Source organism: Stenella coeruleoalba (genome assembly GCF_951394435.1).
Source record: "Stenella coeruleoalba genome assembly, chromosome: 9".
In the NCBI taxonomy this organism is placed as follows: Eukaryota; Metazoa; Chordata; class Mammalia; order Artiodactyla; family Delphinidae; genus Stenella; species Stenella coeruleoalba.
In genome coordinates this window covers 8,861,377-9,001,031 of record NC_137155.1, presented here as the reverse complement: position 1 = coordinate 9,001,031, position 139,655 = coordinate 8,861,377, and the positions used below count along the sequence as shown (strand labels likewise).

General features: G+C 51.8%; 4 protein-coding genes and 1 long non-coding RNA gene across 15 annotated transcripts; 1 reads left to right on the top strand and 4 right to left on the bottom strand.

The window, feature by feature from the left end:
- Positions 1-9,397: 9,397 nt before the first annotated feature.
- On the bottom strand, positions 9,398-18,529 carry PURB (purine rich element binding protein B). The gene has a single exon (XM_079931502.1). The coding sequence runs from the start codon at positions 18,422-18,424 to the stop codon at positions 17,507-17,509; it is 918 nt and encodes a 305-aa protein (XP_079787628.1). The 5' UTR covers positions 18,425-18,529; the 3' UTR covers positions 9,398-17,506.
- A 20,693-nt stretch (positions 18,530-39,222) lies between these two features.
- MYO1G (myosin IG) lies at positions 39,223-54,563 on the bottom strand. The gene is made up of 22 exons (XM_079931509.1): positions 54,394-54,563; positions 52,722-52,930; positions 52,455-52,548; positions 51,524-51,689; positions 51,195-51,248; positions 50,375-50,470; positions 50,000-50,119; positions 49,154-49,378; positions 48,915-49,060; positions 48,345-48,459; positions 47,998-48,168; positions 47,718-47,788; positions 46,591-46,665; positions 46,258-46,390; positions 45,382-45,548; positions 44,957-45,164; positions 42,738-42,961; positions 42,021-42,165; positions 41,212-41,316; positions 40,891-41,004; positions 39,778-39,932; positions 39,223-39,702 (listed from the first exon to the last, which is right to left on the bottom strand). Exons 1-22 carry the CDS (start codon positions 54,483-54,485, stop codon positions 39,546-39,548), a joined length of 3,042 nt encoding a protein of 1,013 aa, XP_079787635.1. The 5' UTR covers positions 54,486-54,563; the 3' UTR covers positions 39,223-39,545.
- A 3,084-nt stretch (positions 54,564-57,647) lies between these two features.
- On the bottom strand, positions 57,648-61,549 carry LOC307191424. 3 transcript variants are annotated; one of them, XR_013829756.1, is made up of 6 exons: positions 61,270-61,549; positions 60,887-60,935; positions 59,548-59,641; positions 59,000-59,220; positions 58,312-58,446; positions 57,648-58,061 (listed from the first exon to the last, which is right to left on the bottom strand). It is a non-coding gene; the product is annotated as an uncharacterized lncRNA (long non-coding RNA). The 3 variants fall into 3 exon arrangements; XR_013829757.1 differs by lacking the exon at positions 58,312-58,446 and adding an exon at positions 58,180-58,283; XR_013829758.1 differs by lacking the exon at positions 58,312-58,446 and having other exon boundaries at positions 57,649-58,061.
- A 5,883-nt stretch (positions 61,550-67,432) lies between these two features.
- CCM2 (CCM2 scaffold protein) lies at positions 67,433-126,409 on the top strand. Of its 9 annotated transcripts, XM_079931494.1 has the most exons (13): positions 67,721-67,998; positions 70,477-70,540; positions 71,827-71,895; positions 85,705-85,860; positions 91,991-92,164; positions 115,499-115,582; positions 116,247-116,430; positions 119,848-119,984; positions 120,886-121,021; positions 123,662-123,719; positions 124,066-124,204; positions 124,903-125,041; positions 125,992-126,409. In XM_079931494.1, the coding sequence occupies exons 4-13, from the start codon at positions 85,762-85,764 to the stop codon at positions 126,270-126,272; spliced, it is 1,431 nt and encodes a 476-aa protein (XP_079787620.1). In that variant the 5' UTR covers positions 67,721-67,998; positions 70,477-70,540; positions 71,827-71,895; positions 85,705-85,761; the 3' UTR covers positions 126,273-126,409. The 9 variants fall into 9 exon arrangements, with proteins under 9 accessions (XP_079787627.1, XP_079787623.1, XP_079787620.1 ...); XM_079931501.1 differs by lacking the exon at positions 71,827-71,895 and having other exon boundaries at positions 67,433-67,998; positions 70,482-70,540; positions 85,746-85,860; XM_079931497.1 differs by lacking the exon at positions 71,827-71,895 and having other exon boundaries at positions 67,720-67,998; positions 85,741-85,860.
- A 1,662-nt stretch (positions 126,410-128,071) lies between these two features.
- On the bottom strand, positions 128,072-138,113 carry NACAD (NAC alpha domain containing). The gene is made up of 8 exons (XM_079931631.1): positions 137,961-138,113; positions 129,646-135,819; positions 129,388-129,500; positions 129,232-129,306; positions 128,701-128,847; positions 128,477-128,623; positions 128,246-128,368; positions 128,072-128,156 (listed from the first exon to the last, which is right to left on the bottom strand). The coding sequence occupies exons 1-8, from the start codon at positions 138,025-138,027 to the stop codon at positions 128,142-128,144; spliced, it is 6,861 nt and encodes a 2,286-aa protein (XP_079787757.1). The 5' UTR covers positions 138,028-138,113; the 3' UTR covers positions 128,072-128,141.
- Positions 138,114-139,655: the final 1,542 nt, after the last annotated feature.

Genomic DNA, 139,655 nt, shown 5'->3' with positions numbered 1-139,655 from the left:
TGTCTACTGTTGCCACTTTTATTTAACATTGTACTGGAGCTTCTAGTAAGGGCAATTAGGCAAGAAAAAGAAATAAAAGTCATCCAGATTGGAAAGGAAAAAGTTATCTCTTCACAGATGATATGATCTTGTATATATGGAAAATCTTAAGGAATCCACGAAAAAAGCTATTGAGGGACTTCCCTGGTGGTCCAGTGGTTAAGACGTCGCCTTCCAATGCAGAGGGTGTGGGTTCGATCCCTGGTTGGGGAGCTAGGGTCCCACATGCCTTGCGGCCAAAAGACCAAAACATAAAACAGAAGCAATATTGTAACAAATTCAATAAGACTTTAAAAATGGTCCACATCAAAATAAAAAACTTGGGGGCTTCCCTGGTGGCGCAGTGGTTGAGAGTCTGCCTGCCGATGCAGGGGACACGGGTTCGTGCCCCGGTCCCGGAAGATCCCACATGCCTCAGAGCAACTAAGCCTGTGCTCCACAACTACTGAGCCTGTGCTCTAGAGCCCATGAGCCACAACAACTGAGCCTGTGTGCCACAACTACTGAAGCCCATGCACCTAGAGCCTGTGCTCCACAACAAGAGAAGCCACCGCAATGAGAAGCCCGCACACCGCAACGAAGAGTAGCCCCCACTTGACACAACTGGAGGAAAGCCCACGTGCAGCAAGGAAGACCCACGTGCAGCAAGGAAGACCCAAAAGAGCCAAAAGTGAATAAAAATTAAAAAGAAAAAGAAACTTAAAAAAAAAAAAAGTCAATTGTGGGACTTCCCTGGTGGTTCAGTGGTGAAGAATCCACCTTACAATGCAAGGGATGCAGATTCGATCCCTGGTCAGGGAACTAAGATCCCACATGCCATGGAGCAACTAAGACCGCGCGCCACAACTACTGAGCTCTCACGCCTCAACTAGAGAGCCTGTGTGCCACAGACTACAGAGCCCACGTGCCCTGAAGCCTGCACACCACAACTAGAGAGAAACCCACACACCACAATGAAAGATCCCGCATTCCTCAACGAAGATCCCGCGTGCCACAACTAAGACCCAACGTGCCAAAATAAGTAAAATAAAAAAATAAATCTTTTAAAAAGTCAATTGTATTCCATATATTAGCAATGAATAAACTGAAAAGCACTTCCATTTATGATAGTATCTAAAAGAATAAAGTACTTGGGAGTAAATTTCACAAAAGAAGCACAAGACATACTTTGAAAACTACAAAACATTGGTGAAAAAAATTAAAGATCTAACCAGAATCTCAGCTTGCTTCTTTGTACTCATTGACAAAACCATCCTAAAATTCATATGGGAGTATAAGAGAGCAAGAATAGGTAAAATAATCTTGAAAAAGAATGAAGTTGGAGGACTCACATCTCTCGATTTTAAAACTCATCTCTGCTTGTTTTCATAAAAGTAGAAATATTACCTTTTAATAAATCAAAGTCTTGGGCAAATGCTAAATCTTGGACAAATGGGACACGGAGACAACAGACAAAAATGGGACTGTCTAGAACAAACACTACCTGTGGGAAGGTTGGGGATGGATGGAGACAGTTAAGAACAAGATTTCTCAATTTCCTTTTCATTTTCTTTTGATTTTGAAATATGTAAACATCTATTTTAAAAGTTAAAGAGAGGGCTTCCCTGGTGGCACAGTGGTTAAGAATCCGCCTGCCAATGCAGGGGACGTAGGTTCGATCCCTGGCCCAGGAAGATCCCACATGCCGCAGAGCAACGAAGCCCGTGCGCCACAACTACTGAGCCTGAGCTCTAGAGCCTGCAAGCCACAACTACTGAGCCCACATGCCACAACCACCAAAGCCTGTGTGCCTAGAGCCCATGCTCCGCAACAAGAGAAGCCACCGCAATGAGAAGCCCATGCACCACAACGAAGAGTAGCCCCCACTCGCTGCAACTAGAGAAAGGCTGCGCGCAGCAACGAAGACCCAACACAGCCAAAAATAAATTTAAAAAAAAAGTTAAAGAGAAAAGCAAGAGATAAAATAGTGTATAGAATGCCATCTGGGGCTTCCCTGGTGGCACAGTGGTTGAGAGTCCACCTGCCGATGCAGGGGACACGGGTTCGTGCCCTGGTCCGGGAGTATCCCATATGCCGAGGATCCCACATGCCGTGGAGCGGCTGGGCCTGTGAGCCATGGCCACTGAGCCTGTGCGTCCGGAGCCTGTGCTGCGTGATGGGAGAGGTCACAACAGTGAGAGGCCTGCGTACCGCAAAAAAAAAAAAAAAAAAAAGAATGCCATCTGTTTATTAAAAAAAAAAACCCACCTGTCTATAGTTTCTTCTTATTTTAAAAAATGTTTATTTATTTATTTGGTTGCATCAGGTCTTAGTTGCGGCACACAGGATCTTTGGTGCGGCATGTGGGCTCAGTAGTTGCGGTGCTCTCGGGTTTAGTTGCCCCCCAGCATGTGGGATCTTAGTTCCCCAACCAGGGATGGAACCTGTTTTCCCTGCATTGGAAAGTGGATTCTTAACCATTGGACCACCAGGGAAGTCCCTATAGTTTCTTTTTTTTTTTTAAACATCTTTATTGGAGTATAATTGCTTTACATTGTTGTATTAGTTGCTGCTGTATAACAAAGTGAATCAGCTATACATATACATATATCCCCATATCTCCTCCCTCTTGCGTCTCCCACCCTCCCTATCCCAGCCCGCTAGGTGGACACAAAGCACTGAGCTGATCTCCCTGTGCTATGTATGCAGCTGCTTCCCACTAGCTATCTATTTTACATTTGGTAGTATATATAAGTCTATGCCACTCTCTCACTTCGTCCCAGTTTACCCTTCCCCCCCCATGTCCTCAAGTTCATTCTCTACATCTGCGTCTTTATTCCTGTCCTACCCCCAGGTTCTTCAGAACCTTTTTTTTTTTTTTTTTTAGATACCATATATATGTGTTAGCATACGGTATTTATTTTTCTCTTTCTGACTTACTTCACTCTGTATGAAAGTCTCTAGGTCCATGCACCTCACTACAAATAACTCAATTTCGTTTCTTTTTATGGATGAGTAATATTCCATTGTATATATGTGCCACATCTTCTTTACCCATTCAAATAATATGGAACGCTTCACAAATTTGCATATCATCCTTGCGCAGGGACCATGCTAATCTTCTCTGTGTTGTTCCAATTTTAATATATGTGCTGCCTAAGTGAGCATCCTATAGTTTCGTTTTAAACAATATTCTGAGGCTCCTCAAATTTGACTTGTAGTCAGTGAAAAGACAAAAGTATAAGAAATTCTCTTTTTATTCCAAGTAAAAAGTTTCTCAGCTTGCTGTAAAAGAAAAGGTTAGGATTATAGTATGTAATAGTTTAACACAGACATTTGGTCAAAAATGAGTAAGAAATAAAAATTCTATTTTTTATTTATTTCTATAAAACCTATAGCTATCTTTTGGGTAGGTTCCTAGAAATGGAATTGCTGGATCAAAGGGTAACTTCTTAGGTAATTTGCTAGGTATTGCCAAATGTTTTCACAGGGGATTTTGTGGTCCCACAGCAATATATGAATGTGCCTGTTTACCCACAGAACTGCCAATGGCTGCCAATGGAGTTTGTTGTCAGACGGTTGGGTTGGTTTTTTTTCCTCAGCTGGTAGGTGGGAAATGGTATCTCAGTATAGCTGCTTAAATTTTCATTTCTCTTATGAATAAGATTGAACATATAACTATGGACCATTTGTATAGCTTTTTTTTCTGTGGATTGTCTGTATCTAGTTCTTATACACACGTGATTTGCTTTTTACCTTGATGTATTCAGAATCCCCAGGACCCAAATAAAGGATCCAGAAACTGCCATGGCAGAATAGTCATATTTTCTTAACTGTTGCCACTCTTTGCCTGTAAGTAAGGCTATAATGCCACAAAATAAATAGTTCTAGCACAGGGAACTGAAAAACTGCCAGTTATGGAGAGTTTAGCTCTTCTTCTGGGAACCTGGATCAGTCTGGAGCGTTGTAACTGGAACATTACGTGTGTCAGTCATCTCTTAGTATTTATTGAATTTTAACAACGGTAGAGTACCTTCTCCTGAGCATAGTAACCTGTGTGCTCCTTGTTTCAAAGTTAGTACAGTGAAAACATCACAATGCCCGGTCACTGAATCCTGGGAAGACCAAGTTTGTGGGCTTGATGGGCACGTGGAAAGGCCCTCTGTTGGGCCTAAAGAATCAAAGAATGACCACTGCCTCCTGCTCTACTCTGGAACACACCCTAGCAATATCAGGCCTGGTCCTTAGAGGGCAAATGAAAGCAGCTTTTAGGGAAAATAGAAGAGCTAGCCCCATCAAAGTGTGACCTTTGAAGGCTAAATGGTAGGTGCAGTGTAGAAACTCCAAAACAAAAGCCCCCAAAATTCCCCATAAACTTGTTTCTTGTCCACAAAAGAGAAAACCTTGAGCTGACGAAAGCTGGGGAGAGTTGAGCAGTTGTATCCGAAAGAGAACTTGCAGTCCCCACCAGAAAAGGTATGGTGTGGAATGAGGAGTAGACAAATGAAATCCCACTGCTCTGATGAGTCACTTTCCTGAGTGATGTCACCAGCTGGGTTTTCACTGCTGGAAAGTCAGCAGCTGCTGGACTAGAACATTCCACATTGCTGACAACAGATCTCCTTCCGTCAGAAGACTGTTTTCTTTTATTCTTCCTCAGAACCTAACATGCTTTCTCTTTTTACATTATTTATACTAGGGTGGGGAATCTGCCTTTCTGTCCTGAACTATGCATTATAGAGGACACTATATATTCATAGGGTGGTTTCTGAATTCTGAGCAAAATCTTCAAGATCAGAAGGAGCTAGATGTAGGTATAATTTTTTTTAATGTACAGACAAAAATACCTCACTGTAGGTCTTATAACAAATTATTCATTAACAATAATTTCTTAACACAAAAGCTAAGGGTAACTGGGTCCCTGTACCCAGCTGAAAGAATTCTCAGCAATCACTTCATTTATTGATTTATTAATTTTATATGCAAGTTGTTTACCTGAAAGACAAATACACACAAAGTAGAACAGATCTATGAAATGCAACCAGCAAATGCTCCATTTATCAGAACTCACGGAATACAGACATTTTCTCTAAATCTGGAGGCTGGAGAGTTCTTTGTTTTACCACCAGAGAAGGTATATTTGCCTGTGCCAGATTGAATGGAACCTAAAATAATGAAAATTAAATTACTTTTCAATTTAATTTCTGCATAAGAGTTGTTGGCTTTGTGGCACAGCTTAAAAATATGTACGTTAGAAAATACCACAGGAAACAGCCATCAATGTACCTAACATGAACTCCTTATTAAACCTATTTAGTTAATACATTTTTTTCAATATATATCAATACATACATAAATGTGATTCGCCATTTAATACTGTTGAGATTTTTTTAAACTATCAAAAAATTTCAAAAGGATGTACGCTAAATTATTTAACAGTAGTTACCTTTAAGAAGTGGGTTTGGAGAAAGAGAGCACATTCATTTTTATTTCTTTACAGTGATTCTCTTCTGTTCACATTTGTTAAAATAAGTATGCATTAATTTTTAAAAAAATATTTATTTATTTGACTGCGCTGGGTCGTAGTTGTGGCATGTGGGATCTTTTTTTAGTTCCAGCATGTGGGATCTAGTTCCCTGACCAGGGACTGAACCCAGGCCCCCTGCATTGGGAGCACAGAGTCTTAACCACTGGACCACGAGGGAAGTCCCTGCATTAATTTTTATAATGAAGGAAATTTTGGAGATTATAACTGCCAAAAACAATGCCCATCAATTATGAGGGGTAGTGAATAAATGAGGCCAAGGACAGGGCAGTTTTGAGGGTGGGATATCTAGGGAGAGCTTCCTGGAAGAGTCTCGAAGTTGAGAAGATGGGGAAGCCTGTGTGATGGTTGTGTGTTGGCCAGTCCTGTACCGATGGGCTCGAGAGCTTTAGTCCATCCTCCCCAACCTCTGTTCTATAAACTACCCATGGGAATCCTGATCTATAGTTGAATAAATGGACCACTGCTCATTCTTACTGACTTGGCTATTTCTTGGTTTGACATCTAGGATAGGAAAAATACAAAATGACATAAAAGGAGCTATTTTCAGGTCCACATTGCTTTATGTCACTGATTTCGTATTGAGTACCTATCTGGTTCCAGTCCACTCCGGCAATGTGACTTGTGTAACCATTTGTGTTCTGGCGAGGACATGATTTTAACAAATAGAGGGTGTGCTGTTGGTACTTATGATTGAATTGGGGATCCTAAGCTGTTTGCCCTGATAGAAGACTAGCATTTTATTTTTTAGTCGTTGATACAAATGAATCAAATTGGCATGTTTTTCTTTTATCTTTTTTAACTTGGGGAACTATTTTAAATTTTGTTCTCAGATACGTATCCTGAAAACGATGAGTGTGACCCACAGTTTCTACATCTGACTGCCTTCGGGCAGAAATCACATGAGGTTCTGCAGAGCTTTGTGGAATACCTGTGGATTCATCATGTGTCATCGTAGGCTCCTAGCATAGGAGTGTTCTCCTTTCTGTGGCAGTGTGGTATAGCAGATGAGAGAACCAATTTAGATGTGTGTTCACTCTTGCCACTGACTAGTTTGGAGCCCTTTATTGGGCCCACTGAGAGGTCTACCAGAGTACTACAGAAGAGAAGTTACCTCTTGAGTGGGGAATATCTTCTTTTATGGTTTCACTGCTGCTGTCTCTTAATTTAAGGAGTAAAGCCTGGGCCAGGAATGATGTTGCAAATCTAATTCTTTATTTCTCGACTGCCTGGATTGAGGCTTGGTTACTAGTGAGAGAGACTGGTTTACTCCGATCTCATTAGGAACCTCTCACTTAAAAAAAAAAAAAAAAAATTATTTATTTATTTATTTTGGTTGTGCCGGGTCTTAGTTGTGGCACGCGGGCTCTTCGTTGTGCCATGTGGACTCCTTAGTTGCGGCATGCGGGAATCTAGCTCGCCGACCAGGGATCGAACCCGGCCGCCCTGCGTTGGGAGTGTGGAGTCTTACCCTCTTGACCACCAGGGAAGTCCCTCTTCATCTTTTTTTTTTTAGACAATTTTTAAAATATTTTATTTATTTATTTTTGCGTTGGGTCTTTGCTGCTGCGCGTGAGCTTTCTCGAGTTGAGGCGAGTGGGGGCTACTCTTCATTGCAGTGTGCGGGCTTCTCATTGCCGTGGCTTCTCGTCGTGGAGCACGGGCTCTAGGTGTACAGGCTCAGTAGTTGTGGTGCGTGGGCTTAGTTGCTCCACGGCATGTGGGATCTTCCCGGACCAGGGCTCGAACCCGTGTCCCCTGCATTGGCAGGTGGATTCTTAACCACTGCGCCAGCAGGGAAGCCCCTCTTCATCTCTTCTTGATGGAAGCACGAGCAAGGAGGAGCACCTACTGGACCCGGTCAAAGCCCAGTGCTAGTGCTCACTACCCGTGAGCCTGGAGCCCGTGCCCCGGCGACGGGACCTCGCCCCTCCCAGGTCCTGACTGTATGATGAGAACACGGACCAGGGCTCTGAGCTGATTCTCCTACTCCTTCCTTCCTCTGTCCACCTACGCTGGGCCCACTTCCTCCCTGGGGTCTGGGGAAGCGACTTCTCAGGATTTGAGATGCACAGAGGTGTTTTACTGAGGAGGGAGATATGTCTAGTAAGTTTGAGCTGCAACCCATCCTAGCCTCCTGGAGACCCAGGGTCACGTAAACCAGGACTTTTGAACCCTAAATATACCTCAGCCCAATGTGACTTAGTTCCTTCTAGTTCTTCCTAAAAGCTTTCTATTCTTTCTCCGGACTAAACTGTAAGTTCCACTCGGACCGTGGACCATATTTTCTACACCTAGTATATAATACATGGCATATAGTAGCTACCTAATAATGAACTGAATGAATGAATTTACAAATAGTATGACCTCACAAAGGTTATTTAAAAAGGTTTCATCACTGACCACCAGGTGGCTCTCATTTTCTTGAGAACCAAAGGCTTGGCTTCTCTGGGGAAACTAGACACTGTTGTAGGACCTTAGGATTTTTAAGTGTTAAAGATACTAGCTCAGTCACGCTATTAGTTTATGACAGATTCGGGGATAGTACCTAGCTTACAACATCCACAATACCGAGACTATGAAGTAAAACCCCTATTCCTTGAGGCGCTGGCTCCAATAGAACTCCTCAGGTTATAGCCTGGCTACATCTAGTCCTTAAATTTGTTAGGTGACAACTTCATACCAAGCTAAAAAATTCAGCGGGGCTATGGCAGAACTAATGCGTCAGGGTAAAGGCTTCCTGACCTCTGTCAGTTGGTGGCAAGTGAGGTAATTTTTACCAGAACTTTTGTGATTTCTGCAGCGAGTCTCAAAGAGTGATCCTCAGCTAGCAGCATCAGCATCACCTGGGAACTTGTTAGAAATGTAGCTTCTCAGGTTCCACCCAGACCTGCGCACTCAGAAACTGGGCAGGGTGGGTGGGTGGCTCAGTAATCAGCTCTCCAGGTGACTCCAGTGCACACTCAAGGGTCCTCTGTGCCGGTAAAAGCCCCAGGTTTCCCCAGTGAGGGGGCTACCAAGACAATGCGCCATGATTCCATTTGCAAGCTTTTCCCATGATTAGTTATTTGGGGGTTTAAGTGGTAGTGCGGGTAACGTGGGCAACAGGAGTCACAAGGTGAAAGCCGTATGTTCAGGGAATGCTCTGCCATCCTGAGTTTCTTTTATTCCCTCTAGCAGAGATTCCCAGCCTTTCATCCCTTTCTCTTCGTACCGCAGGCCACTGGTTCTCATCCCTGACTGACTAGACTCCCTTGGAGTCTCAGGAATTAAGAGGTAGAACAGAACGCACAAAACACTGGGTTTATGTCCCCCAAATTCTGATCCAGTTGGTCTGGATGGTGCCTGGGCATGAGTATTCAAGGCTCTCCAAGTGGTTCTGCAGTCAGCATTGAGCACTGCCAGGTCAAAGAAGTGGACAGTCACAGGAAAATTACATACGTGTGTGGGCTGGGGTGGTGATAGGAGTAATTTATAGTAAGAGCCTCTAATACAGAGATCGATCATAGGGAGAACTAAAGGATTAAGCTATCTTAGGTCTTTTCCAACCCCACCCCTTATCTTCAGAAAAGCATGATTTACATACCAGTCTAGTTCAGTGGTTCTCAAAGGGTGATCCAGAAACCTCCAGAGGCCCAAGACTTTTAGGGAGTCCAGAAGTCTAATCTACTTTCCTAACAACATTGTTAGCTGCCTTGTTCACTTTCATTCTCTCACAAGTTTTTAAGTTTTCCAGAGGCTAAATGATGCGAGGTCACTGCTCTATAGCAGATGGAACACATACTTATGTTGTTTTTGTCTCGAAAACAATTCAGTTTCTAATAGATAGGTATCAATTGATAAAGCCCTGAAAGATAAAAGCTCCTTGAAGGTCTTCAGTAAATTTTAAGGACGTAAAGGGGTTCGTGAAACCAAAAAATTTGGAACTACAGCCAGGATGCATGGACATAAAATTTTTATTTTTCCTTGAGCTTGGGGTATAGGAGACTGGCCTAATCTACTCTCTAAGCAGTCAGTTATGATAAATGAGTGAACACATGGGGTAGCAGTTTCTTTACAGCCTTTGGAAATGATAGGGCCTAAAAGCAGGTAGAATAGAAAGAAATTAGGGGAAGCAACAAGTGGCCCGTCTGGAATATGAACCAAAGTATGAAACTATGTGCAACTTTGATTTACTCCACAGATTGCTTACTAACTAGAAAAGGGTTTTGGGAACCCAGAGGGTCTAGAACTGGCTGTATTTCAGATGAAATGTGCAACAGCTTTTAAGTCATTTCAAGTGGGAACTCACCCAATTCCAGACCCATTTACGAACCCCAGCAGATGGTGTGTGGTATTTCCCTCCTGGTCACCACGTAATCCCTTAAATTAGAGACACCAGCACAAGATTATCATTCACTTTTTCGCATACTTTATTTGTTACAAACATACAATTTTTTAAATATAGACTGTAAAACTCCATCTGCAAAAGTCTGCTATTGTAAGGAGTGCACACCAGCAGTAAGGATTTTTTCTCTATGAGTTTTTCTGTCAGTTTTGCTAGTTAGTGGTAAATACGGGACCCGCCATTTTACAGACCTGACTGAAGCTTCTGGTTGTATTCACATTGCTCTATTGAAGCAGCCCTGCTCATCTCTAAATTGACCGGAATCTGAGCTTCAACCTCCAGGCAGTGAGATCAACAGCCCATCTACACTCTTTGAACGGTTTCCAGGAAGTATGATTACTGAATGGGTACTGCATTTCACGGATTTGTTTGAATTGCCCATGCAGCTCTGTGTTTGTTAAAGTGCATTCTTCTTTTAAAAAATAAGAGGAATAATCTTTACTCTTTAACCAAGGTACTTAAAAAAATGAACTTTTTGGTCTCTCAGCAGATATTCCCAAATTGATCCTATCACTACAAATTTTAGTGTTCTATTTACAAATATTTATAGGGTAACAGGCGTAGGGGACCTTATAAAATTAAAGGTGCATTTTCTCTTGAAGCAGAAATCAGTTCTACAAATTCATACATAGGAGTACACACTTGGTTTACAATGCACAAGCATATGGATATTTACAGAGACTGAAGACATCCTCCAAAACCCCCTTTAAAAGTAACTTCTAAACTCTACTTGTAAATCTAGATCAGGAAGCTCTGTCTCCTGCTATCAGGATTTGGTTTTAATTCATTCAAATTACTTCTATAGATTCTCTACTGGCAGGACATCAGTCCCAACTTTGGAGTGAAGAAAAATCTAGTTTAAGGAAGCCCCTGGTAGATATGACTGGCAGTGAAGGTTACTATAGAAAGTGTGTCATCTGGAAATATATATCAAGATGGATAGACTTCTAGAAATGGTCTTGGAAAAACGTCTGCATGAAGGTGCAAAAGGAAGAATAAATTCCTACTAATCATTCTAGAACTTTAGAAAAAAGAAGTCCAAATACACTGATAACTTCAGTTATTATTCAAATATTGATAATCATTGGAAAAATACTCAAATTTACTTGCCTGCTACCATAACATGCAAAACTCTTTTTAAGTGTGCCCTGTACTGATTTAATATCAGCTTCTGGACTTTTCCCAATCTATTAGCTTCTAGGAATCCAGAGAGCTTCTGACACAGAGGTGACATGTGGGCTGGGAGAAAAGGGTTTAACGCCTCATATCTGAACAGTTTAAAATGAAATTCTCAAATTCCTACGATACAAACGTACCTGTTTTTCAAGTTTCTTGGGACTCTCCCTGCAGTTATATGTCCCTGAAAAAGGAATTTAAAAAGGGAAGAAATCTACTACTTGCCACTCTATTTCCAAACATGTGTAAAGATTTTTCGAGCCAGCCTGATCTTGAAACATAGGGCAAGACTGGGGATAAGAGTTTGCCTTTAAGAAATAAGAGATGATCTAAATCAATTTTCTTGAAAGGTTTACCCATTGATGTCTTCGAAATAGGGAAGAGAAAAAAAGACAAACTCCTTCTTTTGCAATATGCTAGTGGACAATGAACTTGAATAGGTCTATTGCTTTCTCTTCAATACTCTGGGCCCACATTTCATCATACTAAAGGTATGATCAGCCCTCTCTTATCCATGTCAATGGATATTTTCCATATAACATAGGGAAAATGAAATATGTTCCTAGATGCAAAATCCCACGTTAATCAAAAGTAGTCATACTCTTTCATCAAATCATTTGTTAGAATCACCTATGGAAAAAAATAACATTTTTGCATCAAATAAAGCTCTGCCCTCTTGTTATTAGAAGTCCTATTGAGCAGTGACACTACCAATTTGGCATTTGCTATTGTTTTAACATGGCTTTACCTATCCCCACTGGAATGTCTAATCTGAGAGGCGTGAGTTAGACTTTCAAATGAAAAGTAAAAGATTGCAAATAAAGGTGATTACATTGATGGCATATTCTCTATTTCATTAGGAAATATAAAATACATTCATAAAGGTCTTACTTAGATCAGGGGTACAGATATCAATTGGAAATTACTAGAGTAATAAGTCTTCATGATGCAGCAGTATTTTCCAAATTTAATTTTCATACTGACAATTGGACCACATTTACTGAAATAAGAGTCTGTTAAATTCATCAGTAATGAAACTAAGTTTTAAGACTGAGGGCTGGGAACAGCAACTTTAACTAAATAGCAGACAGATACTGATATATCAAGAGAAGTCATCGTTCAGTCTATCTCTTGAAACTTCTGGGGGCTAACACTTGAAAATTAATGACTTTGCTTTTCTAGATTAAAAACAGGGAAATGAGGTTATAATTTGCCATTTCCACCTTATGTCTGGAATTTCAAATGAGGCATTGTCATGTACTTCTTTCTTCTGTGTCTATATTTTTCTTTAGGTAAATGTGGTTTTTTTTTTTTCTTTTCTTCTTTTCTACAAACAATCCCCCCCGCCCCCCGCCCTGTCCCACCCACACACCCATTATCCAGTTTATTCAATGGGAATAGTAACTGTTTAGGAAGACAGCTAATTGATTTACAGTACTCTAAAACCAACCCTGAAAACTGGTAATCTCATTCATTTACTATAACTTCAGTGCTGTTATTGACAGAAAAAAAAGTTACCTTAAGGCTCAAGGGAAAGTAACTTATTATATTGTGAATGCAGCATTATTTACTCTCCCATCCATTGGAAGCTAGCAAAATGCATTCTAGATCAATAATACAAACTTTCTAACATTAGCAAAGATTTCCACTCTTCTTACACAGTTAGAATGATATTCATAAGCAAATTACCTAGGGGAGCCTGAGAAACCATGATCCATATCACACAAAGATTCCATGTATTTCATGATCAAAAAGTGCTTTATCTTTGAGAAATATGTCAGGGTTAAAGTGGAAATATACAATGTAAAATCACGAGACACTTTCTCAAGTGAAGTACAAAGTGGAAAAGGAGCAAAAAGATGGGAGGCTCTGCTCTCTGAACAGGCCTTATGCAGGTGACGTTTAGGGTGTACTAAATTAAAATTGTTTTAAGAGTTAACAGTGGAATTTTACACCACTATATATATTCTAAAACCTGAGATTGGACATCAAAGCAGTCAACTTTTTTATCACAGCAATTCTGATACTTCCTAAAAACAGAAGACAACTCAATTGAATTAATAACTCCAGGGTCAAAAACATTAACTTTCCCCAATCAACAAGGAGACTGATCACAAACGCATTAGACACTAAGAGTGCTGCAGAATGACTCTCGGCAAACGAGTCATTTTACATAAGCAAAAAGTCACTTGTTTCCTTCCCCTTCTCACCGATCAAGGCCACACTATTTTCAAATGAATATCTACTGAGAGATCAGTTGTGCATTGGACAAAGTACCATAATTGGGTTAAAAATGAAAACAAAATTTACAGTGAAGAATACCTATGTGCATGGCTTACACACTCAAGCTTCTTAATTTCATCCACCTCAAGAGCAAGGTAGACACAAATGAACAGTTACCTTTTAATACCTTGTGTAGAGCACATTCTACCCCCTGTAAAGCCAGTCAAGGTCATATTTAACAAAGCATCCTCAGCAACTATAGTGCCTGAAGTGTGCAGCCATTTACAGACCACTCAATATGAGGGCATTATTATAACCAGCCTCTTTTGCCCACAACCCTGCATTTTCAGATAAGCCAGGAAAATTGTTTTGTTTTTTGAGAAAACTGAAGCTTGAATCTCTTAAAAGACCTGCAATTTATTGCAAAGTGATTGAGAGGTAACAAAGGAAGTAGTAGGTTAATAGGCTGCCTGCACCAAAGCCTCTCAATCATTTTGCAGTAAATAATTATGGAAAGTGACTTGACAAGTAGCCATGTGTGCATCACAGCTACAGTCATTTACACCACCTACATGCCTCCCATAGTAACATAGGGTGTCTGGGTTTTTGGTTTGGTTTTCACTTTGATTTTTTGGTGCCATACAGATTTACATTTTGTACTGTGCAGCATATGCACTGAAAATGTTCTTTGCTGGCTAGAACTGCCATTCTACTTGAATGATAGGTAGGGACAATAGAAACCAGAAGGGAAGAGGAGTATCTTGACACAGATTTTTGCTCTTTTGATTCTGTTCCTGAAGTTTGATTTCTCATGTCTGTAACTGCAGTACTTTGAGAAACAAACATTCTACCAATTATCTGAAGAGGAATTTTAGTTCCCTACTTCTCAAGAATATGACTGTTTTGAACATGTGATTAGCTGGGATGTTTGCCAAAGCTGAAAAACAGCCCTAAATCACTGTTCATAATAGTGGTTGAAAGACAAAACAAAAAAATTGGTTTCCCATAGTCTGTACAATGCCATTTTCTGACTGGAATTAACAAAGATCATTTCCTTTAATAAGCAATACTTTGAATGAGTTCTAAAAGCTAGCCTGTTACTATCACCTTGTTTAACAAACCACACACCAAGTGTAGTCTCTATGCTTTGTAGATTTCTATTGTCCCTAGTACTGGAATGAGGATCAGTGAATGCTACAATTAATCCACATCCTCCTGTAATCTTCCTGCAGTGAGAAGAGGCTGTGAACCACCCCCTGCAGGAGAAACAAACCTTTGAGATTGGTTAAGACTTAAAAACCCACCACTATGACGTTTACCACTTAATCTTACATAGGCAGGTCAAAATTTTAATATAAATTACTTTTTCCAACACATAGCTTATGCATTCTTTGCTCCTTTTTTTGGAGGATTCTCAAATTGATATCTAAAGATTTACATATGATATACTACTGTTATATGGTCTAATGACTAAGAAAATTTCTCTGGTAACCAAAGCTGATGCCATATATGGTAGTGTTCTTGGCATATACTCTATATGCCTCAGACCACTTCCACATTCTTTCTGTTCAGCTAATTATAGCTTAGTAGCCACTGGTGAAGGATTGTGAAGACCCTGTCATTTCTACAGAGTAGAAAGGGCAAGGCTAGTTACTGCAATTCAGCCAAACAAAAAGAAAAGAAAAAAGAATAAACCAACCCCTTAGAAAGGAGAGGTACTGCACCTTTGCAAAACTGAACTGGCTCACAGCAGCTGAGCAACAGAACCACCACTGAAGCAGGAAAACAAGTTGGTCTCTACAGGAATTATACATGTTTTGAAAATGAAAAAGTTACAGCTATCAACTAAGAGCTGCAACCTTAATTTTCATTGCTGCCTCAGAGTTTGAAACTTAAACAGTTTCTGCAAACCTAATAATGCTTAGTTTCTCAGCTCCTTTACTAAAACTATTTAGGGATTTGTTCTCCGCAGCAAAGAAATAAACACTCAAAACACATAGGTAAATACAGCAGGACATTATTGAAAACAGCTGCCTTGTAGTACAAAATACAGTACAAGTATACAGATGTCATTAAAACATCAAAAATACTATTGCTCCCATACAATTTAGGAAACATTCTTTGCAACGGAGAAACATTTTTTAAAAAAAGAAATGCTTTAAAAAAAATCTGTTTAAAAAGTCTACTGTGGATGATGAGAGTAGAGAAATAGTCTGAAAAGGGCACCAATGTTTGTGGCTCTTCCACTATTTTTTAAAAATCTAAGATGAGATATTCTGAATCAAATCTAATTTTTAAAAAAGCCTAATTTTATATACACAATTATTCCCTCCCTCTCAGCCACTAATTCATGAAAACGACCTTTTTGTATATTACTCATTTCCCAATAAATACAAAAAGATTGTATAGATTGAATACCAAAATAAGATAATAAAAAGGGTATGCAATAAATTAAAAGGCAGCTCAAATAAAGGGCAGGCATGCAGTTAAAAAAAAAATACTAAGATTGTGGAAGTGGGGTTACTTGCCTCCTGGTTGAGAAGGTGTTGCACAAAGTATACCTGAAAACTTTGGAAAGAACATTAGCTCCCATTCAATTCAGTTACCTAGGTTCTGACACTTCTAGGAATACCTTTTGATGGGGTGGGATTAACTTGATTAGTAAAGATCATACTGAAAATCCATTTAAAATATAGAAGAGGCGATCCTTGAAAACCCCAACTTTTATTCTTGAAAGACAGCTGGATAAACTGGCAAAAGGCAGTTTTGTTGAAATTTCAAGATGGTATAAAAATGCTTCCAGGATATAGTCAGCATATTCACGTTCACTTCAGCTCCATTCAGATGGATTTCAGCTTCCAAAGGGCACGCTACTTGAATCACTCATCCATCGTTTGCCAACTTGATTGTGAGGTACTGATACAATGGATCAAGTTCTTAAAAATTTATTTTAAAAGAATAAATGTTGCTGGAATTCTGGACCTGAGGATCTTTAGTGTTTAAACAAATCCACAGATTAAACTGAAGGTAGATGAAGACTTCAGTTTTGGTTATTTCGAACTTTTCTGTGAGGACTTATATTCCATTAAAGCTCAGGCTTGTAGCCACTGTTCCTTTTGTAGATATCTTCAAGTTTTACGGTTTAAAATCCAGCCAACCAGTGGCTGAAACTGCCGAATTAGCCATAATTCACTGGCTCACACGGTGGAGCCACGGGGATCTGGCTCTCATTCATATCTAAGACATGACCTCCATATTTGGAGATCGGGGAAGAACTTTAGTGAGCAGCAACCAATCCACTCAAACAGTTTTCCTTGTGCTTTATGCCTGATTTCTGCTTGTGCCTACCTCAGCAACCCCCAATGTAAAACTGCTTTTATCTTTGAAAAAATTTTGCCAACTTCCAAAATATTATAATAACGGATTCTAGTTCAAGGACTGACACCTGAATCCATCTGCATCCCGGAAAATAATTCTGCAAAGACAAGACATGGACCTTGTTCCAGGTTCCATGCAAAACCATTAAAAAAAAAAATGGATCCGACTTGTTTCTGTATTCCCTGGTGGCTTCTTGAATTCTTATTTTGCCCTGTCTATGATTACTTAAAGTTGCATTCCTTTTCATAAAACTTGTACCCTCAGAACTGGGTAACTGCAAATGCCTCTCTCTTCACAAGAATTCCATGAAGATCTAGATCCAAAACGCTGATTTCAATGGAGGTGAAGGGATAAGACACTATCTTAAGACCAGGTTACCCCAGGTATAATACAAATTCAGCTGTCATCAGTGGGTCTGGGTAACTCAAGAGGTGTTCCTTGGCCAATGTGCAAGGATCTACCCCACCCAGGATTATCCTGATGGATTTAGGAACCTCAGCTGGGAAGCAACAGAAGTTGAGACTTTTGCTCAGGTGAGGAGGCGCTGTCGTCCTCTCTTTGTAGGTTGCTGTCAATTCCTTGGAACTTTACTGCTTTTCTCTAATTGTCCGTGACTGTTCTCTCTTATGGTTATTTCTCTTAATTAACTATATTATTTTAAATTTTGTCTTCTCCTTCTGGGGCCTCCCTTCCTCCCCCTCCACTAGCTCACTGGGATGAACAGGAAGGGGGGCTCTCTAGTGGTGGGGTGGGGAGGCCCGTAGGGGAAGCTAGGCGTTTCAATCCTCATCCACCTCCTCTCCCTCTGACTCGTCTCCGCCGCGTCGCTCATAAAGCTTATCCCTCTGCCGCTCCTGGATCTCTTTCATCTCATCCGCATACCGGCAAAAGGCGCCCCCGAACTTGCCCCAGGCCTTGAAAGGGACGGTAATGGCGTTGCGGTAGGACGGCTTCACCTCGCTCACGCGCAGGAACACTCCGTACTTGTTGCAGCCCACGTCGAAGAAGAAACGCTTAGAGTCCACCGTGATGGAGGTGCCTTCCGGGAGCTCCCCGTACAGGCCGCCCCCGGGGCCCCCGGCACCGCCGCCCGGGCCCCCAGCCAACTCGTCGTCCTCGCCGCCGTAGTCGTCGATGAGCTTGGCCAGCGCGTCGCGGAACTCGATGAGGCCCTGCGCGGGCAACGCGATGGTCTGGCCGCTCTGCAGGCCGCCGGGCCCCGGGCCACCGCCGCCGCGGTTGACCGTCTGGCGGATGCGCAAGAAGCGGCCGCGCTGGTTCTCCTTGAGGTCCAGGTAGTACTTGCGGTTCTCGCGCACCAGAAACTCGCTCTTGAGCGCGCGCCGCGGCCCACCGCCCTCCTCGGCGCCCGCTGCCGCTGCCACCTGCTCGGGGCTGCTGGGGCCCAGCTGCGCGTAGTGTTCGATGAAGTCGCCCAGGTAGTCGCGGAACTCGGCGGCCACCGCCATGGACAGCGTGAGGCGGCTCTTGGAGCCGCCCGCGCCCACCTCGGCGATCTTGAGGAAGCGGCCCTTGGCGTTCTGCTTCACGTCCAGGTAGAAGCGTTTGTTCTGGATGTCCAGCCGCTTCGAGGCCAGCTCCTGCGTCTCCTGCTCGCCGCCGCCGCGAGACGCGGGCTGGAAGCCGCCGGGCCCGCCACCGCCGCCGCGCTCGCTGCCGCTGTCGCCGTCCGCCATCTTCTCGGCCGCCGCCGCGCCCAGGCCGCCGCCCGCCGCCCGCCGCGCTCGCGCCCCCGCCCTCCGCCCTGAGGCTCGTTCTCCGGGGCCCCCCAGCCTCGCCCGCCGGCCCGCTCACGCACTCCCGCTGCTCATCGCCGGCCGCCGCCGCCACCCCCCATCGCCCCCGCGCCCCGCCCCGCCACTTCCGCCGGGCCCGCTTCCGGCGCACGCCTCCGTGACGCCCCCCCAGCCCCGCCCCCCACGTCCTCGCTGCCGGAAGCGCCGCGCACAGCGGCGGCGGGGCGCAGGGCAGTGACGTCACGCCCCGCGGGGGCCCGGGGTCAGGGCGGGCTAAGCTGGGAAGGAGCTCGGGAAGTTTATGAGGGTAGGAGAAGTCTGCGTCCTGTTTGTGGTGGTGGTTTCACAAGTATGTCAAAACTCACTGAAATGTACGCTTTAAATAAGTGCGGTTTATTCTAGGGAAATGGTACAGTTATTATTTTTATAAGCAGGGAGGAATTAAAGGAGGGAGGATATGGGGTCATCTGTACTCAAAACAAAACTAACCTTATAGGATTGCTGGATGATAAGCCGTGAGTGATATTTAGCGTAATACCTGAGTTATAGTGAGTGCTCAATAAATGTGCACTCTTATTTTTAGTTCGTGAAATACCGTACTTAGTGCCTGGAACATGCATGATAACATCGTCACCGTCACAGCAGCATAAGAAAAAATGATGGCCTGAACTAAGCAGTGGTAGTGGGGATGGAGCGCTTAGGAAAGGAGTTAACATTTAGCAAACACCTATGTAGAGGGACTGACAGCCATTTTACAGGAAGAATACGTGTTTCATGTGTTACGTTGAAGAAACAGGAATGGATTTTATTTTATTTTTTTTTCAGGAATGGATTTTAAAAGTAAGAAAGTATGTCTTTCGGTGGGAGGAGGTGTGTGCTGAGAGTCACTCTGCCTGGATCTGAATCCCATACTAGCTGTGAAGTCTTGAGCACTTCGGTTAATCTCTTAGTTGCCTCATTTTTAAAATGGGAATAATAGTACCTATTTTGTAGGGCTGCTGTAAGAATTAAATGAGATAATGCACATAAACTGGCACAGAAGAAGCATGCACCGAGGTTTTTTTGGAGGGGCGGCGGTTTTTTTGGCCATGGTTCGGCCACGGTGCAGGGATCGATCCCGGGCCCACTGAAGTGGAAGCCCAGAGTCCTAACCACTGGACCGCCAGTGAAGTCCCTCCCCAAGTATTTAATCACCCTTTCTCCTGTTTCATAAAAAAGACCCAATCAAACAAAATTATGTAATAGCTATCAACCAAACACAGGAGAGTCCAGGGGAAAACATCAAATCTGGGCCTTGACCATTTCAATCCTGGAGAGGATTTGGACATTTCAAATCCCTAGGGAAGGAATGTGATGTCAGGCATCACTTGGCCTTCATAAAAGGTGTCCATGAAGCTCCTTCTCTAATTTCTTGCTAACCAGACCACTTCCCTGCATAGGGGACGCCAACAGTCAGTTCATGGGAAGGACTCTCTACCCTTCTGTTCATTTCTTTTTTTTTTGAATGAGCCTGCCCATCCATTCCTTTGTGAGCCTTTTTTTTTTAATTTATGTACTTTATTTATTTACTTTTGGCTGTGTTGGGTCTTCGTTGCTGCACATAGGCTTTCTCTAGTTGCAGCGAGCAGGGGCTACTCTTCGTTGTGGTGCTCAGGCTTCTCATTGCAGTGGCTTCTCTTGTTGCAGAGCAGGGCTCTAGGCGCGTGGGCTTCAGTAGTTGTGGCAGGTGGGCTCATTAGTTGTGGCTCGCGGGCTCTAGAGCTCAGGTTCAGTAGTCGTGGCGCATGGGCTTAGTTGCTCCTTGGCATGTGGGATCTTCCTGGACCAGGGCTCGAACCCGTGTCCCCTGCTTGGCAGGTGGATTCTTAACCATCTCGCCACCAGGGAAGTCCCCCCCTCTGTTCATTTCTTATCAGTTTGGTTTTAATGAGTCCGGTTCTATTTAATGAGTTAAATCTATTGCTTTGTTTCCTTTGAAATTTCATTCTTGGCTTTTAAGCTGAGCATCTTCTCCCTTTTAATCTATTCGACAACCATACTTTTTCAAACTTTTTACAGTTCAATTTTTTTAATACATGTGATTATATCATATATTTCTATTGAATATATGATACTCGATATTTTATGTTTAAGTCTAGTTTATCTAGAATACATTTTGGTGCATAGTATGAGGTAAGGAATCTAAAAAATTTCCTCCCAGTGACCAATTGTCCCAGTACTATTTATTGAATAACCCTTCAAGGACAGATCTCGACAGGTGGAGATGAATGTAGGTTATTTTGGGCAGAGGGAACATGTGTTCCCAGATGGCGAGAAGTCTAGTTTGGCTGGAGCCCGGGGTGTGTGAGGAGGGGGTGGTGAACAAAAGAGTGGGAAGCAGCTAAACCTGGGCCCGGCGGGGAGACCTTCATTTGGGGGCAGGGGACTGGGCTGGAGTCGAGGGCGAGCCCCTGGAGCCGTGTGAACAGGAGCGTGATGCCTCCCCTCTGTGCTTGGATGAGGTGACCACGGCAGAGGACAGCATGGGTGGGCTTGGTCAGGAGGCAAAAACCACATTGCCCACCCAAGCCAGAGGGGACTGGACGCAGCTGGTGGAGCGGCAAGGAGCCAGTGGGGCTTTTTGGGGCACGAGAAGGGTCCAGATTTAAAAACCGAACGTGGGGGGACTTCCCTGGTGGTCCAGTGGTTAAGACTCCATGCTCCCCATGCAGGGGCCCAGGTTCGATCCCTGGTCAGGGAGCTAGATCCTGCTTGCCACAGCTAAGAGCCCGTGCAGCCAAATAAATAAATATTTAAAAAAATAAAACATTAAAAACCGGACGTGGGGATGTGAGAGAGGAGTGAAGAGTGGTTTCAGAGTGTGTGCTCTGAGTGACTAGAGCCGAGGCCGTTGTTGGAGATGACAGGGGCACTGATGTGAGACTTCAGAGATCCAGATGCTGCAAACCTTAGGTGCTCTTCCCCTCCGTAATTCACAGTAAACAGTACCCAACAGGAAGAGCTGCTCTGATGCATTTTGGGAATATCAGGTTCTTCCCCCGGAAATTTATTACTTCTTGGTGGCCTTAAGCACTTGCTGTGACTGCCTTTTGGCAAATCCAGCACGAGTGAGTGTGAATCTTAAGTACTGGCATCTTAAGTTTGAGGAGCCAGCTGGGTGCCGGAGGAGGGGTGTCTAAGCAGCTGTGGGACCCAGAGAAGTGGAGTCGAGAAGAGGGGCCTCAGCGGAGATGCAGGTTTGGGAGCCGCCAGCAGACAGCGTGGACTTGACAGCAGCTCCCAGGAGGCTGCATAGAGAAAACAGGGACAGGTGAACAAGTGGGGAGGGAATGAGGCCAGGGGTCCGGTGTCACAGTTCATAGGGAACCTACACAAACACTTCCCACCGTCCTGGAAACGTGCCTAGAATCGCACAGCTCTTAAGGGATGGAGCAGAGGCTGCAGCTCACATCTCCAATTCTGAATTCTGTCTTTGACGCTGCCACCTTGGGGGGAGCATGGAAGCCGTTTGTCACAGTTTGAATGAGGGCAGGAGTATGGGTTGAGGGGCTGCCCCGGTGACAGAGGGGCTGGTAACTGGCAAAGAGAAGCACGAAGCTGCCTTGTTCAGAGATACCTGAGCCAGCTCCGAGGCTGGGGGAGCTTTGAGGGGGACTGGTTGTTGAGTGAGGTCCTGGAGATGGGTACGGGGTGGGAGGGAGTTGGGGGCTGGCGCTGGGAGGCGAGAAGGCATCCTTTGGCTTGTGATACCAGGGAGAGTGGAGGAGGGGCACAGGAGGTTCTGGTGGAGAGGAGAGCCGTTGGAGCCATTCCTGCGTCTGCTCCAGGGCCCAAGAGTGAGGCCACGTGCTGAGAGGGAGGCCGTGAAGACTTGGGAAGCTTGCACGGGACGAGAGTCCCTGAATAACCCGGGATCCCGCTAAGGCCGGGAAGAAGCACACTTTCTCGAGTCACTTAGAACAGCTTGGAGGCTGGGCAGGAGGCAGCAGATGGGAGCAGGCCTTGCCAGGGCTGGGGAGACCCCTGAGGCAGTGGGGGACAGGGGCCAGTGTCCTCAGATGGCCAGAGCCTTCTGGTTTCAGGCCAGGAGAAGGAGGAAGCGGTCAGACATTGTAGGGCACACGTTTGTTTTCCTGTTATTTTTCCTATTAAGCTTAAAATTGAAACTCAGAACAATTGAAGAATAATCCTGCTCACGCAGATCTCCCAAATGTTAATATCTTACCACATTGGCTTCCTCATCTCTCTGTGTAGTTCTTCTTCCTCCTGAATCATTTGAGAATAAGTCGCAGACATGATGTACCCTTCAGCATCTTTTTCCCAAAACAAGGGCATTCTCTTGCCTAACCAGAGCACAGTGATCAAAATCAAGCAATTAACAGAGATCTGATACTCTTCTCTAATCGACAGACTTGAGTTAGATTTTGCCAAATGTCCCAATTATGTCCTTTGTAGCAACAGAAGTTCCCGTTGCATCCAGTGGGCCCTCATCCTTCTTTGCTTTACTCTGGAGCCGCTTCTCCCTCAACCTGTCTGTGTCTTTCCCAGAGTTGACGTACCCGAGGGGGAAAGGGGCATTATTTTGTAGACTGTCTCTCACTTTGGATCCGGAGAAACTTCTTGACTTCAGTCTGAAAACCCGCCCCGCCCTGGCTAGCTCAACTCCCCACGGAAAGCGAAATGCTGCCCGCCACCCAGATGAGCCTTGGTGCCAGAGCAGGGGGGAAGACGAGGTGGTGGAAGGTTCCAGAGTCAGCAAGGAAGGCAGGAGTGGCAGGCGAGACTCGGTGGGGGGTGGGGAGTCAAAGTGTGTTCGTGACCAAACCTGCAGTGGAAACTGCCCGCAAGCCTTCCTGCCGCGCGCTGCTCGGAAGCTGCATGACCCCCTCGCCTGCTCCGTCCTTTCCCATCCAGAAGGAAACTGGACTTAAGAGAGGAAGGCGGTCTGGTGGCTTAGGAGAAACTGGTATCGAGGGGTGCCATCCCCGAGGGCACTGGCACTGGGATTCCCGGGCCGGGAACCCAGCCCTGCAGATGCATCTCAGCTTGACGCGCCGGGGGCCGGTATCCAGCTGGCGTGCGTTGAAGCCTCCAGTGACATTTTCTTGGGTTTGCTGGAAGCAAGTGTGTTCTTCTTGCACAATCTAAAGAGATTGCCTCATCTGGCCTGGGCAGAAGGCCTGCACCTGCTGTTTATTCTAGGGATTTTTGTCTTCCAAGAGGTAGAAAATCAATTCCTTGCATTGGTGTTGGGGTCCAGGGGGCACAGTTTCTCAGCCTTGGGACTTAACTCAGTAGCCCCACCTCCCTGCCCCCTGCCATAATTCATAGCTCCTCTTGGCCTTAAAAAATAAAATGCTTGGGACACTCGCAGAGGCTGGAGGTGGCGTTAAGCACACCCATCAAGCCCTCTGTACCCCACATTCGCCACCTCCCAGTGACCCCCAATTCCCTGGAAGGGGTACGTGTTCCTTGGAACGTTCCAGGCCTCCACTGCTTCAGTCCCGTTTCCCAGCTGTGAAATGTGTGCAGACCCCTCGGTGGGTGCAGGTGGCACACGAGAGCCCCAGACAGCATTGCCCCGTAGGTGTGATTCATGGGTGTGGCTGAGCTTCCTGTGGGCGTTTCCCTCAGGCTCCGTGTTCTGCAGAGACCCAGTGTTGAGTAGAGAGAACATGAACACAAAACCCAGGAGGACTTCTGTCTTTCTTTGGGAGGCACATTTGTTGGACAAGAGAGTTGAAGCCCCAACACAACCATCTTAAAAGGAACGGGATCCCTAGAAATAGGACAGTCGGAAAATGTATCAGCTGATAATGGATAAGCAGGCCTGAGGAGGCTGTAACTCAGGTCACTAGTGTTTGAACCCACTCACGTCTTAAACAGCAGGGGGCCGGCCTCCATCCCCATGGTCTCTCCTCAGTGACAGGGGGGTGTGAGGGGCCTCCTCCCAGCTGCCCCGGCGGCTCAGTCAGAGCCAGCTGTGCCCACAAAGCCTCTAGTCAGGCCTCTCCTCCCAGCTGCCGTGGTGAACAGGTTTGCCCTTTCCAAGCGCCTTTAGGTCACTTGTGGTCTTTCCATGGAGCTGGACAACAGCCATCTGTTCTGTTTCTTATTTCGTCCAGAAAATCCCAGTGTTCTGTCCCCCGCCTCCTCCTAGGGGTTCTGTTTCAGCTCCCCTGTCCAGCCTTCCAGAAGGCTGTCTGGCTCTGAACCGGGCCCTGCTGGGTTCCTCCGTCTGCCCTTTGTCCAATTAGACAAAGACTGGTGATGCCCAAGTCCATGCTGAGCACAAGCAAGGCCATATGGTCAGGAGATGAAGGTTTCTGAGGCCAGTGGTAATGATGATGACCTGAACTGAATCTGCAGCTTTTAAAGAACCTTTACCTGGTAGAAGTTAGGAACATGGTCTGGGAAAGATGAGAACAAGCCCTATGGGACTGGATTAGAATTGGAGGTATCAACATGAGCTGGTGGTTTCATTACACAGACTTGTGTGTGTGTCCATGCACACACACACAGGCAAATAAACACAGAAACACACAGATACACACACATGTAGATGCAGAAATATATACACACACTCAGACATATAGGTATGGGTGTATGTATTTATACACATACAGTTCCTAGAAGCAATGACACCCCAGTAGCAATGAGCACACCTAGCACCCAGACCTTGGTTTCTTAATACCATTCACTACTAAAAGGAACCAGAGCTCCTTGGAGAAATGGCTGGTTTCAGGGCTGGAGGACAGAAAGCACAAGCTGAGCCTGGAATATCTTGTGTCAGAAAGTAAGTAAATGCTCAAAAAATAAGGGGAAAAAAAAATAAGGGGAACATGTCAAAAGGACGCCCCTGTTGGCCAAATCTGAGACAATTTAAGCATCAAATATAGAATGATAGTAACAGACTATAAGCCACTGAATAAAATAAGGTTCCATGTATACATGCTGATATAAATGAGTAATTGAGGGAAAGGAAAGCTCTTCTTTTTCTTTAATATTTATCTTTTTTTATGTCATTGCGCTGGGTCTTCGTTGCGGCTGGTGGGCTCCTTAGTTGTGGCATGCAAACTCCTAGTTGCAGCATGCATGTGGGATCTAGTTCCCTGACCAGGGATCAAACCCGGGCCCCCTGCATTGGAAGCGTGCAGTCTTAACCGTGGCGCCACCAGGGAATTCCCAAGAAAAGCTCTTCTTTTCAGTAGAAAGCAAAGTGACAAGTATAGAAGAAATGGTGGAATCTGACAAGCATCAATAGCAATTATCACAGTAATAATTGATTCCGGCAAGAATCATCAATGGATATTAAAAACAGTGGGTGAAAATTTGCTGGGTAAACTGAATATTGACCTAGTCTCAAAGAATCTCACTGTAAGTACGTGTTAATTACAAAAAGAAAAACAGTGACTCTGCAGTGGAGAAACCTGGCAGCCACCACCCTAAGCCGAGTGATCGCGGGTAACATCACCAGGAATGGGACAAATCGACCTCAGGTGTCGTATGATCACAGAGAGGGACACAGGTCACCTCTGTAGTATTCCTACCAAAAATGCAGAACCTGCATCTAGTGTTGAGAAAACAGCCGACAAACCTACACTGAAGGAACATCCACAGAATCACAGACAACTAACTTCAAGAATGCCAATGCCATGAAAGACGACGACTGCAGAACCGCTTCAGATTAAGGGAGAAGGAAGAGATGTGACGGCCACGTGATTTCTTCGCCATAAAGAACATTATTGGTGAGATCTGAATAAGGTCTGTAGGTCAGAAAATAATGTGGTGTTAATTTCCTGATTTTGACAATTGTACTTGTGGTTGTGTAAGAGGTTATCCTTGTTTTTAGGAAATACACCCTGAAATATTTAGAATTAAAACAGACATCATGGCTGCAATTTACACTCAAAGGATTCCGAAAAAGACGCACCTGTACAGAGAGCAACAAAGCAGATGTGGGAAAACTTTAGCAGTTGGAGGATGGGTGAAGGGTATACAGGAGTTCTTTGTGCTAGCCTTGCAGCTTTTCTATAAGTCTGAAATTATGTCCCCCAAAGTTAAAAATACATCTTCAAGTTGTCAAAATGTTTTAAAAATCATCCAAAGTAAATTGTGTTGGCCCTCCTTGTCCCATTGTACCCTTTTCATATTCACTGCCTACTTCAGCATGCAGTCCTCTGGGACTGGTCACTTGCCCATTTAGAATCTACGTGAAGGTTTTCGAAGCCTTTCTGGGCAGCAGGGAGTCCTCGCTAGGCTGAAACACACAGCTCGCGGGGTATTCTCACAGCTCCTACATGCTCTGCCCTGTGGTCAGTTATTTCCCAAGTCTTATTTTACTGCTGGTCTGCAAACTCCTCAAGGGCAGGGACTGTGTCTTATCTTTGCGTCTCCTTTACAGTGAATACTCAGTAAATATCTAATGGAATTAAGTTGAAAGGAAGTATGCATCTTTGACTCTCCGTGTCTTTGACCACTTGGTAAATCATGAAAATAGCACACAGTGAGCAATTACAATTGAGTTACAACTGGGCATCCTGGTGATGTTACTGTGTTTTCCCTCCTATTAGAAACTGTGTTCTTTTTTTTTTTTTTTTTGCAGTACGCGGGCCTCTCACTGTTGGGGCCTCTCCCGTTGTGGAGCACAGGCTCCAGATGCGCAGGCCCAGCGGCCATGGCTCACGGGCCCAGCCGCTCTGCGGCATGTGGGATCCTCCCGGACCGGGGCACGAACCCGCGTCCCCTGCATCGGCAGGCGGACTCTCAACCACTGCGCCACCAGGGAAGCCCTAGAAAATGTGTTCTTTTAAAAAATGTCTTTATTGTAGAAAATTTGGAAAATACAGAAAAGCAAAAGTAGGAATGTAAATGATTCAGAGATGGCAGCATCAGCTCTTCCCTGATGAAGAGCCACCCACTACCCGAAGATACCAGTGTCTGTCCTTTCGAGCGTTTCCTATGCAAAATTTTAAATGCGAACTTACACATAGGTGTGTGTATATACATATATTCATATTATGCATACTGATGTCTGACAATAAGTTTTGGTTTTTGTTTTTATTGGCCATACCACACGGCATGTGGGAATCTAGTTCCCTGACCAGGGATTGAACCTGCGCCCCCTGCATTCGAAGTGTGGAGTCTTAACCACTGGACCGCCAGGGAAGTCCTGACATTAAGTTTTTATTTTATGCACAGAATTAGATTGATCAAAATCTTTGGTTACCATGTATTTTTATTATTAGTCCATGCATCACAGCTCTCTTTTATCATTCATTCATCGATTCATTCAATAATAATATTGTAATAAAACTCAAGAATTAGAACACTGACAATAATTGAAATCTACCCTATGTATTCCTCCCAGGGTTTATCCCCCCACCTCTCAGAGGTGACTGAAATCCTAAAGTATAAAAAATACATTGTTTATTTTTATTTTTTTAACTTTATAAAAAGGGAATTATACTGTAAGTTGTATAAGTCAGGGTTCTCAAGATAAACAGAACCAAAAGGATATATATATATATATATCCCTAAAAACAAGGGGGGTAGGGGTGCCAAGCCTCCCATAGTTGAAAATCCAAGTATAATTTAGTCTGCCCTCTGTATCCGCGCGTTCAACAAATCACAGACAGTGTAGTACTGTAGTATTTACTATTGACAAAAATCTGTGTATAAGTGGACCCATGTTGTTCAAGAGCCAGTTATATATATACATGGAGAGAGAGAGAGAGATTTTAAGGAATTGGCTCACGCTACTGTGAGGCCAGCAAGTCTGAAATCTGTAGGGCAGGCAGCGGGCTGGAGAGCCAGGGAAGAGCTTGAGTCCAGAGGTCATCTGGAGGCAGAATTCCCCCTTCCTCAAGGGAATCCAGTCTTTTTTCTTAAGGCCTTCAACTGATTGGATGAGGCCCACCCACATTATGGATGGTAATCTGCATTATTCAAAGTTGACTGATCTAAACGTTAATCTCACCTAAATAATACCATCACAGCATTTAGACCGGTATTTGAGCAAATATTGGGTACTGTGCCCTGGCCAAGTTGGCACATAAATTAGCCATCACATAAATAGCCTCCTGGACTTGATCTTTTTCACTCCACATTATGTTATGAAGATTCCCACACTTTTTTGGGTTTGCTTGTTTAGCTGGAGTTGATTCACGTTCACTGCTGTATAATATTACATTGCGGGGAAATGCCCTCACCCTGTTCCATCTTCTGCTGGTGGGCATCAGGGTCATGGCTGCTGTCACAAACAGCCTAGGGGACCCTCTGGCACTTGTTTTCTGGGGTAGAGGTGCAGGGCTTTGTCTTGGGTATATACCCAGGTGCGATTTCCTGAGCTGTGAGGCACGTGAATGTCCAAGTTCATAAGGAAAAGCCAGATGGTTTTCCCGAGTTGTTACACTGGTTTCACTCTCCTCGGCCGTGTTTAAGAGGCCTCTGATTCACAGCCTCTCCAGACCTTGGCATTGTGAGATTCTTCATTTTTGTCATGAAATGGATGAAAAACTCTTCTTTTTTGCCGCCTTGGTTTATGTTTCCCTGATTAACAAGGCCGGGCATCTCTGTGTGTGCTTCTTGGCTGTAGGCGTTTCCTCATTGGTGAAATGCCTATTCGTGGCTTTTGTCCATGCTTCTATTGGGCTAGTAGTTCTGTATATGTTTTTAACACAATTATTTGTGCTCCTGCCCTGCTTACCTCCCACTGCCACCCCTTTGGGGTCCCAGTGGTCCCTCACGCCTTGCCCTTGAGTGTTGAGGGACTCTGAGCCCTCACTGCTTTCCAACAGGTCATGTCCTCACCACAGCCCTCGACCTTCTGTCTCCTTTGGGTTCTCTCACTCGCTCTCCATACGGGCAGCTCTAGCTGGCCATCTTGCCTGCATCCTGGACTCCATGTGGCTGAGACCAGCCCCGGCCCCGGCTGTCCCCACTGTTGGAGTCTCAGCCACACCATCTGCCTCCAAGTCACCGGCTCTAGCTGAAATTACCCTGCAACGGAACCCGACACTGAGAGTCAGAGCCATGGGTCAGCGTCTTGACTATGCTTCTGTTTCCAAAGTCTGGATCCTCCTGTTTTCAGAGTACAAAAGGGTAAACTTCAGGTCCAGGGAGGGGGTTATAACTCTCTCTCTCTTTCCAAACAATTCGTGTTTTCCTGCCTGCCTAGTGGGTTAAGCAATGAGACATCCCCTTTCTCGTCCTCGGATTGAGTTGCTTCTTTGTTTAACACAAACTTTAGTTCAGGAGATAGAAATACTTATAAAATATCATTTAGTAAAACTTTCCTGAAATATTAAAGGAAGTTTAAAACGAAAAAAATGTCCTACATAATCCTACCAATTCCCTCCGTTTTCATTCTTCTGGTTCCCTTCTAGTTTCTATCCACATGCGTATCTATTTTTATGTTGTAATTACTGTGTGTAGTTATATATAGTATATTGAAATAGTTTCTCCTCCCCCCCCCGCACTCTACATTACTTTTACATGGCTTGAACATGTCTCCATATTTTTATTGTTATCTTAGTGATCACCAATTTAGATGAACCGGTAGAATTAAGTGTCCTGTGACGGGGGCTCTAGGTTGTTTCCAGTTTCGTGTTTGTTATAAGCAATGCTCCTATGAATAGTTATTTTTACTTGGGAAATCTGCAGGGCTGGCCCACTGGGTCAGAGGTGACGCTCGGACGTCTGCGTTTCCAAATCGGTTTCCTCCACCTAGGTGGCTCACAGTGTAGATTTCCGAAGCTGCTTCCCCACAATTTGTTTTATCGTTTTCCTCTAAATATGGATTTTAAGAGACTGGAAAGTGGGGGAACTAAGATCCCGCAAGCTGCACAGTGCGGCCAAAAATAATAAATAATAAAAATGCTCAAAGGACTTGAAGAATAGATGTTTCTCCAAAGAAAAAATATATATAAATGGCCAATAAGCACATGAAAAGATGCTCAAAATGACTACTCATTAGGGAAATGCAAAACAAAGCCACAAAGAGATACCACTTCACACTCATTAGGATGGTTATTACAAAAAAAAAGGAAGGAAAATAAGTGTTGGCAGAAGTGGAGAAATTGGAACCCTGTTCTTTGATGGTGGGAATGTAAAATGATGCAGCCCTTGTGGAAAACAATCTGGTAGTTCCTCAAAAAACTAAACCATAGGGCTTCCCTGGTGGCACAGTGGTTGAGAGTCAGCCTGCTGATGCAGGGGACACAGGTTCATGCCCCGGTCCGGGAAGATCCCACATGCCGCGGAGCGGCTGGGCCTGTGAGCCATGGCCGCTGAGCCTGCGCGTGCGGAGCCTGTGCTCCGCAACGGGAGAGGCCACAACAGTGAGAGACCCGCGTACCGCAAAAAACAAAAACAAAAACTAAACCATAGAGTTACCATATGACCCAACAATTCCACTCCTAGGTATATCCCCAAAAGAATTGAACACAAGGTCATGCAGAGATATTTGCACACCTATGTTCATAGCATCATTATTCACAATAGCCAAGAGGTAGAACCAACCCAAGTGTCCATCGACAGATGAATGGATAAACAAAATGTGGTATATACACACAATGGGATATTATTCAGCCTTAAAAAAGAAAGGAAATTTTGCTATATTCTACAACGTGGATGAAATGTGAAGATATTATACTGAGTGAAATAAGCCAGTTACGAGTATAAGTAAGGACAAATACTGAGTGTTTCCACTTACATGGGGTCCCTAGAGAAGTCAAACTCATAGAGATGAAAAGTAGTATGGTGGGTGCCAAGGACTGGGGGAGGAAGGATGGGGAATTAGTGTTTAATGGGTAGAGTTTCAGTTTGGTAAGATGAAAAGGTTCTAGAGATGAATGGTGGTGATGGCCGCACAACAACGTGAGTGTATTTAACGCCACTGAACTGTGTACTTAAAAATGATCGAAATGGTAAATTTTATGTTATTTGTATTTTACCATAGTTAAAAAATATTTTATAAAAAGAGGAAAAAGAAAGAGAGAGAAGAGCCCATGAGCTGTGCTGGTGAGACCACGTGTATGTGTTGGTTGGACAGAGCCCCGAGGCCACATTTTCAATGGTTTAGTGACAGGTAAACCCTTGAAGAAGCTTGATGAGGCTGGAGAAGGGCCTAGAACTTTGGAGGAGCTAGGTTACGAGTTTTGGCCCAAATTTGGAGCTGGGTAGGGGTGGGAGGGTGGAGAGGATGACCGGCCAAGGTAGTCCCAGACATGGAAGGACAAACAGAAAGGGGCTTCTGTGTTGGGTGAGGTGTGCATTAGCCCAAGAAAGGCTGATTTCAGCTTAGTAGGAAGGAAGACTTCTCACAGTCTTGAGCTCTGAGTCATGAGAGAGTTGCTTTGTGGCACAATGACCCGCCTGATGTGGTCTAAATAGGACCCGGTGACCAGCTGAAAGTCCCACCCCACCAGAGAGTAACCCCCTGCCAACCACGAATACCTCTGCGGGGCCTGCCAGACGAGACGCACCTCCAGTCCCTGCAGGGCTCTTGTTCAGCAGTGCTAGGATTCCTTTAGTGATCCCAGGGCCTCGGCACCTCTCAGAGGCTGAACTACAGCCAAGCAGCTGTTTTCACCAGGCCCTGTGTTTGTTTTTTTCTGACATCAACCAATTCTCCGACACCAGGTGCGTGTCAAAGGATTCAATTCATTTCTCACATTCACCTCCCGAGTGAGCACAGACCCCACAGGGGGAGGGCCCAGTCCCACAAGGATACCCATACCCTGAAAGCAGTTGGTACAGGCTGCCCACACTTCTGCCCAGCTGACTACAAATTCAGGGGCTCCTACGACCCTTTCTTTCATGTTCCACACATGGCTAGAATGACTCACAGAACTAGGAAAGCACTATACTTGCAGTTGTAAAGGAAATAAATGAACAGTCGTATGAAGAAGAACAAAGGCAGGTTTGGTTACTCTGGGTGGGGCGGCAGAGTGCACCACCCTCCCAGCACGTGGGAGCGTTCACCCACCCGGAAGCCGGCCCCTCACTGTCCAAGAGCGCTATGGACATTTCATTACGTGGGCCTCAGTGATGAAGCCACTGCCACAGACGGAACTCCAGCTCCAGCCCCCGTGCCCCCGGGTGGGAGCTGATGGTTCCGGGTCTTTCTGGTGACCAGCCCCCCATCCTGAGGCGAAGTGAATAACAAGAGACACTCCCACCACTCAGGCAATTCCAAGGGTCTTAGGAGCTCCAGGCTGGGACAGAAAGTATACACCAAGTACATATTTCTATGTTACACCATGGGTTCAGATCCACTGAGAGCACCTGGTGGAAAGTGCATTGAGGCAGGCCGGTGGTCTCAGAGGGGTGGCTCATCTCCCTTCCTGTCTCCCCAGGGTCCGCAGGCAGACAGATCCCCATTTCCCTCAGTTGAGAAATGAGGGCATTCACTTTAAGGTTAGTTGTGAAGATCAAATGAGGTGTGTGTCAGAGTGCTTTAGAAATGTCAGAACTAGTGTCTGAGTCTGCCTTTGGGCCATTTCTGCACTTGTGCTCAAATACTGAGATTGGGCTTAATGGCAGATGTGGAAATCATTCATTCATCCCACCAGAGCCTTTGGTGAGAATCATTCATTCATCCCACCAGAGCCTTTGGTGAGAATCATTCTTTCATCCCATGTGGTCTCCCACTGAGCCTGGCCTTCTGTTAGGTTATGAATACACGCCCACCACCTGCTGAGTGTGGCCTTCTGGAAGGGTCCTCAACTTTAAGAAGGGGAGTTCAGAGGGGGCAGACCACCTCCAGATGTCTGGGAGTTTTTCTTCGGGTGGAGATGCCACCAGGGTATTTGCATAAGAGCTCCCCAGCCCGGGCCAGAGCTGCACTGTAGAATCCAGTGAGGGTTGAGCAGAAAGGCGAGAAACCGGGCAGTCGGCAGAGCGCCCGCGCCTCCTGGTGGCCGCCGGCTGCACCTCGCTCCTTCCCGGACAGGATCTGCGGCCCGGCAGCCTGGCTCTGGGTTCCCTGGTCCATTCACTGGTTGCTCTTGAATGGCTTGCGAGTGCCTGCGGGCCTCCAGAACTCTCGGGCTGTGCTGTGCGCCACCAGCCACAGGGCTCTGAGCACTTGCAGCGGGGCGAGTCCAAAGTGAGGTGTGCAGCCAGTGGCAAACACACCCTGGGTGTCAAAGACAGCACCCCCAGAAGTAAAATGTGATGTTGATAATTTTATATTGGATGCCTGTTGCAATAATAATATTTTCAATAAGTTATGTTAAATAAAATATGATTTAAATGTATTGTGGCTGTTAGAAAGCTTAAAATTCCATATGTGGGGTGAATCCCATTTCTTTAGGTTGGATAGTGCCGTTCTAGACCCTTGGTTCCCAGGCTTTGGGATTTCACGGGTGAGCAAAAGCCCGCCCCCACCGCCCCGCCCCAGGTCTGACTACCGGTTTGATACTTTGCTAAGTGACGGTGTTTTAAAAAGTATTACCACCGCCATTCCCGTGAGGATGGGCGTTCTGTTATCAGAGATGCAGGATGCCACGGTCAGAGTAGAGAGCCCGCTGAACTGCCCACTCATGGCCCATTGATTCGTTTTCTCATTGAGTGGGGAGAGCTCTGTCAGGCCCAGAGTGCAGGGCGGCTCTCCGAGGGGCCTCTCTTGTGAATGTGCACACGGTCTTGCCCTCTCCCTTCTCGGCGTCCACGCCTTCTGCAACCCGATACTTGCAGGAGCCCTGCGAGGCGCGGGGACCGGGAAAGGTGAGGAGGCAGAGGACTGCCCAGCCTTGGTCTGTGGGTGTCACCTGGTCCTTAGAGCCACGACCACTGTGCGAAGCTGAGCGAGACCCGGGCAGCTGCAATCAGTCCTGAGAAGAAAGGGCAGGCTCAGTCCCTAGACCTGGCCCTTGGAATCCCATCACTGTCCCCTGATCCCTGCTGCCCACCCTGCTCTGCTCAGGGACGGAGAGAAATATACTAGGGAAGGCCACATTCCAGGCCCACATCCATAGGCTCATTGGCGTAGTTCCTTGTCAAGGGTGTGATTTGGGCTCAAAATATTTTTTTTCTTACTGCAACATAAAATACGTTCAGAGCATAAACTTCAGAAGATAGAGTTGACTAAAAGGAGATAGACACACAATGACATCATACAAAAGATAGCACCGTTAGCAGTAAGATCTCTCCTGTCCTGCCCCCTCTAATACACACCCATATATTTTTCAAAACTGTAATTAGGGACTTCCCTGGTGTCACAGTGGTTAAGAATCCGCCTGCCAGTGCAGGGGACACGGGTTCGAGCCCTGGTCTGAGAAGATCCCACATTCCACGCAGCAACTAAGCCCGTGCGTCACAACTACTGAGCCCATGTGCCACAACTACTGAAGCCTGCATGTCTAGAGCCTGTGCTCCACAACAAGAGAAGCCACTGCAATGAGAAGCCTGCGCACAAAAACGAAGAGTAGCCCCTGGCTGCAACTAGAGAAAGCCCGCACGCAACAACGAAGACCCAACGCAGCCAAAAATAAATAAAATTTTAAGATAAAACAAAAATAAAAATAAAAAAATTAATCAGCAATCATATTAGGTACAATTGTATTTTTTTAAAAAAAGGGGAAAAAGGGACTTTCCTGGCAGTTCACTGGTTAAGACTTCATGCTTCCATTGCAGGTGGTGCGGGTTCAATCCCCGGTTGGGGAACTAAGATCCCACATGCCTCACGGTACGTCCAAAAAAAAAAAAGGGCAAAATACTTGAATAAACATTTCTCCAATGAGCACATGAAAAGTTGCCCAATGTCATCAGTCATCAGGGAAATGCAAATCAAAACCTCAATGAGATACCACTTCACACTCTTTATGACGGTTATTTTAAAAAAAAGAAATAGGGCTTCCCTGGCGGCGCAGTGGTTGAGAGTCCGCCTGCCGGTGCAGGGGACGCGGGTTCGTGCCCCGGTCCGGGAAGATCCCACATGCCGCGGAGCGGCTGGGCCCGTGAGCCATGGCCGCTGAGCCTGCGCGTCCGGAGCCTGTGCTCCGCAACGGGAGAGGCCACAACAGTGAGAGGCCCGCGTACCGCAAAAAAAAAAAAAAAAAAAACACACCAAAAAACAGAAAATAACAGAAGGTTGGCAAGGATGAGGAGAAACTGGAACCCTTATACACTGGTGGTGGGAATGTAAACTGGTGCAGCCACTTTGGAACCATCTGGTTGTTCCTCCAGAAAGTTAAACTTAGAGTTACCATTTGACCCAGCAATTCCACTCCTAGGTATATATGAAGAGAATCGAAAACTTACATCCACGCAAAAACTTGTGCACAAACGTTCACAGCACCATTATTCATAATAGTCCACCAAATGTCCATCAACTGATTAATGGATAAACAAAATGTGGTATATACAAACAATAGAATATTATTTGTCCATAAAAGAATGAAGTACTGACATGTGCTACCATATGGTTGAACTCTGAAGACATTATGCTAAGTGAAAGAAGCCAGACGAATGAGATCACACATTGTATGATTCCATTTATGCCAGGGGTCCCCAGGCTGCGGACTGCTGGTGGTCCGCGGCCTGTTAGGAACCGGGCTGCACAGCAGGAGGTGAGCCACGGGCTAGCGAGTGAAGCTTCATCCGATGCTCCTGATCGCTCCCCATCACTCCCCACCGCTCCCCACCGCTCCCCATCACTCCCCATCGTTTGCATTATCACCTGAACCATTCCCCCCACCCCTGTGCATGGAAAAATTGTCTTCCATGAAACTGGTCCCTGGTGCCAGAAAGGTTGGGGACCGCCGCTTTATGTGAACTGTCGGAATACGCAAATCCGTAGACACAGAAAGTAGGTTCGTGGCTGCCAGAGGCTGGGGAGAGGGGAATGGGCGTGACTGCTAGTGGGTGCCAGCTTCTCTCTGGGGCGATGAAAAGTTCTAATATTAGATAATGGTGCTGGCTGGTTGCACAGCCTTGTTAATATACTAAAAACTACCAAATTGCTCATGTTAAAACGGTGAATTTTGGGGACTTCCCTGGTGGCGCGGTGGTTAAGACTCTGCGCTCCCAATGCAGGAGGCCTGGGTTCGATCCTTGCTCGGAGAACTAGATCTCATATGCCACAACTAAGGAGCCCACCTGCCACAACTAAGACACAGTGCTACCAACTAAATAGTGTTTTAAAAAAATGTTACTTTCTTCTTTAAAAAAAGTGGTGAACCTTGTGTTGTGTGAATTATACCTCAATAAAAAGTGGCAGGAGTGTGCGCAAGGGTAATTGAAAGAATGAAGCCTACACATTTTTTGAGGGGAGACCAGTATAACTTTACATTTTAAAAAAAAGGCCACCTTTAGGGTTGTCTCCTCATCTGCTAAATGGAGACGGCCTTTCCTGCTCCTGTGGTTCTGGAGGGACCAGACACGCTGAGGGAGCCACCGACTGAGCCACACATGGACTTTTCACGTCCCTGCATCTGGACAAGGCTCACCCCGGCATGCTAGACATCTTCCCTAGGGCCTCATGTAGTCCTCGAAACAACTTTAGGAGAATGTTCTAGCAGACTTGTTCTGTTGATAGGAAGCTGAGAGGAGGGCCCATGTCTGGGTTACCCGATTCTAACAGGAAGAGCTGGAATTTTTGTTTTTGTTTTTTAGAAATAGACCCCACATATACAGTCAATTGATTTTTAATAATTAATTAATTAGTTTTTGGCTGTGTTGGGTCTTCGTTGCTGCGCGCAGGCTTTTCTCTGGTTGCGGCAAGCGGGGGCTACTCTTCGTTGCGGTGCGCGGGCTACTCATTGTGGTGGCTTCTCTTGTTGCGGAGCACGGGCTCTAGGTGGTGGGCTTCAGTAGTTGTGGCACACGGGATCAGTAGTTGCGACCTGCGGGCTCTAGAGCGCAGGCTCAGTAGTTGTGGTGCGCAGGCTCAGTTGCTCTGCGGCACGTGGGATCTTCCCGGGCCAGGGCTGGAACCCGTGTCCCCTGCATCGGCAGGCGGATGCTTAACCACTGCGCCACCAGGGAAGTCCAGAAGAGCTGGACTTGAACCCAGTCTGTGGAGCTTCGGGGTGGGTGCCCAAACCCTCAGCTCAGCTTCATTGTCGGGAACGGCCACAGTCTGACATGCCCAGAGCTGGCAGGTTTGTTTTGTGGGTACATGGCCCTTCTGGGGGGAGTGTGTACTTTTGGCATGGAAACTCTATGTGAACAGTTCCCATCCTCAGTGGGAAACCTCAGCAGGTCAAGACACAAGACTGCAAAAGCGGCCCCTTCTGTGGAAGGCGGCCCTCCTGAGAGACAAACCCTTGACAAACCCTCTCTAGACCCAAGCCTGTTTGCTTTCGTTTTCTCACTGATGGGAGCCTTCTCTGCCAAGCTGCCACTCAGCAACACCTCCTGTCGTTGGTCAGTGAGTGGTCTGTGTGTGTCCACCAGGGCCGGCCCCGCACTGGAGCCAGCAGCTGTGGCGCTGAGCAGCGCAGCACCCATCAGGGCCACCGTGACTGGCGGTGAGGACTGACACAAACAAACGATGACAGAAAGCAATGAAATGTCTGCAGGTGACCTGCGTGCTTCCAGAGGGAAGTACTGTGTGTCTCACTAGCTCAGGACAAGGTGCTCCGCAGAAGGGGGCCGTGAGGGTGGGGTGGGAGGGGAATTCAAGGAATAAAGAGCATGTAGGAGAGGACCCGAGGAAGGAGGCTCAAGCAGGTGAAGAGGGGCAACAGGGACACTCCTCCCAGAGGTAGAAGCATGTGCAAGGGTCCTGAGGATGGAAGGGGCTGGGGTCCTGTCACCTGAAAGCGCTCTGCGCTTGTGTGTGGGGATGATTCTGGAAGGCCAGCAGGCCCATCTGATTAGGATGCTGCCGTCTTCCTAAGTGCAGTGAGAAGGGGGTGTTAAGCCGGGTGGCATTCTCCACGGACAACTGGTAGCCACGGGGAATTAGACCGCAGCAGGTTAGGATTTGAGAGAAGGCGCAAGTCCAGGGTGAGAAGTGTGCTGATCCCACAGTTACTCAGGGGTGGAGCCAGCTTGCCTCGGCAGGGGCCCCACATAACGGATAGAGGTGAAGGGAGGCAGCAGGGTTACTGGTGTGAGCAGCAGGGACAGGAACACCGGGAGGAAGGGCTTGTCCCAAAGCCACCAGAGTCACCAGAGCTGGGGAGAAATGCCGGAGTAGGCCATCTGGGGGCTTTGGGGCCTCAAGGCCTCTTCCAGGGCAGGAGCAGCCAGACACAGACCTGCATGGCGGGAGGTGACCCCCCCCCTGCCCCCCAGGAGAGGAGAGGTGACAGTGACAAGGGGAAGCCTCAGTAAGTTCTCAGCCCTTCCATGACACACCCAAAGGTCACGGCAAACAGCGACCTCTCTCCACACCAACAGGGCACAATCAAACAAGGACGCCCCCAAATTTAGGGTGCCCCAGGAAGAGGAAGAGCTTAGCGTTGGGGCCAGAGAAGCCACCTACTGAGAGAGGAGAGGAGAGGGCCTGGGGCTGGAGGGGGCCGGGGCCGGGGCAGGGGCTAGGGAGAGGCTCTGCTAGCCTGAGCGGGGGCGGGTGTGCTCAATCTGGCCTTCCTTGGGTTGGCTTCCTGGAGATACCCCAGGCATGGGGACGGGCTCCCAGAGTCTGGGGGGTCCTGGCTACCGGTGTCCCAGAGGTAGGGTTCTCAGGCCGTGGGATGCCCATACCCAGCACCGACACAGACAGCAGCTGGGACAGTGTGTGCCCCCAGTGTGTGCTCTGCCCAAGCCCCGTCCCAAGACGGCCCTGGGACCCCCAAGCTTCCCCAATGGCCCAATAGGAACAATGGAGTCCTACAGGAGGGGAGGAGAGAGAAAGAGACCAAGGCGCTGGGGACATTCGGAAACCCAAGAGGGGCAGCCTTGGATTCAGGGGTCAGCAGAGGACACTGGGGTGACATTTGCCAAATCGGCGGTGGCTGGAGACTGTCCGCCTCCCGACACAAGCCTACGCCCATCACAGACTCAGCGTCCTTTATTGCACAGCGAGACTGCGATCCTTCCCCGGTGTGGGCGCGGGTGGAGAACCCCTCGGCCAGGCCCCGGTGCGGGGGGGTAGGCCGGCTCAGCAGTCCGGCCACAGGAGGGTGAAGGCACCGCGGCTGCAGCGGAAATCTGGCTCTGGCTGCCCCGTCTTGGGCTCCACGGAGACCAGGCGCCGAGCCCCGCGCTGGGTCAGCGGGATGCAGTCGGAGACGCGGACCTCCAGGGCCCGGCCCTCCCTGAAGGACGGAGGTCAGGGTCAGGACGGGCAGGGTTCCGCAGCCCCGCAGCCGCCCCCGCGCCCCGAGACTCACCCCTGGCAGTGCGCGGCCAGCACGCCCACCAGCTCCCCGACGCGGTTATCCAGTGGCGGCCGGGAGCGGTGCAGACACACCACCAGGTCGTCGTAGCCCCGCGCGTGCAGCACCACCAGCTGGTCCCGCCCGCTGGTCACGCTCAGCCCGGTCACCTGAAGGGGGCGGGGTCTCAGGGTCAGGGGCGCGGCAGGCCCTCCTCCCCAAACCTGCACCTCCACCCCACAGCCCAGCAGCACAGGCCCGCCCCCCGCACGCATCTTCCCCTCCCCAGCACCCCGCCCACTCCCCTCGGCCTCTCCTGAGCTCCCCTCCTCTCCCCCAGGCCCCACAATCCTGCTGTCCCCTCTAGGTCCCCTTCCTCCCTCTCTGGTTCTGCCCATAAAGGCGAGGGTCGGGCAGGGCGCACCGCACACGAGGGCTTTTTGCCCTAATGGAATGTTCTAGATCTGCACAGTCTAACGTGGCACCACTGCTCACCTGTGGCTCTCCAGCACCCGAATGTGCTGGTGCCACTGACGAGCTGAACTTTTACTTTTCTTTCCTTTTCATTGCATTTAAATAACCACACGGGTCGTGGCCACCATACCAGATGGTCCTCCAGCCTGACAGTTACACGGACCCCCAGCCTCAGTCCCTGCCCTGGGTTGCCCCTTGGCCTGTGGGAATATGAGCTGCGACTCCAGGGAGCAAGTGGGTCACAGAACTGGACAGAGGGGTGAAAGGCGGGGACAGGGTCCCAGGGGTGGCAGCCACACACTGCAGCCAGCTCCACGCGGTCCAGTGGCGGAGAACCCCGGGCAGGCACTGGCACAGATGTGGGGAAGAGGGGCCATGTGGCATTTCGTTCTGCCAAAGAGTGGAGCAGGAGGGGGGCGAGGAGGCTGAGGATGGGGCTCTGGGCTCCCCACCCGTGGGGCAACCGGAAGCCTCTGCAGGCTGTTCAGCAGGGGCGCATGGGGCGGGGGAGGAGTTGCCGTCCTGAGCTGATGCTGAGTTCTAGAAAGCTCCGGCCATCCCAGGTAGGCATGAGGGGAGGGGCCCGGCAGTGCCCAGCAGGACACCAGGCCAGCTAGGGCCTCACGGATGCCCCCGCCCCCGCACAGGGCTCACCACGTCCAGGGGCACGGCCCGCATCACCCGGTACTGCCGGCCCGGCTCCAGCTTGTAGAGGTGCCGGTCTGTGAGCAGAAGCGCCCGGTCCCGGCTTTTGTTGAAGCGATTCACCTGCGGGACAGGTGCTCTCAGGGTCACTTGCCTGCCCCAGGGGGCTCCCCAGCAGGTGTGGCCAGTGGCCTCGCCTCCCTGAGGCCACTCTCTCACTGACGAGGCTGGAGCTGACGACTTTTGAAGTTTCAGGGTCAGCTGTGAAACCTCTAAGCTAGACCTGGGCCAGGGCTGCCACGGGCCTGCAGCCCTGTATCCACTGCTCACCTTTCGGACATGGCTGGAGAAGAGCACGGCCCCGAAGCCGTCCTTTTCCCGAAGCGTCTTCAGTCGCTGAGCAAACAGGCCTGAGGCTGTGGGGTTGTCTGTGGCCTGAGGACAGATGGGGGCTGCTTGGGATGGGGTCTTGGGACCATGCTTGACTGACAGCAACTCTCAGGGAATTGGCACAGTTATCCTTGACCTCAGAGAACCTCGTCAGGCCATGCGCCAGCCTCCTGGTGGGTCCACCTGCCACGCTGGCTTCCCTAAGGCCCACCGCACAGACCCCCTGCAGCCCTGAGGTTCTAGGCACACATGTCTGTGCCGTCCACACCACCCACCAGCCCAGCTCCCCACGCCAGGCCCGGGCAGACTGAGAGATGGAAGGGGCTGGGTGGGACCTCGCTCCTCCATGCCAGGCCACCCACCTGGGCAAGCCTCTCGCCCCTGAGCCTTCATCCCCTGCAGAATGGGGCCAGGGGGCGGCTCACAGCACCCGTGTGGGCCAAGGGGGGCCATGGCATGGAGTCAGGGGGCTGTGCCTAAGAAGGGGGATCTGTGCCGGAGAATGGGGGGGCTGACCTGAAAACACAGGAAGGCAAGTGGGAGTAGGGCAGAGGGGGAGGTGCTGAGTAAAGCCCAGGCTAGCTGGTGCTGGGTGAAAACCCTTGCACTTCAGAGGCCAGGGGCAGGAACAGAGGGCTACAGCCCACAGGACAGCCAGGCTCAGGGAGAGGACAGCTGAGGCGGACATGGGCAAGGTTTCAGCCTTGAGCCTCTCCTTGGCACCCAGACCCCACAGCCCTGACACTTACGGAGGACAAGTAGTCCCGGGCCCAGGCCCGCCGGCAGCCCCAGTCCTGTCGCAGCTCCTGCAGGGCCGCCATGGCGGCCACCTTGGCCTTGATCTGAGCCATGTCTGAAGGGGGGATGTTCTTCACCAGCTGCCGGGCCCGCCACCTGGAGAGGGCCAGGTGGTCAGACAGACCCCTGTGCAGGCCTCACCCTTCCCTACTCCTGGTTCTGCCCCTTTTCCTGAGAACACACGTTAGTGCCTTTTCATGTCCCTTCCCCCACAGGATAAGGCCAGGCCCCTCAGCCAGGCACTAGCCACCCTCTGTGTCCCAGCCTCCCTGGTCTCAGTGGAAGGTGGCCTCTCCTGCTCTGAGCACGCTGGTTGCCCTTCACACCTCTCCTAAAGAACTCCTACTCAGCCTTCAAAGCCCTGCTCAGTTGCAGAGTTTCCCCCACTTCTAGCTCTGACCCACCACCCTCCCTGCAAGCCTCTAGCAAGGAGATGGAGGCCTGCATCCCCTCCAGATGTCCAGAATGGTGCTGGGGACATTAGGAATCTTCCACCAGCTGTGGGGTGTGGGCAGCCAGCTGATGTGCACAGCCCCCTGTTTTCTGCTTATCCAGTGGGACCACCTGTCTCCTGGCTAGCACCAAGGGGTTCAGATGGCCCGGTCCGGGTGTTCAGTGGGCTCTAGCTGAGTGGAAAAGAGTGAGGGGCGGTGGCAGAGGGTGAGTACCTGCAGAAGAGCGCCTGGCAGATGTCCTGGAAAGGCTGCAGCACAGCAGGGGGCAGCGGCCACACAAGGTCACGGCCGTAGAGCGGGGGCTGCCGTGCAGCCTGGAATCGCCGCTGCATCTCTGCCAGGTGAGCACGCACCTTGTGCCTCCGGAACCAGCGCATGATGGTGTAGACGGCCCTCAGTCGCCGGAAGTGCCGCCTGGCCAGCGTGCCTCGCCATGCCTGGGGGGCCAGTGGGAGGTGGTGCTCCATTAGGCCCTGCCAGGCCCCGCCTCCCTCACCTTAGGAGACCCCAAAATGGAGGGGCACCCGAGAATGTAACCATCAAAACCCAGACTGAAGATCCTACAAGGCAAGAGGCCCAGCGAACCCACAGATTAAAAGAGACTTAAGCAGCGTATAGACCCTGAGTTGAACAGACTGAGGACACGACTGGGGACGTGTGGTTATTGACTGGACAGGAAAGCAGCAAGTCAGTGTGAACTTTCTAAATCCTGTTTCTGTGATGCTATTAGGTCATGTTCTTAAAAAAAAAACCCTGTGTGTTATAGGAGATAACAGAGGTAACAATGAAATGCAGTGTGTCGTCCTTAGTTGGATTCTGGGTTTTTAAAAGATGTAATGGGGGACTTCCCTGGTGGCGCAGGGGTTAAGAATCCGCCTGCCAATGCAGGGGACACGGGTTCGATCCCTGGGTCAAGAAGGTCCACATTCTGTGGAGCAACTAAGCTTGCGTGCCACACCTACTGAAGCCCGCGCACCTAGAGCCCGTGCTCCGCAACAAGAGAAGCCACCGCGGTGAGAAGCTCACGCACCGCAACGAAGAGTAGCCCCCGTTCACCGCAACTAGAGAAAGCCCGTGTGCAGCAGCAAAGACCCAACACAGCCAAAAAAAAAACAAGACTGCTCTACCATACCATTTAAAAATTAAAAAATAAAAGATGTAATGGGTCATAGTGGGACCCTTTCAGAAATTTAAATATGGCCTACATATTAGACATTCAGATGTGTAGAATATATTTTATCAGTGTTAGGTTTCTTTTTTTTTTTTGGTCATGCCCTGCAGCATGCGGGATCTTAGTTCCCCCACCAGAGATGGAACCCGTGCCCCCTGCAGTGGAAGTGCAGGGCCCTAACCACTGCACCGCCAGGGAACTCCCAGTGTTAGACTTCTTGAATGTGCTAATGTCAGTGTGGTTGTAAAGGTGGATGACCTTGTTCTTAGGATATGCGTGCTGAAGGATTTAGGGGTGTCATTACTTTATATGGTTTGGGAAAAAATACAAATATATGCATATGTGAGTATCTGTATGTGCGTATGGAGAAAGAGAGACAGAGACGGGGGGGAGGGGAGAACATAATTGGAGCAATCCAGGTGAATAGTAATCATTGTACAAATCTTTCCACTTTTCTGTAGGTTTGAAATGTTAAAAATAAAAAGTTATGGGGAGAGGTGGGAGAATCCTTATCCTTTGGGAAGACATACTGAAATGATTATAAATGAAATGATTTGCTTCCGAATAACTGGGATAGAGGTGCGATGTCTACCCAAAACCACATTGGTCATGTGACGTGGTTGACACAGGGCAGTAGCGTGTGGGACTAGAGCACACCATTCTGCACGCTTTTCTCCAGGTCTGAAATCTTTCAGAATAAATGGAAGAAAAGAAGGAAAAAGGAAAGGAAGGAAGGAAGCCAGATTCCTGAGTGTCTTGTTTTGAGCACCTGGGCCTGAGGCTGGTGGCCACGGAACAGAGGGGACCCGAACAACAGCCCCACTTTTTTTTTTTTTTTTTTTTTGCGGTATGCGGGCCTCTCACCATTGTGGCCTCTCCCGCTGCGGAGCACAGGCTCCGGACGCGCAGGCTCAGCGGCCATGGCTCACGGGCCCAGCCGCTCCGCGGCACGTGGGATCCTCCCGGACCGGGGCACGAACCCGCATCCCCTGCATCGGCAGGCGGACTCTCAACCACTGCGCCACCAGGGAAGCCCCACAGCCCCACTTTTTGCTTAAGTCAGTTTCAGTGTCGGTTTGTCACCGGCGAGCAGGGGCTCCCCCGGTACTTGGAAGTGTGCCTGTGCTCTCCCCAGGTAACGCACATCCCCCCAACTCCGGGTGGTACACATCCATCTCTCCCCTCCCCCCAGGTAACGCACACAGCTCTCTCCTGCCCATCCTCCCACGCCCTCCCTGGGGGCCGTCCAGCCCCGCCGCACCTTCTGTAGCAGCAGCACGATGATGGGGATGAGACACGCGCGGCTCTGCTCCAGCGTGACCAGCGTCCGGGGCGAACGGATGAAGAGTTTGCTGTGGCCGAAGGCCACGTCCCCCTGCAGCCCGTGCTGCTCCAGGAGGGCGCTCACGGCCGCCCTATCGGAGCCCAGCAGGTGGTTTGGCCACGTGTACTCACAGGTCATCTTGTACCTGTCACAGAAGGACCGGGCAGTGGGCGCCAGACCCTGTGGAGGAGTGCGGATTCGCCCCGCCTTGACTCGCCCCGCCCCCATCCCCCCCCCCCCCCCGCCCCTTCCCATGCATGCAGGCTCCCGCCTTGAAGTCTGAAAAGCGCAGGCTGCTTTAGGCACCCGTGGCCCGCTGCTGGAACCCCTCAAGGACACGCCCCTGGGGGAGGGGGCCGTACCTGAGCAGGAATCGAGAATAGGGCTGGCGGGAAGCGAAGCCAGCCCTGCGGACCCTCACGTTCTCCAGCAGCCCCAGGTATGCGACCTGGTGCCGACAGTGGCCCTCGTCCAGCTTCGCGGCCACCTTGTCCTCATTGGGCTTGATGCAGCGGATGTAGAAGGGCTCCTGTGGGGACAAAGGACACTTGGAGAGGCCAGTGTCACGGCCCTACAGTCACCTGGCAGGGGCAGCAAGTGAGCTGTCTCCATCCTGCCGTCTCCATCCTCCCACGCTGCTGTCTGTCCGCGTGGGGAAGAGGCTCTCAGGGGAAGGGGAGGCTGAGGGCCCAAGGGCAGGCCGAAGGCTGAGGCCAGGAGGAGACTGGGGATGAGGGGTGGCGGGCAGCATGGGACCTGGGAGCCCAGTGCTGGGTGCGGGCAGGAGGCTGGCCCAGAGCCAGGTTCCGACCGGGCAGCAAAGTCCCTTAGCCCTTCCTTTCGCTTCCCAGAGGCCCTGCTGAGTCTCTGGATATTCTGCTGTCCTTCCACTGCCCCCTCTGACTTTGGGCCCCAAGCTCTGTAAGGTGCTCGTGCCACTTTCGTGTCCCTGACCCCAGCTTCCAGAAGCTAACCCGTATCTGGGCAGCACCAGGGCTGGGCCAACCCAAGCTCTGAGCAAGGTCTCCCCCAGCCCATCCCCAAGAGGCAATGAGGCCAGGGGAAGGCTGCTGGGACCCCGCATTTACTCAAGCCTCGGCCTGGTCCAGGGCATCTTAACCTGTGCAGTGGCCGGTCCCTCCCTGCTGGAGGGGTTGTGGCTTGCAGCAGAGAGGAAACAGAAGGATCCGGAAGGATCCAGACTCAGGGTGGGGTTGCAGGGTGGGGGGGGCCCGTACCTTGGAGGCCAGGTTTTCCACCAGGGCCACCATGGAGTTCTTGAAGAGCGTGCCAGCCGTCAGGGGGCGCTTGGTCACCTCCGTGATGTCCTGCTGCCCATCTGGCCACATGGCCCGCAGGGTGGGGTCTGTGCTGTGGACACAGGCTGCATGGCCAGCCGCCCTCCAGGACAGCCCACACCCCAGCCTGGCCATTTGTAAGCTTCATGGCCTCAGCTTTGACCCTCAGGCTGTCTGTGAGGGTCAGACCGGAGTGTCTGAAGGCCCTTCCAGCCAGAGCCCCTGGGCCCTCGCCCTCTGGTGCCCACACGCATGGCCACAGAGCCTGCTCACCTGTTGTACAGCAGCCGCTTGAAGTCCTGGAAGAGGGAGTCTCTGTTCTTGTCAATGAAGCCCTCCACCGAGTACCTGGTCGGGGGGGACAGGGCCACTGAGGAGACGGGGCCCTCGGACGGCCCCCAGCATGCCCCTCCCCCTCCCCCCACCTGGTCAGCCTCTCTTCCTTCCTCCTCACGTGCTCGTCTTCCTTCCCCTGTCCTTTCTGTCTTCCCTCTCATCACATAAGCCCTCCTCCCTCCAAAGCTTCTCTCCTGAGAGATGCCAAGTGTCACATCACTGAACCCTGGCTCTAGCGCATACGTGCGGTGTGACCTGACCTAGGACAAGTTACTTAAACTCTCTGTGCCTCAACAGAGACCACGAGCTCAGAACAGTGCCTACTGAGTTTCCAAAAATATCCGCGATTGCAATTACAACCAGGAACTCCTGAGTCATTGGTCTACTTTGTTCCAGTGGCACCGAGAGCCTCAGATTCATCGTCTCATCCTTTGACTGTTAGAAAGCTCAGTGCTAAAATCTTGGCTTCACTTGCAGCTCCTAGAAAGGCTCAAGGCCATGGGATCTGACTTCTGGTGGCTTCGTCTTTTGGACTCTTATTTCTTCTCCTTGCGAAGGACACGTTGGACACTTGTGCCTCTCTCTGTGTCACCTCAGATCCACTTCCAGGTGAGGTGAGTGACAGGGAAATTAATAATAATCATGGCCACTCCTGGAAGACACCTGGGGCCTCGGTACTCAGTGTGTGGCCCGAGGACCCGCAGTGTCCATCTGGCCTGGGAGCTTGTTAGAGACACAGCCTCTCACCCCTCTGCTCCTCCTTGCTGGCCTGCACCTTGATGTGCAGGCTTTGCTCAAAGCGTGACAAGAACTGGCCCTGGCCTAGGAGCAGAGGTCCACCCTGGCTGCACCTCGGAATCTCCAGCCCCTCTCCCAGAAATGGGCATTTTTTAAAAAGCTTCCCAGAAGATTCTATGATGCAGCCAGGGCTGAGAATCGCTATCTTAAAAGCCCCATTGTATGTATGCTTTTTACTTGTGAATCTGGTGAAGGGAATATTTTCAGTGCCTTAAAAAGGGGAAGGGGCAGAGGAGGGGGACCAGATGCTCAGTGGGGGCCCTTACATGACATCCCCTGCATAGTGCTTGATCCGGAAGTCTCGGCCAAACTCCATGGTCTTGTCTGTGGGGCAGAGCTATGGCGGGGGAGGCAGGCCAGGTCAAGGCACAGAAGGTGTGGGGGGATCTGGGGGAGGGGGGGCAGTCCTGCAGAGAAGGCTGAGCCACCGCCAAGGACCCCACCCCCACCCCAAGACAGGCACCGTGGCACCTGTGGCGCCCTTTCCAGTGCTGGGACCAGCCGGGGGTGCACAGGGCGGGGGAGACCGCAGGGGCGGAGGGGCACCTGGTGGCTGGTGTAGTGCGGGTGGTGGCGGTGGTGCGTGTCCAGGGTCTGCAGGAAGATCCGGTCGGTGATGGGGCCCGCACTGCCGCAGGCCTCATCCAGCACAGCCAGGATGCCCCGGTGGGGCCGCTCCACCAGGTCCACGATGGTGGCGTTGTTGAAGTACTCCACCTGCGGGAGGGCAAACAGGGCAGCTCCCGAGCCCCGTCGGCCGGCCTCGCGCCCGAGTTCCTGCCCGGCGCCCGCTCCCCCACCCCCCCACCCCGCCCTCCTCTGCACACACCCGCCCGCCCAGCGCCATGACTCTCCCTCCGGGCCCGCGCTGTGCAGGACGGCCCGGCACTCACGCTCTGCCAGGCGATGCCCTCCCGCTCGTACTCTTCCTGCTCCTGCTTCAGGATGAGCTGGATGAAGAGCTGCTGCAGCTTCTCGTTGCAGTAATTGATGCAGAACTGCTCGAAGCTGGGGGCGGAGGGGCCGCTGAGAGTCATGCCTCGACCGCCCACCTCAGGGCTTTGGCTCCACGGGGAGCGAGCGCAGCAAATGGCAGGCTTCCCCGCAAACAGATCCCCAGAAGTCTGCCTGAGGGCGCTGGTGCCAGGCGTCCCAAGTGGCCTCTCTGTCGGGGAGCATCTCCCGCTCCGGGCCGCTCTTTTACCCGCCTGCCCCCAAGTCCAGCACGCACGCCCTGGAGTGGATCTGGGAGTCCCAGCGACGGGAAGTGAGCCGAGATATCGCCTTCCCAGGCACCAGTGGACGGCGGCACAGATAAGGCCGGCTTGAAGGCACGAGCCTGGGGCCAGGGACCGACCGGCACTGACGCCGGACCCCCTGCTCCCCAGCCCAGCCGAGCTCCCCAGGACTAAGGCGGCCTTAGAGGGTGGGCGGGGTCAGGGTGTGGTGGCAGGGCTACCCACCTGTTGACAGGGAACACCTCGAAGCCGTAGATGTCCAGCACGCCGATGACTGTGTCCTTGCCGTCGCGTCGGGGGTCCCGGTCCCGGGGTTCCATGACACGGTTGATCCGGTCCACCACCCACTCAAACAGCCGCTGGTACACTGCCTGGGAAGAGGCCAGGAGCCAGCTGCCTCTGACTGCCTCTGGCCTCGTCTCCTCCGGGAAGGCCTCCAGGTTGCCCCCCCACCTCCAGAGCACCTTGGCACAGGCGTCCCGGGCATAGCTGGCCTCGGCCGCAGTGTGGCCCTTCTCGATGAGTTCCCTGCCTCCCGAGGCCACGGTGCGAGCCAGCAGGCAGCGCAGCACCATCTCCCGGGGTGTGGCCGTCAGCTCAGCCACGTGGTCCACCAGCACCTCATCAGTCACCGCCAGGCCCCTCTGCTCCAGACTGCCCTCCTCCGGCTCCACAAACTTGATGTTTCCCTGGTGATACGGGAACCATGAAGTCAGGCTCTGCGCCTCAGAGGAGCCTGCTGCACCCCTCTGCCCCTGGGGGGGCGGGGGGAGGCAGGGACACGGGGTACAGTAGAGCTTGGCTTCTACCACATACACAGCCAGAGAGAGAGAGGGGAGCGCTTCCTGGAGCATGCCAGAGCCTTCCCCAAGGCTTCCCACCCGAACGTCATGTGAATGGTCCCACTGCATCCTTCTGCAGCTGGCTATGTGCTACCCATTCCTCATGCTTCCTCAGAGAGAACTAAGGCTCAGAGGCGCTGAGTAACCTGCCCAAGGCCACACAGCTCTTAGGTGACGGAAGCAAAAGGCCAGTCTGCATGTGTTCAGCTTTACTGAGCCCAGACTGCCCTTGCCTGCTAAGTCCGGGCTGATCTGCCAGACAAGGACCAGGCCCATTCTGGGCACGCAGGGCCCACGGCTCAGGGCCCGGCCTGTGGGAACCCACAGCCAAAGCAACTCAGTTTCAGCAGAGGGAGAAGTGGGCCAGTTACATGGCTGGTTGTCAGAGGCCAGTCTCCTCCTCCAGGGGAGGCACCCGGCCAGGGCACCGCATGGGGAAATGGCGGCAGAGCCCACAGCCAGGCTCACCAGGTGCAGAATGGCGGCCAGGATCCGGTGCACGGAGGCCACCTCCTCAGGACTGAAGCCGATCACCCGCATGGCCTCCGTCACCGCCTGGTGGTGGCTCTTCTCGTCGCTGTCCAAGACCTGGGGGAGAAAGGTCCCAGCACCCAGTGCCACGCTGAGCCTCGACTCCTCTGTCCCAGGGAGCATGATCACCCACTGCACCCCCATCCCGGCACTGAGCCCCGATTCCTCCAACTGAAAGCCTGCCGAGTCAGGGCCCCCCCAGTCCCTCTGAACCATGCACACAGCCCTGGCCCCTGCTGAAGCCACTGGCCACTAGCACCAGGGTCCTGGGACTAAGCGTGATTAGAGCCTCGGCTCCCTGCCCCCACTCACACTGAGCCCCGCCCCCTGGCGGGTGAAATTATATAGCGCGGGGTTTCTCTGCAGGTGCAGTTCTTGCAGCTCTTTGTCCTCACAGCCCCGCAGCACCTGGAGGACCCGACACCCCTCCGTTAGGCCCCTGAGCTCCAAAGACCCCACCCACGTACGCAGGACAAACAGACGCGTCCTTCAACCACCGCTGACCCAACAAATTCATGGTGTGGGTCAGCACAGTGATGGTGTGGACACCGCCTGAGCCCAGGGAGAACCTACTTCTAGGTCAGATACTGTGTAGACACCACACCTATCCAGGGAAAGACCACTTCAGTGGTCACAGAGAGTGACCACAGAGACCCACTTCAGAGGTCAGACACATTGCAGACATTGCCTGTGTCCTGGGAGGACCTACTTCAGTGATCAGACACCATGTAGACGCTGCCAATGTCCAGGCAGACGCACTTCGGTGAGTCAGAAAGAATGTAGATACCACCCAAGTCCAAGGAGACCTCGCCTCAGTGGGCCAAACATGGTGTAACCACCTGAGTCCAGGGAGACACCACCTCAGTGGGTCTAACCCAGTGTAGACACTATCAGTGTCCAGAATCCACCTTAGTGTCAGACATGGTGTGGACACTGCCCTGCCCGCGTCCAGGGGGACCCCACGTCAGAGTCAGATGAATGAGGTGTACACACAGCCACGTCCAGGGAGCTCCCACTGCAGTAGGGGTGGGGCCGGGGCGATGGCACGGAGGGAGAGGGGAAGGAAAGGGACTGTGGGTGGGGCAATCAGAAGTCCTTCCCTGCAGGTCTCCCCCTGCCTGCTTTGGCTCACCTGGTAGAAGGCATGGAAGTTCCTCTCGCCCACGTGCTGCTTGAGGACCCGAGACTGAGGAGAGAGGAGCAGCTGGACAGAGGCCTGGATGTTGGCCCCACCCCAGGGGACCTGTCCCAGAGCCCCTGGGGCAGTGCAGGTGGGGGTGGTGGCTGACCTGGCTTCAGGGGGAGCCCCGCCCAGTGAAGCTGGGACACCTGAGAAGGTAGGTTCCTGTCCCCAGGATGCCAGGCCTGGGGGGCTCGGCGTGGTGGGGCAGCTCTGCCTGGTCCCCCCAAGGGAGGCCTTTGTGCGGCCCACCTGCCCAGGGTCTCAGTGTTAAGGCCCACCTTCTCCAGCAGGTAGCTGTGGATGTGTCCCCCCACGGGGTCTCCTTTGAAGTCAAAGTTGATATCCATGTACTTGCCGAAGCGGCTGGAGTTGTGGTTGCGGTTGGTGCGAGCGTTGCCGAAGGCCTCCAGCACGCAGGTGGACTTGAGCAGCACGTCCTTGACCCTGCGGGAGGCAGAGGGGCCGAGGGGCTGTAGCGCAAAGACCTCGCACTGGGGGCCGTGCCCAGGTCCAGCATCCCCGTCTGAGGCTTCCCCATCACAGGAGGAGAGGGAGCCTGAGGGCCTGGCCTCACCCTGCGCTGCCCCTTGCAGGCCTTTGACTCTGAGATGCTGGGAAAGGCACCTGCAGGGGGCTCACGTCGGTTGTCCTGTAAAGCCTTGAGCCTTGAAAGGCATTGGCCCTGCCTTTCCAGACCAAAGCTGCAGCCCGGTGAGGAGCTGGGTCTGCACGCTCGGCGCTGCCAGCCGTGTATGCTTGGGAACTTCCATCGCTGTTCCCACCCCACTCCTGCCCCGAACCCCACCTTACCCCACCTCAACAGGAAGAGCCGGGGCTCCCACACAGCTCCTACAAATGCCCGCTGGTGAGCAGCTGGCAGGCAGGTGGGCCCTGGGTTCCTGACCCAAACCCTGACACCCGGCCTGGCATCCTGGGCCTTCCTGACGGGCCAGCCAACCTCTCCACTTCCATCAGGTCCCGGTGAGGGCTCGGCACCCGTCTGTCGGCCCTCTGCACCTCACTCCCTTCCTGTCCCTAGAGGAAGGGCACCCACGTGCTGGGCCTCGCCTCTCCTGGGGTCGAGAGGTCCGGGCTGCGGCTCACCTGGAGGCTTGCTGACAGCCACTGAACTGGGCCTGAGCCGGGCTCCATTGTGTCTCGTGCCCCCACCAGGCAGGAGGCCGCTCCCCACCCCCTCCCCAGCCTCACCTCTCCACCTCGGCCCTCTGGCTCGGGTTGGTGACGGCAGCGATGTACTGCATGATGTGCCTGCTGGCTTCCGTCTTCCCTGCCCCACTCTCCCCTGCCGGAAGGAAGGACAGTCAGACAATTTCTGGCTGCTCCCCCTTAACCAGCTCCCGGTGCCCATCCCCACTCCCAGGTGCTCCAGTCACCTCCCCATCATTGACAGATGAAAACACCGGGGCGCAGGGAGGCTGTGAGCCAGAGCCTGGGCCCTGGCTGCAGGGCAGGTACCTGAGATAACAATGCAGGTATCCCTGGACCGGCGCTTCATCGCCCTGTAGGCAGCGTTGGCCACAGCATACAGGTGGGGCGGCCGCTCATAGAGCTCGCGTCCCTGGTACCTGGCGATGGCCTCGGGCCCGTACAGGGGCAGCTCCTGGTAGGGGTTCACGGACACCAGCACTTCACCGATGTACGTGTAGATGTGGCCCTTCTCGAACCTGGCACAGGCAGGGCCAGTCCTCAGTGCTCGGGGCCTCGGGGACACACACCTAGGTCCCGGGGCATTGGGCCCAGGCGGGAAGCCTTGGGGCCCTGGCCCACGCGCAGGGCTGAGAGTAGACGAGGGAGTCGGGGGGGAGAGGGGGTGCCGGCTGACTTGAGCCTTCCTGGTGCCGTTTGCCGGGAGTCGCACCCCACACGAGGTGGTGGTGGGATCCAGGCTGCTCTCCACGGGGATCCTGATGTCACGGGAATCATGACTACCCACTTTATTAAGGGACTGACTTGCCCCAGGCCTCGCTGGCCAAGGCAGAGCTGGCAGTGTGGGAAGCTGGGTTGAGGACCAGAGCAGATGGGGGTGGGAGGCGGAGGGAGGGGCCTCCAGCTGTTTCCGCCTCAAGACCTGGGCGGGGACCCAGAAGCAGAAGCGACCCCGCCCAGCCCCACCCAGACAGCAGGGACTGGGAGGGGTGCCACCACTCTCCCCCTGCCACACCCGGCACCTCCTCAGAGTTCTGGGCGCTTCCCTGCAGGAGCCTAGTCACCCGGAAGGGTGCCTGTGTGCATCATCCCTCCCTCGACTCTTCTGCCCTGGGAGGAGCCTGCTGCCCTGACGGACCCGCCCTGCCCCTGACAGCCGGTCCCGGGTTCCTCTTCCTCAGCTGCCTCAGACGGACGCGGGAGTTCCCTGGCTTGGCTCCCTGCACACCCGGGACCTGCTGGAGACAGACTCTCCCATCTGCAAGCTGTGTGGCCCCAGGCTCGGGGTTCCATCGTTAATACGGAGATGGTAATACCTGTCTCAGAAGCTAGTTTATAGGAATGAAGTGAAATCATGCTTAGCTCTCTGCCCCCAAAAGAGCAGCTCATTTCCTGTCTGACTCTCCATCCCACAGCCCTGACCTTGGCTCAGGGCCCGCCTGTGCCTGACTTCAGCAATCGGGGGTCAGTGGGACCTGTCCCCAAGCTCTGCACAGTCACCTTCTGCTCCCCCCGGCTGTCCAGGGATGAAGCCAGCTCCTGGTGCCACGACCAACTCCTCCCTGCCCTCTGCCCTCTGGCAAGTAGGGCCCCGTGTCACTTCTACCGGCCATGCCCTGAAGCACCCCACATGCCCTCCTGAGAGTGTCATCTCAGCTTGTCCACCTGCACCCCCCAGGGTGGGCCCTGATCACTTCCCTTGGTGCCCCCAGGGCCCAGCACAGCCCCACTAGGGGGACGGGGCATCCACCCAGTCCGGGGGCCTGGCACCTGCCAGGAGGAGGGGTCAGGAGGCACCTGGGCTGTGTGGGAGGCCCGGGTCTGGGAAGCCTGCTCTAGCACTGGCTGGTTGCCCTGGCCCTGAGGCGACAGTCCTTCCTGTCCCAACGTCCCCCTGCAGTCACGCAGACAGCGGGCTGGGGCTGGCGGAGACCAGCGGGAGTGAGGATGGGGAGAAGGGGAGCCCCTGCCCTAGGTCTACCTGAGCTTCAGGTTCTCCATGAAGTCGTCCATGGTCACTTGGTCCAAAAGCACAAAGTCGGGCTTGCCGCACTCAGGGCCTTCGTCCTCCATCCTGCCGGCGGGAAGCACCCAGACCAGGTTGCCCCGACCTTCCTGTGCAGAGCAGCTCAAGGGAGGGGTGCTCTCGCACAGGCCCAGCCCTCCCTCCCGCAGCCAGTGTGGTGAAGTAGGAAGTGGGTTCTTGTGGCCCCAGGGAGGGTTTGCCCTCCCTGCCTGCCGTCCCCTCCCAAGGGGCTCTGAGCCGTGCTTCCTGGTTCCCCTCAGGGCGTGCCTCACGGTGGAAACTCCGACCCTCTATGATCTCACCCTCGCCCCGAGCAGCCGCGTCTCTGCGGTCCCCAGCCCTGCTGCACCCAAGCCACGGGTGGGCCCCTGAGCGGGGTTTTCTTGACGTGGCGGTGGCTGCAAAAGCCGTCAGCTCTCAGACCTCAGCACTAGGCGGATTTTCGGGTAGGTAATTGCACCTCGACAAAAGGTGAACAAATGCCGATACCCAGGCCTTTGGGGCAGGAGCCTAGGCAGTACTCCTTCCAAGTGTGACCACGCTGCAATGTGAACCACAAAGCCAGCTTCCAGGCTTAGCCCGCCACAGCCACGGGGCTGGTGGTCTGGGTTCGTCATGCCGAGACCCAGTCTTGCCACTGGTCCAGGCTTCCGGATGTTTCCCAAAAGGGTCCTTTGTGTCCTCGGGGCCCGCCTGCCTGTCTCTCTAGTAGTGAGACCCAGGAGCTGCGCCAGGAGCCCTCCTGTCCCACCTTGGTCCTCACCTCCCAGAGGTGTGGCCTCACTCCTCTCCGTGGAGCAGGCGGGCCCTTGACAAGTGGCCAGACGGGCCAGCTCAGACTTCGACCACACGGCGTCCGGGTTGGGGACACGAGGCAGTTCTCTCTCATCCCTCCCCTCGCACAGGGAAGACAGCGCATTTCCCAAGTTTGAGTCATCCGTGTACTACCTTTGGGATTCTCTACTCAAAAAGCTAGTTTATTTAAGAACTGTCTTTCAGTCAAGTCACTTTTTTTTTTTTTAACCTGAATGAATAAAAGAATTTATTCTATGACATTTAGGGTCTAGACTAGAATACAATTTGGGGTTCATTTTAGCTCGAGACTAGAATAAAATTTCTAACCAAGCGTGATCAAAAGTCTCTTCTTTTAAATCAAGTTTTATTGGAGTATAGCTGCTTTCTAATGTGTTAGTTTCTGCTGTACAGCAAAGTGAGTCAGCTACACGTATACATATATCCCCTTTTTTGGATTTCCTTCCCATTTAGGTCACCACAGAGCATTGAGTGGAGTTCCCTGTGCTATACAGTAGGTCCTCATCAATCAACTCACTTTTTAAACTCTGAAACATTGTTTGATATGCAAGGGTTTTTTTCCTTCAGAGACTTTAAAACGAATACATATCTAATGAAATTGTAAAGTGCTTATTTTCAAACGCCTGATAAAACCAAGCCTCACAGCACTGCGCCCATTGTTCTGAGGGGACCCTTCCGTCCGGACCAGGCTTTGGCTCCACCCTGCGCCAGGCCTGCGGCTTCTCGTGAGCAAGTTCTGGTCAAGTTTCATCCTCCCAGTCTCTGAAGACTCCCTTCGCACCCCCGGCCTCTTTGGCTGGTGCTTTTGAAGGGTTTTCCAAACCAAAGCTCAAGAGTACCTGGGGAGTTCTCACAGAGCCTCAAGGTTTCACTTCCCCAATCTCTGGGCCTGGGGTTTGCATTAAATTAACAAGTGAAAAGAATGATGCGGCTGTTCCAGTGAAACTTGAGACACAAACCTGAACTCAATAAAATTTTCATGTCATGGGACTTCCCTGGTGGTGCAGTGGTTAAGAATCCGCCTGCAGGGAACACGGGTTCCAGCCCTGGTCCGGGAAGATCCCACATGTGACGGAGCAACTAAGCCTGTGCACCACAACTACTGAGCCTGCGCTCTAGAGCCTGTGAGCCACAACTACTGAGCCTGCGCTCTAGAGCCTGTGAGCCACAACTACTGAAGCTCACAAGCCTAGAAACCGTGCTCCGCAACGAGAAACCACCGCAGTGAGAAGCCCGTGCACCACAACGAAGAGAAGTCCCCACTCGCCACAACTAGAGAGAAAGCCTGCATGCAGCAATGCAAAAACCCAACACAGCCAAAGCCAAAAAAAAAAAAAAAAAAAAGCTTAAAAAAAATGTTCATGTCACGAAATAGTTTTCTTTAGGTTTTTTTTTTTCCATGTAAAGATGTCAAGACTAGTCAAGACTATTCTTAGGTTGGGGGTTGGCCCGTGGGTTAACCAGTCCCAGCTTTAGACCCTGCTGCTGTGGCCCTGCACTTAACTGCGATCAGGACTGTGCTCTCCACTGACAGCTTGCACAAAAGATTTGCCACTCAGTGCCTTACTTATCTGAGGCCAATGACAGCTCACCAGAAATCCTTCCCCGTCCTGGGTCTGGCTGGACCTCTGGGTCCGCTGGTCTCAGGCAGGACAAAGGGTGGCCCTCTATGCGGCTTCCCCGGGGTAGGGTCTGACAAGTTGGGGCACAGTGACAGGTGGAACAAACAGGTAGTCAAGTGAGGATGGAAGGACGGCAGGGAGGTGGCCCTGGGGGCTGAGGGCGGCAGTTTCACTCTCATTTTCCAACCTAGGTCGATTTCAAGATGCCGCCCTCTGTCCAGTCCCTTCGATGGCCCCTCACTCTGGCTCCCCTTGCTGGTGCCACTGCCCTCTGTAGCAGGTCCCCAGTCCCTTTGTTTCTCAGTTCCCCTACACACTGTATCCACTTTAGGATTTGCGTTTACTTCCACCTCATCTCAGAGCACACACACTGTTGGGTAGTTGCAGGGAAGGGCCCTGCCAAGGTGCCCTGGAGCGGCATGTACCCACAGAGGCCACACAGCTCACCGTCTGATGGCGCTCGGGAGGAGCCGCCACCTCTCACTCTTCCTCGTCTGCTCGGGAGGCTGTCAGAAGCAGTTCCCCTGGTACCGGCTCGGAGCTGTGAGGCTTTATGCCCCCGCCCCCTCAGGGTGTAGCTGCAGTGACTTGCGGTGGAGGGACCTTTGGTTACTTTTCCATTCACAACATCACTAACAAACTGAATGTAAACGTGGCTCACTGAATCTTTTCTAGCTCAGTCGGCCTTGGCCTAACCTACGGACATTCCTTGAAAAGGTCACAACGTTGAGCTAAATGGGCTTCCACTGTGAAGTTATTTATCAAATGAAATAGATCGTGAGGGTGCATCACTCATCCTAAAAGTATCAATCCACACACCGTGGACTCAACACTTTGGTGTGTAACCGAGTCTGACCCACGCTGGTGAAGAGGACAAAAGACAGAGAACGCCATCAAGCCAGTGGAAGCTACTCCAGGAGTGGTGCCCTACCACCCACTCTGCAGTCTCAAAAGCAATGAGAGTGGGAGACACCCCAGGGGCCCCCTCAAACTTGGCTGAAACTCCTTCAAGGAGGGGAGGGCCCTCCTCCTCTTTGTACCTAACAGAAACAGAGGCTGGACTGAACTACAAATTTTACACCGTTTTATTAAATCCCTTGTTTCTCATTCAGGAGATGTCAGAGGGGCCTGGGTCCTGATGTACAGTGAAGATCCTTGTTCTGGAAGCAGACAACACGGCACCGAAACCTGGGGTCAGAGAAGGTCAGTCAGACATGCACACCTGGCCCTGAGCCACCCACACCTCAGCTGGGCCAAGAACCAGAAACTCCTGACTCCTGGAAGGGGAGCAAGTGAGGATTTGAACCTGCTCAGAGAACTGTGGTGCAAAGGCCTGGGTTCAAATTCTGCTGCACCTTCACCAGGTATGTCAGTGTGGGCAGGCCACCACCTCAGTTCCCACTTCCTCTTCTATAAAAAACAAGGAAACAGGGGTTACCCTGATGGCGCAGTGGTTGAGAGTCCGCCTGCCGATGCAGGGGACACGGGTTCGTGCCCCGGTTTGGGAGGATCCCACGTGCCGCGGAGCGGCTGGGCCCGTGAGCCATGGCCGCTGAGCCTGCGCGTCCAGAGCCTGTGCTCCGCAACGGAAGAGATCACAGCAGTGAGAGGCCCGCGTACCGCAAAAAAACAAAAAAAAACAAAACAAGGAAACAACTTGGAGGCCTGCTGTTAAAATAAAGTGACGTGAGGATATAGCCAGGGATTGTTGTAATTGCCCACTGCTACTGAGTGGCAATAAACAGAAATGAACCTGAGTTCCCACTCCTGACTCCACCATGTGCCAAGAGGCCTCTGTGACAGAGACTTAGTAGCAGCCCACCCTTTCCAGGCTGACACACCACTGACCTAGGAGATTCTTGGGGAAAAGGATGCAGGTTGAATCCAAAACCACAAAGGCAATCAAAATGCCATGCCAAAGAATCAGACCTCCACGAGTCTAGATAGTAGACAACTATCTGTCCACAAAACAGTCTCGGGAGCTTAAAGACAATTTATCTGACACTCAATCACCCGACTTACAATACGGGAAGGTAAGTCCCCCCCTCTTGACAAGGGGACTTATGGAAAATTAACATATAAAATGGAAGTGAAGTGATTTGCTAGGCCAGACCCTGCACACTTACCACTGCAGAGTCCCCAGAAGAACCTGTCGTCCTTGGAAGGGATCATCTCTCAGGTGTCTTCTAGCTCTCACATCCTGGGATTTCTGCTGCTGAAGCTGGAGCAGGAACACAGGGCAGAGTCTGTTGGGGGTTGGGAGGCTGTGCTTTCAGGAACTGTGAAGGGTCTGACATACCCCCTCAGCAATGGCACGTGACAAGGTAGCCCATCAGTTACATGGAAGCTGGTAGGAGACACAAAGCAAAGACAGCTGATTATTCACCACAGCAGTAGGTAGACAGAGCACCAGCGTTCTCCACCAGCCCCATTTCCCTTCGGGTGACACAGGGGGAGCCAGAAGGCACTCGCAATGCGAGTGCGCTGCACCACAGAAAAGGCACCCTGAGCACAGGAAAGCCAAATCTTTTACAGTCGACAGTGGGCAGGCCTGCTCTCTGCTCTGGAAGTACTAGCTCGTACATACCCAGGCTGTCTATTTGAACATCTTTGAAAAGAAAGTCAAAGGGCAGCCAGTGCCTCGCTCCCAGGACTGCAAAACCATGAGACTCACCGACAGTGTCCCGACGGCAGCCCCAGGAGACTGGTGTGTTCAGCATTTGCACTTGGACTGAAGAGAGAGATCCGAGTCTGCTAGAAGCCTTGACCTTCAAGGGAGAAGGTGTGGTGTGACCCCCGCCGTGCAGGAGCATAGGAGCTGTGCTGCCCTGCTATGACCATGCTGGCCATATCCCTGCCTGTACCCAACAGCCCTCGCCCCAAGGCAAGGCCCAGTGGCATTTCCCTAGAACCAAAACTTCCTACCCGCTTCTGGATTCCATTCCTCCCTCCCTCCCTCCATTCCACCACTGCAGAATTTAGCCTTTGCTTCTCTTTGGTTTACCCGCAAATGGTAATGTCCCAAAGGGCAGGGCCCATCCCTATCATTCCTTTCTACTCTTTATTCCTTGCTGCGGGTCTAACTTCACCTTTACCACTCTCTCTGAGCTTCACTTACAACTTCTGTAAGGCTTCTGTTTGAAGGATATAATAAAATAATACAATAAAATTGACCACAAGCCCGGAACAGAGCAAACACCTAAAATCCAAAACGACTTTGGCAAAGACATCAACGTTCTCTAATCTGCCCGGTGCAATATAGTAGCCACTTGCCAAATGTGGCTACTGAGCATCTAAAAATGTAGGTAGGGGGAATGAAAAACTGAGTTTTAAATTTAACCATATGTGTCAAGTGGTCACCACATCAGACAGTACAGGTCTGTATGCTGCCCAGCACACCAGATAGGGAAAGCAGCAGGGAAGTGTCTGAAATTTCTATAACCTTGCTCTGGATGGAGCAGGGCAAGGCCTCAAACCATTTCAAAATTTTTCTTGCAAGCACTGTAGGAATGCACAGGGCCACTGCAGACCCAAGCACGCTGGAGGCTTGCAGCCCACATTCCTTCCAGCCCCTAAAGCTCTGGACAGACAGCCGCACTCCTACTGAGCACCAGCCGGGACCAGAAACTGGGACAAGAGATCAAGGGTTGAATTAGGCCTACTTGGGTTTACCCACTGGACACAGATAACTGACCAATAGTAGGAAGGGAAGGACTCCGGACAGCAATCCCTTCTGGCTCAGGGAGTAAGGGAAGGAGCCTTGGGAGAGGCAGCTTTGTCAAGCAGTTGAAAGGACAGGAGTTAACTTTAACTTCATTCCTTACGACCCTGTAAATATCCTTATCACCACCTCATTACACAAAATCGACTTTTCTTCCACAGTCTTCTCAGAACTGTAGACCATGACACAAAAGTTGACTCTATCCTCATTTTACCCCATGAAATAACGGTGGAGAAGAACTGCGGGCCCAGTTCCGGGAATGGGGAGCTGGGGCCGGAGCAATGTCACTTACCAGGCCATCTTACAGATCATCTGCTGCGGAGCAGTCGAGGGTCGTCCACCTGGAGGGGGCACGGGGTCAGCTCAAGCAAGGTCTCGTGTCGCCTTCCTAGTTCTCGCCCCTTGGGAGGTTATACCCACGAGCCCATTCCTCCCGGCGCTGCGTGCCAAGGCCGCATGTGTACTCCGAACGGGACCCTCAGAAGCTCGGTTAGAACCACCCTCGCGTTTCCCCTCCAACCGCAGGGTGGAACGGCCCAGGCCAAGCACCCGCAACGATCACCGGACCGACGGAGCCAAGCGCGGAATAACTTGGAGACGGCGCGCCCGCTCCAACTGGGCCCGGCGCCCCGCACCTCGCATCCCAGCAAGGCCCGCACGCCCTACGACCCTCACCTGGCTTCAGTAGATGGCAGACACCACCTGGGACCCTTGATGGCACTGGATGGCCACGACCCCAAGGAGCAGCCACACCCCAACGGCCACCCATGGGTGCAGCCGCGCACGCTCCCGCCGCCCGCTGGCAGGCGCACGTGCCGTCACGTGACCCGCGCGGCCCTGGGAGATGACGTCACGAGGGGCGCCAGGGCGAGGCTGGGTGCGCGTTAGCTGCGCCCCTCGGTAGTCCCTTGTGAGGCCGAGAGCGGAAGTCTAGTAAACCGGTGGAGGCGGGGCGCGCCGCGTGCCTGTTACCCCCGGGAGGAACTGGCGGACCCAGGAAGGCGGGGAAGCGGGCCTCGTAAAGGAACAGGAGGACGGCAGCCAGCGGGGAGCTGGGCGCGGCAGGCTGGTGCAGGCGGAAGGTCGCACAAGTGAGAAGCTGGACGCTTGGTCCCTGTTCAGAATAGGGGAAGACACCCCCTTTGCTTTTAGAATTGAATTCTCTGCCCTTTTCAAAGGAATGTCAATCCCTAATGGCTAAATATGCCCACGGCTAGTCTCACGACTCAGGATTGTTTCTCAAGGGCCTGGGAACACTCTTTCTGAAATGTTATTGTCAAGGGGGAGAAACTCTGATCTCCCAGTGTCCTGCGAGGCTACGGGCCCACTTGTCACCTGACTCCAAATTGCCCTTAACTATACGGAAGAGTGGGGTTTCTTTCAGTGTTTGCGTCCCTTTTAACTGTGATGTGCATCACATTCTGTCTTTGTGGAGAGGTTCTCTGGGTTGCGAGGAAATTTGGGGTTTAAATATATTTCTTCCACGCAGGCAGAGGAAAGCGCACTGGAAGGTACTTAGACTGGAAAGGGCGTGGCTTGTTGGAAATACAGCTAAGCATTAACAGGATTGTAGAGTCTTCTCCATGACGAGCAATGGATAAGAACTACATATTCAAAGGTCTTGAATATAAGGCTACGAAAGCAAGAACTTGGTTCTGTAAACAAAAGCTGAGTAATACTTGAAACTCATATTTTATGTATAGCACCTAGTAAATACATTCAAGCAGTTTATAGTATACAAATCCCATTATTTTGTTAAATGTCATGAGACAGATAGGGTGGGAACAGATTGCTCACATGGAGACTAACATTCACCCAAAGAGGTTAAGTGGCTTGCTCAAGGTCTCATAGACGGCTAGGGCTTGTTTTATCTCAGATCACTGCTCTGTCCATTCTGTCACTCTGCCATGATGTAATCGAGAGAACCAGGAAGGTAACTGGTTATGGAGGGTCAGAACATGGGTGACAGTGTGGGTGTCTATGTGTGACCAAAAAAGGTGGGCTTGCCAAGGACTAAAAGAGGACAGCTTTTTTTCTGAGATGATAACCAACAAAATTCACTAGAAAGGGGAAGATGTTCCATGGAAACTTTTATCCAAGTAATAAAAAAGGATGCCAAAACATTAAAAACCACATAATCAAAGCTTAATTGCCTTATACTAGGAGGCTGCATGAGACTGGCACAAAGAGAGACAGACCTGTCAGCAATTTCTTAAGTACTTATCAGAATATTGAAAAGAACTTTTTCTAAAACCACATCTCCAAAGAGTAACTCCATTATTCTTCTAAGCCAAGTGGGATGTATGCCTGGAAAGAAAATCAGAGATTTGGCTCTGAAAGAATACACAGAAAGCAATAGGAGCTTCCCCAGTGGCTCAGCGGTTGAGAATCCGCCTGCCAATAGAGGGGACACGAGTTCGATCCCTGGTCCAGGAAGATCCCACATGCTACGGAGCAACTAAGCCTGTGCACCGCAACTACTGAGCCTGCGCTCTAGAGCCTGCAAGCCACAACTACTGAGCCCATGTGCCACAACTACTGAAGCCCGTGCAGCTAAAGCTCCGCAACAAGAGAAGCCACCGCAATGAGAAGCCCATGCACCACAATGAAGAGGAGCCCCTGATCGCTGCAACTAGAGAAAGCCTGTGCGCAGCAACAAAGACCCAACGCAGCCATAAATAAATTTTAAAAAAACAGAAGGTAATAAGCAAGGAGGTATCAAAGTAGGGCTTACAAGGTTTCTTTCACCGGAGGCACACAGGGTGGCTCTACTTCCAAGGGGTCATTAGGATTTAGCGTTGGTTTGGTCCTTTATCATTTACAGGCCTGGAAACTGGATATTATAAATGCATTGAGAATTCACTTGAATCAACTCTAAAGAAATTCTTTTCTTCACTAATTAAGTCAATACTGGATTTGTCACATGCACAGCATGGTATGAAGTATTGCATGGCATATGTCGAAGAACAACTCAGAGACATCTAGGTAGTTATTTGCTAGCTATTTAGTTCTTGATGAGTGAGAGGGACAAAAAGGAAAAAGCTGCAGTCAGCCTTGGAAACAGTGAAAAGATTCACTTAAAAAAAATAAAGAGCTGGAATCTTGTAAAGATGTGAGTCCAGGAAACTGTCTTTGAACAGGTCAACTGAGGGTAAATTTTCAGTTGTTCAGGGATTTTTCGAAAACTCTAGCTAGGAAGCATCTGTACAAAGGTGTCTCCAGGTGATGTCAGTGCCTTTCCATCTTAGTCTGGCCTGGTGCACATCATTCCTTTCATTAGAACTCTCAGATACAACGAGGAATCCCACACAGTCCCTATCTTTACAGGAACTTAACGATCTAGTACAGGAATGTCCTAACATGGTTAACATCAGAGACATATGAATAAAGTGCTTTGGGAGCGGGGGAGGAAAAAATTTCATCCAAAGATTTAGTGGAAGAGGTGATACTTGAGCTGGGTGATAAAATCTAACAGGTAAGTCCACCAGGGACAAACCAGGTGTCCAACGAAGTTTGTTTTATTAATCTCTTGCAACAAGGGAGAATCCCAGGGAATTCTGGGCTGCCTCTCGTTACAAGAGTAGAAAAGGGGTTTTGTAAGGTTTGGGATTGCCCTGAATAATTCTGAGGAGAGGAGAGGGGAAGTGAGGATCAGCTCTAGACTGCGGCTTTCATGAAGTGCAGGCAGTTCAATAACTGGGTCCCAGTCATTTTTGTTCACGGGGTGGGGCCACAGAGCAGGCTAGGGAAGTAAGTGGTAAGAAAGCAGTAATCACGAAAAAGAAGAAGGTTGTTGGGACACTTTACAGTCGAGGTGTGACCTTGGCAGAAATGTTGTTCTCAATTAACACTGCAGCTAGCCTTATGTCTGTTACGAGAGACTGACTACACAGACAATGGTCCGACCGTTTATAAAAATAGCATTCTGACCCACAAAGCGCAGCAACCAGCCCAGGGAACCCACCCCTTCTCTACAGTAGCCAGCCCAGGAAGCTGGCTGTTGTTAAGTCAGACCTGGGGGGAGTCAGACTGCTATCTCTAGTGACAATCCAGGAAAGCAAATGATAACCTCCAAGCAAGCCAAATGGCCAGAACTTGGTCAATAATTTACAGCTTCCCTAATTTTTGTTCCCACTTCTAAATTAGGACCAACCAGAGAAAGCCCTACACAGTCCTCCAATCAATCGCATGGATACCCCACTTCTAGGTAGCCCACCTCCAGCCTCCCCAGGCCACACCCCCGACTTTTTCACTAGGAAGCTCTGCCACTCCTCTGCCTGCCTTTGGGTCTCTGCCAGATGCACGTGATGGTGGCTGACTCCTTCACTACAGCCAGCTCCGAACAAATAGCCTTTGCCTGTTCTCATTTAGTTGGTCCTCCTTCATTTCCAAAATTATCACCATCTGATTATTAGTAGGCAAAATTTTACTTGAAGCCTGGACTTGTGTGTGTGGAAATGAGGCAAAGGCGTTCTAATGGGTAGGAGCAGCCTGAGGAGGGTCAGCCTGGGATCAGGTTGTGAAAAAATAGGGAATACATATATTAGTCTCTACCCCCGGTTCCTAGCGCAGAGCTCCCACATCGCTTGAAATTTCCTGGGTGATAGGAATGTCTTTGTTCTAATGAGGCAACTCTGGGTGGGCTCCTGGATGGTTACTGGATGGGAGCTGGTCAACAGAAAGACCATGATTAGGAGCTTGAAATTTTCAGCCCCACCTCCCCATCCTTCAGAGACAAAATAGAGTTAATAATTGATCATGCCTATATGATGAAGTCTCCATAAAATTCCAGTAGTATGGGGTTCGGAGATCTTCTAGGTTGCCGATCACGTGGGGGGTGGCTGGGAGAATGGTGTGTTCAGAAGACAGCTATACTCCTTCCCATATACCTTACCCTAAGCATCTTTTTTTTTTTTTTTTTTTTTTTGCGGTATGCGGGCCTCTCACTGTTGTGGCCTCTCCCTTTGCGGAGCACAGGCTCCGGACGCGCAGGACCAGCGGCCATGGCTCACGGGCCCAGCCGCTCCGCGGCATGTGGGATTTTCCCGGACCGGGGCACGAACCCGCGTCCCCTGCATCGTCAGGCGGACTCTCAACCACTGTGCCACCAGGGAAACCCTTAAGCATCTCTTTTATTTGTATGTTTATCTGTATCTTTATCATATCCTTTTATAATAAACTGGTAAGTAAAGTGTTTTCCTGAGTTCTGTGATTCATTCTAGCATATTAATTGCACCCAAGGAGGGGGTCCTGGGAACCTCCAATTTATAGCTGGTCAGAAGCACAGGTAACAACCTGGACTTTCAGTTGTCATCTGAAGTGGGGGGCAGGGCAGTCTTATGGGACTGAGCCCTGAGATGTTTTGCTCTCTCCAGGTAGATATTGTCAGAATTGATTTAAAATGTAGGACGGGACTTCCCTGGTGGTGCAGTGGTTAAGAATCCGCCTGCCAATTCAGGGGACACGGGTTCGATCCCTGGTCCGGGGAGGTCCCACATGCCGTGGAGCAACTAAGCCCGCACACCACAACTACTGAAGCCCGTGTGCCTAGAGCCCATGCTCCGCAATAAGAGAAGCCACCGCAATGAGAAGCCCAAGCACCGCAACTAGGGAAAGCCCACGTGCAGCAATGAAGGCCCGATGTAGCCTAAATAAATAAATAAATAAAATAAAAACAAACAGTAGGTATAAGGAGCAGCTACTGTTCTGAGGGCTGTCTAGGGAAGACCCCCTCCCCCTCCTCCCAGGGCTGAGGGCCAGACTTTGTTGGAGAGAGAATAGCTTCAGCTCACCGAATGGCAGAGAAGTGCTGGCAGAACTGGCTGAAGTCCACCCTCTGGAAAACTGCTGATGGAGGTGTCTTGATGACCACTCGGATATAAAACTTCCCAGCGTGGGTGCTGGAGGAATATGCCAGCTGCTGGGTACTGGGTACTGCTGGCAGCCCCGCACTGCAGAGCCAGGTGCTTCGCAGAACCCAGAGCTGGAGAAGCTACCCTTGATGCGGGAGGTAGGCGCTTCAGAGGCCTCTTTCTGCAGGTGCCTGCCAAGAAAGCTCACCGGAACCAGGTGGCAAAGCCCCTTCCTCCTGCACTGCCTCCCAGCAGTTTCTCCTGGCAAAGCTTCACACTGGGCCACCTGGCAAAGCAGGAATGCTCAAAAGGCCCAGCTCCATGCCGCGAAGAGAAATGAGAGTGAATGTGGAGCTGAGAGACAATATATTGACCACTGGCACAGGAGACAGTACTCTTAAAAAAAAAATCAATTGAGACAAATACTGGTTTGGTGTCAGTTTACATTCTAGCTGTGCTGCGAGGTTCTTACTGCCAGTTTAGTCTAGTGGCAAAATAGTGGGACTGCTGCTGCAGACTCCAGTTTGCAGTGTGCTTTTGGGCAAACCAACCCATTGGGACCTCATCCGTAAAAGGTGGCAGTTATTTCTAAGTAACTGTTAAGGTTCCACCTTTTATTCTGATAGGGTCCGGACGGGCTCGCTGTTGTATTTAAACTTTCCTGACGGGTTTGCCTAAGGAAGTCTGACATTGGAACAGACGAAGACTTAGAAAAAAGCTTCACTGTGGCCGCAGGAATGGAAGGCAAAACGAGAAAAGAAAAGGGAGTGGGTCTTACGCCCCTTCCCCAAGGCCCGGCTCCTCCAGGAGGCCCCGCCTTCGGTTTCCCGCAGGCCACGCCCTTCTATTCTCGCCGGCCACGCCCACCCTCGGCCCCGCCCCTTTTGTCAGCCCCGCCTTCCCCTTCCACAGGCCCCCCTCCTACAGCCCCACACCCCACCCTCTTCCCGTCCTCCCCTTCCCCACAGGTTCCACCCCTCCCACCGCCCCGTCCTCTGCTTCCTGTTGGCCTGAGCTCCCTCTCCCTGAGCGCCAGGCAGGCTGGGAAGGTGGCTGCCGTAAAGATGGCGGCAGAATTGAAAAGCTGGAGCAGCTCCCTTGGCCCTGAGGGGCCGGGAGGGTGGGCTGAAGGCGGGGCAGTCGCGCTCGCGCCCTCCCTGAAGGAAGTGCGGCGGGATAGGGGCGCGATAGGCGCGCTCCCGCGGCCCTGAAGGGGTGGGGAGGGCAGGCGCGTTCTCGGCCGCTCACAAGGGTTGGGGGCGGGGCGTGTGGGCCGAAGGGGCGTGCGCACGCGGGGAGGGGCGTGCTCGCGGGGGCGGGGCCGCGCCCTCGGCCCGGAAGTGCGGGGTGCGGGGTGCGGGGTGCAGGGCGCGGACGGCCCCTGGCGGCCGCGGGCGGAGACTGCGGCCAGGCAAGCGGCGCAGGAGCGGCAGCAGCCGCGGGGCCCGGGCGAGCATGTAGCGGCAGCGGGCGGCGCGGGGCTCCCGGGGCGGGCCGGGCCGCGGGGGCCGCTCGCGGCGATATGGAGGAAGAGGGCAAGAAGGGCAAGAAGGTGAGCATGCGGGGCGCGTCCTCCCGAAGGCCGGGTGGGGGGCGGGCTGGACCCCAGACCGAGGCAGGCGGAAGGCGGAGGGGCTGGGGTTCGGGGGGCGAGGGGAACACGGGAGGGTCCCTCGGGGCCGCCCGTCGGTCTGCCAGCGCGGGGCGTGGGAAAGTCTGGCTTGGGGATGTCCGTGGAGGGGAGTTCTGATTTGGGAGGTTCGGCGTGGGGAGGCTAGGCGTGGGGAGGTGCGGGACAGGAGTCTGGTGGGACTCCAGCGTGGAGAGGTCCCGGGCGGGAGTCCGGCGTAGGGAGGCCCGGCAAGGGAAGTTCCGAGGTGGGGAGTCCGGCGTGGGGAGGCCCCAGGTTGGAAGTCCGGCGTGGGGAGGCCCGGGGGCGCACACTGTTGGAGGTGAGCGTGGCGGGCAGGCCGGGGACCCCGGGTGGACGGCGCACGGTCAGGCCCGGGACGGGGTCGCGGGAGTCGGTCTCCGCGCGATGGAGTAGGAGGCGAGCCCCTGGACAATGGGGTTAGGTGGTCCTTTGCCGGCCGGGCGCGCGGGGGAGGAAGGAGCCACGCCTTTCCGCCCCTTCCGGTCAGTGACTCTCCCCCAAACCCAGGCTCTGCACATGGCCTTGCCCGTGGGTCAGTGACCAGGGGCTGCAGAGGAGCTGGACCCCATTATGGGCCAGAAAGTTTTCCAGGGTTAGCATCTTGAGAAAATGGGGTGTAAGGTTAATGTAGAAACATTTGCTGCTTAGTTGACTTCAGTATTGGGGTACCAAGTAAAAGCAAAAACTTCTTCATGGTACAGCCCGTTCACGGTCCGGTCCGGCCGGCGCGGGTTGAGTTTTGCTCTACCTAATACCAGCTGAGTGATTTCAGTGACGTTACGTTTGGCAGTTGGATTTAGGACACAGTTCAAGAGGCTCCTTAGTCTTTGTAATTTTTAAAATGTGGCTTTAATTACAAGCTAGAGTAATTGATAAAGAAACTCAACATTTTAAGGAGACAAATAACCATGTGAGATAAGCTATCATTAAAATGTAAAATGGATTTCAATGAAATGTATCTTTTTCAAATACAGGCTTTATAATCGAAGTGTCTTACCTGTTATTTTCGTTTTAATAAATGCGTGTGCACTTTTATGTGCAAGTTTAAAACAGACCTTGATAAATCCTCTGATCTTCTGCTCTTCAGAGCCAGCTGTGTCCTTCAGTTGGCGATTACTCATCACAAGGTGTCCCATTTTAAAAAGGTATTTGAAATGAAGTGTAGCCAGGTGGTCTTCGGGGAATTGTGCAGTGCTTCTCCTCTCACTTTCTTCATTCATTGTTTTGTTAGGTTATTAATACACATGTGTAATTTAAGTGCAGTATCAGTTGCAGTTACCTACAAAGATGGTTTAAGTCTGGAAAACAGCCCAAGAAAGTGATTCAGCCTGCAAGCATTAGACCACAGAGGGATGCTGCCCACCAAAAAGGGGGAAAGCTGAGTTTATTTAGTGTTTCTACCAGAGCTGGTAGATGCCTTCACAAGAAATGTAGTCAGTTGCATCCTTTCCTGTCAAGGTAGGCAGGTGGGCCAGGGCCCTTATAGGAGGAGGCCTGTCACCAGTGCTCATGGCTGCCAGCATTCTGTGGATAAGCTGGCTCAGTCCTAGCAGAGGACCAATCCTGGCCACACGGTATCTTCCACAATCAGTCCAAATGGTGCCTGACAAGGAGAGTTATTCTCTTCATGTGGGTACTAGCCTATCTGATGGGGAAGGATGAGAATGAACTTTTCCCAGAACTTTCAACCAGCTCTGGAAGAAACATTTGAACATTCAGCATATTGAGAGAGACAGAGAAGTGGTAAGATATTCCTGAGCTTTTGGAATAGAATCAGTCAATCTCAAGAATTTTATAGTGGGGGCAATGGAAAGATTCAGGCATAGAGAAGACGAATACATTTCATTGTCTCTATTAGAGGAGATAACCGGTTATTACACAGTTGCCGAAGCCAGGAGGTTAGTGTTTTCTGTGTACTCTGCCACTGCCGTATCTCATTTTCCTACAGGCAGGCTAGACAGAGAGCTCTGGGGCATAGATTTCTATCCAGGCCACGACTTAGCACACTTTACCTCTTGCTCTCAGCCAATCACAAGCCAGTAGAACCTTCCTGCTCTGCTCCCCCATTCAATGTGAGGTCACCTCCAACTCAGTCAATTTGATGCTTAAGTGGTTCTCATTATCGTAAATTAACTAGAGCTATCGATTTTAAAACTTACACACAGATTCAAGCAGAAGCAGCGAGTAATGACTTAATAGTTTTATGAAAGTACCATTTGGACATTTAAATTCTCTTTCCAAGTTAGCTTCCTCCAAAAGTGCAGATTTAAGCCTTTAAAAATGTGGATTGATAGGCTCTTCAGGTCTTCAGATGCTTGTCTTGGTGTTCTGTCAAGCAGTTATTCAGGCTTGTTCTAACGTGGCCTGTTTCCTCAGGACAGGACTCATCGAGCTGCCAGAGAACCAGTAGACCAGAGTGGATTTCATATAAAGTGCACAGGTACAGCCCTGTCCTTACTCAGGCTACCTTGGCACACACGATGATGGTGACTGGAGCCAGTAATGTCCCGTGGAAGGTGCTGGGTGATGGGGTGTGGGAGGAGCTGATGAGAAGATGGGGAGGTCTGGGATATGGACGTGTGGACAGAGAAGTCCACTAGCTGCCAGAGGCGTGGGACCTGGGGAGTAGGAATGACCATGGAGGTCACTGTCCTGCCTGAACGTCCCCAGGTTGACTGGTACCTTTCAGGCCACCATTCCTGCTTGCGGGTTCGGAGAATGAGGCTTCCTCCTTGCAGAGCAGACCCAAGTTCCATGCATTTTGATACTCTTCTGTTAGGATGTAATTCCTTTTTGTAGGAAGCTTAGGTGTACACTTGAGTTGGATTATGTGCATTTTTATAAAAACACTTGACTCAGATGCGGATCACAGCCTTTGGGAAGACACAGTTGTGGGAAGTCACCCTTGGCCCTCAACCTTGTTCAGGTCCCGGTTTCTGCTGCTTCTGCTGCTATCGGGGCATAGGTCGCACCACAGGTAGCCATGATTTCAGCCTGAACAAAGTTAAATAGTTTTACATTGGTCTGTTTTATTTGTATTCTTTAAATGAAAAAAAACAAAGGTTATAAAGTACCCTAGAAATGTAGGACTTGGTGTAAATGATAATGAGGCATTATTATTAATTTTGTTGGGTGTAATATTTGTAATGTTTTGTCAAGTTCTGATCTGATAGACATATACGCTGGGGTATTTATAGGTGAAACAATATGATTTCGGAGATTTGCTTTACTCAGACTAGAAAAAAAAGAGGGGAGACAGCTGAATGTTTTGGCAGTGGTTATTCATTATTCGTTATTCTGCTTACTTTTGTGAATTTTTGAAGTTTCCATAAGAAAAGTGGGGAGAAAAATATTCCTCTAGGTTATGGGTCCCCAGTTATCTGCCCACGTACTTGCCAAATCATCCCTTAGCTAGTGTCTGTGAGGAAGTGGGAGTTTGAGCTAGACCAGCCCTCAGGCAGCCATACCTTCTCTACAGGTATGTGTGCATATGTGTAAGTATTTGTATAGCTGAAATGAAAGTTTAAAGAAATAATTATTACTACAAGCAGGGCACTCTGATTTTTTTTATTCTGTTCTTTTTTTTTTGGTTTTGTTTTAAACTGCTGGTCATGACCTACTAAATTGCTTTTATAACTGTATTGCTTCTGTAGGTGTCACAGCCATAATATGGGTTAACAAAGTGAATTTGGGCCTCTCCACCTTTTTTTATTTCCTCTCGGATAGTTGTCACAGTGATTCTTCGATGGCAGTGTTGCACCCGGGGGTGAGGAGGCCGGAAGACCACTGCAGGAGGTATCTGGTGGAGACCAGATGTCAGGCCGTCAGTAGATGAGTCCAGAATAACTGGCAAACATGAGGCTCATTCCTCTTCTGGTTTGGAGAATTACCGTTTACATAGTATCATGTATTTATTAATTTTCTGCATTAGGAACTGTAAATTCCCTGGTCTTCTTCAGTCAGATTGATAACCCACTGATCATGATAATTTAGGTTCAGAAAGCACATCAGAATCTTCTAGTACTTTTCTATTTCTGCTCTGAGCATCGTTTGAGAGGAAGACATTTTTATGACCAATAGTACTGCAATAGGGGGCTGTTCTGGAATGGGAAGGGCTGTCAGTGTTCTGCCTTATGAGGTCAAGGACAAGTGCCTTCTGTACCCAGTAGGTTTGGTCACTGCAGTTACTGTTAGTCTTTTATTTCTTCATTTCTGTCAGCAATAATAACCCACCTGCTCCATCCTCATCACCACTCTGTGGTGTGATGCAGTTAAGTACTGTAGATTTAGCTGATTGGTGTGAAATCATCCTATTTATTTATTTGGGTGCCTAGCACATGCTCAGTACAGTGAGAAGGGCTGAGGCCATCTCATTTTATTTGGAGAGTAAGCTGCTCACACCATGTTAGAGAATGAGAGAGGGCCAGTGCCCTCATATCAGGCGAGACAGGCAGGCATCAGCTAATTCCACCCGGGAGACCATGCATGTGACGTACAGAAGCAGGCAAGGTGGGGACTGAGGCCCTGAAGTGCTGGGAGGGCTTGGAGCCCAGGGTGTTTGTGTGTAGGGTTGGTTTTGGTCCCGGGTGCAGCTGAAGCCATTGGAGGTTTTCATTCATTGCTTTAAGAATTGTTCATTGTCACTGTGCGCCAGGTGCAGATGCTGGGGAGACAGATGAGGTCTGTGGCCACAGAGCTTGAAGCGGAGCTCAGAGGACAGATGAGGATGGATATTAGGAAGTGTGATTTGATAAGAGTGAATAAGGAAACCTTTTTGTTATGAAGACATCAAGTACAAGTGTAGAGAAAATCTTCTAATGCAGATTCAAATGCCACAATGTCAGATATCATCAATGCATGAGCAGGTTGTTTCAGGTACACTTTTTCCTCATCCACTCCTGCTCCCCAGGTGTTATGGGCTAAACTATGCCCTGCGTCCCCAACTCATATTGTTGAAGCCCTGACCCCCCCCAGCACCTCAGAATGCGTCTGCCTTTGGAGATAGCGCGTTTAAAGAGGTGATTAAGGATAAGTGAGGTTGGGCTTCCCTGGTGGCGCAGTGGTTAAGAATCTGCCTGCCAGTGCAAGGGACACGGGTTCGAGCCCTGGCCTGGGAAGATCTCACATGCCGTGGAGCAACTAAGCCCGTGCACCACAACTACTGAGCCTGCGAGCCACAACTACTGAGCCCGCATGCCACAGCTGCTGAGCCCGCGTGTCACAACTACTGAAGCCCGTGCGCCTAGAGCCCGTGCTCCGCAACAAGAGAAGCCACTGCAATGAGAAGCCTGTGCACTGGGACAAAGAGTAGCCCCCCCGCTCGCTGCAACTAGAGAAAGCCTGCGTGCAGCAACGAAGACCCAACACAGCCAAAAATAAATAAATAAATTAATTTTTTTAAAAAAAGGGTAAGTGAGGTCACTAGGGTGGGCCCTAATCCCATATGACTGATGTCCTTATAAGAAGAGGAAATTTGGACACAGAGACACCGGGGATGTGTATCCAGTAGAGGGATGTTGTGGAGATCAGGGAGAAGATGGCTGTTTCCAAACTGAGGAAGCGGCCTCGGGAGAAACCAGCCCTGCCGACCCCTTGGTCTCGGACACCCAGCCTCCGGGACTGCGAGACAATAAATAACTGTTGTTGAAGCTGCTGGGTCTGTGGTGCTTTGTTCAGGCAGACTAAGTGGGTTATTTTGAAGCATACCCTAGACATCATGCTGATGTGACAAGAGTCTAGTGCAGTCAGTCCTCTGCTAGGACTGGTTTGGTGGGACCTGGTCTCATTCTAGCCTGGAGGTTCTGAGGACCTGGTCTCCACTGTCACCTTAGACGTGGACGAGCAACTCAGAGTGACGGGACCACCTGCATGTGCTCTGTGTGGGCCGCAAACCGCACACTCACTGTGGTCATGTGACCTAGGGTCTGTAGCAGGGGATTGGGCTGAGCCACATTTGCCCAGCCTCCGTGCCATTGTCCTGCCCTGTGTTCTTTGTGGGCACTTTCACTGCTCCGTTTGCTCTTTCTTGTCCCTCAGTTCAAGGCCAGTGGCCGTTCTTCAAATGTGACACTCAGTATTAATGGTTATGCAGTTGCGACAGAGTTTAGATTTGGATTTGTCGATTTAGTAGAAATAAAAAGGACATTTCTTCTTAGCTGTGTGCTGGTGCCAAAAATGTTACAGGTTTTCCTCCGAAGTATGCCTGAACAGTAGCAGTTTTCTGCTGGATTGCGTTAAGAATCAGGGCATTTGATCACAGGCATTAGATGTGTTCAGTGCCATGAAAAGAAATCCTCTTTAATGAGTGCAGTAGGAAGTTGGAATTTGGGCTTTTGTTCAAGGCTTAGGATGGTGAACTGCAGTGTGTATCTTGTAACCCAGGAGGCGGAAAGAATAGTTGAATTCGGAAAGTGAGAAAAATGGTCAGTCAGACCCTGTTGTGTTACCTGGTGTGGGAGATGCTGGCTCACCTGTGTTGTTACTTGTGACTCTGAGAAGAAGAAACTTTTATTTATTTGAATCTTTATTATTCATTCTATAGTTTGAAACGACATGCAGTTTTTTCCCCAGATCTCTAATATGCTTCCTGTGTGTCGTTACCGTTAACTCTACAGTCAGGTGTGGTTTAGAATATTCCATTTTCCCCTTGCCGTTTACATGGTGGGGATACAGTTTTATTAGTTTAAGGCCTTGGACAGACCTACGTGTCAGGTATGTTATCCTACTTGTCAATGTCAGGAAACGCTTTGGGTCTGACTGTGTCTAAGTGTTTTATTACTTCCGGGAGAGGTGTTGCTCTAAATAGCTCTTACATTTTATGTCCTGAAATATGCATAGTAGATGAAGGCAGGTACATCCAATGTCAGACCTATTTTAGGCTGTGTTCTAAGCCTCCACATGAAACATGTGCATCTTCAGCGCCACTTCTCGGAAGAGGAGTCTACAGCCACAGTCTGCTTCCTCCGCCCCCCACGCCCCAAGCATTTTATTATGAAAAGTTTTGAATACACCGAAGTTGGAAGAATTTTATGGCAAATACCCATATACCCACTGCCTAGATTCTGCCATTAACATTTGGTATATTTGTTTTATCTCATGTCTGCCCATCTCTTCATCCTTCTACCTGTCCATCGACCCATTTTATTTTTCTGATGCATTTCAAAGTAAATTGCAGACATCAGTTCACTTTGATCTAAACACTTCAGCATGCGTATCATTAACTAGAGTTCAGTATTTGTTTACAGTTTTCTTCCTCTGTAAAATTTATGGTGAAATGGACACATCTTAAATGTACATCAGCTAAATTTTGGCAAAAGCATACACCTGTGTAACCCAAACCCCTGCCGAGAAATAGACCATAATCCTCGATCAGAAAGTTCCCTTCCTACCTCTTAGGAAGTCCCTTTCCCAGGCAACCATTGTTCTGTATTTCCACTATAGATTATTGCTGTTTGGATTAATTTCCAATATACATTAGTACTGTCTGAATTAGTTTTATCTGCTCTAGAACTTGATACAGATGGATTCATACAATATACTTGTGTGCAAGAACCTCTACTCAGCATAATGTTTTTGAGATTCATCCACAATGTTGTGTGTATGTTATTGCTGAGTAGTAGTCTGTGGTATGTATATACCACAGTTTGTTTCTCCGTCACCTTTTGTCGGACATTAGGGTTCTTTTTAGTTTTGTATTATAATGAAAAGCTGCTGTGAACATCTGTGAATGACCCATTGTGTGGACATATGTTATCATTTCTTTTGGACAATAACTACTAATGGAATTGCCCAGTTATATAGGAACTATATATTTAACTTTGTAAAACACTGCCAAACTGTTTCCTACTGAATTTTTGTATGCTAATTCTGTCAGTTATTGAGAAGGGGGGTGTTAAAGTCTCCAGTTACTGTTTTAGGTTTGCTTGTTTCTCCCTGTAGTTCAGTTCATTTTGGCTTCGTGTATTTATTTTTTGATAAATTTATTTATTTTTTAAATTTATTTTCGGCTGCGTTGGGTCTTTGTTGCTGCGTGCGGGCTTTCTCTAGTTGCGTTGAGTGGGGGCTGCTCTTCGTTCCGGTGCGCGGGCTTCTCACTGCGGTGGCTTCTCTTGTTGCGGAGCACGGGCTCTAGGCTTGCGGGCTTCAGTAGTTGTGGCTCACGGACTCTAGAGCGCAGGCTCAGTAGTTGTAGCACGTGGGCTCAGTAGTTGTGGCTCACGGGCTCTAGAGCGCAGGCTCAGTAGTTGTGGCACATGGACTCAGTAGTTGTGGCTCGTGGGCTCTAGAGTGCAGGCTCAGTAGTTGTGGCACGTGGGCTCAGCGGTTGTGGCTTGCGGGCTCTAGAGCACAGGCTCAGTAGTTGTGGCACATGGGCTCAGTAGTTGTGGCTTGCGGGCTCTAGAGCGCAGGCTCAGTAGTTGTGGCACGTGGGCTCAGTAGTTGTGGCTTGCGGGCTCTAGAGCACAGGCTCAGTAGTTGTGGCTCGCGGGCTCCAGAGTGCAGGCTCAGTAGTTGTGGTGCATGGGCGTAGTTGCTCCGCGGCATGTGGGATCTTCCCAGACCAGGTCTCGAACCCGTGTCCCCTGCACTGGCAGGCGGATTCTTAACCGCTGTGCCCAGGGAAGCCCCCCAGTACTCTCTGAGTTCTTGCTTACGTTTGCCACAAGATGCTCCAGGTTCATCTGATACTTTCTTGTCCAGCCCTGAGCTTGACATTTGTCCAAGGAGCACTGGTTGCTCTCGGTGGAAATGATATTTAGAAACCAAGATCTGGTCAGTAGATGTGCTTATTGCTACTGGGGTGTTATCACTTCTAGATCCTAGAGTGCATAACCCTGATTTGTGAGAAACTTATTCTGATACAATCTACTCCTCTCTTTTGCAAATAGGAACCTCTTTGGTGTTATTTTTTCTTGACAATATTTTCTGGAGCTCTTTCATTATGGGTATGTAGATTCTTTATTCTTTTTTAGAGCTGAATGGCATTTTCTCCTGTGGATTAATATAATTCATTTAAACAGTAGCCTGTTTATGGACTTTTAGGTTGTCATTTTGCTCTAACAAAAAAATGCAGATATTAGCTTTCTACCAACCTTTCACATGTGTGTAAATGTATTTATAGGATTAATTCCTGAAAATGCAATTATCAGGAAAGCATACGTACATTTGTAATTTTATAGATATTGACACATTGTTCCCCATAGTGATTGTTCCAGTTTTTCTTCTTCCATTTAAAAAAAATATATATTTGTTTATTTGGCTACTCGGGGTCTTAGTTGTGGCATGCGGGATCTCCAGGCCCCCTGCATTGGGAGTGTGGCGGAGTCTTAGACACTGGACCACTAGGGAAGTTCCTAGTTTTTATTCTTAACAGCAGTTTATGATGAGAGTGCTTGTTTTTTAATATCTTTGCCCACATGGCATATTTCCAAGCTGTTGAATATTTGCCAAGCTAGTAGATGAAAATGGCATTTGCTAATAATTTTGGATTTTATTTTCCAAAGTGCACTTAAAAGTTGGTTTTTTAAAAAAAATAATTAATTAATTTTTGGCTGCATTGGGTCTTTGTTGCTGCGGGGCTTTCTCTAGTTGTGGTGAGTGGGGGCTACTCTTCGTTGCAGTGCGCAGGCTTCTCATTGTCGTGGCTTCTCTTGTCGCGGAGCATGGGCTCTAGGCATGCAGGCTTCAGTAGTTGTGGCATGTGGGCTCAGTAGTTGTGGCGCACAGGCTTAGTTGCTCTGCGGCATGTGGGATCTTCCCGGACCAGGGCTCAAACCCGTGTCCCCTGCATTGGCAGGCGGATTCTTAACCACTGCGCCACCAGGGAAATCCTGGTGCTTTCTGTTGGTTTTGTTTATTCACTTATCCATTTTCTTTGATTCCCCAGTCCTCACTCCTCTTTCATGCCCCTCCTTCATTGGCAACCATCCTTACCTGTTTGATGCAGGTCCTTTGGTTTGTGTACCCTTGTAAAATGTTTATTATTTTGATGTGTGGTTTTTTGTTTTTGTTTTTGTTTTGCGGTACATGGGCCTCTCACTCTTGTGGCCTCTCCTGTTGCGGAGCACAGGCTCCGGATGCGCAGGCTCAGCGGCCACGACTCACGGGCCCAGCTGCTCCGCGGCATGTGGGATCTTCCCGGACCGGGGCACGAACCCGTGTCCCCTGCATTGTCAGGCGGACTCTCAACCACTGCGCCACCAGAGAAGCCCAGATGTGTGTTTTTAAGAATCTTTTTATTTTGAAATAATTTCAAACTTAAGAAAAATTGCAAAACTGGCCCAGGAATTCCCCCTAATTCCTTAGCAGAATTAGCGCTGAGGTGGTGGCCTCTATGGAGGCGGAGTTGCATGTGCACTGCCCATCCCTTACGCTCAGCAGGTGCTCGGCGTCCGTGTACGCATCTCCTGTGTTGCTTCCATCACATTCCTGATGACGTGCTCACCAGGGATGCGGACAGGTTTCCAAAGGCCGTCCTCTTGGCTGCACTAGTCTCTTCTGGTCGCCCATCACCAGGGGGTCAGGCTCTAGTAGAGATGCTCGTTGACTTTGCCCATGGCAGCGCTTCCTTTGTGGGTGCTTACACGGGCTCCATGAAGATTCGACACGTGGATAGGTTGTCATATCTGTCCTGCAGCAGGGAACCTGGATGTTTGGCCCTTGGTCAGTGTGTCCAGTGCGTTGGACTGTGGGACACTCATGATCGGTCATGCAGGCAGCTGCAGCCTTCCATGGGTCATGCACCTCAGAAGTGAGGCAGGCTTTACCATCCGTGACCTGGGTCCGGTCTGGTGGGCGAGGCTCTACCTGAGTCAGCAGTGTGGGTAAGGTAGTGGACCTTGCTTCCTCTGGGGCCAGACCACGTGCAGCCTCCTGTTTATGGAAGTGCATGGGTTTTACCTTTAAGTGGAGCTGTTCTTTCTGTTGGGTGTTTCTGGGGCGGGTCTCACCTTATGAGAATGCAGTTGGGAGAGAACTTGTTCGAATTGTGGTCGAGCTGTCATCGTTTTGCCTTCGGTGAGCGTTCCTCCCCCTCATCCCATTCCCACCTCGGGTGCTCCTGTCCTTACGGGAGAAGCGCCTTCTGTATCCCAAGGGGCCATCAGGGATTGGCATCCTCTCTGTTAGTGGCTGTGGGGTCAGAGTGTGACATGCTGTCCGTGATGCTGTCCAGATGGCCCACAGGTGACCCGGGGAAGCCAGGCCTTGGACTTTGCTCTCCTCATGACCTGCCCCTTTAGACAGAGGTGGGCAGGTGGCACGTAACCCTCGCAGGTGGTTCTCTCTGGGAGCCATCAGTCTGCTATGACTCCCACAAGAATGAAGTCCCACCGTCACTCGGCACGTGCCAGCCGGGCAGCCGATGGAGAGTTCAGGCAGTAAAGGTCAGCTGTTCACTTTGCCAGGTGTAGGCAGACTGACTTGTTTTCTTGCCAGAGGGCACAGCGTTCTTTCAGAGGGCACTGGTGGTGTCTGAGGTGGCACATCGGGAGCCATCAGTGGCAGCAACACATTCAGGCCCGGTTGCCATGCCAGGTGGCATGGGGACAGCGGCCCTGCTGTTTGAGGGCTCCGTGCACCAGTGGCTTCTATTACGCTGACTGGGTGGAACCTCGGGCCCAGACATGGGTTCAGTAGTGCGTCTTGGCCCCTTTAGGGGTGCCAGCAGCTCTTGCCGTGCATTTGTCAAGGCTTGCCATGCAGGGTCACCTACACCAGCCTCCAGGCCCTCCCATCAGTGCCTCGTAGCTTCTCTCCCAGTTACACGGGCCGATGAAAACAGCTAGTGCAGCTCAAATGCAGAAACCACAGTCAGTGTTCAAGTCAACAACACAGGAATATGTGGGGCCTGGGGGTCCTCGCCCTCCTCCCCACGTACCCCAGCCCCCCAGTTCCCGCACCCCAGGCTGGGCTCTTGTATCCGTTGCTGTCTCCTCCCGTCCTGTTGCTCTACAGCCCCTCCAGCCAGCTTGGCTTTTCCCTTCGTCCTGTTGGAACGCCAGCGTATAATAGAAGATCTGTTTACGATTACAAGTACATACTTCAGGGTTAAAATGAACAGAAACATCCAAAATCTCTATAAGAAAATCTCCTGAAACACACAAACATGGACTTGAAGAAGTGGAAGACACCTGTGTTCGGGTGGGATAGTGGCATCGTGACTGTGTCTGCTCTCCCTGAATTAATTTTTAACATGATCCCAATAACAATACCATGGTGCTTGTTAATGGAATGAGACCACTTGACTTAAAGCTCATTTTTTGTTACGCACAAGCAAGAACAATCTCTGAAGAAGAAAAATGAGGGAACAACCCCAGATTGGGTTGTGCTGTCTCGCCCCCGATTGAAGCTGTGGGGTTGTCCTGGGATAAGCTGCAGGAACAGAGGAGAAAATACAGAAACAGACCCCCCTCCATGGGGAAACTTGAGTGCCCAGTAAAATGGTGTTTCATAGCAGTGGGGACAACTGAGTAATGGGTGATATTGGGGTAACTGGACAAACGTGTGGAAAAGGATGAAATCAGATTCATCCTTCCTAGTGTACACAAGGGTGAACAACAGGTGGTTCAGAGATTTAAATGAAAGCAAAAATAATTAAGCCATAGAGGTACTAGGCAAAAACATGGGTGAATTCTTCAATGATCTGGGAGATGAGGAAACTTTTTTTTGGCCGTATCGCGTGGCTCATGGGATCTTAGTTTCCTGACTGGGGATCAAACCTGGGCCCTCAGCAGTGAAAGCGTGGAGTTTTAACCACTGGACCGCCAGGGAATTCCCGAGGAAAGTTTTCTTAACTATTATTCTAAATTCAGAGCAAGGAGGGGAAAGACCAGATCTGATAACATAAACATAAGCAAAGTAAAAAGACAACAAATCGAGAAAAAATATTTACAACTTATAAAACAAAAAGCAAATATCCCACATCTAAGGTGCTTCTAAAAATAGAGACAACAAAGGCTGAGGACCTGAGAGGAAAAAACAAGTCAAGAGATGGGAACAGACAGTTCACTGAAAAAGAAACTCAAATGGCTTTTAAATGTGTGAAAAGGCAACTCAGACTCTTGCATAATAAGAGAAATGCAAATTAAGAGCACACTGAGCTACCTGTTCTCACCTTTCAGGCCAGCAGACATCCCTGCTTGGTCAGGCATGAGGAACCGGCCAGCATAGCTCCTGACAGGGCATAAGGGGCTATGTCTGGCTGAACTCTGGGGCCGCGACTGACCCAGCATCCCACTTCGGAAACCTCCCCCAAGGAAACATGGGCAAAAACACGAGGCAGTTTGCGCACCAGGCTGTTCATTTTGGCCTCATTCCACCCCTGGGGTGCAGGCTCGCTAAACCATGCTGCAGCCTCACAGCGGGCCGGGGTGGGAGGGTGCAGCGTGGAGCCCTATCTTCGATGATTATCTGGAGGGGAGGGGCTGACCTCTCAGCATGGGCCTTGTGAGTTTGGACCATGTAACGACTTAAAGGATTACAATTGAATCCAAACATTAAAAAAAAAATTACTTAAAAAAATCAAAAGCAAAGTATTAGTAAAAAATGGCAAAAACAAACAAAAGACATAACCCCACAGAAAAGAGTTATTTCAAGTAATTAAATCATAGAAATTCGACAGCAGGCCGACAGTGGGACATACACCAAGGACAAGAAAAGCAACGAAAAAACTTTCAGCGAATTGTTTTCAGTAATCATTTTATTAGTAATAATACTGGTATTATTGCCACTGTTCCATATGTTTTAGGATAAAGTGGAACTATAGTTACATTAACAACATTACACACTGGCTTTCACCATAGGGGGAGTGGGTGGGTGCAGATAATACCAAAGAATGTGATCAATAACCCTGTAATCCTACTTTGGGTTGGAAATACTGTGAATTCATGAGGTTTTTCTCTTAAACACAAGGTGCTTATTTCCTCACTCTCTCTGGTGCCAAGTCCCAGGCGCAGTGAACACCCTCGGTGAGTGGTAGTGGGCCTGAAACAGCACTTTCCTCTAGAAGCGGCAGTGGCCACTTCTAGGTCTGAGGAGCCCTCAGCGGCTGCCAGGGTCCACTTCGAAGAGGCCGCCGCTGGCCGGGGCGGGACAATTGGATCGTCCCTAAGATGATGACTAATGGATTGTTTAGCTCCAGCGATTCCAAGGAAGCAGCATTGCTGAAGAGAAAGGATGATGCATTTAACTTGACTTTTCTGAAGGATCTGTACCTCAGGGTGACCAAGTAGTCGAGGAGGGAAAAGGTCTCTTTATGTAAATGTTTCCACTAATAAATGATGAAGGGATTGTGGAACCAGACTGTTGAAAAATGTCCAACTATGAGACAAAGGGGCCAGGCCATAGCCATCAGTGGCAGGTCACTGCCCAATATTACGTGCCCCCTGATGGAAGCGTTCTTGAAAAAACATCGCACTTGAGTGAAATAAAGCCTCATGATCCAACCACCGGTCTACAAGAAATACAGGGGCTGAGAAGCATCTTCAAAGTTCTGACAGAGATACAGCCTGCAGGAGCCAGAAAGTGGGATATTCTACAGGACGACCTGCCCTGGCTATTTAACAAATGCATCAAGAGACTTAAGAATTGTGTCGGCTCAGGGCAGTCTATCGATGGACCTGATTCGCATCTTGATTTGAACAAACTATTAAAAAAAAAATGTGAGTCTGTTGGTGAAAAATTTGAACACCAATTGGATAGTTGAAGATTTAAAAAAATTCCTGTCAAGTTTTAAAGCAAAATAATGCTACTGTGGCTGTTTTTTAATTTTTATTATTATTTTTTAATTTTTTAATAAATTTATTTATTTTGGGCTGCATGGGGTCTTTGTTGCTGCACGTGGGCTTTGTCTAGTTGTGGCAAGCAGGGGCTACTTTTCGTTGCGGTGCACGGGCTTCTTGTTGCGGTGGCTTCTCTTGTTGCAGAGCACGGGCTCTAGGCGGTGGGCTTCAGTAGTTGTGGCACGTGAGCTCAGTAGCTGTGGCTCGCGGGCTCTAGAGCTCAGGCTCAGTAGTCGTGGCGCACGGGCTTAGTTGCTCCGCGGCATGTGGGATCTTCCCGGATCAGGGCTGGAACCCGTGTCCCCTGCATTGGCAGGCGGATTCTTAACCACTGCACCACCAGGGAAGTCCCAATATTTTCTTATTTTTCATCTTTCGCTTTATGTTCTATGATAGAGTTGGCAAGTTTTTCATGTAAAGGACCAGATAGTAAATGTTTTAGGCTTTATGGGCCAAGAGGTAACATTGAGGCTTTTAAGTAGGTATCACATCAGAAGAGAGAAAACAAATTGCCCCATTTTCATTGGTGAAATTCAAAGTATGATAATCACTGAGTACAGTTTTTTTGTGACTCAATCCTAATAGGAATGGAATTCTTTTGGGGGGGGCTCACGTTTTGCTTAATTGGGGTTCAGAGTTAGTGCTGTCGATCATCAAGATGATTGGAACGTTCATTTGTAACAGTGCCACCATATTCCGGGTCACTGATTGGGCTTTCAGTTACACCCGTTTTATTATTCAGCGACCGTGTATGTAATTTCTAAGATACCTTTCTTGTTTGCTGTGTCTGTCTCTGTCTCTCTCTCTCGGCTGTGTTTATGGATGCTGTTCTCCTCAGATGCCTCTAAACCCTCTAGAATTTAAGCCCCCATCCAGTCTGTCCTTTGCCCCCTGTGCTCCCTGCCCTTTCTCTTCCATGCTGACCCTGGTGATCACTGTATCTGTGAAAGCACGACAGGTTGGCTTGTATGTGCAGCTGATGGGCTTCCTTTAGTTTCCTGTGTTTTCCCGGGAGGGGCAGCTCTGGGACTTTGGAAGGGTGGGCTGTGTGTCGCATGCAGGGGGACCTCGTGGGGAGAAGGCAGTGGACTCAGGCCCCACAGTCAGCAAGTTCCGTCCTGGGGGCTGCTCCACCTCCTGAGGTCTCTGAATCTGACTCCTGGTTCCCTTTCCCTCAGGGCTACCTGATTCTGCTCTGCAGGGGCAGCTTTTAGAAAGAAGGAGAAAGCGGAGTCCAGACAGTACCCATGGTGCCCTGTGTGTCTAAAGAGATAAAGGGATATAGTCCAGTCAATACCAGATGTTTATTCAGACAAATCTAGTGCAGTACTCCTTACCCGGTTTACTGTGCTTTCTACATCTGCGGCATGTGTAGTGGTAACTGAGGCATGAAATTATTGTTCTGAACCAGTCTTTTCAGAATCAGGAAATACTAAACTTTGTTACAGTTTAAATTGAACCATATGAAATAGCCATTTTTATGGGCAGAAAACTGTTGAAAATTAGCACTTTGATCAAATCAAATCTAATTTTAATCTAATATTAATAAATCTAATGTCAGTAAAATTGTATTATATCTGTCATGTTTTGAGCTGTGAACATGGTCACTCTAAATCATCACCCTAATTAACCAGAACAGTTAATTAAGTAGCCGCTCCTATTTGCAGCCCTTCTGGAACATCTAGAGAGTGTAAGGGTCTTCAGCATCAACAAACCCAACTGCTCCTTTTCAGGATCAGATTTGACCCTGAAGGAGTTAAAGTGAGCTTGCTCAAGGACATACTCTTTAGTTTCAAAGTTGCATCTCAAACGCAAGAGTCCTGGCGGCAGGTAGAGGCTTTTGTAGGCTGACGGTCATGGAGAAGGTGTGCTCTGCACAGGCCCCCTGGACTACAGTGCCCTGAAGCAGGCAACAGCCGGCCAGAAACAGCCAGGTCGGCGGGTCCCACCACATAGGTGACAACGCACGTCAGGAGGGGGAGCCCCAGCAGCGCTCTCAGCTTCCTTGCTTACTCTTTTTAACTTTGTCGTTTGGATTTGCAGAATGGTCGGACTTGCAAAATAATGTCCTTCAACTGACTACACGGTATTGGCTAGAAATGTGGGGAGGCCACCCGTGGGCTCTGCGTGCTAGAGGTAGTAAGGAAGATGCACTGGTTTAGTAAGAGGATGGGCTGGTTTAGTAAGAAGATGCACTGGTTTAATAAGTCTGTGCACTGGTTTAGTAAGAAGATGCGCTGGTTTAGTAAGAAGATGCACTGGTTTAATAAGTCTGCACTGGTTTAGTAAGAAGATGCATTGGTTTAGTAAGAAGATGGGCTGGTTTGGTAAGAAGATGCACTGGTTTAGTAAGAAGATGGGCTGGTTTAGTAAGAAGATCTGCTGATTTAATTAGAAGATGGGCTGGTTCAATAAGAAGATGGGCTGGTTTGCTAAGAAGATCTGCTGACTTGGTAAGAAGATGGGCTGGTTTAGTAAGAAGACGTGTTGGTTTAATTAGAAGATGTGCTGGTTCAGTAAAGAGGTGTGCTGGTTTAGTTAGAAGACGTGCTGGTTCAGTAAGGAGATGTGCAAGCTTAATTAGAAGAGGGGCTGGTTCAGTAAGGAGATGTGGAGGTTTAGGTAGAAGACGTGCTGGTTTAGTATGAAGATGTGTGGGTTTACTTTATGTCTTTTCGTGCATGCAGCCTGTTTGGATTTTGCCAGCAGTTTTAGGGTGTTGCCTGCCTCAAACTTTTTTAAAAAACTGTAAACAGCTTCAGTGGGGTTTGCAGAAGGAAGCTGTGGTTTCTGGTCTTCCTGTTCATTCACATGTTTTTTTCAGAGGGAGGGCTAACATCTGACCATATTTTTCAACAAGCTCAGAAGTGAACAGAGGAGAATGCACAGTAACTATCGGCAGAGGGGGAGGAACCAGAATTCCTCCAGAGAAATTCCTCCTCACACAGACTTTCCAGCGGGGTGTTCCATGGAGAACGAGGTAGGTGCAAACCCAGTGTGGAAAGAGCCGTCTAGAATGATGTTTGGGTCCTGTGGCCTTTACTTTGGGAAGGTGGGGTGGAGGGTTCCTGCTGGCTTCCGGGTCTGAGAACTGGCAGCCCCAGTGGCCAGCGAAGTGAGCAAGGTGAGCTGTTTGTAGGTTGTTGGGTGCGTCCATCTTCACTTAAGGAGGAAGAGACTGTGGATGTCAGGTCTGCTGAGGAAGAGTGACGTTCATGTAGATTTGTAGTCAGTTAGGACCCAAGATCTGAGTTGGAAAATGATTTAGGGAAGAGGTCAAGAAAGAGCACATTCACAGTGCAGACTCGTGCCTGGAATTTCACCCGTGATGCCTGAGGGAGGAGGAGTGCCCGGCAGGAGTGGCCGCTGCCTGCCCGGCAGGAGTGGCCTCGGCCGCTGCGTGGACGGTCAGGCGCAGTGTGTGTCACCAGAGCAAACGGCTGCAGTGGGGGAGGTCAGGTTCATGCCTAGTCCTGAGATAGGGTACTCGAGGTCTGTAGGAGGTCCTGGGGCACGGGCTGTGTCGTACTCCTTATTTGGGCCTCTGCGGCACCTAAGAAAGGCTCTTTTTCTGTTGGTAGGCGCTTAAGTGCTTAACTTCCTTTTTAAAAAGATAGTGAATCTGTTGACTTGCGTTACAGGGAGTTGGAGTTAAGATAGGCAACGTTGAGATACAGCTTTAAACAGTGGTGCTTATGGGAGAGGATTTGTCGGGGTGCTTCGTGCACTTGGGCGCGGGTGAATCTGGGGAGTAGCCGCTGGCTTGCCCAGCTGGACAGTTGGACAGTGGCTCTGCCCGGCCCACGTGCTGGCCTGGGTGTCTCTCCCTGGTGTTGTCCCGCAGCCCTGCGGAGCCTGATCCCCGCTGAGCAGTCCCCCTCTCCCTCCCTCAGCAGAAGGGGCCCTGGGGCAGGGAAGGGGGTCCCTTGAGGTGCAGCCCCAGTGCCGGGCACATGCCAAGTGCCCATTAGACGTTTGCTGAATGCCGAACTGAAGGACCCCAGGGCATTGCACTTGAAGGCTTTGTTCTGGGGCGGTTTTGTGTTACTAACCAAAGGAGTAGGTAAGGGTGCGTGAACACCGTACTGAGGCCTTCGAGGTGCCCAGTGCGGGTTTCCTTCCTTCACTGCCACACGCTTTCTCTGGAACGCGCTGGGCTGAGCACTGTGCACATGGAGTGACGTGGTGTATGTCACCTTATTATTCACTTTGGTCCGCAAGTAGAGGCCACTGTCCCATGAGCAGTTGTGCTGGTTCCTTCAGCACACGCATTTCATACTATAAGTTAATAAACAGACAGTCTGACGGAGAAGTTAGCCTCTGGGAATTTGTTTAGGAGATGCAGTTACTCGGAGCCTGGTCACCCCAAGTGAGATGCTAAGTCAGGCTTTAATCTAACAATACCCAAGGCCAGCCTGGCCCCTGGTCCCTCCTCTAGGAAAGCGCTAAGTGGGCCAGAGTTTGTGTGTGTGTGTGTGTGTGTGTGTGTGTGTGTGTGTGTGTGTGTGTGTGTGTGTTGAAGAGCTACATTTGAGGTTTCCAACTTCAAAAGTTGTTTCAGGCATAAGATGGAAAATATATTGTAAGAATACTGTAAGCATCTAGGTATCACTTCTGAGCCAGTTCGGAAGTTCTGCACGGGTCTAGGAAGCAGCGTGTGTTCCATGTGAGAAGTCTGCAGATGCCTGACAGGGCCACTGAAGCCCCGCATCCCCTCCCTGGATCTGTGCCTCGGATCCTCGGTTGGTTCCTTCAACACTCAGGGCCCCCGTTTCTTCACGAGAGATTCAGGCACAGATGGACGCCGGGTGGCACTCGGTGCCAGGGCTCCATTCACGAAGAGAACCCGTGCTTGGCGTTGTGCTCCTTCCAGGGGCTAAATTGCTCCTTTTGTCTTTTGGGGTCAGAGATGGCAAGATCATTTCAGTGATGATGAACATGGGCGCTCAATGAAAATACCTGTTGAGTGAAGGATGAACAATTACACGGGCTAAAACCACTTTTTAAAACTCTGTATTGATCTGGAGGCTATTCCAGTGAATTAAAGAATCCACAGTCGTTTAATGGAATCCTGATTCTGTGCATCGGAATATTCTTTTTCTAAAATTAATTAATTTATTTATTTTTGGCTGCGTTGGGTCTTTGTTGCTGCACGTGGGCTTTCTCTAGTTATGGCGAGCGGGGGCTACTCTTCTTGCGGTGCGTGGGCTTCTCATTGCGGTGGCTTCTCTTGCTGCGGAGCACGGGCTCTAGGCGCATGGGCTTCAGTAGTTGTGGCACATGGGCTCAGTAATTGTGGCTCGTGGGCTCTAGAGCACAGGCTCAGTAGCTGTGGCGCACGGGCTTAGTTGCTCTGCGGCATGTGGTATCTTCCTGGACCAGGGCTCGAACCCGTGTCCCCTGCATTGGCAGGTATATTCTTAACCCCGCTGCGCCACCAGGGAAGTCCCAGAATATTCTTAATTGTTCTCAGTTTATTTTTTTCAAGCAGAACTTTCTTTTACATTTTCATGTTTAAAAGCAACATAGGCTCCAAAATCCTGAGGTGCCCTCTTGTTCATTGTGTTTCTGGAGAAGCTGAGGGGCCCCCACTGTGCCTGCCATCCCCCAGCTCCCAGCCGTGTCTACTTTCCAGCTCCTGCAGCGGGAGTGGGGCGCGCACCTCCTGTGTCACACGCCTGCTGTCCTTGGGTGGGGCAGCCGCCCCCGTTCTGTGCTGAAACAGGGTGAGGCGGCAGAGGAAAGCTGCAGGTTTGCTGGGTGCATTTCTTTACATAATGGTTTCAATATTCCACTTTCTAGGGAGGCTTATCCACTGGTTGAACGTATTTGGGATGTTAAAAAAAAAAAAGCACATGATGCCTGGGGTATGCAACACTGAGGACTGAGTTAGGGAAGCCGTGTCTGATTCCAAATCAGTCATGCCAAGTTCATGCTTGGCCAGGTGGCCTTGTGTGCAGCCTGGGTTCCGGGGCGGCTCCCCTCGCCTCCGCCAGCCTGTGAGCAGTGGAGGGCACGCGCCATTATTCGTCACGGGGCCTCACGGGCCGTGCCTTGTTGCCAGGGTAGCTCCTTTAAAAACAGGGCATTTGGGCCCTAAAGTACACCTTCGAGGCACCTGGCTGGCAGTTCTCATCACGGATTCAGTCCCTGTTCATCTGCTTTGGGCTTATCTCCCCCGGCTTGACGGTGACCACCTAGAGGGTGGGAATTCCGTCTCATCCCCCCACGGGGCCTTCCTGATGCTGGCTGGCACAGACATCAGACACATTACTGCTCCCCTGTAGGGTGCTGGCTCCCAAGAGGTAAAGGCAGCAGAAGACGGAGTGGGGCTCAGCGTAGGGTAAGCTGGTCCTCGAGCAGTAGGAGGCGTCTGCAGTGGGTGTCCTGGTTTCCTTGGCCTGCAGGGGCCAGACAGATGAGGCGTATGGGCTGGCAGAGGGTCTCTCCTTAAGGTGGGTTGCAGGACTCGGGCTCTGGGTCCTTGCCACACACTGATTCTGTGTGCAGACTGTGACTTTATGACCCGTCCCTCAACATTAAAATAACAGCATGGTTTGCATGTGGCCTGTGGACCTGGTGATTTGGTAAGAGGCTGACCTTGGCAAACCCCTCGTCTCAGAACTGGTTTCCTGTTGCTTCCCGGCGTAGAGGAGTAGCGAGGTAGAGCAGCAAACAGGTCGAGCTGAGCTGTTCTCGTGCGCCATCAGGCTCAGAATCAACCGTGGGCTGTGCCCGTGCTGGTTATGATTTGGGAGAGTGAACTTGGTGAGGTTACCAGGTAGAAATGGTGTAGGGACAGATGTTTACTCCAGCCACTTTGGGATATAGGTCATCTGTGTAACATTGTGCCGCGTGTCTCGGTACTTCCACAGCCCTAGGGCAGTGCCTTGCTCATCACAGGAGCTAGGAGGCTCTCAGTGCAGATAACAGTCAAGCAGAACAGGATCGAAGAGTCACGTGTGTGCCGTTGATCGCCTCGGATGCCAGCCAGAGTGGCAGTTACGGGTCAGGGCCTGGCCTGGCCTGCCCGCAGTCAGGCTGGTGAAACGTGATATTTACATTACTCAGCTCTCAGTGTCGCTTGCTTTCAGTGTAAACTTTACCATCGGTCTGGCAAATTGTGGGTGACAGTGTCCCACCGTTTCCACGTGAGCTCTACATCACGGTCACCTGGTCCAGACCCCGCCCGCCCCGGATTTCGCCTGAAGTGCCTCACCCTCTCCCCCACTCGCGGAATTTGTGCTGGGGCTGACAACTCCTGTGGGATCGAGGAGAAAGAAGCCTGAGCAGCCCTGGGGGCGGGCTGTCTGAGGGCTGGGATCAGCCGTCTCCGGCTCCTCCGAGGAGCCCCCTCGCTCCTCTGTAGTTCGTCTGAGACTGTGGAGATGATGCTCTCCCTATGATGGTGCGATTGGTTATCTTGCCTCCCTTAACCTTTTGTGCTTTTATCTTGTCTCAGCTTAAGTGTAAGCAGTTGTAGGCAGGAACTGTACTCATCCTTTAAAAACAAAATCTTATGGACGATTTCAAATGTAAACAAGAGCAGAGAGAAGTCAATGAAGCCGCACACAGCGCAAGTCTCGTCTGGCTTTGATCCTCCCCAGCCCTGAGGGCCTCACATCAGCATCATTCCCCCAGCCCCCCACGCGGCACGAAGCGCTGAGGGGCTGCATTGGGATGGGCAGTGGGAACTCGGTGGGTATCCAGCGCGAGGAGGGGCGCTCCAGCGTTAGTTGCGGTGGATCAGTGGGGTAAAAGGCAGCTATCCAGGGGCCAAGTGCTCAGGGGTTAGGAGCGCAGGCCAAGGAGCAGAGGAGGAGAGCCGGGCTCCGGCTATAGAAGGGGCAGGAAGAATGCTGGGTCCACTTGGCTGAGGGCGTGTTCTGTGTGGGGCGGGCCCTGCAGGACCTCCTGGAGCCCCCCGAGGCCTCACCTGCCTTTGTGAGGGAGTCAGGGCCCCTCTCCATCCTCCATCTGTGAGATTGACAGGCTGCCGAGGCGCCTCGCAGGCATTGTTTGGGGTGGGATATGGCATGTGGCTGAATTTCCCCCTTGCAGAGGAGAGACAGGAACGAGAGCTTTTGGTACATGGTTGGCGACATAGACATTTGTTTCTTGTAAGTGTTGGTCAGAGCTAGGCCTGCCCTAGGTCCCGGCCGCTGTCTGGCGTTGGGTCCTGCCCAGGCAGGCGAGCTGCAGAATCACAGACAAGACAATGGAAGGTGACTTCTTGGTCTGGTGTGGGTCACCACCTTTGGGTTTCGCTGCTGTGTTCGGTGAGGTTTCCCTGCCGAGGCTGCACATTGGCGTCTTGTGTTCTCTGGTTTTACGTTCCTTTGCGTGACTGGAAGCGGTCACCTTTGGCCTCTGTGTGCAGGTGCCCAGTGCCCACGCCTGACTCTCTGAACATCTGTGCCCGTGGAGGGCCTGGAGGGCTCTTACAGAGCTGCAGGGAGGGAATCCTGGGCCTTTTCCTGGGGCCCGCAGGCGAGGTTGACTTTATTCTCCCCGCTGTCCCTGGCTCTCCCTCTGCAGGTTTACTTTGATCGCAGGGTTGGCCTCCAGGCCCCTCTAGACACTGACCACGGGGTGAGGTCACCCAGGTGCTGGTCAGCGCCCTGAGCCCCCGAGGCCCCGGAGGAGGGAGGGGAAAGCAGAGCGCGTGCTGCGTTCCTACGGGAGAGGGAAGAGGCGGGCCTTGCGGCTGTTGAGCTGAGTTTCCTGTTGATGCCACAGTCCTGGCCACACCTCCCCGCCTTCTCCAAGACCCTGCAGTGAAGTGACCCAGTGGAGCCGGGAGGTCACTTCAGAGCAATGCTGCATTTTTGTCTTCTGAGGGAATCTCCCCCTTCCTGCCCCTTCTCGGCTCCTGAGTTTACTCACCTTGAGAATTGGCCCTTGACCTTGTAAGTGTCCATGAACAGGTGAGGGACCAGCCCCTCGGTGCCCGAGGCGGCACTGGGCCCAGCCCACCCTGGCTGGCAGTAGCCGGCCCGTCTGCACGGGGACCATGGTGGTGCTTCTGGCCGCTTCCGCTTGTTAGCCATGGGTACAGCGCAAAGCCTTTGTGAATAATGAACTCCAATCATTGCCGTTTCTGCCTGCAGCCTGGAATTGTGTCGCCGTTTAAACGAGTATTCCTAAAAGGTGAAAAGAGTAGAGATAAGAAAGCCCATGAGAAGGTGACAGAGAGGCGCCCTCTGCACACTGTGGTGCTGTCCCTGCCTGAGCGCGTCGAGCCCGACAGACTGCTGAGCGACTATATCGAGAAGGAGGTGAAGGTAAGTCCGCGGCCGCAGGACCCGCCTGCCCGTCGCCAGCAAAGGCCCCCTGATGCACCAAACGCTGCGGTTCTGGGACCCGTCCCCACTCACACCTCGGGTGACTCCCACCCGGCGGTGCCCCTGCGGTGGTGTGTCTGACAACTGGGTGCCCAAACCCCAGGTCTCTGTCTTCCGGCCCCATTTCTGGCATTCTCTCCAGTAGCAAGCTGCCTCCTTTCTCGTGAAGGCTGGCCGTGTGTTTCGGTTCCTTGGTCAAGGCTAAGAGCTATTCCGTGTGCCATTGTCACAGCCTAGGACACGGGCTCCTGAATCCTGTCAAAGCCCGCACCCACTTGTGGGTAAACATGACACGCACTAGTGTATTGTCAGTGCTCCCCCTAAACACTACATGAAAAGAAATCAGAGAGAAATCAGAGCGAATGGGAAAGGGGACCGCGGTGATGAGAGAGGCCCATACACGTGCAGAGGGAGCTGACGAAGGTGGGGTGACAAGTTCACAGAGCCCACGAAGCTGGACCTGCGTGCCTCAGAGGACGCGGAGCTGTCCAGCTGGACCCGGGGGCTGGGGGCGCGTGGAGCACGGTGTGGACTTGGGGGAGGGGTTTGCTCTCACCTGCCACAGGGGGAGGTGGCAGGTCTCCCTGGTAGAGACATGACACTAGGGGGGCTTTAGACGTGGGGACGCCTGGCCCAGAGGAGGGTGGGGAGAGACCCAGTGTGAAGATGAGCAGATTAAGTCAAAGCCTCTGTCCAGAATGGTGAGAATTGCCCACCCCCTTTCCCTCAAGCTTGCAGATAGGCCTGCAACCACGCCTCTCCCACAAGGGGGTCCTCGGAGGAGTGCTTTCATGTGGAAGCCACACAACCCGCAGAAGTGCTGCCTCGAATGACCCTGGGGTGACCACCCAGCCAGCCTGAGAGAAGCTGACAGTCTGCACCTCTGCCCGTGCACACGGCTTCTTTCGTGGGCAGTCAAGGAGAAGTACACGTTTGAGGAAGACGTTTCATCTAAAGATAGAGCCCAGGACAAACACAAGACGTAAACATGAATGTGACAGCAGCAGTGCGGAAACTAGGGGAAAAATAAAAATACATAATGTTGTCAGAAAGATAAGAGGAAATACTGTTAACTGTGAGACAACAGGATAAGAGGCGGAGACAAGAGCTTTTGGAATGAAAGGATCTTAACTATATGTCGTAAAAATTCATTAGAGGGGTCAAAAGATAAAGTCAGGGCAGTCACCCGGAAAGAAAAACCAAGAGACAAGGAGATCCAAAATCAGTAAACAGAAGATGAGAGAGGGAAAAAATTATAGGAGCCATCCAGAAGGTTCAGCCTCTGACTCATGAGAAGAAAGAATGGAGGAGAGCGGGAGGAAGTTGTTAAGACAGTAATGGAAGGACATTTTGCAGAAAATTCACCAACAGACATGATTCTCAGATTGAGAGGGTCCCTTTCTGGTCATGATGACCAGACAGTCAGGTTTCTAAAATGTGACCCCTCAGAGCCCGTTCTGACGAGGTTCTTGGGAGATGTGCTCCCTCAGAGCACAAGGACGCACCAGGAAGGTGGGAGATGCAGGTCCAGAACCGGGGCTCTAAGCACGGAAAAGAACAGAGGGAATTCCCAAGATGGGAATCTAAGGAGCAGGCTAGGGCAGCTCTGGGAGAAGAGAACACGGATGGTTTTATATGTTGGAGTAGAGGCTGCTGAAGAATTGGGAAGATAGAATTGTACATTGAAAACAAAGCAAGTGGAGGGAAGGGTAGGCCCATATTACACCATGAAAATTTAAAGTTTGGGGACTTCCGCGTCCAGGAAGAGGGAGTCGACATATTTTTCCCTATTCCTCTCACTAAGTACACCTAAAAATCCTGGACGTTATATATGCAACAACCGTAAGAAGACTCTGAAAGGTAGAGTGACGGCAGACCAGCCAGGGACCTTGGGACCCAAGGGGGGGACCCGTTTGGTGAGTGCCCCGGTTCTCTTTTTCCTCATGTATCCCAAGCTTGGAACTGAAGAAGCTGGCGACCCAGAACAGCCAACAGGTGCACACAAAATCCCAACAAAATTCTCTCTCTCTGGCCAGAGGACCAGGAAAGGGATAGCTTAGCAGGACAGAAAAATGTTTTACAATACCTGCTCAGTGCCAACCAAATGCGACTGAAAAACCTGTGGCCCCGCTGCTGCCTCTACCAGCAAAGACTGTGTAGGGGCCAGCACCCACCCCAGAGAAGGCTGAGTAGGGAGCTGGGGCTTTATCCCTGATGAACCCCTAGTGGAACTGCGGTGTCAGTGGAGACCATGTGGGGAGCCTGGAATTCTGCCCTCAGACAGCAGCAGTGTGACACACACCACCCCTCATGTCATTGGGCCACTTGGGGAGCCAGAACGCCAGCCATGTCCAGCAGGGAAGAGGAGCCCCCCACTCAGGTGGCAGAGGAGGCCAGTGGGGAGTCAGCCCCTCCCCCTGGTAACAGTGTGCTCCCCTCCCGCTGTGGGACTAGAGCAGATTTCTGACACTTGTGTCCTCAGAGTCCTGGAGGGAGAAGAGACGGGGTGAGGTGGGGCTGAAAAGCTGATCAAAGGAATCGTGGCTGAAACTGCTGTGATTTGTTAAAAGACAGATTCAGAGATTCAAGAAGCTCACCACAGACAGGATGAACCCAAAGCAGTCCACACCAAGACACGTCGTAGTGAAACTTCCGAAAAGTAAAGACAAGGACAGAGTCTTGAAAGCAGTGAGAAAGAACTTTACCTGTAGGGAAAACGGAAATGATAGATTTCACGTCAGAAACCACGGAGCCAGAAGGAAGTGATGACATCCTTCAAGTGCTAGGAGACCCTGAAGAATCAGAGGCTGATGAAAGCACCACAGGCGACCCTGCACCCTCAGACAGCAGCCAGCAAACGGACCAGTTTCTTGAAGAGCACAGACTGCCATGGGTCACCAGTAAATAGATCATTTGAATAGTCCTGCAACTATTAAAGAAATTAAATATCTAATTTGAAAACTCCCATAAAAAAGTCTCCAGGCCCAGGTGGTTTCTGGAAAATTCTATCATATGTTTAAAGAGTTAACACTAATTCTACACAGTCTCTTCCAGAAAAACAGAAGGGGAGGGAACACTTTTTAACTCATTTGTGAGGTTAGTATTTCCCTGATACCAAAATCAGTTAGTACGAAGCAAAACTAAATCACAGACATGAATACAGATGCTTAGGTATAAATGTAACAAAGCGTATAGGATTTGTACGCTGAAAACTACACAACACGGATGAAAGGATCAAAGATCTGAATAAGTGGAGAGACATACCACGTACGTGGATTGGAAGATTCAACCTAGTTAACCTGTCAGTCTTCCCCAAATTGATATACAGGTTTGGTGCATTTCCTAGCAAAATCCCAGCAAGATATTTTGTAGATATAGACAAGTGTTCTAAAAGTTATATGGAAAGGCACAAGAAGTAGAATAGCTGGAACGGTTTGAAAAAGAAGAGTTAAAAGAGAGGAATCAGTCCGCCTGGTTTCAAGATGTACTTTAGAGCTACAGCAGTGAAGACCGTGAGGCAGCAGTAGAGGGACTGATGCAGTAATCAGTGGAACAACATCATGAACCCAGAAACAGACCCAAACAAATACACCCAACGGATTTTTGACGGAGGTGCAAAAAGCAAGTCAGGGGAAGGACCGTCTTCTTAGCAAATGACGCTGGAGCCGTTGGCACCCATTGAGAGAAAAATGAACCTCACGCCGAATCTCACACCTTACACAAAAATTAACTCAGAATGGATCATGGTATTAAAGGGAAAAGGTAAAACTATAACACTTTTAGAAAAACACCTAAGAGAAAATCTCCAGGACCCAGGGTAGGCAGAGACCTTAGACTTGACATCAAAAAGGGAATGATTGGTAAACTGAACATCAAATTTAAAAGCTTTTGTTCTGCAGAGGACTCCATTAGGAGGATGAAAACACAAGCTACAGACTGGGAGAAGATATTTGCAAACCACCTACCTGCCAAAGGTCTTTCATCTAGAATATATAAAGAACTGTCAAAGCCCAATAGCAGAAAAGCCAACAGTCTGATTAGAACATGGGCAGAAGTCATGAAGAGACATTTATTTTGCCAACGAAGACAGTCAGATGGGAATAAGCACATGAAGATGTTCAGCATCACTAGCCCTTAGGGAAGTACAAATTACAACCACAGGGAGACATCACTACACACCAAACAGAATGACTGAAGTTAAATAAGTAGTGAGAACAGCAAATGCTGGCGAGGATGCAGAGGGTCACTCATGCATGGCTGGTGGACATGCAGAATGTGCAGCCGCTCTGGAAAACAAGTGGGCAGTTTCTTAAAAACTAAACATGCAACTACCGTCTGACCTGGCAGTTGCACTCTGAGTATTTATCCCAGGGAAATGAAAATCTGTGTTGCCACAAAAACCTATACATGAATATTAAAAGCAGCTTTATTCATAATGGGCGAAAAGTGGAAATACCCCAGATGTCCTTCAGTGGGTAGATGGTTAAACAAATGATGTGCATCCGTACTGTGGAACCCTACTCAGCTGTAAAAAGGCATGATTTGCTGATTGCTTCAACACCCTCCAGGAGTCTGCAGAGAATTATGCTGAGTGAAAAAAACCAATCCCCAAAGCTACATACTGTATGATTCCCTGTGCATAACATTCTTGATATGACAGAATTATTGAGATGCAGAACAGATAGGGCTTGCTAGGGGTTAAGGAGGAGACCAGGTGGGTGGGAAGTGGGTGCGCCTGTAAAAGAGAAGCGGGAGGGACCGTGTGATGGAATGTTCTGTAACCTGACCTTCTAGTCACTGTCCTGGTTGTGATGCTGGGTGATCACGAGATGTTACCTTAGGTATAACAGGGTGCGGGGTACAGTGGACCTCTGTGTATTATTTCTTACAACTGCCTGCCATTTACAATTATCTTAGAATTAAAGGTTAAAAAAAATTAAAGACTCTGCATAAACAAAACTGTGATTTCACTACCTCTTGGCACAGTGGTGAAATAGAATGTACCTAACAGGAGGATATAAGCACCAAGTAATGATTAAGTAATAAATTATCTAAATTGTAAGAAAAGAAAAAAGGAAGGAGAGATGGGGGTGGTGATATACGGGAATTAACTCTTTCTCTGCCGTAACTGGAAATCAACAGCTAATGTCTTAGATTGATGAATCAGGCAGTAGCAATGTAAAATCGTTACTTAGAAAGTCGGCCCTAGATCCAGAAGACCCTGGAGTTGCTGCCTCTGGGAAGCAGTTTATAGGGTTGCCTGGGTTGGGGCCAGATGGTTGTTTTTTGTTATACACTTCTGGGGACTATTTACGTTTTTAAACTTCCTACATGTATCACTTTGATAAAAATAAAAACAGCGACGACAACACAATGCGCTAGTGGTGAGGAGACTTTTCCTCCCGCATACTCGAGTGTAGTTCTTTATGGAAAGTATTTTGTATTCGGAATGAACATTACTAACATGAAGGTGAGAGGCACTTAACAGTTGCTCCTCATTTCTGAATGCTTACCTATACGGCAACACTATTTAACATTTTAAATACATTTTCTCATTGAATCCTCACCCGGCTTTTTTAAAGCAGAAGCATCCTTCCCAGGGTTTCGACCCCATGAGGCCCAGGGTGGTGCAGGGGTGCAGGCTCGGGACCTGTGAACCGACATTCTGGCTTTTAATTCGGGGGGCAGCAGCAGGTAATTAATCACATGTGTGATACCAAACCCAAGATGCTTCTTGATAAGATTTGTTATTTCTTATTTATTGTATTTTTAAAAGTTGAATAGGTAAGTTATGGACATGGTACAAAATTCAGATGGTAAGGCGATGCCTGGTGAGGAGAGGTCCCCAGTCCCCCCGCCCCCCCGCCCCTGGCAAGAACCATTGGCATCAGTTTCTCGCGTGTCCCTGCACGGGCGGTCTGTCCGTATCCGAGCACACACGTGCATGTGTTCCCAGATGATTACCTAGTGCACACTTTGCACCTCGCTGTTTACACGCAACAGTATATCTCGACATATCTTCGTGGATTGGGGCACATAAAGCTGCCTCGTCCATTTCCCTCCCGTTATAATGGCTGTACGACATTTTATGTAACCAGTGATCTAGTCATACATATTTAATTTGTCTCTGTTACACATTTTACTAACCCTCTAGGATAAATCGCAGAAGTAGAATTGCTGGGTGTAGGGCTCGATTATTTTTATCTTGACAGACATTTCCAGTTGCCCTTCATGCGGGATTTAAGCTGGTGCACACCATGGGCAGTCAGGGCGAATGCCTGTTCATCCACACTCTAAGGGGCCACACAGTGTACCTGCGGGCTTCTTGATCTTTGCCAGCCTGATGGTCATAGTCTGTTACATTGCAGTTTGTACTTACGAGTGAGGTTGTGTATCTTTTCATATGGTCGAGTCAGATCTCTTAAGTGTCTTTCTACAGCTGTTTTTCTGTTGGGTGGTTGGTGGTTTTCCCATACGTTTTCCCTAGCGCTCAGTGTGGTAGGTGAGTTTGCCCTTCGCGGTGAAGTTAGTTTTAAGGTTTTCCCTGTTTGTCGCTTGTCTTTGTTCAGAGATGTCTCGGTTCTCTAGAAGCAGGGCCTGCAACTGGAGATTGTGTTTGATGATTCAGGGTGTGTTCTCAGGAGAAGGGGAGGGAAGGAAGCAGGATGGGGCAGAGGAAAAAGATGTGTATCTGCCCACTTACGGGCATGTAAGGGGCCCCTAAAGGCCACACAGGCGCCTCTTTGTCCCCAGTGCGTAGCAGCTTCCTCACCTCCTCATCACGATCTGGGCCGGTTGCCCCTGCAGAACAGTGCCACCTTTCTCCGCTTGCTTGTCTGCCGGCGTCAGGAGGGGACTGCGGTTTTAAGTTTAGATCCCTTTTGTGTCCCCTGGTAGAAGCATTTGACCCCTAGAGCCAGGCTCTCAAAACAGGCGGAGCCAAAAGTCTCAGGGCTGGGAGCACGCGCTGCCCAAGCGGGTCTCCTGGATTGATGGTGATCAGAGCCACTCCTGCTGCCGTACCTTGGACCCCAGACCCATCCGTTCTGTCCACTGGGGACCAGGCGTGGTGTAATGACCGTTGGTTCCAGATGTGCCCTGCATTCTGAGGAGATGTGGCATCCTTTCAGGTGTCCCCTCCTGGATGTGCCCCGACCCTGTAGAGGACCTTGACGGTGCTCTGGGCCCCTGAGTTTCAGCATTTTCTCAGACCCTCTTTTCCAAGCCTTGAACAGTTTCCTTCCCCTGTGTACTGTTACTCGAGTGACTGTGAGTCCCTTCGGAGGGAACTGGGGGCGTTGCTGCAGCGCACACTTGTGTCGGTGTTACAGAGTCCTTCTCCTGGGGCTTGGCCTTTCCCTCAGGCACTTCCTGGGACTGGAAACCGGGTCAGAGACTGCCACTTTGCGTTGGAGCAGCACACTCAGTGGTGGTGTCCTTGTTTGTATACATGAGGCGGGACCGTGGTTGGCTCCCAGCAGCTCTCTTGCCCCTGGGAACGCTTCTGCTCTAGTTGCATCTCTGTGGGGCCTGCATACCAGCTCCCCCGCCCCGCCATTTGACCATTTACAGTCACCGCCCACTGCAGTGAGCACGCCTGCCTGCCCTGCTCCTGGTGGCTGAGCGCTGCCACCTGGCTTCTGCTCGCGCAGGGTTCTGTCGTCCCCCTCGCTCCAGGAAGCCTAGTGCTAAAGCATCTCCGCCATTAGCTCTCCCCCTGAGAACAGCCGCCACAGAGCTGCTGGGCGGTGCCCGCGCCTCTGCCAGCCCGTTCGTTCCAGCTCACCCTTGAGAGTGGGGTGTCTTCCCAGCCCTCCCAAGTAGCAGGGGAAATCGTGGGGTTCCAGGTCTTACATGGTAGGCCCCGTCCAGCGGGCCCACCTCTCTGCATCTTTTGGAACCTTTACCCACAGTTTGCTCGACAGTTCTGCAATCTCCACTGAGTTTAACATGGGCCTTGTGTTTGCTGAGCTTCTAAGCTGTGCTAGCAGTGCATGAGGGCCGTGTCCGGGCCCCTGACCAGGGTTAAGTGCAGAGCCCCGTAGACACGCTCATCCAGCTGGGGTCCATCCACCTCCATCCGGCACCTGCTGCTCCATCAGTGTTCAGTCTCTCTTCCCAGCGGGTCCCAATCGTGCTATGTTGAGATTTGATCCCAGGAACAGGTCTTATGGCCAGGAGGGGCGGAAGGGGCAGACCCTGAGGAGAACAGCATTGTCATGAAAGGTGCCCATCCCAGTGAGGCCTGTGTGTCGTTTTTGAGCAAGGGGTGTCTGTGTGTGCGTATGTGTGTATGGGGGTCCTGTGGCTTCTAACAAGTGGGATTGGGCCACTTCTGCAGGCCTAGAGTGTTGAGAAGAGTATGAGATGAGGTTCTCAAGTGCATCTACCTAGGTGTCCCCACCCCACGTCTCATAGAGTCCTGCCCTTCCATCAGGGCAACTTGTTGATCGAGGTCAAATAGGTGGATGTTATAGGGAGGCTGACTTCAGCTCAGTATGAAAATGGACTTCTCTTGTATCTCATCAGCAATTATTTTTGGAAATACTTTCCGCTGTTTAGAGCTGAAGTGATGAGCTCACCAGCACGTTCCTGTGTTGGCTGCAGTCTCTATAAGGGCGGCAGGAACGGCAGTGGGGTTAGCGGGTGCCCAGGACAGTCCGACTTTTGCTGCCAGGGCTGATGGAGCTGATGTGACCGCCAGTCAGATGTCCCCTTGGTCTGTGTTGTTCCACCACGTTCATCCCTCTGCAGCTGTGTCCTGAATGTGCTATGATCAGTTAATTGGCACAGCACCCCGCGCCATGTCGTCTCACGGCGGGTGTGGGCTGGTCCCTGACATCGCTGAAGGAGGCGCTGCACATTGGTCAGGACCGGCAGGGGACCGCCCAGGACGGTGGGGAAGGCTTTTGTAAGAACTGCCCAGGAGGCACACTTTGTCCCATCTGGAGTTACAGCAGGAATGAGAGCTGCAGTTTTCCTTTTTGACAGAACATGTTTTACTAATACATATTTTGCAGCAAAACAAGTCTCAAATGAGTGAGGACTCACCTCTGTGGAGAAAGTAGAATCCTTCTCGGTGATCTGTGAGCCTGAATTTGAAGTGTGGTGGCACTTTGAGAAAGGCAGGATGGTGGTGGTGACATTGTGTCCCCCAGGCCACGTGGAGGCGGGGCAGTCCTTGTACAGTCCTGCAGACATGATAACACCAGGGCACTTTTATATGACCCCAACGTAGGCAGTATTTTTTAAATTACTATTTGAATTTAAGGAAAATTAATAATTTGGGATGATATACACATCTAGAAGTGGTAACTAACATACAGTATAATACTGATTATGATTCAAAAGGTTTTTAGCAAATGCAGTTATTGAGTGAAGCTAGGATACGGTTTTTTTATTGTGGTGAAACACGCATAACATAAAATTAACTGTGTTTACGTGTATATTTCATGGTATTAAGTACACTCACGTGGTTGTGCAGCCATCACCACCATCCATTTCCAGAACTTTTTCCTCTCAGAACTTTTCAGTACAATATATATATACACACACCACATATTATTTGTCCATTCATCTATCAATGGGCATTGGGTTGTTTCCAACTTTTGACTACTATGAATAATGCTGTTATGAACACGGGTATACAAATGTCTGTTTGGGTCTCTGCTTTCAGTGTTTTTTCTTCTTTTAATTGTGTTAAAATGTAGCATAAAATGCACCATCTTAAACATTTTTAAGGACGCAGTTCAGTAGTATGAGGTACACTCACGTGGTTGTGCAGCCATCACCACCATCCATTGCCTTAACTCTTTTCATCTTGTAAATCTGAAACTATACCTATTAAACAAAAACTCCGCATTCTTTCCTCCCCACAGCCCCTGGCAACCATCGTTCTGTCTCTGTGAATTTGACTTCTCTAGGAAGTTCACCTGAGTGGAATCGTACGCTGTTAGTCTTTTTGTGACTGGCTTGTTTCACTTAGCATAGTATTCTCAAGTTTTACCCGTGTTGTAATGTACTGCAGAGTTTCCTTCCTTTTTAAGGCTGAACACTTTACTATTGTATGGATACACCACATCTCGCTTATCCGTTCGTCCATCAGTGGACACTTGGGTTGCTTCCATGTTGTAGTTATTGTGAATGATGCTGCTGTGAACATGGGTATACAAAAATCTCTTTGAGACCCTGCTTTTAATTCTTTTGGGTCTATCTATACCCAGAAGTGGAATTGCTGGGTCATATGGTAATTCTATTTTTAATTTTTTGAGGAACCTCCATACTGTTTTCCACAGCAGCTGCGCCATTTTATATTCCCACCAACAGTACACAGGCGTTCCAGCATCTCTGCATCCTCGCTAGCACTCGTTATTTTCTCTGTGTGTGTTTTTCACTAGCCATCCTAATGAGTTTGAGGTGGTATCTCATTGTAGTTTTGATTGTATTTCTCTAATGATTAGTGATCTCAAGCATCTTTTCATGTTCTTATTGGACATTTGTGTATCTTCTTTGGAGAAAACTCTGTTCAAATCTTGTGCCCATTTTGGCATCAGGCGTTTTTTGTTGAGTTTTAGGAGTTCTCAGTATATTCTAGGTATTAATGCCTTGTCAGATAGATGATTTGCAAATATTTTCTCCCATTCCGTGGGTTGCTCTTTTACTCTGTGGATAGTGTCTCTTAATGTACAAAATTTTAAAATCTTGTTGAACTCCAGTTTGTCTGTTTTTTTGCCTTTGTCACCTGTGCCTTTGGTGTCATATCCAAGAAATCATTGCCAAGTCCAATATCATGAAGCTTTTGTCCTATGTTTTCTTCTAAGAGTTTTATTGTCTGCTTGCAGTTCTTTTACATAGATATCCAGAAGTGGAATTGCTGGATCATATGGTAATTCTATGTTTTATTTCTTAAGGAATGACCATTCTGTTCTCCACAGTGGCTGTACCATTTTACAGTCCCACCAGCAGTGCACAAGGGTTCCAGTTTCTCCATGTCCTCACCAACACATTATTTTCTGTTTTGATAGTAGCCATCCAGATGGGTGTGAAGTAGTATCTCACTGTGGTTTTGGTTTGCATTTCGCTAGTTACTAGTGATATTGAGAATCTTTTCATGTGCTTATTGGCCATCTGTACACCTTCTTTGGAGGAATATCTATTTAAGTCCTTTGCATATTTCTTAATCAGGTTGTCTGGTTTTTTGTTGTGGAGTTATAGGAGTTCTTTATGTATTCTGGGTATTAACTTCTTGTCAGATATATGATTGCAAATATTTTCTTCCATTGGGTAGGTTGTCTTTGCACTCTATTGATGGTGTCCTTTGATGTACAAAGTTTTAAATTTTGATGAAGTCCAGTTTGTCATTTTTTTTCTCTTATTGCCTGTGCTTTTTTTCCCCCACATTAAAGGTTTTTAAAATTGTGTTAAAATACACATAACATAGAATTTACCATCTTAACCATGTTTAAGTGTACAGTTTAAATGTTCTAACACTCACGTTGCTGTGCAACCATTACCACCATTCACCTCTAGGATTGTTTTCACCTTGCCAGACTGACACTCTGTACCTATTAAACAATAACCCCGTTTCTCCCTCATCCCAGCCTCTGACAGCCACCATTCCACTTTCTGTCTCTCTGAATTTGACTATTCTGGGATACCTCATATAAGTGGAATCATATAGTATTTACCTTTTTGTGCCTGGGCTTATCCATGTTGTAGCATGTATCAGAATTTCCTTCCTTTATCCTTTTTTTCTTGGCGGTACGCGGGCCTCTCACTGTTGTGGCCTCTCCCGTTGCGGAGCACAGGCTCCGGACGCGCAGGCTCAGTGGCCATGGCTCACGGGCCTAGCCGCTCTGCGGCATGTGGGATCTTCCCGGACCGGGTCACGAACCCGTGTCCCCTGCATCGGCAGGCGGACTCTCAACCACTGCGCCACCAGGGAAGCCCTCCTTCCTTTTTAACGATGAATGATATCCCACTGTTTATAACACATTTTGTTTATCCAATTCTTCCGTCAAGAATTGAGTTGCTTCCACCTTTTGTTATTGCCTGTGCTTTTGGTATCATATCCAATAAATCATTACCACATCCAATGTCATGAAGCTTTTCCTCTATGTTTTCTTCTAAGAGTCTTATAGTTTTAGGTCTTAAATTTAGGTGTTTGATCCACTTGAGTTAATTTTTGTGTATGGTGTTAGCTAAGGGTCAAACTTGATTCTTTTGTGTGTGGAGTCTTGTTTTCCCAGTACCACTTGTTGAAAAGATTGTCCTTTCCCCATTGAATGGTCTTGGCACCCTTATCAAAAATCAACTGATGCTGTATATGAGGGTTTATTTCTGAGCTCTCTATTCTATTTCATTGCTCTGAGTGTCTGTCTTGATGCCAATACCACACTGTTGGTTATTGTAGCTTTGTAGTAAGTTTTGAAATCAGGAAGTGTGAGAATAGATGAAAGGTAATATTGATAAATTTAAGGAAGGGTTTGCATTTGGTTTACATGAGCACATAAGAAGAGGATAGGGCTTCCCTGGTGGTGCAGTGGTTGAGAGTCTGCCTGCCGATGCAGGGGACACGGGTTCGTGCCCCGATCTGGGAAGATCCCACATGCCGTGGAGCAGCTAGTCCCATGAGCCATGGCCGCTGAGCCTGCGTGTCCGGAGCCTGTGCTCCGCAACAGGAGAGGCCACAACAGTGAGAGGCCCGTGTATCGCAAAAAAAAAAAAGAGAAGAGGATAGAAAGGCCTCTGCTAGCTGCACATCTGTGACAACGTTCTGGAATGTTCACTTGTAACAACCTTAAGTATGAGCCAGTAATTAGATGTGCTGCTTATTTATTTCTAAACTGTTCTGTCAGAGGGGTGGATTCTCACCCCTGTGGAGAGTGGGGAAACTAATACACAGTTTAGTTTTATTCTCTCCCCCTCACCCCCATCTTAGAAAGGATAAAATCTAAAACTTTTTAGAATGAGTAAGCATTTCCCTTTGGAGCTACCCAGCACACACTGAAGAGCTTTTGAATGCAGCTGTTCTGAAGTTTAGGATGCTCATCTGACTGTGCCTAGACTCAGCCTGTATCTGCCACTGTGCCCTGTGTGAGCTTCTGCCAGTCCCTCTCATTTCTGTGCCAGTTTTCTTCTCTGTGGGCAGATGGTTGCCTGGCACAGCAGTAGGTGAACTGGCTCAGGCCTCTGTGTTTACTTTGCTTGCATTTGATAATCCCCAGAGTAACCTGCCTGCTTGGTTCCCCAGTCAGAGAGGGCATCTGCAAACAGACAGTTTGATTTCTTCCCTCCCAATCTTTACCTCCTATTTCCTTTTCTTGTCTTACTGCATTATCTAGGACTTCCAATACAGTATTGAAAAGCAGTGGTGAGAGGGGACATCCTTTCCTTGTTCCTGGTCTTAGGCAATCTTAGAGCTTCTTACCATTAAGTACTGATGTTAGCTGTAGGTTTTTTGTACATGTTCCTTATCAAGTTGAGGAAGTTCCCCTCTATTTCTGGTTTGCTGAGAGTTTTTGTTATGAATATTAGAGATTGTCAAATGCTTTTTCTGCATCTATTGATGCCATATGACTTTTCTCTTTAGCCTGTTAAAGTGGTGGATCACATTAAATAATTTTTGAATGTAGAGTCAACTTTGCATACCTGGGATAAATCCCACTTGCTTTTGGTTTATAATTCTTTCTATACGTTGTTGGATTTGATTTGCTAATATTTTGTTGAGGATTTTTGTATCTATGTTTATGAGAAATATTGGTCTTTCCTTTCTTGTAGTATCTTTGGTTTTGATACTAAGGTAATGCTGCCTCAAAAAATGGGTTAGGAAGTGTTTTTCTCTTTTCATTTTCTGGAAGAGGTTATAGAGAATTGATATAGTTTCTTCGTTAAATGTTGAGTAGAATTAACCAGTGAATCTGTCTGGGCCTGATACTTTCTGTTTTAGAAAGTTATTATTGATTCAATTTCTTTAATAGCTTATATGCCTATTCACATTATCAATTTCTCCTTATGTGAATTTTGGTAGATTATGTCTTTCAAGGAATTCCACTGGTGGTCCAGTGGTTAGGACTCTGCGCTTCCACTGCAGGGGCCCTGGGTTCAATCCCTGGTCAGGGAACTAAGATCCTGCAAGCTGCACAGCACGGCCAAAAAAGAAAGAATTCCGTTGGAATCTGAGAACATACTTTGTATGGTTTCTGTTTTTTTAAATTTGTTAAGGTGTGTTTTATGGCCCAGAATGTGCTCTGTCGTGGTGAATATTCATGTGAGCTTAAGAAGAATGTGTATTCTGTTGAATGCTGTTGTTGGATGAAGTAGCCTGTTGATGTTAGTTATATGCAGTTGGTGGAAGATGTTGAGTTCACCTTTCTCCTTAATCATTTTCTGCCTGCTGGATCTGTCATTTTCTGTCCATTTCTGAGAGGGGGGTGTTGAAGTCTTCAGCTGTAATAGTGGATTCATCTGTTTCTCCCCGTAGTTCTATCTTTAAAGTCGGTTTCTTGTAGACAGCATATACTTGTGTCTTGAATTTTTTATCCAGTCTGACAGTTTTTGTCTTTTAATTGGTATATTCAGACGATTCACATTTAAAGTTATTATTGACATAGTTGGATTAATATTTACCGTATTTGTAATTGTTTTCTATTTGTTGCTCTTGTTCTTCTACTTCTATTTCTTCTTCTACTCTATTTCTGCTTTATCTGGTTTTATTTGAGCATCTTTATAATTCCGTTGTTACTCCTTTCTTAACATATTAATGATACTACTTGTTATTTTGTTTTTTATTATTTTATTTATTTTATTTTTGGCTCCTTTGGGTCTTCGTTGCTGCCTACGGGCTTTTCTTTAGTTGGGGCGAGCGGGGGATACTCTTTGTTGTGGTGTGTGGGCGTCTCATTATGGTGGCTTCTCTTTTATTTATTTATTATTTATTTATTATACAGCAGGTTTTATTAGTTCTCTGTTTTATACATATTAGTGCATATATGTCAATCCCAATCTTCCAGTTCATCCCACCACCACCACCACCACCATCCATGCCCCCGCTTTCCCCACTTGGTGTCCATATGTTTGTTCTCTACACCTGTGTCTGTTTCTGCCTTGCAAACTCGTTCATCTGTACCATTTTTCTAGATTCCACATATGCATATATGCGTTAATGTACGATATTTGTTTTTCTCTTTCTGACTTATTTCACTCTGTATGACAGTCTCTAGGTCCATCCACGTCTCTGCAGATGACCCAATTTCGTTCCTTTTTATGGCTGAGTAATATTCCTTTGTATATATATATGTACCACATCTTCTTTACCCATTCGTCTGTTGATGGGCATTTAGGTTGTTTCCATGACCTGGCTATTGTAAATAGTGCTGCAATGAACAGTGGGGTGCATATGTTTTTTTTTTTTAGTTATGTTTTTCTCTGGGTATATGCCCAGTAGTGGGATTGCTGGGTCGTATGGTAGTTCTATTTGTAGTTTTTTAAGGAACCTCCATACTGTTCTCCATAGTGGCTGTATCAATTTACATTCCCACCAGCAGTGCAAGAGGGTTCCCTGTTCTCCACACCCTCTTCAGCATTTGTTGTTTGTAGATGTTCTCATGACGCCCATTCTAACTGGTGTGAGGTGATACCTTATTGTAGTTTTGATTTGCATTTCTCTAATGATTAGTGATGTTGAGCATCTTTTCATGTGTTTGTTGGCCATCTGTATGTCTTCTTTGGAGAAATGTCTACTTAGGTCTTCTGTCCACATTTTTTTTTTTTTTTTTTTTTTGGTGGTACGCGGGCTCCTGTTGCGGAGCACGGGCTCCGGATGTGCAGACTCAGCGGCCATGGCTCATGCGCCTAGCCGCTCCGCAGCATGTGGGATCTTCCCGGACCGGGGCACAAACCTGTGTCCCCTGCATTGGCAGGCGGACTCTCAACCACTGCGCCACCACGGAAGCCCCTGCCCACTTTTTGATTGGGTTGTTTTTTTAATATTGAGCTGCATGAGCTGTTTATATATTTTGGAGATTAATCCTTTGTCAGTTGAGTTGTTTGTAAATATTTTCTCCCATTCTGAGGATTGTCTTTTCGTTTTGTTTACAGTTTCCTTGGCTGTGCAAAAGCTTTTAAGGTTCATTAAGTCCCATTTGTTTATTTTTGTTTTTATTTCCATTCCTCCAGGAGGTGGGTCAAAAAAGATCTTGCTGTGATTTATGTCACAGAGTGTTCTTCCTATGTTTTCCTCTAAGAGTTTTATAGTGCCCAGTCTTACATTTAGGTCTGTAATCCATTTTGAGTTTATTTTTGTGTATGGTGTTAGGGAGTGTTCTGATTTCATTCTTTTACATGTAGCTGTCCAGTTTTCCCCACACCACTTATTGAAGATACTGTCTCTTCTCCATTGTATATCCTTGCCTCCTTTGTCGTAGATTAGTTGACCATAGGTGTGTGGGTTTATCTCTGGGCTTTCTATCCCGTTCCATTGTTCTATATTTCTGTTTTTGTGCCAGTACCATATTGTCTTGATGTCTGTAGCTTTGTAGTATAGTCTGAAGTCAGGGAATCTGATTCCTCCAGCTCCATTTTTTTTCCTCGAGACTGCTTTGGCTATTCGGGGTCTTTTGGTCTCCACACAAATTTTAAGATTTTTTGTTCTAGTTCTGTAAAACATGCCATTGGTAATTTGCTAGGGATTGCATTGAATCTGTAGATGGCTTTGGGTAGTATGGTCATTTTCACAATGTTGATTCTTCCAATCCACGAACATGGTATATCTTCCCATCTGTTTGTGTCATCTTTGATTTCTTTCATCAGTGTCTTATAGTTTTCCGAGTACAGGTCTCTTACCTCTTTAGGTAGGTTTATTCCTAGGTATTTTATTCTTTTTGTTGCAGTGGTGAATGGGATTCTTTCCTTAATTTCTCTTTCTGATCTTTCGTTGTTAGTGTATAGGAATGCAAGAGATTTCTGTGCATTAATTTTGTATCCTGCAGCTTTACCAGATTCATTGATTAGCTCTAGTAGTTTTCTGATGGCATCTTTGGGATTATCTATGTATAATATCATGGCATTTGTAAACAGTGACAGTTTTCCTTCTTCTTTTCCAATTAGTATTCCTGCCTTTTATTTCTTTTTTTTCTCTGATTGCTGTGGCTAGGACTTCCAAACCATGTTGAATAATAGTCGCGAGAGTGGACATCCTTGTCTTGTCCCTGATCTTAGAGGAAATGGTTTCAATTTTTCACCATTGAGAATGATGTTTGCTGTGGGTTTGTTGTATGTGCCTTTATTATGTTGAGGTAGGTTCCCTCTGTGCCCACTTTCTGGAGAGTTTTTATCATAAATGGGTGTTGAATTTTGTCAAAAGCTTTTCTGCATCTATTGAGATGATCATATGGTTTTTATTCTTCAATTTGTTAATATGGTGTATCACATTGATTGATTTGCATATATTGAAGAATCCTTGCATCTCTGGGATAAATCTCAGTAGATCATGGTGTATGAGGCTTTTAATGTGTTGTTGGATTCTGTTTGCTAGTATTTTTTTGAGAATTTTTGCATCTGTATTCATCAGTGATATTGGTCTGTAATTTTCTTTTTTTGTAGTATCTTTGTCTGGTTTTGGTATCAGGGTGATGGTGGCCTTGTAGAATGAGTTTGGGAGTATTCCTTCTGTAATTTTTTGGAAGAGTTTGAGAAGGATGGGTGTTAGCTCTTCTCTAAATGTTTGATAGAATTCACCTCTGAAGCAATCTGGTCCAGAACTTCTGTTTGTTGGAAGATTTTTAATCACAGTTCCAACTCCGTAACTTGTGATTGGTCTGTTCATACTTTCTGTTTCTTCTGGTTCAGTCTTGGAAGGTTATACCTTTCTAAGAATTTGTCCATTTCTTCCAGGCTGTCCATTTTATTGGTGTAGAGCTGCTTGTAGTAGTCTCTTAAGATCCTTTGTATTTCTGCAGTGTCCATGGTAACTTTTCTGTTTTCATTGCTAATTTTATTGATTTGAGTCCTTCCCTCTTTTTCTTGATGAGTCTGGCTAAAGGTTTATCAATTTTGTTTATCTTCTCAAAGAACCAGCTTTTAGTTTTATTGATCTTTGCTGTTGTTTTCTTTGTTTCTATTTCATTTATTTCTGCCCTGATCTTTATGATTTCTTTCCTTCTAATAACTTTGGGTTTTGTTTGCTCTTCTTTCTCTAGTTCCTTTAGGTGTAAGTTTAGATTGTTTGAGATTTTTCTTGTTTCCTGAGGGAGGCTTGTATTGCTATAAACTTCCCTCTTAGAACCGCTTTTGCTGCATCCCGTAGGTTTTGGATCGTCATGTTTTCATTGTAATTTGTCTCTAGGTATTTTTTGGTTTCCTCTTTGATTTCTTCAGTGATGTCTTGGTTATTTAATAATGTATTGTTTAGCCTCCCTGTGTTTGTGTTCTTTACGTTTTTTCCACTGTAATTGATTTCTAATCTCATAGCGTTGTGGTCGGAAAAGATGCTTGATATGATTTCAATTTTCCTAAATTTACTGAGGCTTGATTTGTGACCCAAGATGTGATCTGTCCTGGAGAATGTTCCGTGTGCACTTGAGAAGAAAGTGTAATCTGCTGTTTTTCGATGGAATGTCCTATAAATATCAATTAAATCTATCTGATTTAGCGCAGGCTCCAGATGCACAGGCCCAGTGGCCATGGCCCACGGGCCCGCCGCTCCGCGGCATGTGGGATTCTCCCGGACTGGTGCACGAACCCACGTCCCCTGCATCGGCAGGCGGACTCCCAACCACTGCGCCAACAGGGAAGCCCCTTCCTTGTCTCTTGTAACATTCTTTATTTTAAAGTCTATTTTATCTGATATGAGCATTGCTACTCCAGCTTTTTTTAAATTTCCATTTGCATGGAATATCTTTTTCCATCCCCTCACTTTCAGTCTGTATGTATTCCTAGGTCTGAAGTGGGTCTCTGGTAGACAGCATATATATGGGTTTTGTGTTTGTATCCATTCAGCGAGCCTGTGTCTTTTGGTTGGAGCATTTAATCTATTCACATTTAAGGTAATTATTGATATGTATGTTCCTATTACCATTTTCTTAATTGTTATGGGTTTATTTTTCTAGGTCCTTTTCTTCTCTTGTGTTTCCCACTCAGAGAAGTTCCTTTAGCATTTGTTGTAGAGCTGGTTTGTTGGTGCTGAATTCTCTTTGCTTTTGCTTGTCTGTAAAGCTTTTGATTTCTCCATTGAATCTGAATGAGATCCTTGCTGGGTAGAGTAATCTTGGTTGTAGGTTCTTCCCTTTCATCACTTTAAATATATCATGCCACTCCCTTCTGGCTTGTAGAGTTTCTGCTGAGAAATCAGCTGTTAAACTTATGGGAGTTCCCTTGTACGTTATTTGTTGTTTTTCCCTTGTTGTTTTTAATAATTTTTCTTTGTCTTTAATTTTTGTCAACTTGATTACTATGTATTTCGGCGTGTTTGTCCTTGGGTTTATCCTGCCTGGGACTCTCTGTGCTTCCTGGACTTGGGTGGCTATTTCCTTTCCCATGTTAGGGAAGTTTTCGACTATAATCTCTTCAAATATTTTCTCAGGTCCTTACTCTCTCTCTCCTTCTCCTGGGACCCTATAATGCGAATGTTGGTGCGTTTAATGTTGTCCCAGAGGTCTCTTAGGCTGTCTTTATTTCTTTTCATTCTTTTTTCTTTATTCTGTTCCACGGCAGTGAATTCCACCATTCTGTCTTCCAGGTCACTTATCTGTTCTTCCGCCTCAGTTATTCTGCTATTGATTCCTTCTAGTGTATTTTTCATTTCAGTTATTGTGTTCTTCATATCTGTTTGTTTGTTCTTTAATTCTTCTAGGTCTTTGTTAAACATTTCTTGCATCTTCTCGATCTTTGCCTCCATTCTTTTTCTGAGGTCCTGGATCATCTTCACTATCATTATTCTGAATTCTTTTTCTGGAAGGTTGCCTGTCTCCACTTCATTTAGTTGTTTTTATGGGGTTTTATCTTGTTCCTTCGTCTGGTATGTAGCCCTCTCCCTTTTCATTTTGTCTATCTTTCTGTGAATGTGGTTTTCGTTCCACAGGCTGCAGGATTGTAGTTCTTCTTGCTTCTGCTGTCTGCCTTCTGGTGGATGAGGCTATCTAAGAGGCTTGTGGAAGTTTCCTGATGGGAGGGACTGGTGATGGGTAGAGCTGGGTGTTGCTCTGGTGGGCAGAGCTCAGTAAAACTTTAATCCACTTGTCTGCTGATAGGCGGGTCTGAGTTCCCTCCCTGTTGGTTGTTTGTCCTGAGGTGACCCAGCACTGGTGCCTACAGACTCTTTGGTGGGGCTAATGGCAGACTCTGGGAGGGCTCATGCCAAGGAGCACTTCCCAGAACTTCTGCTGCCAGTGTCCTTGTCCCTGCAGTGAGCCACAGCTACCCCCTGCCTCTGCAGGAGACCCTCCAACACTGGCAGGTAGGTCTGCTTCAGTCTCCTATGGGGTCACTCCTCCTTCCCTTGGGTCCCAGTGCACACACTACTTTGTGTGTGCCCTCCAAGAGTGGAGTCTCTGTTTCCCCCAGTCCTGTCGAAGTCCTGCAATCAAATTCCGCTAGCCTTCAAAGTCTGATTCTCTGGGAATTCCACCTCCCATTGCTGGATCCCCAGGTTGGGAAGCCTGACGTGGAGCTCAGAACCTTCACTCCAGTGGGTGGTCTTCTGTGGCATAAGTGTTCTCCAGTTTGTGAGTCACCCACCCAGCGGTTATGGGATTTGATTTTATTGTGATTGCGCCCCTCCTACCATCTCATTGCAGCTTCTCCTTTGTCTTTGGATGTGGAGTATCTTGTTTGGTGAGTTCCAGTGTCTTCCTGTCGATGATTTTTCAGCAGTTAGTTGTGATTCCGGTGCTCTCACAAGAGGGAGTGAGCGCATGTCCTTCTACTCCACCATCTTGAACCCTGTGGCCCTCAATTATACTTCTTTATGAATATTTTTAGTGGTTGCCCTAGGGTTTGCAATTTACATTTACAACTAATCTTAATCCGTTTTCCAATAACGCTACATTGCTTCACAGGTAGTGCATGCACCTTATAACCAAATTAATTACCCAGTACATCTTGCTACTTTTCTTTTGAACAGACTGTTACCTGTTAGATCAATTACAATAAGTAAAGTAGAAGGTATTATTTTACTTTCATTTATTTCTTCTCTCATGTTTTTTCCTTGATGTAGATCAATTTCTGACCAAATCGTTTTCCTTCTCTCTGAATAAATTCTCTTAACATTTCCTGCCTGGTAATCATGAAGTCTCCCCATTTTTGTTTGCCTGAGAAAGACTTTATTTCTCCTTCACTTTTGAAGGACAGTTCCACCAGATGCAGCATTGTAGGTTGGTGGGTTTTTCTTTGAGCACTGAGTGTTTCACTCTTCTCGTACTTGCGTGGTTTCTGAAGAGAAGTTTGATATCGTCATCACCCCGGCTTCTCTGTAGGTAAGGTGCCATTTGGTGTTTTCCTGTTGCTTACTTCAGGGTTTTCTCTTGGTCTTTGATTTTTTTGCAATTTGAGTAGGATTTGTCTAGGTGTAGTTTTTGGTTTTGTTTTGCTGTTTATCCTGCTTGATGTCCTCTAGCTTCCTGGGTCTGTGGTTTGGTGTCTGACGTTGAGGAAGTTCTTAGCCATTATTGCTTCAAGTGTTTCTTGGGTTTCTTTCTCCCCTTCTTTTCCTGGTAGTCCCACCACACATTTGGTACACCTTTCGTAATTTTCTATTGTTGGATATTCTGTTCCTTTTTTTTCGTTTGTTTTTTCCCTTCTTTTCTTTTTTCTATTTCCTTTTCAGTTTGGGGAGTTTTTACTGACATATCTCCAAGCTGTGTCCATCTACTGGTGAACGAATCAAAAGCAGTCTTCATTTCTGCTGTAATGTTTTTGGGTTTTAACATTTCCCATTGATTCTTTTCCTTAGAATATCCATCTCTTTGCGGACATCACCGATCAGTTCTTGCATCATGTTCACTTTATTAGAGCCCTTAGCATGTTAATCGTAGTTGTTTTAAATTCCTGGTCGGATAATTCCAAAATCTCTGCCGTATCTGAGTCTGGTTCTGATGCTTGCCCTGTGTGTTCAGTGTTCTTTGCCTATTACCATGCCTTATAATTTTTTGTTGAAAGCTGGGTATGGTGATTCAGGTAAAAGGAGCTGAGGTAAAGAGGCCTTCCTGCCTGGCCCCCAGAGTTTTGTCTCAAGCTTGTCCGTGCCCATGTCCAGCCCTTGGTCAGTCGCCTTCCAGTGCGCCTCCCAGGCCGGCTCCTGTGGCTTCTCCCTGGGGGCTGTGATTCTCTGTCCCCCGTTGCTCTCTCCAGTTTTGGGGGCAGCAGTTTGCCCTGTGACCTTGTCCTCTAATGGATCTGAGAAGACATGTTGATTTTTCAGTTTGTTCAGCTCTTTTCTTGTGAGGACAGGAGTGATGACGTCGAACTGGAGACAGGAAGTCTGTTGTCACCCCGTTAACAGCAACCTTAAACATTCGAGTTAGTGAGAGGATGAGAAATGTTGGCTGTAAGAGAAATCAGTAACCCATTAAATCACATTTAAAAACTGTGTTAATTGGTGGAGATGTGACGTGAACACAGCTGACGCAGCACTGCGGCTGCCCCACACTCGGGGCCCTTTTCATTGAGGTTGGTTAGCCAGGTGCTTCATGGCCTCGTGTCACTTCATTTCTCTGCGCTCATCACTCAGCTGCCTGGCCCTTCGTGACTTAACACGTTTACTTTTAGCAGGTTGTGCAGAACCGTTGTTTTCAGTTTCCGACCATGACCCGGAAACACAAGCATCCTTGTCTGTCCTTTTATTTATTTTTCATTTTTATTTTTATCTTTTGGTCACACCATGCGCCTTGTGGGATCTTAGTTCCCCTATCAGAGATTGAACCAGGGCCCCCTGCAGTGGAAGCCTGGAGTCTTAACCACTGGCCTGCCAGGGAAGTCCCTTGTCTGTCCTTTTCGAATCCAGAGTCCACCAAACTAATTTTGAGGTGTCCTTTACAGGACTTTGATGACAACATTGATGCAGTCTGGTGGGAAGTGTGGGAGTGTTCTCCTCAGCCGGTAGAGATTTTGCTAAAAACTTGGAGCACGCCGCCTTGAGGAGGCCCCCACCGCGAGCCGGGGCGGCGGCCAGGGGGCCTGGTGGTGGGGATGCGCGAGGCTCTCGCAGTGCTCTGCTGGCGCGTGGTGGTGTTGGCTCATCTTCCCCTTCTCATGGCACGTTCTCTCTCCACCTTCTCTCAGTACTTAGGTCAGTTAACATCCATCCCAGGATACCTGAATCCCTCCAGTAGGACTGAAATCCTGCATTACATAGACAATGCAAAGGTAACCCCATCTGCCTGACTCTGTCCTCCTAACCCTCAACCTGCTCCACCTCCCAGCCCTGACCTCTGACCCTCCGCCCGCTCCACCTCCCAGCCCTGACCTCTGACCCTCAGCCCGCTCCACCTCCCAGCCCTGACTTCTGAGCCTCAGCCTGCCCCACCTCCCAGCCCTGACCTCTGACCCTCAATTTGCTCCACCTCCCAGCCCTGACCTCTGACCCTCAATTTGCTCCACCTCCTAACCCCAAGCTCTGACCCTTATTCTCTGACACCAGCTCTTGGCCCTCTGACCTTGGGCCTTCATGGCCGTGAGGGATGACCCAGTCCCATCATGTTAAGGGTGCACTTGGCCCTTGGCTATCAAGACTGTTCCTCAGTCTGAACATGAACTTTATTCTCCAGACTTGCTCCTGGTGGTTCTGGGCTGTTTCACAATTCACGTTTTCGAGATATCCAAACCACATGCCACAGGTCTGAGTCTAAGGGCGGTTCCAGAAGGACCCCCCACGTGGTTTGAACACAGCAGTGCCCTGGGGCGAACATGGCTGCACTCTGCTCATGAGTCAGCGCTGGCTGTGTGGGCTGCGTGCGCCACACACGGTGCGGGGTCCCGGGGGAGCCCGTGGCCGGGCCCTGTGTTTCTGATGCCGTGTGGTTCCTTCCAGAGAGCCCACCAGCTCCCCGGACACCTGACCCAGGAGCATGACGCTGTGATCAGCCTGTCTGCCTACAACGTCAAGCTGGCCTGGAGGGACGGGGAGGACACCATCCTCAGGGTCCCCATCCATGACATCGCTGCCGTGTCCTACGTGCGGGATGACGCCTCACACCTGGTGGTCCTAAAGACAGGTATGGACCTGGGGAGTGGGGTCAGGAGGGTCTTGGCAGGTGCCGACCACACCTCTGTCCTGAGGAGTGAGTCCGTGGATTTCACGGAGCTCTGGAGACAGTTTCTACAGCGCTGGGTCAGCCACTGCTGCCCGCTGTGCCTGAGAGAAGCCCTCTGTCCAGAGAAGGGCAGTGACCCAGGAGGCTGTGAGGAACAGGTGCTGAGCTCAGTGCTGACAGTGCTGAGCCACTGTCACTCAGCGCGGCCCCCGTCCGGGTTGCTGACGTGGCCTCTGACACCCAGGCCTGGTAGAGCCCTGGGCGCAGGTGGCCCCACAGGGTGAGGGTGGGCCTCAGCTCAGCCCAGCCAACATTCGGGCCCTGCCTTTGGCCAGGCAGTCTTCCCAAAGCGGGGGGAGCAAAGATGAGACCAGACCAGCAAGGAGCTGTCTGCGAGACGTTCTCAGTGTGTCCGTGTAGGAGAATCAGAGAGAACCTTAAACCAGCCGTCTGCTCCCCTCGCCCAGCCCACTCCTCTCACCTGGCGATGAGGGTGCAGCGCCGCCTTACTTGGCACTGCCGGACAGGCTGCCCGGCAGGTCCAGAGCCCCGGCCTAAGTCCCCGAGAAATGAGGAGAGAAATCACAGTATCACACATGCCGTGCCCTTCCCGGCGGGCAGTTCTCAGGTTGTCGCTGCAGCACGGACGCCGTCCTGGGCTCCTTTAGGCACTGGCGGCGGCTGGGTTGAGCCCCGGAGCTGCTCATTTCCAAAGGGCCGGTGGTGGGGCGTGAGGGTGGCCCACTGGACCGGCCTGGGTCACACGCTGTGCTTCCGGCAGCGCAGAGTTGTATTTCTGCTTGAGGTCGTTAGTTCACGGGGATCCAAGGGCTTTTTAAAAGCCAGGGCCCTGGTGAGCTTTTTCATTACTGACTCCTCGAGCTTCAAGGAGGTTCCCGTGCAAGGGCCCGTGAACCCGGTGGGGATGCTGCAGGTCCGTGTGCACAGGTAACTGGAGCGGTTTGTGCAGGTGGCTGCCGGGATTCCTACAGCCCCTCTCCTCTGTGTGGCTGTGGCTCAGCGTCCCCTCCGCAGCGTCACACACAGCACACACACACACTCACACTCCCCACACATGCTTGTAACACCCACGTACATCCTCGCACTCACTCGCATGCACTCACGGGTCCCACACACTCTCACTCATACTCGCTAGTTCACACGCACACGCACACACACCGCTGCTCTGTCATGATGCACTGTGGAGCGAGGTCCCCTCTGTGCTCTGCTTGTTCCTCATTTCCCCGTATTGTGTTCAGTGAGCAGCTACCGTTTAATGACAGGCATTATTTTAGGTTGAACAACATGAAGCTGCATTTTAATCTACAAAAATGACAATTGAAGGTGGCTCAAACTAGTAGAAAGCATGTGACATGAACGATCTCGTTTAATCTCCACAGTAAACCTGTCAGGAGGATTCTGTTTACTTCCACTGCTGCTGCTGGACTAACTGGGAGCAGATGGTCACCCGGTGGGTGGGTGGTGGCTGGCTGGTTGAGGAACTGGCTGTGTAACTGCTTCCACCAGCGCTGCCCAGCACCGTGGTAGCTGCCGTGCCCTGCCAGGGGACTGTCCCCGCAGGAGGCCCGAGGTCTGGGGCCTCCCTAGGGACCGAGCAATGAGGAGCGCACTCTGGCTGCGGGCCTACGGGTGTTTGGGCCGGTAGGAGGGGAGCCGGCCCCTGGGTTTCTTGTGTCCAGGACATTTCTCAGCGTTAACCATAGAGCAGAGTGCTAGGAAAACAGGTAACCGAGTTATTTCTAAGACTCCATAGGAGAAACTTCCCAAAAGATGAAAACCAGGGCCCTGGACTTTGAGAGCTTTCAGGTTAAAGGAAGAGAATGAATTCCGTGTCCTGGAGCGGCCTCCTCATTCTAGCAGATGGCCCTGAAGGGAAGCCTCCAGACTGGGGGCCTCCTGGTCTCTCAGAGGCTCCTGTGCCCGTCAGGCGCGCTGTGTGTGAAGTGATGCACGTGGCCGTCCTCAGCACAGGTGCCGGCAGTGGTAGCTAACACTAAGCGCCTACTACCCGCAGGCCGTCTGTGTGCCTCCTTCAGCCTGGGCTCTGCTGGCATTTGGGGCAACATGGGGTCAGGGGTAGGGGTCAAGTCTGGCTGCAGGAGGTTCCGTGTGGCAGGCAGAGCTCCGAGGACATGGAGGCATCTCGTTAAAGGATGTTTCTGTGGATGTAGGAGAGTGGACAGTGGATCTGAACCGGGACCTGTGGGGACAGCCTGTAGGACTGTGGCTGGATGCAGCTGGGGGACTGGAAGTGGGCTTGCTTTGCGTGGCTTTGGAGCCACATGCCCGCTTCCTTGAGAGCAGCCACGGGTGCGAGCCACAAAGCTACTAAAAATGTTCTAAAAAAGTAGAACGGAACAAGTGAAATCAACATTACTAACGTATTTCATTTAGCTCTTTATGTCCAGACATCATGTCAGCGAGGTCAGGGTAACAGTCGCTAGTGAGCGCTCACGCAGTCTTTTTTGTCCTGAGACCTTGTGGGTAGTTTCCACTTCGGGTAGCGCTCAGCACCTGTGGCCCGTGGGTTTGTGGGACGGTGCAGTCCGGGGTCTAACCGTGGGATTCATGGGTCAGCCTCCACACAGGGTGCGGCCAGCCCTGCCCCTCAGAGCCCTGGTCTTTGCAGGCCCATCCACCCCCAGCATGGCTGTTCCTGGTTGGGTTCCCGTCTCTCAGTTGTGTCTGAGCTTCGGGTGGTCTCCCTCCTGGGTGGGCTTGCGCTGAGCTACCCCGGCATCAGGGGAGCTCAAGCCTTCACCTCCACTTCCTGCTCCCAGGTGTGTCTGAGCATCCGCTCAGACAGGCCTGGAGCCCTGTTCCTGTAGAAGCTTCCCTGGGCCCCAGGCCCCCCTTCCCACTTCAGGAATTCCCCCTCGCGTCCCACAAGACCTTATGTGTGAGGAGGCGGTGTGTAGTGTTAGGAACACAGGCGGGGGCTCTCACGTCTAGATCCCTACCTGGCTTCTGCCCCTCACGCACCCTCGGGCCTGGCGCTCTGCCCCCTGTGCCTCGTTTCCCCATCTCTTGTCAGGATTGTGTATTAACCTTGTCACTAGAACCCTGTGAATGCTTTCTTTTGTGTAGATCAAAAGCAGCTGAATATTAGCAGTTTCATATCTCAGCCTAAGATATTCACACTGTCTTTGGCAAAGATGCTGGAAGGTCATGTAAGGTGATGGCTTTGAGTGGGCAGTGGCACGGGAGTGAGGATGGGAGGGTGCTCTTGTGAAGGGAAGGTGACGATGGGGGTGTGCCTGGCTCGGCCTGTTCCCACCTGAGTCAGGTAGGGGCTGCCCAGAGCCTGCTGTTGAGCTCCCACACCTGCCCTAACCTGCCACGGTGCTGACTTTCCAGCCCAGGACCCCGGCATCTCCCCCAGCCAGAGTTTGTGTGCAGAAAGTTCCAGAGGCCTCACCGCAGGCTCCCTGTCAGAGAGTGGAGTGGGGCCTGTGGAGGCATGCTGCCTGGTGATCCTGGCCGTGGAGAGCAAGGTGAGCAGGGTTGGCAGCTGGTACCCAGGCCCTGCCCATGGCCTGCCCATCCCCCCCATATCCTGACCCAGCCCCACCTACAGCTTGCCCAGGCTCCACCCACACCAGAGCCAGCCCCGCCTATATCCTGATCCAGCCCCGCGTACCACCTGACCCAGGTCCCACCCCAGGTCCCACTGGCTCCCAGTCTGCTGGTTTGTTCTTCTCTTGGTGGGCCTCACCGCCCCCTTCCTCCATGCTGACGGGGGCCGTGGTCTGTACCCCAAGCTGTGCCCTTGGGGAAGATGCTTGGGAGTGGGGAGTTGGGGCTTGGAGCCCCACCTTGGCCACCCAAGAGCCACCAGCCTCGGGGAGCCCCCTGATACCCTTCTGTTAAGCTTTCACATTTGTGAGCCCAAAGCAGGGCCGCCCCACCTTAGGTGGCCTCTGATCAGCGTCCCTCCTCACCAGCCCTGCCCACCTGCCAGCTGGGAAGTTCTTCCTCATGGGGCCGCCTCACTGGCCTGTCCCCACTGGAAGCTCCTGCAGACACTGTCCCGTGTCCCAGGGGCAGAGCCGCCCCAGATGGGACGCTGCGTTAACGGCACACGCGTGAAACACTTGTGCGGTGTCAGGAGTGCCGTCCGTGTGACCTGGCACGGGTGCTGTTCCCTCCCTGCCCCTTTCCCATGGCTGGGACAGGAGTGGGGAAACGGTGCTGGCTGGAAGGGCAGTGGAGGAGGAGGGCCGGCAGCTGACGCACTTGCGGGTCCAGCCAGCTTCCTGGGTGTGGGCTGGTGTCCTTGCGGCGCCGTTGGGCAGTGGGAGGCGTCAGGCCCTCGGTGCAGGTGTTTGTTCTGCATCTGAGGTGTCGAACGCCGGAAGCGGCCCAGGAAGCCTCCGCATTGTCCTCCGTTGGCAGGTCGCCGCAGAAGAGCTGTGCTCCCTGCTCGGCCAGGTCTTCCAGATCGTGTACACGGAGTCCACCATCGACTTCCTGGACAGAGCCATATTTGACGGGGCCTCGACACCCACCCACCACCTGTCCCTTCACAGTGGTACGTGAGCAGGAGGGCCCCGCCGCCCCTTCCCACCGGGGCTCACTCTGCCGCGAGCTCTTCCCAGGACAACACCTGGGCAGCCTTGTTGTGCGGTGGCCCTGTGGCCGCCGTTCCGGGGGGTTTGAGCCGACGCCCTTTGTTCCCAGACTTCACTGTTCGTGTTAATCTGCAAGTTTAATCAAGGCACACGTGTTCCCCCCGCTCCCTGCTTTAGGCCACCTGGTGGCTTCCTGCGTAACTTTGGGGGCCAGGAACACTTTTTCTGGAACCACGCCTGGCCAAAGTCACTTTACCAAACTTAGAACCCAGGGCCGGGCGGGGCTCCCAGCGCTGGGGCTGAGAGTGGGTATGGGGCCCCTTCCAAGACGAGGCCTGCCCGGGGCTGGGTGGGGGGCAGTGGCAGGAAGAGCAAGGGGCCCGAAGGCGGTGTAGCCGGACCAGCGCTCAGAGCCGCTTCCTCCGTGTGGGCACCTGGGGAGCGTTTTCCGGAATCTGTGAGCACGCACAAGATGCGTCATTTGCGTGGGAGCCCACTTGAGCTCAGTCTTCTAAACACCAAGAGCATCCACTTTTCAAATGCTTAGTATACCGAGGACCCGTGGCTTCTGTCAGTCAGGTGAACAGAGAGAAAGGTATCAGAGGCAGCGCAGCGGTAGCCTCCGTGGCAGGCAGCCTCTGGTCTTCCTGTGGAGAGTCCAGCCCTGCGCGCCCCCGGCGGCTCACGTGTCTCCACGAACAGCGCAGAACCCTTTGCGTGCTGACGAAGCTGAGGGCGCTTTCTGAGGAAGGGCTGGCTCTCTCACCTTCTCCTTGTCTCGCCGTTCATGCTGGAGCCGCCCCAGCACTGCAGAGACAGCCCGGCGAGGCCGGCAGCCTGTCCTCACGGGCAGGTGGGGAGGTTGAGGCCCAGAGGCCCGCGGCTTCCGCAGTGGGTAGCAGGTGGTTTATTGAGCTCTATTTAAACATTCAGCATTGAGATTTCCAGTAGTGGTTTTTTTTTGAATAAGCTTTTTTACTAAAAAGTACACAGATCGTAATTATACCATTAAATGAGTTTTCACGAAGTAAACACAGGATGTTCAGCCTGCCCGCGTGGGCTTCCTTCCTGCCGGCCTCCTCTCTGCGTGGGTGTCCTTTGTCCCCCAGCCCTCAGGTCTCCCTCTGGGGTCCAGGCACACCCGCACTCACACCATGTGTGCCCATGCACCCATCGCATACATCACACACACAGCACACGTACGTACGTCACGTCACACGCGTGCACACACTCCACACAGCACACACGCTCACATCCTCACAGACACTTCACGCACACGAGCGTGCACAGCATACGCGCTCCCCATGCGCACACACTCTCAGACACGCGTCCTCTGCTGGTTTCTGCCTCAGGCCTTCCTTGCCGGGTCAGTTCTCTCCTGCTGCTGTGACAGGTCACCATGACTGAGCAGCTTCAGCCACACAGGCTTACTGGTCTCTCACGGTTCTGTAGGTTCGAGTCCACCGTGGGCCTCACTGGCTCAAATCAGGGTGCGGGCCAGCGGCCTTCCTCCTGAGACTCCGGGGAGAAGCTGCTTCCTGCCTTTTCCAGCTTCCCGCGGCCTTCCTCCCTCCGCGGTCACAGCCATGGTGGCATCTCTGACCTCCTGTTGTTGCGGCTCCGTCCGGCCCCTCCCCGTCCACACCAGAGGGCCCAGGGCACACGTCGAGCCCCCTCAGATAGCCCAGGGCGTCTTCCTGTCTCAGGGTCAGCTGCCCAGCAACCTCCAGCCCCGTTGCCACGTCACCTGGCATGTGCACCTGGGGTTTGGACGGGGGCATCTTGGGGCCATTATTGTGCTCACTGCACACTCCCCTCCTACTGCCAGAAACGTCCTCTTTCTCTCCCTGTCCCCTCCCCACTCCCATGTTTTCTGATCCCTTTTCTCTTAAAGCTTCGCTTGCTGGGTGTGATGGTGCCTCGGCGTCCCTTCTCGTCTGTGTCACACGGACCTTAGGTCATCTCTTTGGTGTTGCCCAAGTAGCTGCTGTGTACCAGGTCCTTTGCTGGTCTGAGGGTCTCAGGCACCCTGAGGCCCCGTGTCTGTCCTTGGGGAGCAGCCGTCCACGTGTGGAGCCTGGCTGGGTCCAGGCTGGGGCTCAGACCTGCCAGCTCTGATCGTGGCTTCTGCCCTCACCAGCTGTGTGGCATGGGGCAAGTTGCATAACCTCTCTGGTTCAGTTGCTCATCTAAAAGTTGGAGCAGTGGTGATGCCTGCTGGGATCAGAGAAGACAAAGTAGCACAGCCCCTAGGACGCTGCCGGGCGTGGTACCACATCTACCAGTGGTGCTTCTCTTGTCCTGGCCATTGGGAGCCCTCTCCAGCCCTGCCATGTGCCACATCCTCCGAGGACCAGAGCATTGTCCCGCCTCCTGCCCAGCCCTGCAGCAGATGGTGCATCTCACAAGACCCCCAGGAGGAGCAGGCACGGGTGCAGCCCGAGGGGTGCACCCCAGGGGCCTGGCCGGCTCTGCCCATGCAGGCCTGCAGGCTCCCCACCGCCAGGGCTCTGCATCTCCTGCTTAGAGCTCGGACACTGGACTCAGTGCCCCCTCCCTCACATAACCAGAAGCTTCTGTGTTCTGCACTTTCTGCACAGACGACTCTTCCACAAAGGTGGACATGAAGGAGTCCTACGAGACGGAAGCCAGCACTTTGTGAGTACCCCGCCCTGGTGGTGCCAGCATGGCTGCCTGGCTCCACCCTCCTCGTCGGTATCCCTCCCCCACCCCCGCCCCCTTCAGGAGCCTTCCAGTGAGTGGGCTCCCCAGGGTCACACCAGTGACATCATCACTCCACTGAGACCCTGCTAGGCTGAGGGCCCCTTCTGGGTCCTTCCCTGCACGTGTCTTTCTCTGTCCGGCCCAAGCCCTTCCCTCCATGACAGGCCGCCTCCTCCTCTCAGACCCTGGCCCTAACTGGGCCCCCATGGGGGGTCGAGGGTGCAGGCACGGGGCAGGGCTGGGGGGCCGCCCACCCACGGCTCGGCTCGCGTCCTTGCAGCTCCTTCCCCGAGTGTGCGCATGCAGGCGGCGTGTCGCCCTTGTCCTTCTGCACGCAGACGGCGCCCCACGCCAAGACGGTCAGTGAGAGCGAGCTGAGCGCCACGGCCGCCGAGCTGCTGCAGGACTACATGCTCACGGTACGCTGCCCGCTGCCGCCGCCGTCACGAGACCCCGGCCCCAGAGAGCCCACGTGCTCTAGCAGGCCTGTGCTGGGGCCGGCGGCGCCTTGGGGTTAGAATCTCCTTGCGGGGGTGGGGCAGGGCCGGGGAGGGGAGGGTGAAGGCGTGCTTCTCTGTGGGTGGGGCTGGGGGTGAGCGTGGGCGCCTTGCTTGCAACTGGGCCTCACTGCCTTTCCCACCAGGTCAGTCTTTGGGGAGGGCGTGAGTTGGCCAAGGCCTGAGCATGGGGGCTGCTCTGGCCTCCGGGGCTGGACCACAGGCCTGTCCCTGGGTCTCTGGTGGTGGACGGTAGCGGAGGACCGGGTCACTCCCTGGAAGGGCCAGATGGGCCTTGTCATCACTCAGCAGATTCTTTTACCCCCATCCCCCGACCTCACGTGACGTTCTCATTAGAAACTCGGTCAGCTGGCTGAGCATCACTGTGGGCTCCAGGGCGCTGGTCGCTGCCCCCCGGCAGTGGTGTGCAGACGCGCCCTCTGCCTGCTTGCGGGCAGCCTGGTCAGCCACGCCTGCAGCTTAGGGCGGACGGTGCGGGCTCCTCTCTCCCCTGCCGGCCGGAGCCGTGGAGCTGCAGGCCCTCTGGGGTCACGTGGGGTGTGGGCAGGGGGGCGGCAGCGCCGGTCACCACCCCGCCCCGGGCCCGGCTCTCTCGGCAGCTGCGCACCAAGCTGTCGTCGCAGGAGATCCAGCAGTTCGCAGCGCTGCTGCATGAGTACCGCGACGGAGCCTCGGTGCACGAGTTCTGCATCAACCTGCGGCAGCTCTACGGGGACAGCCGCAAGTTCCTGCTGCTTGGTGAGCGCGCGACGGACAGGGGCGCCATTAGGAATGGGGCCAGCCAGCGAGGCCTGAGTGATGCGGCTGGGAGGGGCCTGTCCCAGTGACGGGTGGGGACCTTCCCCCGGGGAAGCGGGAGGGGCCCCACGGGAGCCAGACTGAGGATGAGGTGGGCGCCGCGCTGCCTGGCGAGGGCCGGGGGAGGCTCTGCAAGGAGGTGGCGCTTGTGCAGGTTTGGGAGGCGGGGCAGGTGCTTGCTGGGCGGGGGAGTGAAGACGCCATTCCCGGTGAAGGGCAGCCTTAGCCGAGGCCCGAGAGCTTAGCACGCGGAGTCAGCACGGCGGGCGGGTGCTCAGGGCCTGCCACGGACAGGGCCCTGGACGGTTGCCCAGGCTTGCGAGGCCGGTAGCGCCTCTGCTTTCCCCATGCTGACCCCGGAGAACACGGCTGGTTGACGGTGGCTGGTGGAGGCTCCTGGGTCCTGGGCTCTGCCCCCAACGGTCCGATGAGGGCGCACTGCTCATGGGGGTGAAGGGCTGGAGGTGGACCTGCTGCATCCAGTCCGAGCTCTTGCTGACCCCACTGCCCCCTGGAGTCAGTCGCCACCCGACGCTGGGGTCCACAGCCCCTGTTCGTACTGTCCTCACATAGGAGGGGGTCTCTGTCCAGGAAGTGGGTGGTCAGCCGGGCGCCGGGAGCACAGCTGGGCGGCGGGGCCCAGTGCTCGGAGCCCTGCGTCAGCCTCCCCTCCCCTCCGCTCTCTCCTCTCCTCTCCTCCGTCTGGAAACCTGTGCAGTGGGGCTTCTGTGAGGACTGAGGGGAGTGACGCGAGGGTGTGGCTCCCGGCCCACGCCTGCCCCGCTGCAGAGGCAGGGCAGGGCCAGACGCAGGCGGGTGGTGGGGTGGCCCCCCCGGGCTGTGGGCTTTTGTGCGGGAGCCGCAGGGTCAGGTGTGCCATGTGTGTGCAGGTCTGCGGCCCTTCATCCCCGAGAAGGACAGCCAGCACTTCGAGAACTTTCTGGAGACCATCGGGGTGAAGGATGGCCGCGGGATCATCACCGACAGCTTCGGCAGGTACCGACGGGCCATGAGCTCCACCTCCACCTCCACCTCCAACGGGAACAGGGCCGCGGGCAGCTCTGACGACCAGTCCGCGCCCTCGGAGGGGGACGAGTGGGACCGCATGATCTCGGACATCAGCAACGACATCGAGGCGCTGGGCTGCAGCATGGACCAGGACTCGGCCTGATGGCGCCGGGACCCCGCCAGCCGCCCTCCCCGCGTGGGGCCCCGGGCGCAGGTGGCTCTACTGTGAAGGAGGCACCCTGGTGCTGGGGCGGAAGGCCGCACTGCGCCCCCCTGCATGCCACCCTGCCTCGGGAGGGGGTCTTGTCAGCCAGACCCCGGACAGCTGTCATTTTGCACATGACGTTTCTATTGAAACTCTCAGAGACCTTAAAAGAAGTTTACCGCAATGTGAATAATTTATCTCTGCTTGCTAGCGTGTTCCTGCTCCAGTGGGGTAGGAGCCGGGGTGTGCGCTCTGGCCTCTGTCTCAGACCCGCATGCCCAGGCTGGGCACAGCGGGCTGGGCGCTCATGCCCGCTGCCTAAAGGGAGGGCTCGATTTGGGGTTGTGGACACAGGGCAGAGAGCAGGTGTCCTAAGCACATGTGGACGTGAACATCAGGCCCCTGCTGGCGGGACCTGGGCACTGGGCTGTCTGAGGGGCGCTGGCTGTCCTCCTCCCTCCCCCAAGCCCCAGTCCCCGGCTCTCATCCACAGTCATAGTGGTCTCCATAGCAGACCTGCACACCACCGCTTCGCTGGAAGCGCCGTCCCCACCCTGAGAGTGCGTCGTCTTGGAGCCCAGGGTCGCCGGTCGTCAGGAAGGCCAGTGGGGGCACTGTGCCTGCCCCTTCAAGGCCCTTTGCCTTGTTCCCCCCTGGGCCCAGCCCCTCCTGTGCCCTTAGGACATGGGGAGGCAGTGGTGGTGACCCCAGGGCAGGGCCGTCGGGTTGCAGGCTGGGGCCTGGGCACTGCTGTGTGGGCGCGGGAGGGCCCAGCTCCAGGACTGCTTCCTCGCCCGCAAGACGCCTGCGCGTTGCTGCGAGGCCCCTGACCGCGTGTGCGGGAAGCACCAGGCTCAGCAGGGTGGGTACTTGAACCCGCAGGAGGGAGGGCAGGGCCGTGGGCTCGCGGTGAGGTCGTGAGGGGACCAGGCAGGGGTCTGCAGCCCGCTAGGCTCCCCCTCTTCTGAGGGGCGGGGCAGGATGGGAGGAGGGGTCTCACACTTGGCTCTGGCCCTGGCTCTCCTGGAGCTGGTTGTGGGCCTGGGTTGGGCAAAGCTAAGGGAGACCGTTGGTAGGTGTTGTCTCTAGGCATGTGTGCAAATCGACCTGCCCTGGAAGCATCTGGAACAGTTAAAGATAGCCACCTAGTCAGGGGCCGGCACCTCCACAGCCCCCCCTGGGCTTGCGCGCGGAGGGGACCTGGTGTCCCAGGAGTGTCCTGTGGCCAGCCAGGAACTGCTCTTCCTCTCTGGGGGCTCCACCCACACATGGCCTCCCACTTGGTGGTCTCCCTCTTCTGTCCTGGAGTGTGGCTCCCACCCTGCAGATCCCTGGCCTTTGTAGGAGAGAGGAGAGGACACGGGGAGGACGGTGACTCCTAGAGCTGGGCCGTGGTGAGGGGCCAGGAACTCTGGGGCATGAACTGCTGAGTCCCTGAGCAAACGCTGCCTTCCTGCAGCTGCTGCGGCTCAGGGCCCCTGCAGAAAACTCTGAGCCCCTGCGTCTGGGGAGTTCCTTTTGGAAACTGCAGTCCCCAGGCCCACACCTGGGGCCGCAGCCAGGTGACCGGACTGCCCGCAATCTCTGGGCAAGTTGGGCGCCCTGGGACGTGGGGGAGGGACCACCACCCTCTGGGACTTGGGGGAAGGACCGCCACCCTCCTTGGGGCCTGCGTGGCTTCATGAAGCATCTTCACGCTTCCTCCAACCCGTTGAGCCAGAGCCTGCGCTGGGGGAGCCTTTGGAGGAGCAGAGGCGGTGAGGGGACACCGGTTTATTGAGCAGCAGAGCTTGGGGGCAGGGGTGGAGCCAGGTCTCTGGTCAGCAGCTACATTGTCAGCTCCTGCAGGAAGCGCACAAAGAGAGGGTCACGTTGTGTGAGGCCACAGTGGAGACGGCAGCAAGGCGCCTGCGAAGGGGCCGGCCACTCACCATGATGGCGTTGACGATATCGCTCTGGTTGTCCCTCAGGGCCCGCACGGCCTTGGCCCTTGACACGTTGGCCTGCGCCATCACTAGCTCTATGTCCCGAAGCTCCAGCCCCGTCTCGTCCACCTGGAGCGGGGCAAGCAGGGAGGTGCTGTAGCGGTCCCCTCCCCCGGGAAGAGGCCCCCAGCAAAGCTGCCCCCTCGCGGGGCTGGGCCCTGTGCCCCTGGGCCTCACCTCCTCGTCGTCGTCCTCTTCCTCCTCCTTGCACTCTGGTCTCACCCTCGGCCCCGGCGCTGACTCGGGGACCAGGGCGGAGGGCTCCGAGGGTACCTTGAACTTCTCAGCCGCAGCTCTGTGCACCTGCTGGGACAGGTCCTCGATCTGCAGCACAGAGCACAGCTGTCAGCCGAGCCCACGCCCCCAGCCCCCGCCCCGCGCCCACGGCCGGCCGGGTGGACCTTGGCCTCGCCGAAGACCACGTAGGTGTCCGAGGCCGGGCTCTTGAAGACGTCAGGTTTGGCGATGACAAAGAGGATGTTCTTGGACTTCTGGATGGTGATCCTGGTGACCCCCTGGATCTGTCGTAAGCCCAGCTTGGACATCGCCTGGGGGCACAGCGGTCTCAGGCCCGGGCAGCAGCCCCAGAGGTCCCCGGTGGGGGCTGGGGGAGGGGGAGGCGGCGCACTGCCAGGATCACGAGGGCTCTGCCACCGACTCCCGGGGACCCTCTGTGGACCCCCCCAGCTGGCCCCCCGTGTGTACAAGAGGGCATTGGCCCCGGGCTGAGAGGCCACGTCAGTTGACAGCCCAGGCCCAGTTACTTGCGCGAGGTGTCCCGTCACTGCCTTTACCCAACGGGCCCCTGCCAATGGACCTCATCGGCCGTGGGGTGCGAAGGGGTCCCCTTAACGCAGCCAGCCCCAGTCCTGGGTGCTTGGGTTGCTGGCCAGCCTGGTCCCTCCCGGGGTCCCAGCAGGGCCCCAGCCCACCTTTCGGGCCTTCTTCTCACTGCGGCTCTGCTTGACTTTGGTGACGGTCTCCTCGCTCCCGCCGCCTGCCGGGGCCTGAGGAACAGGGGGGTCTGAGCACCCGAGGGTGGGGCGTGGAGCCCTCCCAGGGCTGTACGTGACCCCGCGGTTGGGCACCTGGGCTGGGCACTGCGCGGTCCGTGGTCCCGAGAGGTCCTGTTCCTCCAGCTCGGCTGACGACTCCCCGTGGCTGTCCGAGTGCTGGCCGGAGCCCGGAGCCTGCGGCGAGTCTGAGGACAGGGCAGGTGTGAGGGTGGCCTCCGCCTCTGGACAGGGGCCTGGGGGCGAGCAGCGCTGGCTCTGCACCAGGGGCTGGCGTCCCCGCCCCGTGCAGCCCCCAGCTCAGGACACTGCTCCAGCCTGGATCCCCCTCACCTTCTTCCAAACTGTCCTGGTCATCCTGCTGCTTGGCGGCTGGGAGCCCTCGAGGTCCGGCTGGGCTCCGGAGCCCAGAGCCAGGAGGCACTTGGCAGGGGGGCGAGATCCTCGAGGCCAGGTCTTTGGCATGGGTAGCCCCCTTGGGGGCCGCCTTGGGGCTGAGGAGTGGGGAGTGGGGCGGGAGGCTGGCCTGCCCGGCCCCGGGGGGATTCTTGGTCCCTGAGAGGGCAGCCACCGCCCGCTGGGCTCTTGCCCGTGGTGGTGGGAGTCCCAGAGAGCCCAGGGGCTCCGCGCCCTCCCCCAGGTCTTCCCCGGGGACCTGGCAAGGGCAGGGGGCAGGGGGTGCCGCGGGGGGTGGGACTGTCTGCATGAGGACACCAGGAGCGGAGGACTCAGCGCCCTGGATGCTGGCTTGGGGTGCACCGGGCAGGCCCCCTAGGGGGCTTTGTGGAGGCTGCGGCGGGGAGGAGCTGAGGACTCCCAGGGCTGCCCGGGCCTGCTGTCCGCTGTGCAGGCCCCTCACGGGCTCTGGCTGCCTTGAGGGCAGTGGAAGTGCCAGGGCAGGATCTTTGGGACAGCTCCCTCCCAGCCTGGGTACAGCCCCTGATGGAGACCCTGGGCAGGAGCCCAGCCCGGCCTCTGCGGCCACAGCCACGGGAAGCCTGGGCCCCAGGGCGGCCCTTCCCTCCTCCAGTGGGCTTGGGGGCCCCACCTGGCCAACCTCCAGGCTGGCAGCAGGACATGGCTCTGGGCTGCAGACGACTGCCTTTAGAACTCCACGCTCCTGGTTCTCAGCCCCCAGGGCCTCCTTTAGGGGCGAGCTGGGCTCAGCTCCATCACCCCCATGCCCACGGGCATCAGGACAGGCTCCCTGCTCAGGTGCCAAAAGGCCCTTGGCTACTTCCTCCCTACTGGAGTCAGGCGCTGGGGGACCTGGGGCCTCTGTGGCAGGCTCAGGTGTGTCTGGGGCCTCCGTGGCAGGCTCAGGTGTGTCTGGGGCCTCCGTGGCAGGCTCAGGTGTTTCTGGGGCCTCCGTGGCAGGCTCAGGTGTGCCTGGGGCCTCCGTGGCAGGCTCAGGTGTGCCTGGGGCCTCCGTGGCAGGCTCAGGTGTGCCTGGGGCCTCCGTGGCAGGCTCAGGTGTGCCTGGGGCCTCCGTGGCAGGCTCAGGTGTGTCTGGGGCCTCCGTGGCAGGCTCAGGTGTGTCTGGGGCCTCCGTGGCAGGTTTGGAAGGGCATGCATCTCTGTCCAAGGGTATCCGAGCATCTGCAGCTGGCTCCAGACCACCCAGATGGATCTGATCCAAGGCCAGAGAGTCTGATCCTCCAGTGTGGTCTGGGTCCCTTTTCTCAGGCGCTGGCCTCAGTTCCAAAGTCTTGCCTCCTTTCTGTTGGGCTGTGGTGGCCATGGGCTCTGTCCCTAGGGTGTAGCCTGTGTCAGCCTGCAAGGCCTGAGGGCTGGCCTTGGAGGCAGATCCCTGGCCAGAGGGGAGGCCTGCATCCTGCAGGGGCAAGGATGCCGTCAGGTCCACTTCTTCCGACTGGGGTTCAGGGCTGGCCTCGGAGGCCAATTCCTGGCCCGAAGGAAGGCCTGCATCCTGCAGGGGTGGGGATGCTGTCAGGTCCACTTCTTCTGGCTGGGGCTCAGGGCTGGCCTCAGAGGCAGATCCCTGGTCAGAGGGGAGGCCTGCATCCTGCAGGGACAAGGATGCCGTCAGGTCCACTTCTTCCGACTGGGGTTCAGGGCTGGCCTCAGAGGCCAATTCCTGGCCCGAATGAAGGCCTGCATCCTGCAGGGGTGGGGATGCAGTCAAGTCCACTTCTTCCGACTGGGTCTCAGGGCTGGGTTCGGAGGCAGATCCCTGGACCGAGGGGAGGCCTGCATCCTGCAGGGACGGGAATGCTGTCAGGTCCACTTCTTCCGGCTGGGGCTCAGGGCTGGCCTTGGAGGAAGATCTCTGGACCAAAGGGAGGTCTGCATCCTGCAGGGGCTGGAATGCTGTCAGGTCCACTTCTTCTGGCTGGGGCTCAGGGCTGGGTTCGGAGGCAGATCCCTGGACTGAGGGGAGGCCTGCATCCTGCAGGGGCAAGGATGCTGTCAGGTCCACTTCTTCCAACTGGGGTTCAGGGCTGGTCTCAGAGGCCAATTCCTGGCCCGAAGGAAGGCCTGCATCTTGCAGGGGCGGGGATGCAGTCAGGCCCACTTCTTCCGACTGGGGCTCAGGGCTGGCCTCGGAGGCAGATCCCTGGACCAAAGAGAGGCCTGCATCCTGCAGACACAAGGATGCCGTCAGGTCCACTTCTTCCAGCTGGGGCTCAGGGCCGGCCTCAGAGGCAGATCCCTGGTCAGAGGGGAGGCCTGCATCCTGCAGGGACAAGGATGCCATCAGGTCCACTTCCTCCGGCTGGGGCTCAGGGCTGGTCTTGGAGGCAGATCCCTGGCCAGAGGGGAGGCCTGCATCCTGCAGGGGGAGGGATGCCATCAGGTCCACTTCTTCCAACTGGGGCTCAGGGCTGGCCTCGGAGGCAGATCCCTGGACCAAAGAGAGGCCTGCATCCTGCAGGGGGAGGGATGCCATCAGGTCCACTTCTTCCGGCTGGGGCTCAGGGCCGGCCTCAGAGGCAGATCCCTGGACTGAGGGAAGGCCTGCGTCCTGCAGGGGCAAGGATGCCGTCAGGTCCACTTCTCCTGGCTGGGGCTCAGGGCTGGCCTCAGAGGCAGATCCCTGGATCAAAGAGAGGCCTGCATCCTGCAGGGGGAGGGATGCCATCAGGTCCATTTCTTCCGGCTGGGGCTCAGGGCCGGCCTCAGAGGCAGATCCCTGGCCAGAGGGAAGGCCTGCATCCTGCAGGGGCAAGGATGCCGTCAGGTCCACTTCTTCCGGCTGGGGCTCAGGGCCGGCCTCAGAGGCAGATCCCTGGCCAGAGGGAAGACCTGCATCCTGCAGGGGCAAGGACGCCGTCAGGTCCACTTCTTCCGGCTGGGGCTCAGGGCCGGCCTCAGAGGCAGATCCCTGGCCAGAGGGAAGGCCTGCGTCCTGCAGGGGCAAGGATGCCGTCAGGTCCACTTCTCCTGGCTGGGGCTCAGGGCTGGCCTCAGAGGCAGATCCCTGGACCAAAGAGAGGCCTGCATCCTGCAGGGGGAGGGATGCCATCAGGTCCACTTCTTCCGGCTGGGGCTCAGGGCCGGCCTCAGAGGCAGATCCCTGGACTGAGGGAAGGCCTGCATCCTGCAGGGGCAAGGATGCCGTCAGGTCCACTTCTTCTGGCTGGGGCTCAGGGCTGGCCTCAGAGGCAGATCCCTGGACTGAGGGAAGGCCTGCATCCTGCAGGGGCAAGGATGCCGTCAGGTCCACTTCTTCTGGCTGGGGCTCAGGGCTGGCCTCAGAGGCAGATCCCTGGACCAAAGAGACGCCTGCATCCTGCAGGGACAAGGATGCCATCAGGTCCACTTCTTCTGGTTGGGTCTCAGGGCTGTCCTGGGGGGAAGATCCCTGGCCAGAAGGGAGGCCTGCATCCTGCAGGGGCAGGGATGCCATCAGGTCCACTTCTTCCATTTGGGTCTCAGGGCTGTCCTGGGGGGCAGATCCCTGGACTGAGAGAAGGCCTGCATCTTGCAGGGGCAAGGATGCCGTCAGGTCCACTTCTTCCGGCTGGGGCTCAGGGCCAGCCTCGGGGGCAGATCCCTGGACTGAGGGGAGGCCTGCATCCTGCAGGGGCAAGGATGCCGTCAGGTCCACTTCTTCCGGCTGGTGCTCAGGGCCGGTCTCGGGCGCAGATCCCTGGCCAGAGGGAAGGCCTGCATCCTGCAGGGGCAAGGATGCCATCAGGTCCACTTCTTCCGGCTGGGGCTCAGGGCCGGCCTCGGGGGCAGATCCCTGGCCAGAGGGGAGGCCTGCATCCTGCAGTGGCAAGGATGCCGTCAGGTCCAGTTCTTCCAGCTGGGGCTCAGGGCTGGTCTCGGGGGCAGATCCCTGGCCAGAGGGGAGGCCTGCATCCTGCAGTGGCAAGGATGCCGTCAGGTCCAGTTCTTCCGGCTGGGGCTCAGGGCTGGCCTCGGGGGCAGATCCTTGGCCAGAGGGAAGGCCTGCATCCTGCAGTGGCAAGGATGCTGTCAGGTCCACTTCTGGCTGGGGCTCAGGGCTGGCCTGGGGCTCAGACCCCTGGCCATAGGGGAGGCCTGCATCCTGCAGTGGCAAAGATGCTGTCAGGTCCACTTCTGGCTGGGGCTCAGGGCTGGCCTGGGGCTCAGATCCCTGGCCATAGGGGAGGCCTGCATCCTGCAGTGGCAAGGATGCTGTCAGGTCCACTTCTGGCTGGGGCTCAGGGCTGGCCTGGGGCTCAGATCCCTGGCCATAGGGGAGGCCTGCATCCTGCAGGGGCAAGGATGCCGTTAGGTCCACTTCTTCTGGCTGGGGCTCAGGGCTGGCCTGGGGCTCAGATCCCTGGCCAGTGGGGAGGCCTGCATCCTGCAGGGGCAAGGATGCCGTTAGGTCCACTTCTTCTGGCTGGGGCTCAGGGCTGGCCTGGGGCTCAGATCCCTGGCCAGTGGGGAGGCCTGCATCCTGCAGGGGCAGGAATACTGTCGGTTCCACTTCTCCTGGCTGGGGCTCAGGGCTGCCTGCAGCGGCAAACCCCTGGCCTGTTTCTTCCTTCAGGTTCTCCAGAGAGTCGAGGCCCGCCTCTCCCTTCGAAGTGGGGGGCTCTAAGCCTAAGGCAGCGCCGTCTCCCTCCTCCAGGGACTGAGGTGTGATTGTGGCAACAGGTGCTGGTCCCATGGTGGAGCCTGCCTCTGCTGCCCAGGCCTGCGGGGTCACCGCAGTGAGGCCTGCGGCCTTCTGTGGGACGTGAGGGGCCATAGCAGCAGCGGACACCTGGCCTGGAGCGGGGCCCACCCCCGTTATATCAGAGATGGGTTCCTGGCTCTCGGCAGCCCGGCCAACGTCTCCCTCGGACACCCCAAGAGTGGGCTCGGGGCCCCAGGAGGCGGCCTCACCAGGGCTGTCCTGGAGCAGGGTGGTGGGCTGTGCGTGGGGCTCCCCGCTGTACAGTCTCTCATCGTCACCCCCCGCGTAGGAGGCCGAGTCAGGGTCAGAGGAGGCGGCCGAGGTGTCATCTCGGAAGGCGAAGGCCTCGTCCATGCCCTCAGTGATGGACAGGTCGGACAGCGACTGCAGCGAGGACGCAAACGTGCTGTCGTCCTCGCCCTGCCCGGCCAGGTCCCTGCTGGGGCTGGGAGCCTCCTCCTCGCCCTCCTCCGCCTGCTCCTCCTGTTCTTCCTCGGCGGGCAGCGGGGTCACCTCGACAGCCTCCACCTGGAAGATTAGGCTGCCCTGGAAGGGCAGGAGGGAAGCAGGGATCATCGGGTCGTTGGCCAGGAAGTCCAGCTCGAAGAAGTGGCCCTCCTGGCCCCAGGAAGAGCTGCTGTCTGCCGAGAGGCTGGACTCTGGGGACGAGGTGTCCGGGGTCCCGGCAGGGGGCAGCTCCCTCTCATCGGCCACAGACCCAGGTGGGGAGAAGCCCCAGCCTGAGGGCACATCCAGCCCTTCAGCCGGGGCCTGCAGGCTCACGGAGCAGGATGGAGACGAGGCCCAGCTGTCCCCGTCCGCCGTGATGTAGGAGCCCGAGGGCGAGGCTGGCGGCGAGTTCCCCAGCTCAGCCTGGGCATCCTGGGCCTCCCTGTGGGGCCCGGGGCCAGGGAGCAGGGTGGAGGCTGTCTCGGTCGGGGTGGAGGGAGGGGTGAAGTAGGAATCGGAGTCGGGGGCAGGGAAAGGCACAGGAGGGTCACCCTGAGAACACAACTCGGGGGGTGGGTTCAGGCTGGCGTGCCCACCCTCCCAGTCCCTGAGCTCTGGCAGGGTTGCCCTGGGCAGAGGGGATGCCCGGCACGTCTCCTCGCCCATCACAATCCGGGGCTCCAGGGAGGCTGGGAGAGGACTTTCAGCAGGCCGAACCTCGGGGGGCCCTGGGCTGGGGTCGCCCTCTGCCTGGACTGCCCAGGCCGAGGGGGCGCGTCCCGGCCCTGCATCCCAGCTGGCTCCGTCAGGCGGGGGCCGGGCACCCGGCTTGCTGGGCAGGAACGTGAGAGCTAGGGCACTGGGCTTAGGGGTCAGGACACAGTGCTCCAGCTGGTCCCCCCTCGGGGTGGTAGCCGCAGCCGCATCGCAGGACAGATCTGTGGAGAGAGAAGGGCGTGAGAAGGGCAGGCATCTTCCCTGAGAAGCAGCTCCCAGGCTGCAGCCGTCCCTCCCTCAGACGGGAGTTGAGCACAGGCCTGGGGGCCCGTGGGGCTGGGTGTCCGCTGAAAAGAGAGGTCACGAGAGGGAAAGGCGATTGCTGTGCCTGGGGGAGGATTTCCAAGAGTTCTGACCACGGTGAGCAGCTTGAGGTCTGGCTCTTCTCCGAGGTGCTCAGTAAAGATGAGACCAGCTCCCGTCGCCTCAGACACTAGCCTGCTGACTCCTTGCCCGTAATCTGCGCTGCCTCAGCTGGGCTTGCCAGGAGACGCCTGCTTATGACCCCCCAGGTCAGTGGGCCCCCAGGGAGTAGGAGGCCTGCACTCCACTCAGCTCTGGAACATTCCAGATCTCACGCCTGCTGTGAAGTGGGGCTCTTGCTTCTCTGCCTCATCTCTCCCCTTTCCTCGCTGCCCGCACCCGAGGCCGAGCTGTCGGGGTCTCCCTGGGCTCCACCCCACCCCTGTTCCCAGAGCTGCCACGTGCACGAGGGGAAGCAGGGGCCACGGCGTGTGGTCCTCAGGCAGGACGTCCCAGCTCAGCCAGAGGCCGTGCTGGCAGTGGTGCTGGCCCTCCGGGGAAGCAGAGGCGGCCCTGCCCTGCCCTGTGTGCAGCTGTGGGGGCCTGAGAGAGCGTCCAGCTGAGTCTCCACGGTGGCAGCCACCCCGCAGGGCTGGCAGGCCTGGCTCCCTCTGCCAGGGACATCTGTGGGGCGTCCCACGGCAGTGGACAGGGGCTACCAAGCCCTAGCCACATTCTCTGGAGGGTTCCTGTTCTACCGTGCTCACCCAAGACCTCCCACAAGTACAACATCTCCTGTGCCTCAGCTTCCAGTATGCAAAGGGGAGAGTGTCTGCCAGGATTAGAGGGGAGCTTACGCAGGGGCAGCCCCTCCCCAGGCTGCCCGTTGGCTGCAGCAGTGGCAGAACCCGGGCCCTTGGGCTACACTGCTTGGGGTGCTGGCGTGGCCAGGGGGTCCTGAGAAGGGGGTCCTTTGGGTCCATTGGAGTGTGATGAATACCTAACCCCAGGAGGTGGGTGTGGCAGGCAGGGCTGGGTGCTGGAGATCAGGCTCTTGGCACTGAGCCTGGCGTGGTACCCCTGTGCACCGCACTAGACTCCAGGGCCCCAAGGCAGCCAGAGGGTGAAGCTGGGCCAAGGGGGCAGAGGAAGGGAAGCCAAAGGTCAAAGGCTTTTGTGCCTCATTCAAGGTCGCCAAACAGTCCAAGCAGAGCCAAGCAGAGCCAGCCCCACAGGACCCAGAGGGAGGCCAGGCCCCTGGACCCAGCCCTGGTTTCATCCCCAGGGGACTTCTCACCCACAGTCAGGTGCTCTTGGCCCTCCCGGAGCCTCACATGGCTGACCTCCTGCCCGGTGGCCATCCCTGGCTGGTTTTCCCAGGCCCAGGCAGATTCCCTCCCATACTTGCTGACTGAGTCTCTCCAAGGATTCGGGCCTGCACTCCAGGGCTACTGCTCTCCAGGCCATGCTCCCCCAGGGCCTCCCACGTTCCAGACCTCAGCCGGCACCTCCAGCTTCCCCAGGCTCCAGCTCCAGCCCTGTTCCTTCCTCCTGAGGCAGGACCAGTCGCCAGCCCTGAGGCGGCTCTCAAGCATCTGGAGGGGCGGGTGCCCGGTGCATCCCCAGTGGCCGGGGTGCAGTTGACAACCCGCAACCTCCAGTCCAGAGCTGCAGGGGCCGCGAGGCCCCTTGCTCCCCCAGACAATGGGGCGCGGCAGGGGACCCTGGCGGGGAGCACACGGAGCCCTGGACGCTCGAAGGCCTTCAAGTCGCTTCTGGCTCCTGGAGGACATCCCTGCTCCACCCCGCCCTTCCCTGCAGTCCTGAGTGGGGGCCAGAGCTGGGCTAGGATTCCGGTGCCCGGAGGGGCAGGGGACCAAGGAAGGGGACGGAGCGGGGATGGAGAGAGAGAGGGACGGAGAGAGGGCGGGGAGCGGGGAGGAAACGGGGACGGAGATGGTATGGGGACAGGGACGGAGAGAGAGGGGTGGAGAGGGGACGGGGACGACGGGAGGGGTTGGCGGAGACACACACAGGCGGGAGAGCCCCGCGGCCTCACCTGTGCGGGGCCCTGTTCCGCCCGCCTCCGGCAGCAGCAGCTCGGCGCGGGCAGCTTCCCCCGGCATGGCCTGGCCGTACGCCCGTCCCTCCGTCCCCTGTCTGTCCGTGAGTCCGTCCCGCGGAGCCTGCGCGGCCACCGCCCCTCGGCCGGGGGGTGAAGGGGGTCAGTGGATGACGTCAGCGCCGCCCCGCCCGCCCAGCGCTCTGAGTGAGCGTGCGCGGGCGCGCCAGGCACTGCGGTGCGCCGGGAGCGGAGGGGGTGGGACAGCCTCCTTCCCTCCCCATACCCCACCCCGGCTGCACTCTCCACCCGCGGTCCGCGGCCCCGCCTTTCCCGCAGCATCACCCCTCCGCCCCCACTAACGGGAGCGGGGTTCAGGGCCAGTCGGAGGCCACTGGCCGGGTCGGGAAGAGTCACAGGGTCTCCAGAATTCGGGGTGCGGGGCCGGGGGGGTGTTGGAGGTTCTGGGGGACCGAGCGCTTTGGGGGAGGCGGCGGCGTAGTACCCTTGCTCGAACTCCCGGCCCCCAGCTACCCAGGCAGGGCTCCCCAGCCTAACCCAACGCCTCCATCCAAGAGGAGAGCTGGCGCCGCAGCTCCTCACTGATTGGCTGGTCCTCGCACGTCGGTCTCCGTGGCAACCGCCTCCCGGCTCCATGGCAACCAGAGCTGGCTGGCGGGAGCGCAGCAGGGAAGGTAGGCCCAGCGGAGCTCCGGGCTGACTGGTCCCCGGGGCTCCCCGCGGCTCAGCGCTGTCCCACCCTTCAGCTCTCGGGCAATGGAAAGAAGATGGAGAAACACGCCTTCCTCCATTCTCAGCAACCGCCCCTGCCACACCCCCGAGGACGCAAACCCTCCCCGAGCTTTCCGGAGATGCGCCCTTGCTTCCACGCAGGCCCGCCTGCACTCAGATTCGCCGAGCATCCGCCCTGTGCCAGGCTCCGGGAGACAGATGAACATTGTCACCACCCCAGAGATAGACGAGGGCGGGGGCAGGCAATCAGAGCGGCCATTGTTGCGGAGGGAGTCTCCTCCATCCTCAATCTTCTGTTGGCTCTACCCCAGAGCCCACGGAGCCAGGGGCTGCCTGCTGGGCATCTCCCCGGTGCACCAGGCACCAGACACATCATGTCCCAATCTAAGCCCTGCATCTTGCATCCCTCTCTGTCGCTGGAAATCTGTCCGTCTATCCCACTGGTGGGGGACTCCTCTTCCTCCCTTTCCTCCACACCCATCTTCACCCTCTTGGGTCTTGGAAACATCCAAGAGTTTCTAAGTTGCTCCTTCAGGGAACTCGCTGGCTGTCCAGTGGTTAGGACTCGGCGCTTTCACTGCTGGGTCCCGGGTTCAAGCCCTGGTAGGGGAACTAAGATCCCACAAGCCGCGGCACAGGCGGGGGGGGGGGGGGGGGCGGGGAAAGTTGCGTCCTCCTACGGCCCCTTTCTCATCGCCTCAGCGGAGTCCTTCCTAAGTCTCACTTCTCTGCCAGCCCCTGTGGCGTGAGCTTGTCTCCCTGCTCCTCCTGACTAAGCCAAGAAAAATGCAGGAAATCAGAGACCACCAAAACTGAACTCTCACAGATGAAAAGAGGAAGGCGAGCTGGTGAGGGACCCCAGGACTGGAGGAGCAGCCCACCCAACAGAAGGGGACCCAAGCCCGGCATTTCCTAACCCAACCCTCCTCCCCACACACA

Bases quoted from the DNA above. Each gene is read 5' to 3' on its own strand.
- PURB (XM_079931502.1), bottom strand. From the start codon at position 18,424: ATGGCGGACGGCGACAGCGGCAGCGAGCGCGGCGGCGGTGGCGGGCCC.
- NACAD (XM_079931631.1), bottom strand. From the start codon at position 138,027: ATGCCGGGGGAAGCTGCCCGCGCCGAGCTGCTGCTGCCGGAGGCGGGC. The intron at 128,624-128,700 runs GTCCACCCGGCC...TCTGTGCTGCAG, and splicing joins TGGTCTTCGGCGAGGCCAAG to ATCGAGGACCTGTCCCAGCA. The intron at 128,369-128,476 runs GTGAGGCCCAGG...GCCCCGCTCCAG, and splicing joins AAGAGGACGACGACGAGGAG to GTGGACGAGACGGGGCTGGA.
- MYO1G (XM_079931509.1), bottom strand. From the start codon at position 54,485: ATGGAGGACGAAGGCCCTGAGTGCGGCAAGCCCGACTTTGTGCTTTTG. The intron at 42,166-42,737 runs GTACTCACCCTC...GGCCCTCTCCAG, and splicing joins TGCCAGGCGCTCTTCTGCAG to GTGGCGGGCCCGGCAGCTGG. The intron at 39,933-40,890 runs GTGAGCCCTGTG...CGCCCCCTTCAG, and splicing joins GGGCCGTGCCCCTGGACGTG to GTGACCGGGCTGAGCGTGAC.
- CCM2 (XM_079931501.1), top strand. From the start codon at position 67,969: ATGGAGGAAGAGGGCAAGAAGGGCAAGAAG. The intron at 85,861-91,990 runs GTAGGTGCAAAC...TTCTGCCTGCAG, and splicing joins GGTGTTCCATGGAGAACGAG to CCTGGAATTGTGTCGCCGTT. The intron at 92,165-115,498 runs GTAAGTCCGCGG...ACCTTCTCTCAG, and splicing joins ATATCGAGAAGGAGGTGAAG to TACTTAGGTCAGTTAACATC.